This window comes from Primulina tabacum, chromosome 18, assembly GCF_025594145.1.
Source record: "Primulina tabacum isolate GXHZ01 chromosome 18, ASM2559414v2, whole genome shotgun sequence".
Classification (NCBI taxonomy): domain Eukaryota; kingdom Viridiplantae; phylum Streptophyta; class Magnoliopsida; order Lamiales; family Gesneriaceae; genus Primulina; species Primulina tabacum.
Window position 1 is genome coordinate 16,393,191 of NC_134567.1, and position 144,179 is coordinate 16,537,369.

Consider the following 144,179-nt stretch of genomic DNA (forward strand, 5'->3'; position numbering starts at 1 on the left):
AGCTCAAACTGCTGTATCTCGGACTGCAACAGTCTTTGGAGTGATAAATGAGTGATAACTGCTGCTTTTCTACTCAATGCGTCTGCCACTACATTAGCTTTCCCCAGATGGTAGCTAATGTCACAATCATAGTCCTTTACCAATTCGAGCCATCTGCGCTGTCTCATATTCAACTCCTTTTGGGTGAAGAAGTATTTCAAACTTTTATGATCGGTGAATATCTTGCACTTCTCCCCATAAAGGTAGTGTCTCAAAATTTTCAGTGCGAAGACTACTGCTGCAAGCTCAAGATCATGAGTAGGGTAGTTCTTTTCATGAATTTTCAACTGTCTTGATGCATAGGCGATAACTCGGTCATTTTGCATCAGAACTGCACCTAAACCAAGCTTAGAAGTGTCGGTATAAAGAACATACTCCCCTTGCCCCGATGGCATAGATAACACTGGTGCGGATATCAAGGCTTGCTTCAACTTGTCAAAACTGTCTTGACACTCGGATCCCCAAATAAACTTAGCATTTTTCTTCGTCAAAGATGTCAAAGGCACTGCAATAGATGAGAACCCCTTGATGAATTTGCGATAATAGCCAGCTAGTCCCAAGAAACTTCGAATCTCGGTGACACTCTTCGGTACTGGCCACTCTTTTACTGCCTCAACTTTACTCGGATCAACTTCTATGCCATCACTAGAAATGATGTGGCCTAAGAACGCCACTCTGTCAAGCCAAAATTCGCACTTGCTGAAATTTGCATATAGCTTTCTGTCTTGTAATACCTGCAGTGCGATCCTCAAATGACGGCTATGCTCCACTCTGTTCTTGGAATAGATCAATATGTCATCAATGAAGACAATAATAAACTGATCCAGATATGGCTGAAATACGCGATTCATGAGATCCATGAAGATCGCTGGCGCATTGGTCAACCCGAATGGCATGACCATAAACTCATAGTGCCCATATCTCGTGCGAAACGCTGTCTTGTGAACGTCAGACTCTTTGACTTTCAACTGGTGGTATCCAGATCGCAGATCAATCTTAGAAAATATCGATGCTCCTTGCAACTGATCAAATAAATCTTCAATTCTTGGCAGTGGATACTTATTTTTGATAGTGACCCGATTAAGCTCCCGATAATCAATACAAAGACGCATGGTACCATCTTTCTTTTTCACAAACAAAACCGGTGCGCCCCACGGAGAGTAACTAGGGCAAATAAAACCCTTGTCTAGCAGTTCTTGGATTTGATCTTTTAGTTCTTTCATTTCAGCAGGTGCTAGACGATAAGGTGTTTTAGATATAGGAACAGTGCCCGGCATAAGATCAATAGAGAATTCCACTTCACGATCGGGCGGAATGCCAGAAACGTCTTTGGGAAAGACGCTAGGAAAATCTCTCACAACATCAACATCCTCTAACTTCTGGCTGATGGATTCATGTGTGGTAGTGACACATGCTAGATACGCCTGGCATCCATGCTTAATAAGCTTCTTCGCACATAGACAAGAGATAATGTGCGGCATTTGCTTGTTTCTCGCCGCCTCTAAAACAAAAGATTTACCACTAGGTGGCCGGATAGATACTGATCGCTGACGGAAATCAATCGAAGCTCCATTCGCTGATAGCCAATCCATCCCAAGTATAATATCGAATTCGGGCATAGGAAGCACAATAAGATTCGCCCGAACAACATCTCTGAATAAACGAAGCTCCAAATTCTTAACAATCTTAGATGTGAGCATCTGATCACCGGAAGGAATCGAAACTTTGAAACCCAAACCCATATCTTGAGGGGTAATATTCAGTCTTTTGATGAAGGTTTCTGATATGAAGGAATGTGTAGCTCCTGAATCTAGCAAAGCATAGGTAGCTACTCCTAGAATGATGATCCTGCCTGTGATGGAAATGTCTTTTAAATCTTTTCGTGTTGAAACTTAAGGATTTACTATCATAAATTCTCCAGGTGGGATGGAGATTTCGTGTTGAACTTAAACATTTCTAGGAAGAATTGCACTTTAGTTCTTCAACTTTTGGAATTTGCAAAATTGACCCATAATTTTCGAATTATTGTACTTAAGTCCATATATTATTCGAAGTTCTGATTTAATCCTTGATTTTCGAGAGTTTGCATTTTGATCCTTAAGATTTCAGAATTTGCACATAGGTCCCTTAATTTCGAATATTTACATTCAAGTCCCTTAAATTTTCGAAAATTGCATATTGGCCCCCCAATGATTCGAAATCCCCTTAAATATGATTTTCTTTAATTTTGGCCCTAAATTTTTTTTTTTTGAAATCGTAACATCCTTCACATAAAATAATGCACAAAATTCGAATCATTTTTTTCTATGGTTCCTAAAATCACCGCTTAAGTCCAACTAAGTAGAACATGCAACCTAATTTATTCTAGGATTGAATACCAACTGAAACGTCCTAATAACCAATTTAACATTTCATGCAGAAATAAGCAATATAAAAATGTTAAATGACTAGGTTACCCGTGATGAGTGTAGTGTCTGCCTCTCCTTCAGCTTCCTCGGCGTTCATAACATAAGCTCGGGCCGTAGTAGCTGCTTTCCTCTTTGGGCAGTCATTGGCTATGTGTCCCTCCTCCTTGCAGTAGAAACATTTACGAGATCCCCATTCGCATTTGCCAAGATGAAAACGGTTGCACTGTTTGCAAGGTTGCCTCTCAGCAGGCTTAGGTGCTCCCGGATTTTGTGGCTTTGGTGGCACTGGCTTCTTGCCTTGACCTTGGGGCTTTTGAGGCCCTTGAGGTCTAGGAGGTCCTGTATATGGCTTCTTGGCAGGCTGATTATTATTCTGATGTTGTTGCCTCTTGCGCTGAATCTCAAAGTCAATGTCCTTTAAGGACTGCTCAGCCTGATATGCATAAGTAACTGCCATAGCATAATTCTCCGGACGAATCATCATAACTTTATCCCGAATGGTAGGTCGTAGGCCATCCTTGAAATGCCTAAGTTTTTCTTCCGTGTCTCTAGCAATAAGGGGTACAAAGTGGCAACCCCTATCAAACTTCTTCACAAAATCAGCAACAGGTATGTCTCCCTGACTGGAGAGTCATAAATTCCCCTTTATCCGGCTTCTGACATCAGCAGTAAAGTATTTCTCATAGAATTTCGTCTTGAACTGTGCCCAAGTGAGTGTAGCAAGGTCAACACCATGCTCGGCTCCTTCCCACCATAAAGAAGCGTCGTCACTAAGCAGATAAGTAGTGCACCTCACACGGTCGGCGTCTCCCATGTCCAGATAGCGAAAATGCACCTCGAGTGATCGGATCCAACTCTCTGCAGCAAATGGATCGGTGGTGCCAGAAAATTCCTTCGGCCCTAGCCTCCGGAACTGCTCATAAATATCATGCTGTGGCCTAGGTGGCTGCTGTGGCTGCTGCTGCTGCATTTGCTGTAACTGCAGCTGTAGCTGTTGCTGCTGTAACTGCTGCTCGAAGAGACGAGCCATACCCTCTAATGCACGAGTAGCAGGATCCCCTGGAGGAGGGGGTGGTGGTGGTGGTGCACTTCTTTGACTATTCCCTCGGCGATTAACATTGTTCTCTCCCTGATTCTCGATAACGGGTACACGTCTAGGAAGCATTTTATCTGAATGTTTTTCAAATTCTAACGTAACCAACATGCAATTAAATCTAAGTTTCTAATCATGTGACATCTCCTAATTCATTTTATCAATTTAAGCATGCAAAGCATAAATACTCGAAAAGCTAATAAACATGCATCATAAACATAATATTCATATTATCATGCGGGTAACATCATATTAAATCATATAAAGCATGTAAACTTACAAATTGAGGCTTGACGACTGATCTTCCCGGCGCTGATGGTGGCACAACCCTTTACAGGACCTTTGCTCTGATACAAACTGAAACGTCCTGCCCTTTTTAATTGCTTTAAAAGTACTAGAATTTTTTTTTTAAACCTCACTTAACATCGGCCGAACCATAAAATATCTTGACATCATTTTAAAAATAACCATCCAACTGCTATTTAAAAATCCAAAGAAAAATATTTTAAAGCATAAAATCGTCAAACATTTTACCAAACCTAAAAATCAATAATTTGAAAAATAAAGCCCATAATAAACCTCTCAAAAATCTCTCAAAAGCATAAATAAATAATCTTAAAAATCTTTAATCATAAAGCTTGAGTCAAAAGTCATAATGCTGAAAAAGTAGAAGCGCTGGTCCTCGGGTTGTGTGCGCCTTCAGCCCAGTCAAATCACTCATCAAGTCATCCCACAATACCACCTACATCCATCACACCTAGTGAGTCTAAAGACTCAACACACCATAATCTTTATAACGAGTAATACGTAATACAGTCAACATATAACGGTGAAAAATACTTGTACTTAAAATATCGTTTTCATGAAGATGCATAAACATAAACATTTTTGTAAACATTTTCATGATGCATAAAACTTTAAACATAAACATTTTCATAACATGCAAACATGAATTTCCTTTTCCTCAACATGACATGACATAAAACCTTAAACATAATCATGACTTTTCTTTTTTTTTTTTTCCTTTATTGAATTCAGATCGTTAATTGTGATTTTCCTCAACATGACATGACATGACGATGAATCCATCTACATAAATCTACAGTACTGGGCGGCGGGGGACACCAGCAACACTCTCACCGGTCAACTGGGCCCTGGCCTAACATGATCGAATAGAAATACGATCGTCGGGGCTCCCTCTGGGGCCTTCTCCCATGAATGGGCTCCCTCTGGGGCCTTCTCCCCTCACGATATTCCCATTCTTACCTCAAACCTCATAACCTCATATTCGTAATAATGGAAACACGATCGTCGGGCTCCCACTGGGACCATAACCCTCACGACGTCGCCATCATTAACGAATTAGTCACAATCACTTCACTTCCTTCAACATTTATATTCTCACCACTTTATAAAAATCATGCATAACATAACATTTTATTTTTGAAACCAAGCATGCAACATGTCTTTTAAATGTCTTCCTTAAATCATAAAAATCAAATAGACATTTTAAAATCATAATTTAATCATAAGCATTTCATAAACATTTAAAAATAATTATAATATCATAAAAACAGTATTTAGGGCACTGCCATGACCTTTACTAATTTCCCGGTGTAAAAAGACCGTTTTACCCCTGGACTAAACCTTTTACCTTTTCTACTTTTTTCTTGATTTCATGACTCTAACATGTCCCAAATAATTATTTAAGCTTACGTGAATTTTTTTTCCATAATTTTATTTGGCTTAATGTTAGACCTTTTCAATTATCTTTTCTTAATTGTTTTAACGGTGTTTTAATCCCGAAAAATACCAAACTTTAATATAAAATTCCTAAATTTTAATTTAGTCTTTTTATATTATTTTAGCCCTTATGGACCACGACTCGACCCCCGTGAGCCGTTTACCAATTTTTCATTATTTAAAACATCCTATTTGACACCTAAACTTCGACCCCGAGCCAACTTTTGATTTTCTCGAGTTACCCCCACACCATGTTGGTCCAAAACTTGCCCAACATCCTAAGTTAACCTACTGGACCATTATTTCCCCAAGACACTAACCCAAACCATAAAAACGAGAACCTCCTAAGTGACCCTATGCTGGCCTGTGACTTTCAACTTGCATGGACTCTATGTTTTGAGCACTTAGTGACCTAGCCGTCAGCCTAGCTCCCAAGACAACCCCCTGTGCACATTCCTAGGACCCTAATGAGTCACCCTAGCCTAACCCACGAGCCCTGGAACGATACCTTAAACCCTGCAAGCCACCCGAAGCCTGCACCCTTTTTGTGTCACTTCTCGGGTAGGAGTCCTTGCGTGCAAGGACTCCTCCCTTCCTTCGTTCCTGAGTCCTAGCTTGGCTAGGACTCTCCCTAGACCCTTAACAAGGACTCCTACCTTCCTTCGTTCCTGAGTCCTAGCTTGGCTAGGACTCTCCCTAGACCCTTAACAGTCCCTGGCCGAGCCCTGGCCCCAGCCCAGGCCAAGCCCAGCCATCCCTCATAGAACCCGATCCCATAACCCATGACAGCAACCTACAGACTTCGGTTCCCTTGCTTCTTTCGGCTTCTGCCAATTGTGGGTGTGTGAGTGTGGCTTTGTTTTTCCTTGAAACCTTTACCTAAACACCATATGGCATCATGGCAGTCCCTAAACACATTCAAGGCATGAATTGGCACATAAAAATCATTAATTCATAGCATGTACATAAGAAATCCGAAAATTCTTAAAAAAACTTCAAGTTCTTCATGCATATGTTAATTAAGTCGATACTATGATGTAATGGATGAGAAAAGGAAGATATAGGCGTGCCTTTGCGTATTACACGCTCGAATAATCGTTGACGACGAAGAACGGGGCGCAAACGTTGGCTTGTTTCTTCTTGCTACCTACGAAATCCTCAAGAAATCCTCTCTAATATGATTGTGTGTTGTGCCGTGAAGTGTAGGGTTGGGAGAGAGAGTTTTCAGATTTAAAACTTGAGTGGCCGAGACTTGGTTTGCAAGGTAGACTAGGTTTTAATTTGATTAACAAATTAAATATTAAACTAATCACTAATCTAGACTTTAGGCCTAATAAACCATTAAATTAGGCCCATTAGTCTATTTAGGATTTAAATAAAATATTAGCAATGTTTTTGTTTAATTAAGTTTGTGAATTTATTAGCCGGGTTGCCAAAAAGTTCGTATTTTAGTTGAAAATCCAACACCGATAAAATTTTCGTCCCGGCGTATAAAATCACTTCAAAACCCTTTATATTCAAAAATACTAAAAAGCATCGACCATCTTTTAAATAATTAAAAATAATTATTTAATAAAAATATTTTACGTTTTCTTCAGACCTCGGTCCCCGTTCCTCGATCGTCACTTGAATATTCCTAAAAATACATTTTTTATGCATGATGACAAATAAATCTCATTTCGCATATAAACAAGTACGTCACATAATTAATTAGAAACTAAAATCAACTAATTACTCAATTTTTCATAATTTCCTAGATTCGCATGCAGTTGGATTACGTCGTCTTAATTTTGGACCTTACAAAAGTGCTTGATGGCTAATGATGCAGCAGAAGAATCATCTAGCCAACAGGTATTTGATTTCTGCTCAACTGATTTCACACGAGAAGAACTCATTCTAACACTACATGACATGGTAAATGAGTATCAAAAGCTTGCATCATCATTTGAAGAAATCAAAGCAAAGCAAACTGATCCCACAGACAATATAACCAAAACTGATGAATCATTCGATGGGTTGAGTCTAAAAAGGGAAATTGCTGAGTTAAAAGCAGAAAGAAACAAAAATCAGTCACTAATACAGAAGTTGATGCTTGAAAACTCAAAACAAACTGAGCTTATTCAGTCTTGGAACAAATCATCTACTGCACTAAATGAAATGCAGATTTCACAAAAATCAGTTTCTGATAAAACTTGTTTAGGGTTCAACAATCAAGGAGAAATGTATCCAAATGATACTCAACCAAAGCTAACAATAGACAAAGGGAAATACATTCACTTTGTCAAATCAGCAGTGGTACAAGAACAAATTGAGCCCAGTAAACTGATTGAGCAACCTACTGAGAATATGAACAAGGCTAGAAGATATGAGATTGGTTATAGTAAAAAATTCTCAACTGATTCACAAAGTCAGTCATCAAAGAGATTTTACAAAAACTATTCGAATGACTATTCCAATTACTATAACTGCAAGCCAGTTCAGAAGAGATATAGACTGAATAATCAGTTGAATAAATCTAAAACACAAATTGTATCATTCGTACACTACACAAGCACACAAGAGCCGAGAAAAACCATTTGGAATACAACTAATGGAAAGTCTGTTAGACTAATCCAAGTATGGGTTCCTAAAGGACTAATCAGTTCAGGACCCAAATAGATATGGGTACCAAATTATATTATGCGTGTGACTGCAGTAACAGGTACAAACAAGAACTCAATATGGTATTTGGACAGTGGATGTTCGTGACATATGACAGGAGATGCATGTGTGCTATCTCAACTGATCAAATACAGTGGTCCAAATATCAGTTTTGGGGACAATTCCAAAGGTAGAACTGTGGGTAAGGGTAAGCTTATCCATGGTAACTTTACTTTTAAAGATGTTCTATTAGTAGAAAACCTGAAGTATAACTTGATCAGCATCAGTCAGTTATGCGACAGTGGATTCTCAGTACATTTTGACAAAAACTCATGTTCAGTCAAAACTTCAACTGATGAAATCATACTAACTGACAAACGTTATGGAAACACATATAAAATCAGTTGGAATGATCAAACTTATGCACCAGTTTGTTTTATTGCTTCCAAATCATCTAAAAACTGGTTGTAGCATAAGAGACTAAACCATTTAAACTTTAAAACTATTGCCTATCTAAGTAAACATGAACTTGTAACTGGTTTGCCCAAAATAGACTTTTCAAAAGAAAAACTTTGCTCAGCATGTCAGTATGGTAAACAAGTACAATCTTCTTTTAAAAACATGGGTTGTAAATCTTCATCCCAATGCTTAGAACTATTGCACATGGATCTCTTTGGTCCTATACCAGTCATGAGCTTAGGGGGAATGAAATAGACCTTGGTAGTCGTAGATGATTTTTCAAGATTTACTTGGGTTATTTTTCTCAAATCTAAAGACCATACTGCTTCACAACTGATAAAGCTCTTCAAAAGACTTTTAAATGAAAAATCAGTTGGAATTGATCGAATCAGATCAGATCGAGGAACTGAATTCATCAATCAAACTCTTTCAAATTTTCTAGAGAATGCTGGAATTAAGCATGAGCTCTCAGCAGCCAGAACTCCTCAGCAAAATGGTGTAGCTAAGAGAAGAAATTGGACCCTTAAAGAAGCTGCTAGAACAATGCTTGCTGATTCTGGTATTTCTCAAAGGTTTTGGGCAGAGACAGTAAATACTGCGTGTTATACTCAAAACAGATCAATGATTAATAAGAATCATATGAAAACACCATATGAGATCTGGCATGGAAGAAAAAGTATAATTACTTATTTCAAAATATTCGGCTGCAGATGTTTTATCCTTGATAATGGTAAAAATTATTTAAAAGCGTTTGATGCTAAATCTGCAGAGGGAATATTTCTTGGATACTCATCAGTTAGTATAACTTATAGAGTCTTCAACAAGAAAACCCTAAATGTTGAAGAATCAGCTCATGTTGATTTCGATGAAACTGAACTAACTAATAAGCCAACTGATCAAGTTGAGCTAGTTGATCGATTTACAGATATCAGTTTGGAGGATGATGATGAAAAAGACAATCATATTAATCAAAACAATCTCCAAACACCCGAACCAGAAGTGTCAGATCAATCAGCTGAACCAGAAGCCATTCCTAATGATCAGTTGATAGAGCATAATGATAACATTCAAATACCAGTTGACGAAGCACCAACTGAGACTGAAAACTGTGTTCAGTTACCAACTGAAGAAATTGCTGATACAACAAATACTGAGTACAGATGGAGAAAATCACATCCACCTGAGCTGGTAATAGGAAATCCATCTGATCCAGTAAGAACTCGCAATCAAATGCTAAATTTATTTATCCATTCAGCTTTTGTATCACAACTAGAACCAAAGAAAACTGATGAGGCTCTTGCTGATCCTAACTGGGTAAATGCAATGCAAGAAGAGCTAAATCAGTTCACTCATAACAATGTCTGGAACATAGTTCCAAGACCAGTTTCAAAAACTGTTATAGGTACAAAATGGATTTTCAGGAACACACTGAATGAAGATGGTTCAGTTGGACGCAACAAAGCAAGATTAGTAGCACAAGGATACAGACAAGAAGAAGGAATTGACTATGATGAGACATATGCTCCAGTTGCAAGACTGGAAGCAATCAGAATGTTTCTTGCTTATGCATCATACAAGAACTTCAAAGTCTATCAAATGGATGTCAAAAGTGCATTCCTAAATGGCCAGCTACAAGAGGAAGTATATGTTGAACAACCCCCAGGTTTTGTAAATCACAACTTTCCTGATCATGTATATCATTTGAACAAAGCTTTATATGGTCTTAAACAAGCTCCCAGAGCTTGGTACGAAACTCTTTCAAAATTCCTAACTGATCATGATTTTTCTGTTGGATCAGTTGATAAGACCTTGTTCAAATTTACTAAGAATGATCACATTTTATTAGTTCAAATTTATGTTGATGATATCATATTCGGGTCAACTAACCCCAAATTATGCGAGAAATTTGCTAAGCTAATGCAGGATAATTTTGAAATGAGCATGATGGGTGAACTGACATTCTTTCTTGGACTACAAGTGAAGCAACTGGAAACTGGTACATTCATCAGTCAGACTAAATATACAAAGGAGTTGCTGAAGAAATTTGGCATGGAATCACGTTCAGCTGCAAATACTCCCATGAGCTCATCAGTAAAATTGGACACTGATCAAGGGGGAATATCAGTTGAGGCGACATTATATCAAGGTTTAATAGGGTCATTGTTATACCTAACTGCCAGTCGCCCTGATATTGTATTTGCTGTGTGTATGTGTGCTAGATTTCAAGAAAATCCTAAGCAATCACATTTCTCAGCTGCTAAAAGAATTTTGAAATACCTTAAGGGTACACAAAATATTGGGTTATGGTACTCTAAAGACTCTACTTTCAATTTAGTTGGATATTCAGATGCAGATTATGCAGGATGTAAGCTTGATCGTAAAAGTAAAAGTGGATCTTGTCAGTTTCTAGGAGACAGGCTGATCTCTTGGTTCAGCAAGAAGCAGACATCTATAGCTACCTCAACAACTGAAGCAGAATACCTTGCTGCTGGTAGTTGTTGTGCACAACTGATCTGGATCCAGCAACAATTGAGAGATTATGGAGTAATTACAAATAGTTCGCCCATATTTTGTGACAATACGAGTACAATTGCCATCACCTATAATCCAGTTCTTCACTCAAGGACAAAGCATATAGATGTCAGACACCACTTCATTAGAGATCATGCTTTGAAGAAGGACATCAGACTGGAGTATATATCAACTGAGCAACAAGCAGCTGACATCTTCACCAAACCATTACCCGAGACTAAGTTTTCTTACTTTCGCAATATTCTTGGTTTTCTGTCTTAAAATTATTACTAATGTTGCTTTACTAATAGAATTATCTGCAGAAAATAAGAACACAACAAATTGAAAATAATACTTTTATTAAGAATACCATCGATCCCAGTTTACAGAAGATATCATACAACCAACTGAATCCTGCCATTTTCTAATCCAATCATTCAACTCATAAATTAGGATTCTAGAAAATGACCTAGTTGTAGAAATCTTCTCAACCACATGCCATTCCTTCCATAACATTGCTTCTAACAGACATTTGTCATCAATCATATCTGTAACATGCCTAACTTCAAAACGATCAATGTATTTTCTTGCTGTTGCTGCTTGAGCACGAGTAGGAACAGCACCACTACTACTTACCCTCTGCAAATCATGAATCTTGAACCATTTTGACATCACTTTCATCAAGACATATTCTTCTATTGTCTTCTTCAATTCTTCTAAATAAGGACTTAATTGCTCATTAACTTGAATATGCGAACTACTTCATGCATAAGAGTTACTTGAATCCGACATATTGAACTGTTATTGTCTCACATTCTATCATCTTATTTATAGACAGATGAAATTTAAATGTTGAAGAAACTGAAGAGACTCAAATCAACTGAAGAGTCTTTCTCATTTACCGAGGCTTCTTAACTATCAGTTGTTCATTATCAACTGATATCAGTTTGACATTTATTACTTAACGCTTAACCAATCATCAGTTCATCTGTTTATGATCGTAATTCATATATAATAACTAATGAAACTTATTATTTGCAGGAAAAAGAAAAAAAACAAAGTTACGTTAAAATAAATGTTTCATTCAACCATAAATATTTTCTTGGACTACATCTTCATATTTTTCTTCCACATCAATTATCCACATTTTCAACCAAATGGATAGAGGTGAGGTAGATGTCTTGAGAAAGCTGTGGGAAGAAGCTATGCGAGTAAGGATCTCCAGCTCCTTTCGAAGCATCAGCTGATAGATATGACCATCCTTGAAGATGTCCACCCACACAGCTATATTCAAGTGCTCCCGCACTTCTCTCAACTCTGCCATCAGTTCGGGAGTGGTAGCCTCTCCAGAATTATACAGGAACGCAAGCTCCTGTAACTTTTCCCAGTAGGGAAGACTCTTGTAGAAGACTTCGTCTTCTATAACAGCCTTCCTAGCTTCCAGAGAAAATGGCGAAGCACTCGAGCTACTCGCATCTGCCATTCTTTCGTCTTGAATATTTTCACCAATATGATTGAAACTAACCGTGTTACTTCTATTTATAGCAGAATATCAAAGAAGCTGAAGGGTCGTCAGCGTTTCAGCAAACGAAAATTTTTTTGACCTTTAAATTTATTCGCTTTAATTATTTTATGCACTAATTAAGGGGGAATAATGGTTTTAAAAGGTTAACTGAGAAGACAAATGTTAGTAAACTCTCAACTGAAAGGACACAGTCTTACAACTAATCGTTCAGTTGGGTATTTCACTAATCTTCTCATATATGTTAACTAATTAAAACATATTATATTCCAAATCAAGTGACGTGACTGTCTATTATCTAATGATGAATCTCATTTTGAAAACGTGGAAGCATTTGAACCATTTAAATTGTACACACGCTTATAACACACGAACACACGTTTTTATTCAAAATTTTGATGGACTGACACGTGTTCAGAATCTAAACAGTCACATACATATAAATAATTTCCCGCTTCAATTCAGCTTTCTTTCTTACGCGTACATCATCTCTCAGAGCAAACTCATACACTCAGAGCTTGTATTTCGCAAAATTTCAGGTTTCCTTACTCTCAGCAATGGCGAATCAAATCCCAGCTCACATGTTGAACGCTATGGCCATTGATTTTGACTCAGTTTTATCAGTTCACGAAGCTGAAATTAAGAACGTCTTTCTGAAGATTGAATCTGCTGGTCTCAGAATGTTTTTGGGACAATACTCGTAGGAGATTTACCCAAAAGAACTCCAAGACCTCTACTCAAATGGATATATCAACTCTGATGGAAACATCATTGCCACTATTAATGGTCAGTCAGTGACCATTTCTGAAGATTCTTTCGGAGAAATCTTTTCATTATCCTCTGATGGATTAGTACACCTTGCTGATGTTAAAGCATCAGATATTGAAGAAATGCAAACTGCACTCTCTGCTGATGGACGGAAAATAAAAGTTTCCGATCCTAAGAAGGAACTGAAGCATGAGGTTCAGTTGCTGGCTGGTATCGTAGCCAATAGGCTATTGACCAAGGCAGGATCGTATGCTGCCCTGACTTTGGAGAAGTTTCAAGCTATTACGATCATTATGGCTGGAAGAAAATTCAACTGGAAGCTACTTATTTTTAGTATCTTGAAGAACATGTTTTCCTCCACCAAGCAATCCAAAGGATTTGCAGTGCCGCTAAGCTATTTGATGAAAGTCAAAGGGTTGGTGGCTGAAGATTCGGAGCGATTATCTAAATTCAAAATTTTCAATGGGAAGAATATTCTGCCACCCAAGACTAAACTAGATATCTCTCCTGATCAGTTCGTGAAGATCAAGAAGGAGATTGGGACACAACAACCCTGCTCCCAAATTAAGTTAATTAGGAGAAGACATTGGCTCAGCTGAAGACAATTAAAAGAAAACTGATTATTAGTGAATCCGATTCTGAGAAGACGCCCTCTCCAAAAATTGCCAAGAAACCAAGAACACAAAGGACAAAATTACCAACCACAGTAGAATCAATTCCTATTGAAAGACTGATATGTTTAGATGCCCAACAGCCTATCAAAGCAGTTCCTCTGAAGATTATTCCACCAGAAATCTCAGCTGGTGCAACAAAGGAAACAATTAGAATCAAAGCTCCTCTAATCCACATCAATCGTCCTACCGTTCTAGCACCTGCCAGACCCAAAAGTATAAAGATTATAGAACTGGTGGATACTACTCGTACTGGATTGGAAATTCCACACATCCTCAGTACAGAAAAAGGCAAAGGCAAATTGATTGAAGAGCCCAGGCCATCCAATTCAATTCAAACTCATATTGACCTTGTTTGGGAACATGTTAATAATTTTGCAGCATCAAAACTTAAAATCTATGATGACTGGACCGTCTACAGAACTCAAATTTTTGCTAAGCAGCTGAAAAAGATATCCCAGCTGAACAAATTTATCAAACTTGAAGCAATTGTCCTCAAGATGGTCAAAGCTGCTACAATTATTCAGGCTTTGGAGAGAAAAACATATTTTTTAATCAAATTCGTGCTAAGAAGCTATCTCAATTGCTTGAGAAATTAAAGGCAAACTACATTCCCACCAATTCAACTGCCTATAATGATCGAGCTGTGATCACTCAGCTAGATACAGATCTTACTAGCTTGCAAGCTCAGATAAAAATGTGGGAAATGGATCAGGAGTTAGTTCTTCCGGAGGAAGCCTCTGAAGAAGAAGAAGAAAACCCCTCCTCTCAACAGAAAGAGCCATCCTCAGAACAAACTATTGTTACAACTGAAGAACCAGTTCAGGATGTGCCACAATCATCTGCTGTGGAACATCAGCTGTACTCTGAAGCCGAGTTGAATTTTGCCAACATTGATGAAATAATTCAAGCAGTAGTGACAGAATCTATGAATAATGAAACCATTTCTGAAGAAGTTGATAACTCAACTGATCAAATCACTCAAGAGGTTTCTATCTCAACAGACGCACCAGTTCAGCCTGCTGTTTCTGAACTAAAGAAGCAAACAGTGGTGCCTACTCAATCACCAAATCAACAGATTGCTGAAAATATGAAGGCAGTTCATGACCCTTTCACTGAAAATCTTATTAAGCAGGAAAGCCCAATTGTTGATCAACATCAATCTTCATCTACTCCGGTCCAAGTAGCAGTAACTGAAACAGATGTTCCAGCACAGACTGTCTCTGAAACGATATTATCTGATAGAACCATGGTGGTCTTTGATCAAGTATCACATGAACCAAGAACATCTAATCAGTCACCTCCTCTTCAATCCACAGAAATGGATCTGGTTCTTGAAGAAATCCAGAATATGCAGCACAATATGCAGCAGATGATTACTGAAATCAAGAAAATTCAATCCACACAATTCTCTCATACTGTCAAATTGGATTCTTCAATTGAATTTGACTCCGCAAAACTAAAAGCCATTCAAGCAAACATGGAGTCTTTTACCCGAACTGTACTTGAGATGAAAAATAACAGAGGTCTAGCTCAAAGTCTCTATACAACTCAGGATATAATCAGTCAACGAGTTGAGCGATTGGAAACTTCTGTTTCTAATAAAATGGAATTGCTGCAGAATTGTTTACAAACTGCTGTCTCAAGTATCTCCGCAGATGTCAAAATTCTTTCCACTGACGTTCGAAAATTATCTGAGAAGATGGATTTGTTTGACAAAAAGGGGGAAGAAATCAAAGATCAAAAAGCATCTTGAAAAACAGTAGAAAACAGCAGAAGCAGTTAATCAGATTATTAGATTCAGCTGTTATTAAATCAAGATCTCTTTCAGTTCAAGAAATTCAATCTCTTATTTTATCTACAATGAGCTCAGATGTTCAGTTATTATTTACTTAGTTTTGTCAAACACCATAAAGGGGGAAATTGTTGGAAATTAAATTCCGGCGTTTGACAAAATATGAATCAACTGAAAATTCGAACCAACTGATCGAGTAAACTGAACTCAGCAACTGGACTTAATAACTGAAATCAACTGACTGATCAGTTGGAAACTGATCAATTGATATATTCATCCGTATGCTAAACACACTTCAACTGAACATATCTCTGGAAAGAACAATCAACCGTCAAGAGACATAGAAGATTGCAACGCCGCACTTCAATCAATACAGCTTAGAAAAACGCATTTCGGCGAAAGCAATTAAGACGCCGCATCACAATAAATGAAGCAAACAATGTCCAAGGAATAATCAAGTAGAAATCAACGGATACAAAGATTCAAATTCATCTCAAGTTACCGTTGGAGAAAAGAAGCTTATAAATATGACAGAAGAACAGCTGAAGAAAAGAGACAGTCAACACTATTCAAAAAGCTTGCTGTCACTCTGTCAAAATCTCAGCTCAATCTTACTTGATATATTCGTAGCAGTTAAGGCTACAATTTGAGCTCATTAGAAGTTGTAATAATCGTTGAAATTCGATAATGCTAAGATCAGTTACGCACTGAGAACATTATGTAATACTAAGAGTTTCAGATTTTGGCAGTGTTAAGTCCAAACTGAAGTGGGTCAGTACAATTCTTGTATTTGATCAAAGTCTTTTAGTGGATATCCTATCCGTGAGATAGAAGGGGTGACGTAGGAGTAATTAAATTCTCCGAACATCCAGAAACAACCCTTGCCTATTTTATTTCAGTTTCGTATTCTATCTTTCAGTCAGTTATTTTCCGCAACTACTTTAGTTTAACTGATTGTCATTGACCAACAAGATTCCGAGAATCAGTTTGTCACCAAACTGAACTCAAAATTCGAAAAGATCAGTTTTAATTGTGAGTGTTTATTCAACCCTCCCTTCTAAACACTCTTGATACGTTAATCGATGCTATCAGATTATAAACTATCTTGTTGATTTTTCTAAATAAAGTTGAACTATGTCAATTATGGTATTTAATATACAGTTTTAAATATTACTCATCGTGGGATCGATATCTGTACTCATACCAGTACTAAAACTTGACACCGTACACTTGCGGTAGTGAAATTACGAAACAAGTTTTTGGCGCCGTTGCTGGGGAGTAAATTATTTAATTGCACATTAATATTGTTACTAAGTAGTCTTGACTTTAATTTAGACTTTATTTTATTTATTTATTTTGTTAATTAAGAATCTTCTCTGTTTTGCAGTGCATGCGACGATATCAAAATCCCGACTTGCTGACTTTTTATCCGGAAATCGAAAGAACTGTCAGGAGATTAAGGAAAGCATGAAGAGAAGAAATTAAATCAATGGCTGAAAACAGAGATAATCAGAATGAACTCCTGAGAGAGGTGCCATTCTGAGAGCATTTCCGCCCAGTCGTCAACACTCACTACTCCAAATAGCTCGCGGAACCATTGCTGCTAATAACTTCGAGCTAAAGCCCGCACTCATCAACATGGTTCAACAGAACCAATTTGGAGGAGCAGCCACTGCAGATTCCCATCTTCATCTATGAAATTTTCTAGAGATCACGGATACGGTAAAAATTAACGATATTTCTGACGAAATTATTCGATTGCGTATGTTTTCGTTTTCTCTCAGGGATCAAGTTAGGAGTTATCTTCAATATTTACCTCTGGAAAGTATTACTACATGGGCAGATTTTGTTACGAAGTTTCTGTCAAAGTATTTTCCTCCTGCCAAGTCTGCTCAGCTGAAAATAGATATCTCCAATTTCAGGCTGAGGGAATTCGAGGTGTTATATGAGGCTTGGGAGCGATACAAATAATTACTCAGGAAGTCTCCAAATCATGGTTATGCAGATTGAGTGCAAATTAGGTTATTTTACAATGGTTTGGATGGGCCAACTAGAGAGAATGTGGATGCAGCCGCCGGAGGTACTATTTTCTCCAAAACACCTGATGAGGCTTATGAATTGCTTGAACAGATGACCATTAACAGTTACCAGTGGCAAAGTGAGAGATCTGGATCAAGGAAACCTGCTGGATTGTATGCCATAGACCCAATCACGTCATTTACTGCACAGGTTTCGACGTTGACCACACAAATTGCAGCGATGAACAAGGCAAGCCAATCTATGCTGATGTAGCACTGGTAACTGCCGAAGAAGAGCCCGTTGTGGAGGAAACTCAGTACATCAACAACAATCGTGACAATGGAGGATATCGAGCTAACCTTCCCTTTAATACTTATCATCCAGGTTTGAGGAATCACGAGAATTTCTCTTATGAGAACAAAAAGAACGTGTTGAATCCTCCATTGGGGTTCAATACACAGAAGGGTAAAGGAAAGCCGTCTTTTGAGGATCTAGTTTGGATGCTTGTGGATGAGTCTTGGAAAAGAATGGCTAGAACTGAGTCTCGTCTTGATAGCATGGAGACACACATGGGGAATATGGGTGCCACTATGAAATCTTTGGAAACACTGATTATGCAACTAGCAAACGCTTTGAGAGATCAGAATAGAGGACAATTCCCAAGCAATACAGAGGTGAATCCTAGGGAGCAATGCAAAGCTGTCACACTGAGGAGTGGCAAGAAAAGTGGAATCCCAGAGCCTACTGAAGAGAATGTAGAGATTCTTGTTGAGGAAGATAATGGAAAGGGTGTAAGTGGTGAAAAAGAAAAAGTAGAGGAACCCAAGAAAGTGCTTGAACAGCAGCCTTTACCGAAGGTGAATCTTCCAAATTCACAGAGGTTCAAGAAAAAAGGGTTAGATTATCAGTTTGCGAAGTTCCTGGAAATCTTCAAGAAAATACACATTAACATCCCATTTGCCGATGCATTGAGCAAATGCCCAATTACGCTAAGTTCATCAAGGATGTGATGTTCAAGAAGAGGAAACTTCAAGAATTTGAGACCGTGAAGCTAACCGAAGAGTGCAGCGCCATACTTCAAAGGAAGCTACACAAAAATTCAGAGATCCAGGGAGTTTTACTATTCCTTGTGTTATTGGTTGTTCTAGAGTAAATAGGGCTTTATGTGATTTAGGTGCCATTATTAATTTAATGCCTTTTTTCTATTTATAGGACCTTAGAGCTTGGCGAGGTGAAGCATAGCACTATTACTTTGCAGCTAGCGGACATATCACTTACATATCAACGAGGGATAGTAGAGGATGTGTTGGTAAAGGTAGACAAATTCATATTTCCTGCTGATTTTGTCATTTTAGATATGGAGGAAGACCAGTAGACTCCATTTATTTTCGGAAGGCCGTTCTTGGCCACCGGAAAAGCCTTGATTGATGTGCATAAGGGCGAGCTCACACTGAGAGTAGGTGGAGAGAAAGTTGTGTTCAACATCTACAACACCATCAAAGGACCAAATGAGGTGAGTACTTGTAAAAAGTATTGATATCATTGATTCATGTGTATCTCATGTTAGTGCAGGTAGGATGACGAAAGACTCCTTGGAGAGATGCTTATTGGAATCAACTTCTACCGTGGATGAAGAAGACTGGGATGTGCGAGAGGAGTTACTTGCTCTCAATATGATGCTTAAGGAAAAGGTTGATGCCCAGCACGAAGAGTTACCTAAAGATACGAGTGAAGAGGTGCCAAAAGCATCTCCTAAATTGAGGGAATTATCGTCACTTGTGCTATACATTCTTAGACGAGAGTTCGTACTATCCAGTAATTATATCTTCTGCTCTTACTATTGATAAGAAAGATAGGTTGTTGAGAGTATTGCGCTAGTTTAAATCTGCTTTGGGATGGACAATTTTTGATATAAAGGGGATTAGCTCTACTGTTTGTATGCACAAAATCTTGATGCAGGAATCCTATTCCCCCTATGTTGATTATCAGATGAGGCTTAATCTAGCCATGAAAGAAGTGGTGAGAGCTGAGTATTAAAATTGTTATATGCTGGTGTTATTTATGCTATATCTGATAGTTCTTGGGTTTCCCCAGTGCAAGTAGTGCCTAAGAAGGGGGGTATGACTGTGGTGAGGAATGAGCAGAATGAATTGACTTCAACTCGTCCAGTGACTGGTTGGCGAGTGTGTATAGATTACAGGAAATTGAATGATGCCACAAGGAAAGATCACTTCCCCCTCCCCTTTATTGACCAGATGCATGATAGAGTAGATGGTTATCATTATTAACGGTTATTCATATTACAATCAAATTGTCATAGCACCGGAGGATCAAGAGAAGACTACATTCACTTTCCTCTACGGTGCATTTGCTTTCAGGAGAATGACATTTGGACTTTGCAATGCACCTACTATGTTTCAAAGGTGTATGATGGCCATATTTTCTGACATGGTGGAAGAAATCATGATAGTTTTCATGGATGATATATCTGTCTTTGGTTCATCATTTGATCATTGTTTGCAAAATCTGACACTTGTTTTGCAGTGATACCAAGCGAAAAATCTGGTTTTGAATTGGGAGAAATGTTACTTCATGATTCAATAAGGTATTGTGCTTGGGCACAATATTTTGGCTAGAGGAATGGAAGTGGACACAGCCAAAGTCGTGGCAATTGAAAATCTCCCAACGCCAAAGAATGTAAAAGCGATTAGAAGTTTCTTGGGACATGCCGGGTTTTATCATCACTATATTAAAGATTTCTCTAAAATTACTAGACCTTTATGTAATTTGTTAGAGAAAGATTCGACATTTATTTGACGATAATTGTTTGCAGGCATTTAACAGGATCAAGACAGCGCTGATTTCTGCACCCATCATGATAATGCCCGACTGGAAGGAACCCTTTGAGCTCATGTGCGATGCTAGCAAATATGCTGTGGGAGCAGTATTGGGACAAAGGCAAGACAAGATGTTCAAGGATATCTACTATGTAAGTCGCACACTTAATGCATCCTAACAGAACTACACAACCACTGAGAAAGAGATGCTAGCAGTGGTGTTTGCATTCGAAAAATTCAGAACATATCTCATTGGCACCAAGGTAACTGTTTTCACTGACCATGCCGCTATTCGTTACTTGTTTGCCAAAAAGGATGCAAGGCCCAGGTTGATATGATGGATACTCCTACTGTAACGTACCGTACTTTTTACTACTTAAAATTTGCGAAAAAATTAAAAATTTTCTTAAATAAAAAATGAAAATTCAAAATTCGATAAAATAAACTGTACGTCCCAAAAGTAGTTGCAACAAAAGATCTAAAATAAAGTTTGACAAAAGTAGTTGTTTAAAATCTCATAACCAGTAGCGTGAAATCAGATTATTTGACTTTTCATAAAAACTAAAAACTTGGGCGGTCCTCGGGTCTAGCCTCCTGCTCAGTCCAAGCCAGCTCCTTGGTTCCCACCCCTTGTCTCCTCAAAGTCATCCTCACCTGCATCGATCAAATCTAGTGAGTCTAAAGACTCAACACGTATACACTGGGAGTAACGAATAATATGTAATAAAATCACATGCATCTTTAAAATAGAGCGTACATACTGAAACTTAAACGGTCATATAAAAGCTTGAGCATATGTACATACATACTTAGACGTGCCATTAACATAAAACTTTTCGTAAACATGCTTACTTCATACATACTTGAGCATACATAACATAATTTTGCGTAGAGGCATGTTTCAATGTAAGTGACCCATACATAAATACGACTGATAAGACTAAACCACAGTACTGGGTTGACAGGGAAGATCCACTGCCACATACATGAGATTCCCGTTCATAATTTAACGGGTGGATTGGTCCCTGGTCATACTTTACCGCTTTCCAATCCTGATCTAAACCCGTTCATAATTTAACGGGGTGGATTGGTCCTTGGTCATACTTTACCGCTTTCTAATCTCATACATAATTTAGTCACAAGACATTTAGCATACCTCAAAAACTTAAAAGTATTTTCTTTGCACGTCAACATACTTACTTGGCGTTGAGGGATTCGTTAGATCTCGCTTGGGGCCGCTGCTACAACATACTTACATGAGTTCAAACACTTATCTTTCAAAGCTTAGACGTAGGTACTCGTGCTTACCACCGAAGTAAATAAATAGCTTATGACATTCTAAATCTCTCGAGACTTGACCTCGTTTAATAATCGTACTAAGCCATGATATAGAACCCCAAAATTAATCCTATATTTTTACATAAATAAATTTTAACCATCGTACTAAACCATGATATAGAACTCCGAAGCAAATCCTAAAAAAAAAAAAAAATTTAAAGAGGGGGGGTACACAGACCCCGTGTAGGGGTCAGTGTATGGGTCCGAGTAGGTACTGAAATTTCGTGTTTTTGAAGGAAAAAGGACACGGACTGCGTGCCGGGGTCCGGGAAGGGGTCCGGGTGACCTCTGTGATTGGAAATTCACGAAAATTCACTAACTTAATCATTCACCCTTTCAATCCAAGCCTAAGGACCATGAACCAACACCTCGAGACTCATCCTATGATACTATTACATTGATTCGAACCCGTACAAACACTCCAAACATCCCCATGCATCGACAAGTAATTTCAATACAACAATAACCCATAATTCGGCATCGTTTCGCTTCCTCCGACTTCTATTACATCCAAGCCAATCCCGACCCGAACGAACCACCAAATAACACCTAAATACCTCCCATAACATATCTAAATTCAGTAAGTAGCACAAGCCCTGAGATGCCCAACGGAGCCTGCAACAAATAACTTCAAGAAAACATTTTCATAAAAGTCGATGTTTGAGCAGTCCCACGAAAACAATCATAACTCACTCATTTCTTATCCAAATATTTCGAATTTTATATCAAATCGAAGGTATCAAAAAGTCCTACGTTTTATATATTGAAAGGTTTCCCAAATTATCGACCTAAAAATCGCAGTTTTAAAAAAGACAGCAAATTCGAGTTTTGAGATCAAAAAAAATTTTCGAAAGTGATCCAACCATATTTCTCAAACTTCTTCATAACATACACATGATTTTCATACAATAAACATAAAAATCATTACTATGACAAGATCGATGCAGAAACGAGAGTATATACATGCCTTTAAATCTTTAACGTTACCGAAACAACGATACCGAAGCGGGAAGGATGCGAGAGACGATCCGAGACAAACGTGGCGCTATTTTCTTTGAGGAAAATTCAACGAAATCTTGCTGGAAAATCCGAGGTTGGGGGCGGCTGCTCTCTCTACTAAGAACCCTAGTTTTCTCCTCTCAAAAATAATGAATTCTGAATAATGAAGTGTGTGTGTTTGCCGTTATTTAGTGTGTGTAAAAGTGTGTGTGCAGGTGATTAGTGTTAATTAGGAGAAATGTTTGCTTAATTAATAATTAACAAGCTAATTTAAAATACTAACTCTCCCCTAATTAATAAAATCTCTAAATTTAAAATAACTTGCACAAGTGTCATAACTTTTAAAAGTTTATAATCATAAAATAGCTAAATAGATAATTTAGGCTTTAAAATGTTAAAAACTAAATAAATTATTTAAAATGCCCAAATCTTAATTTAAAATAAAATACCACGTTTTAAAATTACCAAAAATCGTCACGGGTCTCTTTTCCTCGATCCCGCCTCGAATAATCGCCTGAAACTTGAAACTCGAGAAACACATAAACATAAATAATTTAAAATAATACACTTAAATAAATCATGCATCACTAAAAATTATTTTAAATTTAAATAAATGATTTAACAATTTAAATAATGCATGGGTGTTACGTGTATTGATTTTGGGCTCTACACTTCCTCCCCCACTTACATAAATTTCGTCCTCGAAATTAAATCTTACCAAACAGTTCTGGGTAGCGGTTCTTCATATCCGCTTCTGTCTCCCAAGTGGCCTCTTCCACTGATTGATTTAGCCACCGGACTTTGACCAGCTTGGTCACCTTGTTCCGAAGTCTCCGCTCCTGTCTGTCTAGGATTTGGACAGGTCTTTCCTCGTAAGACAGGTATGGAGCCAACTGTAACGGTTCGTAGCTCAAAACATGCGAAGGATTCGCCAAGTACTTTCTCAGCATCGAGACGTGGAACACATTGTGTACTCCAGCCAGATTCAGCGGGAGGGCAACACGATAAGCTTAGTGTCCCAACTCTGTCAAGAATCTCTAGAGGCCCAATAAACCTCAGACTCAACTTGCCTCTCTTCCCAAATCTCATAACACCCTTCATAGGTGCTATCTTTACAAAAACGTGATCACCTACGGCAATCTCGAGATCTCTCCTCCTCTTGTCAGCATAGCTCTTTTGGCGACTCGGGGCGGTCTTCATTCTATCTCGATTCTTGACCACCACATCTGCAGTCTGCTGAACTATTTCTGGACCAAGATCTGCACTTCCTCCCATACAATGCATCGTAGGGAGCCATACCAATGGATGATTGAAAACTGTTGTTGTAGGTAAACTCCACTAGAGGTAGCTTAGATTCCCAAGTCCCATGAAAATCTATTATACAGGCTCGCAATAAATCCTCTAAAATCTGAATCACTCGCTCAGATTGGCCATCTGTCTGCAGGTGAAAAGCTGTACTGAAAAGCAACTTCGTCCCCATGGCTGCATGAAAACTTTTCCAAAAGGACGATGTAAACCTCGAGTCCCTGTCGGACACAATAGAAACTGGGATTCAGTGAAATCGGACTATCTCCCTGATATAAAGCTCCGCATACTGCGTCATGGAGAAAGTCATCTTCACTGGCAAGAAGTGCGCTGACTTAGTGAGTCGATCCACTATAACCCAAATAGCATTGAATCCTCTGACTGACCTCGGCAAACCAACTACAAAGTCCATTGTGATATTCTCCCACTTCCACTCGGGGATAGGGAGTGGCTTAAGCATCCTTGCTGGCCTCTGATGCTCTGCCTTCACTTGCTGACAAGTGAGACATTCAGACAAAAATAGACGGATATCTCGTTTCATGCTTGGCCACCAATACAAAATCTGCAAATCCTTTTACATCTTGGTACCTCCTGGGTGGATGGAATACGGAGACGCATGTGCCTCTGTCAAAATATCCCCTCTGATCGAATCAACACTAGGCACCCACATTCTACCTCTGTATTTCACAATACCATCGGATACTGCGAAGAGTACACTGACCTTGGCTTCATCTTTCAGCCTCCATTTCTGCAACTGCTCATCTGAAGGCTGTCCTCTACGGATTCGGTCTAATAAGGAAGACTGGACTGTCAAATTAGACAGTTTAGGAGCTCTGCCCTTAGGATAAACCTCTAGCCCAAATCTCTGAATCCCTGACATAAGAGATTTCTTGTGGGGACCCGGGCTCTAACTTAATTATCTTTGGGATTAAGTGGATCTTTGCTAGAAAATGGGTCATAAAAAAAAATTCTTTTAAACATTATAAATTATTGTATATGATCATACGCATGTGATAATTCTATTTATTTCATTAAAAGGAGTACATGTCTTGTTCCATTTCATTTATACAAACTAGTGTTGATAACAAACTACATATCACATGTAGAATATCTAGTTGTCTTCTACGCCCGAAATCACCACACTATCCAATCTCAGTCACGCTCTCCTTGACCCTGATTATGTCCCTGTTCCACCTATTACCATGCACACATACAGACAAAACAACAGCCAGATACTCCGGTGAGAACAAATCCAAGTATAACACAACGTATCATGCATATCATGCGAGCATATGTAAGATATAAAGCATAAATCAAGAACATGTATCTAATCAGAACATAGATCAAAAGAATGCTATACATCAAATCTTGAACTTCAACTCTTTAACTCGACTCCAATCTAAGTCTAGGGATCCCGGTGTGAATAAGACATAACAATCTCCCACCTACTCTCCCAATCGTGGTGCCAGTACGTCTTATTCCTGGACTTCGGCCCTCTCTGTATCGAATATCTACAATAGGAGTCGATCTTCTCCTACGTACATCCGAACATCCGGTATCTTGGCATATCTGCAAATCACCTATCTCATGTGCATTGCTATAATTCAATAGACAAGGCATAACCATATCAAGAAGGCATAACCCTATCAAATAATAAACAATCTAGTATGTGATTTTGGGAAACTCAAATTGGATCTAATTCGAGTTGTGTCTTCCCGAATCAACATTGAATTATACCTTTCGTTGTTCAGTCTTTATCGAGGTTGAAGTCTAGATGTTGAAGCTTGTCGATATGAATCTGAAATGGCAATGTCAAATAGCAAAATATCAATTAATAACTCAACCAATACATGTACGTATCAATATTCCATCTCGGTACACTTTAGCGGCATAACGGTATCTTATCGGTATACCGGCAACTCAAATAGCATATGTGATATCAACAAGTCACAATTCTTAATAACCATCAACCATAAGACTCAAAATCTGCATAATCTCATACACATACATGCTGGAAAATCGCAATAATCGCATACGGTATCATTACTTCGATCCGGTTTCGAATATACTATCACCGACATCACCATAACAAATAATAGCAATCAAAATCTGATTCCCTCAATCATCTCAACTTCAAAACATGTTGAAATGTAGTAATACTTACATCTTTTAATAGTCTGTAACAAGAGGAGCAAGAATATAAACTCGGATCGAAAATTGGGCGGTTGGATTTTTGCCTAATCACTTTTGTAGTATGACTTGAAGCTTGAGGAATTTTCTTTCATGGATTCTCGGGAGGTTCTTGGCTATTGAAGTCTGAAAGAATGAATCAAATTCAAGTTAAATGGTGCCCAAGACAAGTGTCAACTTCATATGCATGCTGGACTTCTCGCGCATATGCGCGAGACATTCTATCTTGGCGCTTTAGGCAGGCAGCTTCTCGCGCATATGCGCGTGCATTCTTCGCGCATGTGCGCGAGAGTCTCTGTTCTTGGCACATTGGCATGTCAGCCCCTCGCGCATATGCGCGTCTCATCTCGCGCATATGCGCGGGGTCTTCTGGACTCCGCGCTTGACCTCTCATGCATAGGCGCGCATTTCTCCGCGCATGTGCGCCACAGTTTCTGTCCTTGACACTTAACCTACAAATTTTCCATGCCTTCTATCTTCCAACTCACATCAAGTCATACACTACACAATTCCCTCACTTCCTAATTGAACAATTTCAGATTACGTAAATCAATTCACGGGCCTTACATTTCTTCCCCTATTAGACATGATTTCGTCCTCGAAATCACAACAAGTAAATCGTGCAAGATAAGAAAACAATAATAGAAGTTAACTAAGAACTTACGTACATCACTGAAACAACTCTGGAAACTTCTGCTTCATATCCGATTCAGTCTCCCAAGTAGCTTCTTCAATGCCATGACGACTCCATTGGAATTTTACTAGCGGAATAGTCTTCGTCCTGAGTTGTTTGTCCTTCTGGTCAATAATCTGAATTGGTTGCTAAAAATAACTCAAAGTTTCATCGAGTTCGGTTTCGTCAGGCTGAAGAATATGAGAAGTATCTGGCAGATATTTCCGTAGCATCGACACATGAAAAACGTCATGTATCCCGGATAGAGGAGGAAGAGCAAGTCGATATGCAAGATCATCAATCTTCTCAAGAATCTCGTACGGACCGATGTATCTAGGAGACAATTTCCCACGTTTTCCAAACCTGACAATGCCTTTGAAAGGAGAAATCATCAAAAATACTCTGTCTCCCTGTTCAAATACTAACGGTCGACGACGTACATTCGCATACTTGGCTTGTATATCCTGCACCGTCTTCATTCTTTTCTGGATCAGTTTTACTTTCTCAGTCATTTCACGAATCATATCAGGCCCAAGTTCTGGTACCTCAGATAAATCATCCCAATACAGAGGAGATCTGCACTTCTTGCCATATAGTGCTTCAAACGGTGCCATCTCGATACTTGTCTGATAGCTGTTGTTGTACGAGAATTCACAAAGAGGTAGTGAATCTTGCAAACATGTGCCAAAATCTAGCACTACAGCTCTCAGCATATCCTCCAGTGTCTGGATATTCCGCTCTGACTGTCCATTGGTCTGCGGATGATATGCAGTACTCAGGTACAATGTCGTACCTAAAGCCTGCTGTAAACTGTGCCAGAAATGTGAAGTAAATCGGGGATCACGATCTGATACGATAGATTTCGGCACACCATGCAATCTGACCACCTCTCTGACATATATCTCTGCCATCTGATCGTGTCGGTACGTCATTCTGTATGGAATAAAGCATGCTGATTTGGTCAATCTTTCAATCATGACCCAAATTGCATCACAGCCCCGGGATGATCGTGGTAACTTCGTAACAAAATCCATGGAAATGTGATACCATTTCCATTCGGGAATAGATAAGCTCTGAAGTAAACCTCCGGGTTTCTTCCTCTCAGCTTTCACTTGTTGGCAATTCAAGCACTTAGATACAAACTCTGCAATGCCTGATTTCATTTGTTTCCACCAAAACTGTTTCTTCAGATCATTGTACATCTTTCTGCCACCAGGATGAATACTGAACCGACTACAATGATCATGTACCTGATACTCTGACTGACGTCCTGTTCTGACCATCTCAATTGATTTCTGAACCTTCTGATCATTTTTCTGTGCTTCTTTAATGCGAACAATCAAATCTGGTTCTATTTGAATCGTAGAAAGTCGCAATGGTCTATTATCTGTATCAAATGCTAATCCAGACAAACAACAATCTTCAATCAAATTCGAAATACCTATCGTCGATAAGGATAGAGCACATACCTTTCGACTCAAGGCATCGGCTGCTGCATTAGATTTTCTTGGATAGTACTTGATTTCACAATCGAAATCCTTCAATAAATCGAGCCATCTCCGCTGTCTCATATTCAATTCTGACTGCGAAAATAGGTATTTCAAACTCTTGTGATCAAAATAGATTTCAAATTTCTTGCCATAGAGATAGTGTCTCCATATCTTCAAAGCAAATACAATGGCCACCAATTCAAGATCATGAATTGGATAACGAGTCTCGTGTGGCTTCAACTGTCTCGAGGCATATGCAATCACATGTTCTCGCTACATAAGAATACATCCTAGCCCTCTGTGAGATGCATCACAATATACAACGAAATCACCAGTACCTGAAGGGATAGTCAACACTGGAGCACTGGTTAACCTTTTCTTTAACTCCAGGAAGCTAGACTCACAAGCCTCTGACCACACAAACAGAGCGTTTTTCTGAGTTAGCTGCGTAATCGGCTTTGCGATACTGGAAAAATCTCTGATAAATCGCCGGTAATAGCCTGCTAGACCGATGAAACTGCGTATTTCTGGCATTGATGTCGGTCTAGGCCAACTGATCACAGCCTCGACCTTGCTAGGGTCAACAGAAATACCCTCTCCCGATACAATATGCCCCAAAAACACAACTTGCTTCAGCTAGAACTCACACTTCGACAGTTTGGCGTACAATTTTTCTGCTCTCAAAGTTTTTAACACTGTCCTCAAATGATTAGCATGATCAGTCCTATTCTTTGAATATATCAGAATGTCATCAATGAATATAATCACAAAATCATCGAGGTACTTCTGGAAGATACGGTTCATCAGGCCCATAAATACAGCTGGAGCATTCGTTAAACCAAATGGCAGGACAATAAATTCATAATGTCCATACCTGGTTCTAAATGCTGTCTTCGGTATATCAGAATCTCGGACCCTCAACTGGTGATACCCAGATCTCAGATCGATCTTAGAATATACAGAAGAACCCTGCAACTGATCAAATAAATCGTCAATACGAGGCAATGGGTATTTGTTCTTTACCGTTGCTTTATTCAGTTGTCGATAATCGATGCAAAGTCTCATCGAACCATCTTTCTTCCTAATAAACAGTACTGGGGCACCCCAAGGAGACACACTCGGTCTGATGTAACCTTTGGCCAGTAATTCTTCGAGCTGTTCTTTCAATTCTTTTAATTCAATAGGTGCCATTCTATAGGGAGCTCGAGATATAGGAACGGTACCAGGTATGAGATCGATGCTAAAATCTACATCTCAGACTGGAGGTAACCTTGGAATCTCGTCTGGGAATACATCGGCAAACTCACATACCACTGGCAGATCTGCCAAGGCTGGGCTCGATTTCAGTAGATCTACTGAATACACAAGGAATCCTTTGCTCCTTTGTGCAACAATCGACTCATAGACAACACACATATCAAGGGAATCCGAGCTCTGGAACCCTTACCGTAGAATTTTCACTCATCAGCCATCTCTGGTTTGAATCTGACAATTTTCTAGAAACAATCTACAGTGGCTCTGTGCTTGGTTAACATATTGATCCCAACAATACAATCAAAATCAGATATCCCAAGCACAACACAATCTAACTCAATCTCATTACCCTCAAACTGTAGCATGCAATGTCTAACCGATGTCACTGATATCAAACCACTCCCCAAAGGAAAAGAAATAGACACTACGGCAGATAATGACTCGACAGGTAAAGCATGCATTAATGCAAAGAGCTCAAAAATGAAGGTATGAGATGCACCCATATCTATTAATACATAAGCAGGATAACCGCAAAGAAAATAGTTACCTGCTATCACATCATCTGGTGCATCTTGGGCCTGCTCTTCTGTCAGTGCAAATACTCGAGCCTGCTGTCTGGGAGGTTGGCTCACAGTCTGGCTTCCTCCTGGCCTCAATTGGGACTGTGCAGGTGGCGCCTGGAAGGAATGGATAGATGATGCTTGCCTCTTAGGATGAGATACTGATGCAGATGATCCAGCACCTTGAGATCGCTGTGACCCTCTCTGTGGACAGACTCTGGCGAAATGTCCTTGCTGTTTGCAGTTATTGCACGCCCAACCACTCCCTGACACTGATCTGTAGGATGTCCGCCTCCACAAGTACTGCAATACACCCCTGCATAATCTGAACTCTGGCCAGGACCCTTCTGTCGTGACCCACTGGAGCCCGATGAACTGCTACCCGACTTCTTGAACTGTCTTCCTCGGGCTTTCAGTTGATCTTTCTTGCCACTGCTACTACCACCACTCTCGAATTTGGGAGGTGGTTGAAAAGTCCTCGTTGCTTAATCAGGCCCGCTTCCGCTCCCTTGGCTCGGTTCAAGGCATTTGCAAAGTTGTTCGGTCTGCTAGTATTCACCAAGGTAAAGATATCAGGATTCAAGCCATTGATAAACTGATCTGCAATGGCCTCGTCATTCCCTGCAACGTGAGGAGCAAATCTGAGCAATGTCGAGAACTTTGCCACATATTCTTCGATGTTCAGCGGTCCCTGTCTCAGATTGGCAAACTCGGCAACTTTATCCTTTCGGTAGGACACGGGAAAGAAGCGTTGATAAAACTCTGCTTTAAAAACTTTCCAAGTGATCTCTGTGCCACGATGCTCCAACGCTCTCTTTGTGGTAAATCACCAATTCTTCGCGAATTCATGCAGTTGATGGCCAATTAACTTCACTCGTCGCTCATCGGTATAATCAAGGGACTCAAATAACATCTCAATGTCGTCTAACCAGCTTTCCCACTCAATAGGGCTCTCGGTACCTTTCAATATCGGCGGTTTAAAGGATTGAAACCGTTTCAGTAGTGTCTCCATCGGTGTTGCAGTAACATCCATCGAATCATTAGAAGTACTGCCCTGTTCTGGTACCGGACGCACATGCACTACTGCTCTTCGAGGAGGCATATCTGATTATCAACGGATTAGTACACAATCTATACAATCTGTTTCAGTCCTCCTCTGATCATATACCTCTGATCCAGAATCGGGTCTGATTCATTTTATTCTTAATACATGTCGCAATCAATCAGATAGGCAGGTAAACACGTATTACCACAAGAAACATGCTTTCATATAGAACATATGTAAATCAACATACAATTAATAGCATGCTAGAATCATCAAAGCAAGGAAGACGACTCGATCTACCCCGCTCATTAACTTCTATTCCAGTCTACAAAACCTACTGCTCTGATACCACCTGTTGTGGGGACCCGGGCTCTAACTTTATTATCTCTGGGATTAAGTAGATCTTTGCTAGAAAATGGGTCATAAAAAAAAATTTCTTTTAAACATTATAAATTATTGTATATGATCATATGCATGTGATAACTCTATTTATTTCATTACAAGGAGTACATGTCTTGTTCCATTTCATTTATACAAACTAGTGTTGATAACAAACTACATATCACATGTAGAATATCTAGTTGTCTTCTACGCCCGAAATCACCACGCTATCCAATCTCAATCACGCTCTCCTTGACCCTGATCCTGTCCCTGTTCCACCTGTTGTCATGCATACATACAGACACAACAACAGCCAGATACTCCGGTGAGAACAAATCCAAGTATAACACAACGTATCATGCATATCATGCGAGCATATGTAAGATATAAAGCATAAATCAAGAACATGTATCTAACTAGAACATAGATCAAAAGAATGCTATACATCAAATCTTGAACTTCAACCCTTTAACTCGACTCCAATCTAAGTCTAGGGATCCCGGTGTGAATAAGACGTAACAATCTCCCACCTACTCTCCCAATCGTGGTGGTGGTACGTCTTATTCCCGGACTTCGGCCCTCTCTGTATCGAATATCTACAATAGGAGTCGATCTTCTCCTACGTACATCGACACCACCGAACATCCGGTATCTTGGCATATCTGCCAATCACCTATCTCATGTGCATTGCTATAACTCAATAGACAAGGCATAACCATATCAAGAAGGCATAACCCTATCAAATAATAAACAATCTAGTATGTGATTTTGGAAAACTCAAATTGGATCTAATTCGAGTTGTGTCTTCCCGAATCAACATTGAATTATACCTTTCGTTGTTCTGTCTTTATCGAGGTTGAAGTCTAGATGTTGAAGCTTGTCGATATCAATCTGAAATGGCAATGTCGAATAGCACCATATCAATCAATAACTCAACCAATACATGTACGTATCAATATTCCATCTCGTTACATTTTAGCGGCATAACGGTATCTTATCGGTATACCGGCAACTCAAATAGCATATGTTATATCAACAAGTCACAATTCTTAATAACCATCAACCATAAGACTCAAAATCTGCATAATCGCATACACATATATGCTGGAAAATCGCAATAATCGCATACGGTATCATTAGTTCGATCCGATTTCGAATATACTATCACCGACATCACCATAACAAATAATAGCAATCAAAATCTGATTCCCTCAATCATCTCAACTTCAAAACATGCTGAAATGTAGTAATACTTTCATTGTTTAGTAGCTTGTAACAAGAGGAGCAAGAATATAAACTCGGATCGAAAATCGAGCGGTTGGATTTTTGCTTAATCACTTTTGTATTATGACTTGAAGCTTGAGGAATTTTCTTTGATGGATTCTCGGGAGGTTCTTGGCTATTGAACTCTGAAAGAATGAATCAAATTCATGTTAAATGGTGCCCAAGACAAGTGTCAACTTCATATGCATGCTGGACTTCTCGCGCATATGCGCGCCTTTCCTTCGCGCATATGCGCGAGACATTCTGTCTCGGCGCTTTGGGCAGGCAGCTTCTCGCACATATGCGCGTGCATTCTTCGCGCATGTGCGCGAGAGTCTCTGTTCTCGGCACATTGGCATGTTAGCCCCTCGCGCATATGCGCGTCTCATCTCGCGCATATGTGCGGGGTCTTCTAAACTCCGCGCTTGACCTCTCGCGCATAGGCGCGCATTTCTCCGCGCATGTGCGCCACAGGTTCTGTCCTTGACACTTAACCTACAAATTTTCCATACCTTCTATCTTCCAACTCACATCAAGTCATACACTACACAATTCCCTCACTTCCTAATTGAACAATTTCAGATTACGTAAATCAATTCACGGGCCTTACATTTCTGTACTGACAACTTAGCTACGACTGCAACCTTCCTGCTCAAGGCATCTGCCACCACATTAGCTTTCCCTGGATGGTAGCTATACCAACTCCAACCACCGTCTTTGCCTCATGTTCAGCTCTTTCTGCGTGAAGAAATACTTGAGACTGTTGTGATCAGTAAATATCTGGCATTTCTCGCCGTACAAGTAGTGTCTCCAAATCTTCAATGCAAAGACAACAGCGGCTAATTCTAAATCATGAGTTGGATAATTCTTCTCATGCACATTCAACTGTCTGGAAGCATAAGGTATAACCCGACCATGCTGCATCAACACTGCGCCTAACCCGAGCTTAGATGCATCGGTGTATAACACAAAATCTCCTTGGCCGGATGGCATGGCTAACACTGGCGCTGAAATAAGAGCTTGCTTCAAAATATCGAAGCTCTTCTGGCACTCGCCACTCCACACGAACTTAGCATTCTTCTTGGTCAATGAAGTGAGCGGCACAGCTATCGGCGAAAACCCCTGAATAAACTTACGGTAGTAACCGGCTAAACCCAGAAAGCTGCGGATCTCTGATGCATTCTTTGGCTCAACCCATTCCTTAACAGCTGCCACTTTAGCTGGGTCCACCTCAATTCCACTGCTAGACATATGTGACCCAAAAACGCTACCTTCTCCAACCAGAATTCACACTTACTGAACTTCGCAAATAACTTACGACTCTGCAGGGTCTGCAAAACTGTCCTCAAATGCTGGTTGTGCTCCTCATGGCTCTACGACTAGATAAGAATATCGTCAATGAATACTATGACGAATTGATCTAGGTAGGGCTAAAATACTCGATTCATCAAGTCCATAAAAATCGCTGGAGCGTTCGTCAGTCCAAACGGCATCACTAAGAACTCATAATGCCCATATCTGGTTCTGAAGGCTGTCTTATGAACATCTGCATCTTTTACCTTCAGCTGATGATACTCCGATCAAAGATCTATCTTAGAGAACACTGTGGCTCCCTGCAACTAATCGAACAAGTCCTCTATCCTTGGATGTGGGTATTTGTTCTTGATCGTTACCTTGTTCAGTTCTCGGTAATCAATACACAGCCTCATGCTCCCGTATTTCTTCTTCACGAAGAGTACTGTTGCGCCCCATGGTGAGAAACTAGGGCGGATGAATTCTTTGTCTAGAAGCTCCTGAATCTGCTGCTTGAGTTCTAACATCTCAGCTGGAGCTAAACGGTACGATGCCTTAGAGATTGGCACAGTGCCTGGCACAAGGTCAATGGAAAACTCCACCTCTCTCTCTGGTGGAAGGCCTGTGACGTCATCCAAAAATACGTCAGGAAAATCTCTTACTACTGGTACATCAGTTAATGACGGAGTGGGTACGTCAGGTGTTGAATTGATGTTGGCCAGGAAAGCCTGACACCCTTTGGAAATAAGTTTCCGCGCCTGCATGAAAGAGATCATGCGAGGGAAATTCCTCCATCTAGCTGGCTCAAAGAGAAACTGCTCCATACCCAAAGGTCTTACTAACACCGACCTTTTTTGGAAGTCGATAAGAACTCTGTTCTTCGTCAGCCAGTCCATTCCCAGAATGATATCGAACTCTGGCATCGGCAACACAATCAAATCGGCATACACTAGGTGGCCTTGCAGCTCGAGATCTATGTCTCTGACCACGCTAGTAGCTAACAATTCTTCCCCTTATAGGACTGTCACTGAATAGCTCATGTCGAGTCCAATAGACTTGACGTCCAGGTGACTAGCGAATGTCTCCGAAATAAAGGAGTGGGTGGCCCCTGAATCTATCAAGGCCTTCGTGGATACTCTCTTTATAAAAACATTCCCTGAGAGACAATAGTACAACACAAAACTTATATCCCAAAGTTCTAACCTTAACCTCAAACATAGCAGAAAATTTCTATCCCAAGTCACCAAAACATTAACTAGCACACTAATAATCCCAAATAAAATTCAAAACATGCGTAGCAAGAATAATGCAGTGCTTAATTAAATAAGTTTACCGGTCAATATTGTCGTGTCTGGGTTCGCCTCCTGAGAATTCATGGCGAACACTTTCCCCTGGGTTGGCTGCCTCCACTGTGGGTACTCCTTTAACATGTGATCACTAGCTCCACATTTGAAGCACTTGCCCGACCCATATAGACATTGTTCCTGGTGCTAGCGGTTGCACTTTGGGCACATTGGGTACTCAACGGGCCTCTGAGGAGCCTTCGGTTGAGGAATAGGACCCTTGCCTTTCGGCGGTCCTTGAAATGGCCTCTTCCCCTGCTGACCCTAGAAAGGCCTCTTGAACTGGGTTCTCTGCTGCTGCTGCTGTTGAGGTGCTTGATAGGGCCTCTTGCCCTGCCTATCACTCTCGATATCCCTTTGGTCCTGCTCTGCCGCCAAGGCTCTAGATACGACAATAGCATAGGTAGTAGGACCAGCAACCCTGACATCACGGTGCAAGATCGACCGCAAACCATCCATGAAATGCCTCAACTTCCCCTGGGCATCATTAGCTATTAGGGGCACAAAGTGACACCCCCTTTCGAACTTCCTGACGAAGTCTGCCACGCTGCTGTCTCCATGTCGCAGCGTCATTAACTCTCTAGTCAATCTGGAGCGTACTTCTTCAGTGAAGTACTTGGTGTAGAAGTCCTCCTTGAAACCGTTCCAAGTCAAAGTCTGCAAATTAACCGACACAGACACACTTTCCCACCATAGCCTGGCGTCCCCTGTCAAAAAAAAGGTGGCACACCTAACTCTGTCTGATCCTGCAGCTACTTGAAAGCGAAAATCACCTCTATGGACAATCCATCCTTCAGCTATCATCGGGTCAGTAGTCCCCGAGAACTCCTTAGGATCCATCCTCCTAAACCTTTCGTACACAGTCTCTGGTCTAGGCCTAGCCCCCATATCAGCTGCAGCCTGGTTCCCCGCAAATTGAGCGAAGAACTGAGTCATACCTGCAAGCATCTGTGCTTGCATATCTGGCGGTGGAGGAGGGGGATTGGCCCTCCTCTCATCTCGAGGCTCTCGGTCCTCTTCCCTAGCTTCATGGTTAATCAAACATCTAGGAGGCATACTGTTCCAGAATTTACCCAACACGTAAGCCCCACATGCAAGAACATAATATCAATAGTATAAGATGCACGTAATCTGAACTTAAAACATGGATATGCTGAAATCATGACTTAATGCTTAATTCATAACATAATTCAAAATTTTAAAACTTACAGACTTGAGGTGTGACTTCGTGAGCTTCTTGCAACTGGCAGTAGGCATAACCCTTTACAAGAACACTGCTCTGACACCAACTGTAACGTATCGTACTTTTTACTACTTAAAATTTTCGGAAAAATTAAAAATTTTCTTAAATAAAAGGTGAACCTTCAAAATTCGATAAAATAAACTGTACGTCCCAAAAGTAGTTGCAACAAAAGATCTAAAATAAAGATTGACAAAAGTAGTTATGATATGAAACCTCGTACGAATGAAAAGCAAGCACGAATATCGAAATCGAACCCTCAGTTCAATAACAAACAAGGATCGATTATGTTGTCCCGATCTTTTGAAACAAGTAACGAATTGTGATATTCACCTCTAAGCGATTAAAACTTAGCAACAAATATCAACGATAAAACAATTGAATTTCAAACGAACCTTCAAAGATCTTGTTTTGACAATCCAAGCGAAAAACAATCGACAAACGCCACAAAGATGCAATCTTTGATAAGTTTGATTTTTGTTATGAACCAAAGCTAAAATTGTGACACCTCGACCCGTTTACAATAACAGTAGCAGCGGAATTTAAAATTTTCTTACAAAATGAAGGAAGGTTTCAAAATACATCACCATAAAATGTTTAAAAGTAAATAAATGATCATTCAAATGATATAACAAAATACAAAATATTATTCCTATATCATGATCCAAAAATACTTGCAAAATAACATCTTCCTTCCAACTTCGTATGCATATGACTCCGGGCCACAATCAACGTCCTGGTCCGTCGCTCTTATCTGCATCACATGAAATAACTGAAATGTGTATAAAACTCAGCAAGTGGAACTCTTACATAGCAATGATACATAATATATTCTGTAAAACATGGCTTTGAAAACATAAAATACCATCAACTCTGAAACATGTATATCGTAGCAATAACATAACAATGAGATGGTATTTCTCTTTACTATGGTGGATTGATATCAATAGTAACTCTGTCTGTGGTGCTCTTATCCCATCGATATAAATCGACAACTCTGAGGGATATAAGCCTATGGTCGTTGATCAACTAATTGCATGCAATCTCTGACTATGTATCTATCAATCCATAAAACATTTAAACTCTTTCTTTGGGATATTTCATCAAACACTTTGATAATCTTTCTCTTTTGTATTCCCTTCTCAAAGTTGAGACATCAATTGCCTCCACAATAGACAACAAAGGTATCAATACATAATAGTGAATCAAATGAAGGGAATAACACAATAAAACCTTTGAAACACAATACATATATAATCATGTGAGCACAAGAATGAAATTCCACTTACAACCACTTGAAACCTTGATTCTATACTCTTGGTGGCAATCCTACAACAATAAACCATAATTTGCACCATCAATAACCCAATAACCCAACAACAATACCATAAAAGCCAAAGAATCAACACCATCACAAACCCATAACATCTCCAACACCAAAAACTAAGAAATAACCAAACCAAAAGCTTACCTTAGCTTCCTTGATCCCAAAATAATCTTGCTCTCAACACAAATAACTAACAAGAAGCTTGAATCAAAGGAAATGAAGAAGGAATGAGAACCCTAGCTCTCCCTTGAAGTGAAGAACCGAGAAGAATGGAGGAAATGAGAGAAATGAGGGCAAACACTTGTATTTAAACACTAAAAATACCAAAACACGATTTTTAAACATTGCTGGCCGCTCGGGCGAACATATTTTTCCGCCCGAGCACAGAACTCTCGGTCAGAAATCCAAAATTTTCGAAGTAGGCTCGCCCGGGCGCACAAACATTCCCGCCCGGGCGCGCACTCTGCGCACTGCCACTCCAAAGATCGCTTCTGAAATGCCTCGTCCCTTGATAATTTGGAAAAGTGGTAAACAGGAAAGTTGTAGCTCTATGTCTTATCTTGAATCTCTCAAAATTTCAGATCATTTGGACGTTTGAGTAAAATTTTATGCCCATTCTCCCAACATGTGTCACTGGAGGAACGTCGAAACATACGAAACACTTCGGGGCACTTTTGGCTTACCTTCCACAATGATTTGAACAAAACTCAAAATAAGAAAGTTACACCTCTATGTCTTATCTTTCTAATGAATATGGCCTCACCTCATTTGGATCAATATACAATTTATCATGAATTTAATCGTAACGCCGCTACAAAAGCACTACACATCATCTATAACCAACCATACTATAAATCATAAATCGAAACTCTTAACATCCAAACTATACCTAAACTTGACCAAGTAGTCAATAAACTTATGAAAACTTAAACCGTACCGTACACCAGGCTTGGCTATTACAATCTCCCCTCCTTAGAGGAATTTCGTCCTCGAAATTGACGTCACTGCACGAACAACTCAGGATACTTCTCTCTCATCTCATCCTCTGGTTCCCACGTGGCCTCTTCGATCAAATGGTTCCTCCAAAGAACTTTAACGATGCCGATATCTTTGTTCCTCAAAACTTTAACTTTGCGGTCCAGTATCTGAACCGGAATCTCTTAGTACGTCAAATTCGGCGTCAAGTCCAATGGCTCGTGGCGAAGAACATGGGAAGGATTCGCAATATACTTCCTGAGCATCGATACGTGAAAAACATTATGGACTCTGTCAAGATCTGGCGGTAGGGCTAATCTGTAAGCTCGATCACCAACTCTATCCAAGATCTCAAATGAACCAATAAATCTCGGACTCAACTTTCCCTTCTTGCCAAACCGCATCACACCCTTAAGAGGTGCTATCTTCAAAAACACATGGTCGCCAACCTCAAACTGCAACGGCCTACGACGCACATCTGCATAGCTCTTCTGTCTCTACTGCGCTGTCTTCATCCTCTCTCTATAACAGCAACTACATCAGCAGTCTGTTGGACCAACTCTGGACCCAACATCTTCCTCTCACCAATCTCATCCCAATACAAGGGAGATTTACACTTCCTGCCATAAAGTGCTTCGTACGGTGCCATCCCAATCGTCGCCTGGTAACTGTTATTGTACGTGAACTCCACAAGAGGCAATTTAGAATCCCAGCTACCAGAATAATCAATAGTGCAAGCTCTGAGCATATCATCTAGAATCTGAATAACTCTATTTGATTGACCGTCGCTCTGAGGGTGATATGCTGTACTGAAAGCTAACCGTGAACCCATAGCTCTGTGCAAACTCTTCCAAAACTCTTAGGTAAATCTAGGGTCACGATCAGACACAATCGACACAGGGACACCGTGAAGTCTAACAATCTCTGCTATACAATCCTCGGCATACTGGTTCATGGAATACGTCGTCTTGACTGGGAGAAAATGCGCTGACTTGGTCAATCGATCGACAATAACCCAAATAGAGTTAAAACCTTTCTGCGTTCTGGGAAGACCAGTCACGAAATCCATCGTAATATGCTCCCATTTCCGCTGAGGAATCGGCAAAGATAGCAATGTCCCAGCAGGTCTCTGGTGCTCAATCTTCACCTGCTGACAAGTTAGACACTGACAAATAAACATGGCAATGTCTTTCTTCATACCTGGCCACCAGTGGAGTCTACGAAGATCCTGATACATCTTGGTGCTGCCTGGATGTATCGAATATAATTCGGTATGTGCCTCTGTCAAGACGTCTCGCCGAATATCATCACCAGTAGGAACACAAATACGACCTCTGAATGTCATCAAACCGTCTCCATTCACTCCAAACTTTGAATTACCTCTCTCCTCAGCCCTGGCTCTCAACTCTGACAACTGAACATCAACAGCCTGCTCTCTACGGATCCTGTCCGTCAAAGTAGCCCGAATGACCAACGCTGAAAAGCGAGCAATGGTCCCCGGAACCACCAAAGCTATCTCCTCTCGCTGCAAGTCTAACAACAACGGCTGCTGAATCATCGAACTCAAAGAAGAACTCGATTTACGGCTCAAAGCATCTGCTACAACATTCGCTTTCCCTGGGTGGTAACTAATCGTCACATCATAATCTTTGACAAGCTCTAACCACCTCCTCTGCCGCATATTGAGCTCTTTCTGAGAGAACAAATACTTCAAACTCTTGTGGTCCGTGAAAATTTCACACTTTTCGCCATACAAATAATGTCTCCAAATCTTCAAGGCAAAAACCACAGCTGCCAGCTCCAAATCGTGCGTAGGATAATTCTTCTCGTAATCCTTCAACTGGCGAGAAGCATAAGCTATAACCTTTCCACGTTGCATCAGCACTGCACCAAGACCTTTCTTCGACGCATCGGTATACACAACAAAATCCTCTGAACCACTGGGCAAAGCTAGAACAGCAGCTGTCGTCAACTTGTCCTTCAATTCTTGGAATGCACTCTGGCAATCATTGGACCACTCGAACTTCACAGTCTTCCTCGTCAGATTGGTTAACGGCAGGGCAATCTTAGAAAAATCTGAGATGAAACGACGATAATAACCTGCCAGCCCAAGAAAACTGCGTACCTCTGAGACAGTGGTAGGAATAGGCCACTTCTGAATCGCCTCAATCTTTGCTGGATCAACAGCTATGCCATCCTTCGAAACAACATGGCCTAGAAAAGAAATCTGCTCCAACCAAAACTCACACTTCTTCAACTTAGCATACAACCTCTTCTCTCTCAACAACTGGAGAACAACTCTGAGATGCTCTGCATGAAGCTCTCTGGTCTTGGAATAGGTCAAGATGTCGTCGATGAAGACCATGACGAAGCTATCCAAATACGGCTTGAACACACGGTTCATCAGATCCATGAAAACTGAAGGAGCATTGGTCAGACCAAAAGACATCACAAGAAACTCATAGTGACCATACCTGGTCTGGAACGCTGTCTTAGGGATATCAGATTCCCTAACCTTCAACTGATTGTAGCCAGACCGAAGATCAATCTTCGAAAATACAGTAGCACCTTGCAGCTGATAAAACAAATCATCTATCCGTGGCAACGGATACTTGTTCTTGATAGTCACTTTGTTGAGCTCCCTATAGTCGATACACAGCCGCAACGACCCATCTTTCTTCTTGACAAAAAGAACCGGAGCTCCCCAAGGCGAAGAACTCGGTCGAATAAAACCCTTGTATAAAAGATCCTGCAACTGCGTCTTCAACTCCTTCATCTCGGTAGGAGCCATCCTATACGGAGCCTTAGAAATAGGAACCGTACCTGGAGCTAGATCAATCACAAACTCAACATCCCTGTCCGACGGCAAACCCGGCACATCATCCTCAAACACATCAGCGAACTCTCTCACAACATCAATATCATCAATATTCAACTTAACCATTCTATCCATATCCACAATAGAAGCCAAAAACCCATCACAACCTCTACACAACAACTTCTCAGCCTCAAGACAAGAAATAAAAAGAAGGACCAGCGAAGTACCTGCACTGGCGAGCATACCTTCCCTATTGCCATCATCTTCCTTTGTCATGGTAAAGATGCGTCCCTGCACCTTCTCCTTACTCGCTCCTCTTGGACAGTCTTTGGCAATATGGCCCGCAGTGCCACAACGGTAACAAGTATGAGTGCCAAATCTGCACTCTCCTCTATGATGCCTGCTGCACTTGGGACACAAAGGCTTCTCGGGATCAAATGGAACTGCCGGTGGTTTGGGACTCGGCTCTATCTTGCCTTTCCCCTTGAAACGATCTTTGCCTCTTTGGTTCGATCCCTGGCCTCTCTGAGCAATGGCCTGCTGTCTCTCCTGCCTCTCTCTGGCGATATCCTTCTCGTCTTGTTCGGGCAACAACGCCTTAGACACAATCTCTTTGAAAGTCACAACCTTGGACATGTTGATATCTCTCCTGATCTCAGCTCTAAGGCCTCAAATGAAATGAGCACCTTTATCTTTGTCATTTGAAGCAATATACGGAGCAAATAAACAACCCTCCTCGAACTTGAGAATGTACTCATCAACGTTCATGCCTCCCTGTTGAAGCTCCAGAAACTCAGTCACCTTCCTAGCTCGAAGTGCGTCGGGAAAGTACTTGTCATAGAACAGGTCTCTGAACTCTTGCCACTTCAAAGCTGAAACATCGACACCAACCTTAGTGGCATTCCACCAGATACGTGCATCCTTTATCAACATGAATGCTGCACAGCTGATCCTGTCTTTATCCTCATACTGAAGATGGTCGAAGATTGCTTCAAGCGCCTTGACCCACTCGACAGCCACTAACGGATCAGTGCTACCTGCGAATTCCGGTGGATCCATTCTCTTAAAAGCAGAAAAGAAGGCATCAATGCCAACTGCTTGAGCTACTTGGCCTCTCACTTGACCTCTACCCTGCCCTGTTCCTTGCAATCGAAGCAGCTGCTGAATCTGCTCGCTATGGACTTTGGCCTGCTCTTTAAGCAACTTGCCGAACTCGTCGACAACTCTCGAGGAAGAACTATCCTCACCCTCTGACGCCTTACGCTTAGGAGGCATACTCTACAATGTGCTCGCAAAAGACATATCAATAAATAACAATGAATAGATGCAAAAGAAAACATACCCGGATAGTTGAAAGTAGACGAAGTCATATGCATTGGTCCGAAGAACGGTGCTCTGAAACCACTAAATGTGACACCTCGACCCGTTTACAATAACAGTAGCTGCGGAATTTAAAATTTTCTTATAAAATGAAGGAAGGTTTCAAAATACATCACCATAAAATGTTTAAAAGTAAATAAATGATCATTCAAATGATATAACAAAATACAAAATATCATTCCTATGATCATGATCCAAAAATACTTGCAAAATAACATCTTCCTTCCAACTTCGTATGCATATGACTCCGGGCCACAATCAACGTCCTGGTCCGTCGCTCTTATCTGCATCACATGAAATAACTGAAATGAATATAAAACTCAGCAAGTGGAACTCTTACATAGCAATTATACATAGTATATTCTGTAAAACATGGCTTGGAAAACATAAAATACCATCAACTCTGAAACATGTATATCGTAGCAATAGCATAACAATGAGATGGTATTTCTCTTTACTATGGTGGATTGATATCAATAGTAACTCTGTCTGTGGTGCTCTTATCCCATCGATATAAATCGACAACTCTGAGGGATATAAGCCTATGGTCGTTGATCAACTAATTGCATGCAATCTCTGACTATGTATCTATCAATCCATAAAACATTTAAACTCTTTCTTTGGGACATTTCATCAAACACTTTGATAATCTTTCTCTTTTGTATTCCCTTCTCAAAGTTGAGACATCAATTGCCTCCACAATATACAACAAAGGTATCAATACATAATAGTGAATCAAATGAAGGGAATAACATAATAAAACCTTTGAAACACAATACATATATAATCATGTGAGCACAAGAATGAAATTCCACTTACAACCACTTGAAACCTTGATTCTATACTCTTGGTAGCAATCCTACAACAATAAACCATAATTTGCACCATCAATAACCCAATAACCCAACAACAATACCATAAAAGCCAAAGAATCAACACCGTCACAAACCCATAACATCTCCAACACCAAAAACTAAGAAATAACCAAACCAAAAGCTTACCTTAGCTTCCTTGATCCCAAAATAATCTTGCTCTCAACACAAATAACTAACAAGAAGCTTGAATCAAAGGAAATGAAGAAGGAATGAGAACCCTAGCTCTCCCTTGAAGTGAAGAACCGAGAAGAATGGAGGAAATGAGAGAAATGAGGGCAAACACTTGTATTTAAACACTAAAAATACCAAAACACGATTTTTAAACATTGCTGGCCGCTCGGGCGAACATATTTTTCCGCCCGAGCGCAGAACTCTAGCCAGAAATCCAAAATTTTCGAAGTAGGCTCGCCCGGGCGGACAAACATTCCCGCCCGGGCGCGCACTCTGCGCACCGCCACTCCAAAGGTCGCTTCTGAAACGCCTCGTCCCTTCATAATTTGGAAAAGTGGTAAACAGGAAAGGTGTAGCTCTATGTCTTATCTTGAATCCCTCAAAATTTCAGATCATTTGGACGTCTGAGTAAAAATTTATGCCCATTCTCCCAACATATCACTGGAGGAACGTCGAAACACACGAAACACTTCGGGACACTTTTGGCTTACCTTCAACAATGATTTGAACAAAACTCAAAATAAGAAAGTTACACCTCTATGTCTTATCTTTCTAATGAAAATGGTCTCACCTCATTTGGATCAATATACAATTTATCATGAATTTAATCGTAACGCCGCTACAAAAGCACTACACATCATCTATAACCAACCATACTATAAATCATAAATCGAAACTCTTAACATCCAAACTATACCTAAACTTGACCAAGTAGTCAATAAACTTATGAAAACTTAAACCGTACCGTACACCAGGCTTGGCTATTACAATCTCCCCTTCTTAGAGGAATTTCGTCCTCGAAATTGACGTCACTGCACGAACAACTCAGGATACTTCTCTCTCATCTCATCCTCTGGTTCCCACGTGGCCTCTTCGATCAAATGGTTCCTCCAAAGAACTTTAACGATGCCGATATCTTTGTTCCTCAAAACTTTAACTTTGCGGTCCAGTATCTGAACCGGAATCTCTTAGTACGTCAAATTCGGCGTCAAGTCCAATGGCTCGTGGCGAAGAACATGGGAAGGATTCGCAATATACTTCCTGAGCATCGATACGTGAAAAACATTATGGACTCTGTCAAGATCTGGCGGTAGAGCTAATTTGTAAGCTCGATCACCAACTCTATCCAAGATCTCAAATGAACCAATAAATCTCGGACTCAACTTTCCCTTCTTGCCAAACCGCATCACACCCTTAAGAGGTGCTATCTTCAAAAACACATGGTCGCCAACCTCAAACTGCAACGGCCTACGACGCACATCTGCATAGCTCTTCTGTCTCTACTGCGCTGTCTTCATCCTCTCTCTATAACAGCAACTACATCAGCAGTCTGTTGGACCAACTCTGGACCCAACATCTTCCTCTCACCAATCTCATCCCAATACAAGGGAGATTTACACTTCCTGCCATAAAGTGCTTCGTACGGTGCCATCCCAATCGTCGCCTGGTAACTGTTATTGTACGTGAACTCCACAAGAGGCAATTTAGAATCCCAGCTACCAGAATAATCAATAGTGCAAGCTCTGAGCATATCCTCTAGAATCTGAATAACTCTCTCTGATTGACCGTCGCTCTGAGGGTGATATGCTGTACTGAAAGCTAACCGTGAACCCATAGCTCTGTGCAAACTCTTCCAAAACTCTTAGGTAAATCTAGGGTCACGATCAGACACAATCGACACAGGGACACCGTGAAGTCTAACATTCTCTGCTATATAATCCTCGGCATACTGGTTCATGGAATACGTCGTCTTGACTGGGAGAAAATGCGCTGACTTGGTCAATCGATCGACAATAACCCAAATAGAGTTAAAACCTTTCTGCGTTCTGGGAAGACCAGTCACGAAATCCATCGTAATATGCTCCCATTTCCGCTGAGGAATCGGCAAAGATAGCAATGTCCCAGCAGGTCTCTGGTGCTCAATCTTCACCTGCTGACAAGTTAGACACTGAGAAATAAACATGGCAATGTCTTTCTTCATACCTGGCCACCAGTGGAGTCTACGAAGATCCTGATACATCTTGGTGCTGCCTGGATGTATCGAATATAATGCGGTATGTGCCTCTGTCAAGACGTCTCGCCGAATATCATCACCAGTAGGAACACAAATACGACCTCTGAATGTCATCAAACCGTCTCCATTCACTCCAAACTTTGAATTACCTCTCTCCTCAGCGCTGGCTCTCAACTCTGACAACTGAACATCAACAGCCTGCTCTCTACGGATCCTGTCCGTCAAAGTAGCCCGAATGACCAACGCTGAAAAGCGAGCAATGGTCCCCGGAACCACCAAAGCTATCTCCTCTCGCCGCAAGTCTAACAACAACGGCTGCTGAATCATCGAACTCAAAGAAGAACTCGATTTACGGCTCAAAGCATCTGCTACAACATTCGCTTTCCCTGGGTGGTAACTAATCGTCACATCATAATCTTTGACAAGCTCTAACCACCTCCTCTGCCGCATATTGAGCTCTTTCTGAGAGAACAAATACTTCAAACTCTTGTGGTCCGTGAAAATTTCACACTTTTCGCCATACAAATAATGTCTCCAAATCTTCAAGGCAAAAACCACAGCTGCCAGCTCCAAATCGTGCGTAGGATAATTCTTCTCGTAATCCTTCAACTGGCGAGAAGCATAAGCTATAACCTTTCCACGTTGCATCAGCACTGCACCAAGACCTTTCTTCGACGCGTCGGTATACACAACAAAATCCTCTGAACCACTGGGCAAAGCAAGAACAGGAGCTGTCGTCAACTTGTCCTTCAATTCTTGGAATGCACTCTGGCAATCATTGGACCACTCGAACTTCACAGTCTTCCTCGTCAAATTGGTTAACGGCAGGGCAATCTTAGAAAAATCTGAGATGAAACGACGATAATAACCTGCCAGCCCAAGAAAACTGCGTACCTCTGAGACAGTGGTAGGAATAGGCCACTTCTGAATCGCCTCAATCTTTGCTGGATCAACAGCTATGCCATCCTTCGAAACAACATGGCCTAGAAAAGAAATCTGCTCCAACCAAAACTCACACTTCTTCAACTTAGCATACAACCTCTTCTCTCTCAACAACTGGAGAACAACTCTGAGATGCTCTGCAGGAAGCTCTCTGGTCTTGGAATAGATCAAGATGTCGTCGATGAAGACAATGACGAAGCTATCCAAATACGGCTTGAACACACGGTTCATCAGATCCATGAAAACTGAAGGAGCATTGGTCAGACCAAAAGACATCACAAGAAACTCATAGTGACCATACCTGGTCTGGAACGCTGTCTTAGGGATATCAGATTCCCTAACCTTCAACTGATTGTAGCCAGACCGAAGATCAATCTTCGAAAATATAGTAGCACCTTGCAGCTGATCAAACAAATCATCTATCCGTGGCAACGGATACTTGTTCTTGATAGTCACTTTGTTGAGCTCCCTATAGTCGATACACAGCCGCAACGACCCATCTTTCTTCTTGACAAAAAGAACCGGAGCTCCCCAAGGCGAAGAACTCGGTCGAATAAAACCCTTGTCTAAAAGATCCTGCAACTGCGTCTTCAACTCCTTCATCTCTGTAGGAGCCATCCTATACGGAGCCTTAGAAATAGGAACCGTACCTGGAGCTAGATCAATCACAAACTCAACATCCCTGTCCGGCGGCAAACCCGGCACATCATCCTCAAACACATCAGCGAACTCTCTCACAACATCAATATCATCAATATTCAACTTAACCATTCTATCCATATCCACAATAGAAGCCAAAAACCCATCACAACCTCTACACAACAACTTCTCAGCCTCAAGACAAGAAATAAAAAGAAGGACCAGCGAAGTACCTGCACTGGCGAGCATACCTTCCCTATTGCCATCATCTTCCTTTGTCATGGTAAAGATGCGTCCCTGCACCTTCTCCTTACTCGCTCCTCTTGGACAGTCTTTGGCAATATGGCCCGCAGTGCCACAACGGTAACAAGTATGAGTGCCAAATCTGCACTCTCCTCTATGATGCCTGCTGCACTTGGGACACAAAGGCTTCTCGGGATCAAATGGAACTGCCGGTGGTTTGGGACTCGGCTCTATCTTGCCTTTCCCCTTGAAACGATCTTTGCCTCTTTGGTTCGATCCCTGGCCTCTCTGAGCAATGGCCTGCTGTCTCTCCTGCCTCTCTCTGGCGATATCCTTCTCGTCTTGTTCGGGCAACAACGCCTTAGACACAATCTCTTTGAAAGTCACAACCTTGGACATGTTGATATCTCTCCTGATCTCAGTTCTAAGGCCTCAAATGAAATGAGCACCTTTATCTTTGTCATTTGAAGCAATATACGGAGCAAATAAACAACCCTCCTCGAACTTGAGAATGTACTCATCAACGTTCATGCCTCCCTGTTGAAGCTCCAGAAACTCAGTCACCTTCCTAGCTCGAAGTGCGTCGGGAAAGTACTTGTCATAGAACAGGTCTCTGAACTCTTGCCACTTCAAAGCTGAAACATCGACACCAACCTTAGTGGCATTCCACCAGATACGTGCATCCTTTATCAACATGAATGCTGCACAGCTGATCCTGTCTTTATCCTCATACTGAAGATGGTCGAAGATTGCTTCAAGCGCCTTGACCCACTCGACAGCCACTAACGGATCAGTGCTACCTGCGAATTCCGGTGGATCCATTCTCTTAAAAGCAGAAAAGAAGGCATCAATGCCAACTGCTTGAGCTACTTGGCCTCTCACTTGACCTCTACCCTGCCCTGTTCCTTGCAATCGAAGCAGCTGCTGAATCTGCTCGCTATGGACTTTGGCCTGCTCTTTAAGCAACTTGCCGAACTCGTCGACAACTCTCGAGGAAGAACTATCCTCACCCTCTGACGCCTTACGCTTAGGAGGCATACTCTACAATGTGCTCGCAAAAGACATATCAATAAATAACAATGAATAGATGCAAAAGAAAACATACCCGGATAGTTGAAAGTAGACGAAGTCATATGCATTGGTCCGAAGAACGGTGCTCTGAAACCACTAAATGTGACACCTCGACCCGTTTACAATAACAGTAGCTGCGGAATTTAAAATTTTCTTATAAAATGAAGGAAGGTTTCAAAATACATCACCATAAAATGTTTAAAAGTAAATAAATGATCATTCAAATGATATAACAAAATACAAAATATCATTCCTATGATCATGATCCAAAAATACTTGCAAAATAACATCTTCCTTCCAACTTCGTATGCATATGACTCCGGGCCACAATCAACGTCCTGGTCCGTCGCTCTTATCTGCATCACATGAAATAACTGAAATGAGTATAAAACTCAGCAAGTGGAACTCTTACATAGCAATGATACATAGTATATTCTGTAAAACATGGCTTTGAAAACATAAAATACCATCAAATCTGAAACATGTATATCGTAGCAATAGCATAACAATGAGATGGTATTTCTCTTTACTATGGTGGATTGATATCAATAGTAACTCTGTCTGTGGTGCTCTTATCCCATCGATATAAATCGACAACTCTGAGGGATATAAGCCTATGGTCGTTGATCAACTAATTGCATGCAATCTCTGACTATGTATCTATCAATCCATAAAACATTTAAACTCTTTCTTTGGGACATTTCATCAAACACTTTGATAATCTTTCTCTTTTGTATTCCCTTCTCAAAGTTGAGACATCAATTGCCTCCACAATATACAACAAAGGTATCAATACATAATAGTGAATCAAATGAAGGGAATAACATAATAAAACCTTTGAAACACAATACATATATAATCATGTGAGCACAAGAATGAAATTCCACTTACAACCACTTGAAACCTTGATTCTATACTCTTGGTAGCAATCCTACAACAATAAACCATAATTTGCACCATCAATAACCCAATAACCCAACAACAATACCATAAAAGCCAAAGAATCAACACCATCACAAACCCATAACATCTCCAACACCAAAAACTAAGAAATAACCAAACCAAAAGCTTACCTTAGCTTCCTTGATCCCAAAATAATCTTGCTCTCAACACAAATAACTAACAAGAAGCTTGAATCAAAGGAAATGAAGAAGGAATGAGAACCCTAGCTCTCCCTTGAAGTGAAGAACCGAGAAGAATGGAGGAAATGAGAGAAATGAGGGCAAACACTTGTATTTAAACACTAAAAATACCAAAACACGATTTTTAAACATTGCTGGCCGCTCGGGCGAACATATTTTTCCGCCAGAGCGCAGAACTCTAGCCAGAAATCCAAAATTTTCGAAGTAGGCTCGCCCGGGCGGACAAACATTCCCGCCCGGGCGCGCACTCTGCGCACTGCCACTCCAAAGGTCGCTTCTGAAACACCTCGTCCCTTCATAATTTGGAAAAGTGGTAAACAGGAAAGGTGTAGCTCTATGTCTTATCTTGAATCCCTCAAAATTTCAGATCATTTGGACGTCTGAGTAAAAATTTATGCCCATTCTCCCAACATATCACTGGAGGAACGTCGAAACACACGAAACACTTCGGGACACTTTTGGCTTACCTTCCACAATGATTTGAACAAAACTCAAAATAAGAAAGTTACACCTCTATGTCTTATCTTTCTAATGAAAATGGTCTCACCTCATTTGGATCAATATACAATTTATCATGAATTTAATCGTAACGCCGCTACAAAAGCACTACACATCATCTATAACCAACCATACTATAAATCATAAATCGAAACTCTTAACATCCAAACTATACCTAAACTTGACCAAGTAGTCAATAAACTTATGAAAACTTAAACCGTACCGTACACCAGGCTTGGCTATTACAATCTCCCCTCCTTAGAGGAATTTCGTCCTCGAAATTGACGTCACTGCACGAACAACTCAGGATACTTCTCTCTCATCTCATCCTCTGGTTCCCACGTGGCCTCTTCGATCAAATGGTTCCTCCAAAGAACTTTAACGATGCCGATATCTTTGTTCCTCAAAACTTTAACTTTGCGGTCCAGTATCTGAACCGGAATCTCTTAGTACGTCAAATTCGGCGTCAAGTCCAATGGCTCGTGGCGAAGAACATGGGAAGGATTCGCAATATACTTCCTGAGCATCGATACGTGAAAAACATTATGGACTCTGTCAAGATCTGGCGGTAGGGCTAATTTGTAAGCTCGATCACCAACTCTATCCAAGATCTCAAATGAACCAATAAATCTCGGACTCAACTTTCCCTTCTTGCCAAACCGCATCACACCCTTAAGAGGTGCTATCTTCAAAAACACATGGTCGCCAACCTCAAACTGCAACGGCCTACGACGCACATCTGCATAGCTCTTCTGTCTCTACTGCGCTGTCTTCATCCTCTCTCTATAACAGCAACTACATCAGCAGTCTGTTGGACCAACTCTGGACCCAACATCTTCCTCTCACCAATCTCATCCCAATACAAGGGAGATTTACACTTCCTGCCATAAAGTGCTTCGTACGGTGCCATCCCAATCGTCGCCTGGTAACTGTTATTGTACGTGAACTCCACAAGAGGCAATTTAGAATCCCAGCTACCAGAATAATCAATAGTGCAAGCTCTGAGCATATCCTCTAGAATCTGAATAACTCTCTCTGATTGACCGTCGCTCTGAGGGTGATATGCTGTACTGAAAGCTAACCGTGAACCCATAGCTCTGTGCAAACTCTTCCAAAACTCTTAGGTAAATCTAGGGTCACGATCAGACACAATCGACACAGGGACACCGTGAAGTCTAACATTCTCTGCTATATAATCCTCGGCATACTGGTTCATGGAATACGTCGTCTTGACTGGGAGGAAATGCGCTGACTTGGTCAATCGATCGACAATAACCCAAATAGAGTTAAAACCTTTCTGCGTTCTGGGAAGACCAGTCACGAAATCCATCGTAATATGCTCCCATTTCCGCTGAGGAATCGGCAAAGATAGCAATGTCCCAGCAGGTCTCTGGTGCTCAATCTTCACCTGCTGACAAGTTAGACACTGAGAAATAAACATGGCAATGTCTTTCTTCATACCTTGCCACCAGTGGAGTCTACGAAGATCCTGATACATCTTGGTGCTGCCTGGATGTATCGAATATAATGCGGTATGTGCCTCTGTCAAGACTTCTCGCCGAATATCATCACCAGTAGGAACACAAATACGACCTCTGAATGTCATCAAACCGTCTCCATTCACTCCAAACTTTGAATTACCTCTCTCCTCAGCCCTGGCTCTCAACTCTGAAAACTGAACATCAACAGCCTGCTCTCTACGGATCCTGTCCGTCAAAGTAGCCCGAATGACCAACGCTGAAAAGCGAGCAATGGTCCCCGGAACCACCAAAGCTATCTCCTCTCGCTGCAAGTCTAACAACAACGGCTGCTGAATCATCGAACTCAAAGAAGAACTCGATTTACGGCTCAAAGCATCTGCTACAACATTCGCTTTCCCTGAGTGGTAACTAATCGTCACATCATAATCTTTGACAAGCTCTAACCACCTCCTCTGCCGCATATTGAGCTCTTTCTGAGAGAACAAATACTTCAAACTCTTGTGGTCCGTGAAAATTTCACACTTTTCGCCATACAAATAATGTCTCCAAATCTTCAAGGCAAAAACCACAGCTGCCAGCTCCAAATCGTGCGTAGGATAATTCTTCTCGTAATCCTTCAACTGGCGAGAAGCATAAGCTATAACCTTTCCACGTTGCATCAGCACTGCACCAAGACCTTTCTTCGACGCGTCGGTATACACAACAAAATCCTCTGAACCACTGGGCAAAGCAAGAACAGCAGCTGTCGTCAACTTGTCCTTCAATTCTTGGAATGCACTCTGGCAATCATTGGACCACTCAAACTTCACAGTCTTCCTCGTCAGATTGGTTAACGGCAGGGCAATCTTAGAAAAATCTGAGATGAAACGACGATAATAACCTGCCAGCCCAAGAAAACTGCGTACCTCTGAGACAGTGGTAGGAATAGGCCACTTCTGAATCGCCTCAATCTTTGCTGGATCAACAGCTATGCCATCCTTCGAAACAACATGGCCTAGAAAAGAAATCTGCTCCAACCAAAACTCACACTTCTTCAACTTAGCATACAACCTCTTCTCTCTCAACAACTGGAGAACAACTCTGAGATGCTCTGCATGAAGCTCTCTGGTCTTGGAATAGGTCAAGATGTCGTCGATGAAGACAATGACGAAGCTATCCAAATACGGCTTGAACACACGGTTCATCAGATCCATGAAAACTGAAGGAGCATTGGTCAGACCAAAAGACATCACAAGAAACTCATAGTGACCATACCTGGTCTGGAACGCTGTCTTAGGGATATTAGATTCCCTAACCTTCAACTGATTGTAGCCAGACCGAAGATCAATCTTCGAAAATACAGTAGCACCTTGCAGCTGATAAAACAAATCATCTATCCGTGGCAACGGATACTTGTTCTTGATAGTCACTTTGTTGAGCTCCCTATAGTCGATACACAGCCGCAGCGACCCATCTTTCTTCTTGACAAAAAGAACCGGAGCTCCCCAAGGCGAAGAACTCGGTCGAATAAAACCCTTGTCTAAAAGATCCTGCAACTGCGTCTTCAACTCCTTCATCTCGGTAGGAGCCATCCTATACGGAGCCTTAGAAATAGGAACCGTACCTGGAGCTAGATCAATCACAAACTCAACATCCCTGTCCGGCGGCAAACCCGACACATCATCCTCAAACACATCAGCGAACTCTCTCACAACATCAATATCATCAATATTCAACTTAACCTTTCTATCCATATCCACAATAGAAGCCAAAAACCCATCACAACCTCTACACAACAACTTCTCAGCCTCAAGACAAGAAATAAAAAGAAGGACCAGCGAAGTACCTGCACTGGCGAGCATACCTTCCCTATTGCCATCATCTTCCTTTGTCATGGTAAAGATGCGTCCCTGCACCTTCTCCTTACTCGCTCCTCTTGGACAGTCTTTGGCAATATGGCCCGCAGTGCCACGACGATAACAAGTATGAGTGCCAAATCTGCACTCTCCTCTATGATGCCTGCTGCACTTGGGACACAAAGGCTTCTCGGGATCAAATGGAACTGCCGGTGGTTTGGGACTCGGCTCTATCTTGCCTTTCCCCTTGAAACGATCTTTGCCTCTTTGGTTCGATCCCTGGCCTCTCTGAGCAATGGCCTGCTGTCTCTCCTGCCTCTCTCTGGCGATATCCTTCTCGTCTTGTTCGGGCAACAACGCCTTAGACACTATCTCTTTGAAAGTCACAACCTTGGACATGTTGATATCTCTCCTGATCTCAGCTCTAAGGCCTCAAATGAAATGAGCACCTTTATCTTTGTCATTTGAAGCAATATACGGAGCAAATAAACAACCCTCCTCGAACTTGAGAATGTACTCATCAACGTTCATGCCTCCCTGTTGAAGCTCCAGAAACTCAGTCACCTTCCTAGCTCGAAGTGCGTCGGGAAAGTACTTGTCATAGAACAGGTCTCTGAACTCTTGCCACTTCAAAGCTGAAACATCGACACCAACCTTAGTGGCATTCCACCAGATACGTGCATCCTTATCACCATGAAATGTTGCACAGCTGATCCTGTCTTTATCCTCATACTGAAGATGGTCGAAGATTGCTTCAAGCGCCTTTGACCCACTCGACAGCCACTAACGGATCAGTGCTACCTGCGAATTCCGGTGGATCCATTCTCTTAAAAGCAGAAAAGAAGCATCAGTGCCAACTGCTTGAGCTACTTGGCCTCTCACTTGACCTCTACCCTGCCCTGTTCCTTGCAACGAAGCAGCTAGCTGGAATCTGCTCGCTATGGACTTTGGCCTGCTCTTTCAAGCAACTTGCCGAACTCGTCGACAACTCTCGAGGAAGAACTATATCCTCACCCTCTGACGCCTTACGCTTAGGAGGCATACTCTACAATGTGCTCGCAAAAGACATATCAATAAATAAAATTAATAGATGCAAAAGAAAACATACCCGGAGTAGTTGAAAGTAGACGAAGTCATATGCATTGGTCCGAAGAACGGTGCTCTGAACCACTAATGTGACACCTCGACCCGTTTACAATAACAGTAGCTAGCGGAATTTAAAATTTTCTTATAAAATGAAGGAAGGTTTCAAATACATCACCATAAAATGTTTAAAAGTAATAAATGATCATTCAAATGATATAACAAAATACAAAATATCATTCCTATGATCATGATCCAAAAATACTTGCAAAATAACATCTTCCTTCCAACTTCGTATGCATATGACTCCGGGCCACAATCAACGTCCTGGTCCGTCGCTCTTATCTGCATCACATGAAATAACTGAAATGAGTATAAAACTCAGCAAGTGGAACTCTTACATAGCAATGATACATAGTATATTCTGTAAAACATGGCTTGGAAACATAAAATACCATCACTCTGAAACATGTATATCGTAGCAATAGCATAACAATGAGATGGTATTTCTCTTTACTATGGTGGATTGATATCAATAGTAACTCTGTCTGTGGTGCTCTTATCCCATCGATATAAATCGACAACTCTGAGGGATATAAGCCTATGGTCGTTGATCAACTAATTGCATGCAATCTCTGACTATGTATCTATCAATCCATAAAACATTTAAACTCTTTCTTTGGGACATTTCATCAAACACTTTGATAATCTTTCTCTTTTGTATTCCCTTCTCAAAGTTGAGACATCAATTGCCTCCACAATATACAACAAAGGTATCAATACATAATAGTGAATCAAATGAAGGGAATAACACAATAAAACCTTTGAAACACAATACATATATAATCATGTGAGCACAAGAATGAAATTCCACTTACAACCACTTGAAACCTTGATTCTATACTCTTGGTAGCAATCCTACAACAATAAACCATAATTTGCACCATCAATAACCCAATAACCCAACAACAATACCATAAAAGCCAAAGAATCAACACCATCACAAACCCATAACATCTCCAACACCAAAAACTAAGAAATAACCAAACCAAAAGCTTACCTTAGCTTCCTTGATCCCAAAATAATCTTGCTCTCAACACAAATAACTAACAAGAAGCTTGAATTAAAGGAAATGAAGAAGGAATGAGAACCCTAGCTCTCCCTTGAAGTGAAGAAACGAGAAGAAGGAGGAAATGAGAGAAATGAGGGCAAACACTTGTATTAAACACTAAAAATACCAAAACACGATTTTAAAACATTCTGCCGCTCGGGCGAACATATTTTTCCGCCCGAGCGCAGAACTCTCGGCCAGAAATCCAAAATTTTCGAAGTAGGCTCGCCCGGGGCGCACAAACATTCCCGCCGGGCGCGCACTCTGCGCACTGCCACTCCAAAGGTCGCTTCTGAAACGCCTCGTCCCTTCATAATTTGGAAAAGTGGTAAACAGGAAAGTTGTAGCTCTATGTCTTATCTTGAATTCCTCAAAATTTCAGATCATTTGGACGTCTGAGTAAAAATTTATGCCCATTCTCCCAACATATCACTGGAGAACGTCGAAACACACGAAACACTTTGGGGCACTTTGGCTTACCTTCCACAATGATTTGAACAAAAACTCAAATAAGAAAGTTACACCTCTATGTCTTATCTTTCTAATGGAAAATGGCCTCACCTCATTTGGATCAATATACAATTTATCATGAATTTAATCGTAACGCCGCTACAAAAGCACTACACATCATCTATAACCAACCATACTATAAATCATAAATCGAAACTCTTAACATCCAAACTATACATAAACTTGACCAAGTAGTCAATAAACTTATGAAAACTTAAATCGTACCGTACACCAGGCTTGGCTATTACAGCTCAATTGGTACCAGGATTGTGCTAAGTACCTATATATCCATGTGTCTTAGGTTCGATCCTGGGAAGGCACAAGCTTCAGTGCATGGGCTGAAGATTCTATGAGTAACCCGTACGACGCCTATGGAAAGCCCGTGAGGGAGAGAGTTTCCATAGATGGGCCAAGGCCCATAGAGCAGAGCCCAAGATCGGGATAGCCTTAGGTCGATCGGGGCAGTGGCCGTATGGGCGGTCCACTGGGCCTGTAACGGGTCGTTACAAAGACTCATAATTTTCTTCTTCAACAAGTGCAATTGCTAGAGGAAAGACCTGGTTATTGACATCCAAAGTTACTACTATGAGTAGTTTGTGCTTATACTTGGTGTACATTTGAGTATCGTCTACATTGATTATGTTGCGACAATGTCGAAAAACAATATATACATGGTTTGAAGGTCCAAAATAAAAAGTTCAAAATTTTATGTGGATGGTCATGCTGTCGAAGGTGCTTCCACTCTACAATAGTTCTTGGATTGCACTTCGACAAAGCACCCATATATTTAGGAAGCAAAGTTACAGAGCTTTCTCATGTACCATAGATGATCTCCACCGCGCACTTCAAACTCTGTCATGACTTAGCATACGATATATCATACCCATATTTGCCTTAATACTTTCTCGCACATACTTGATCTCGTATGCAGGATCACAACGCACGATTCTCAAAAGTGTAATGACTATCATGTTGACGTCAAGGTTGTGGTGATCTATACCCACTTTGCTAAATATGCATGTGTGCTCATCACCATATTTTGTGATCATGAAAATAGCCTAATTTTTTTCAATGATGCTCGAAGTCCCTACCCACAATTTCCATCTTCTGACAGTTCTTGCATCTGACCTTCCAAATTGTCGGAGAACTTTTGAACAACGATATATTCACGTCTCAAAACTCAAATAGAAAAATCATTCACTGAAGATATTAAATCATTTTTGCTCTTAAAAAACCATTCACAGCTAGCTCTAGCTTATCAGGATTGTAAAATTGGTTCGTGATGGCAGAAGGAACAACCAAATGGATCTGGAATTTGTTTCGTCATATATTTCATTGAAAAATTGGGGAATTCACGTAAATGTTGCTCCGGGCATTAGGAAAGTTCCCTGTCAGTGTTGTTCCAGACATCAGAACACACGACGATGTGCTTTCATTTGCATTTTCAACATGGTCATCATCTTTTCCGTCAATTGATGTAGCATACAAATCATCATCGTTGTTCATGACATGATGAGAACTGTTCCCAAATAAATCATCTTGCTCAGACATGTGTTCTGTAATTGGGGCGGGAATATTTGCAAGCTCTAGTAGAACTATCGAAATGTCTAACATTTGTAATATTTTTTCATCATCCATGAATTTAAATCTAATTGTCGTGTTATATTCGAAACCCCATGCAACATCAACTCCTGAGAGAACCGTGATATGATGATCCCAACCCCCTGAAGTAAAATCCATTATCGTGTTCTATCATCCCCCATGCATAGTCTTTCTTCGGTGTGCACCGTGATATGATGATCCCAAGGACCAGTATCGATCCCAAATATATATGAGTGGACTGTTCATCAACGTGATACGTAGAAGGTCCCGCTTGATTTAAACCTAATGTTCCCAAACCTTGCATTATTACCCGCATGACTGCATCAAATATCGTAATCACTTACGTTCTGTAACACTTGGTGATGAATCAACGTACAAGTACCTGCAATCCAGTGTGGGTAAATAAAACATAAATTGTAGACTATCATCATCTGTGATATATACATGTTCTTCAATGTAACGAGACAACGAGCTATAAGAATATTTCGTTGACAATTTGATGCAGAAATTTGTTGGGTTGATCTCTAGCATGCAATGCACATATTTCACCAATTGCGAAAACTGTAATAGACCGTGGAATTTTCATGGGCCCTGGTCGCGGGGATACTATATCCAACCCTACCATCTTCAATAATGACATAGCTACCTACGTAGAGTACGGCCCTCACAAGTATCTATGTCTGAAGCGAAAACTAAGATATAATGTCATCATAAAAAATTAATTGTGAGTTTATTACACATATATTAAAATATATATTTTATATTGGAGTAAATTTCAAGAATCAGTTAAATAATAATAATAATATAATAAATAAATAAATATTATTATTGTAATTATTATTATTATTATTATTGAGATAAAATAGTGTCCAATCAATTTAATTACAACATATATTAATAAAACATATGTTGTATATATAATAATAAAATTTGTTATGACTTATATTAAAAATTAAGATTTTGAAATTGTGTAAATGTGTAATTATAATTTCTACATATATTAATTTTTATATTAACATTTTAACAATTAAGAGTATCAATAAATTTTTAAACAAAACAAATAAACAGATAAACAATTTCCTAATTTAGAGATATAGAGGTAATATTTTTAAAGCTGTTTTTCTATATAAGCACATAATAATTTTGATCTTAAAAATTAATTTAATTAATAAAATTAAAATTTTAAGTAAGTTAATTCAAATCTATCATTGGATAAAATATGTTAATTAGAACGATTAATTTTTTATAGTTAATTGCATTGACATAAACATGATTAGAATATTATGATTATCTTAAAATGATCGAAGTTATAGTGTAACTATACACTATTTCATACTAAACACTTATAAACGTAAATAAACTACATTATAATTACATTGATATTAAGTACAATAACATTAACTAATTCTCATATTAAAATAAATAACTATATTTAAATACTAACTTTGATAATATTTTTAAAAATCACAATTTATATTGATTATTATTTCTTATTAGTATTCCTATTATTATTTTTATATCGGGATTAATATTTGAAATATAATATTTAACATAATATACTTATTCGTATAATGCAAATGAAAAAAATTATAGTATATTAAGACAAGTATAAATAATACAATTAAAATATACAAAAATTATTTAAATTATCTCTTTCGAATGTGGTTGTATGGAATTTGTAATAAAATTAATGAACTATGTTAATACCTGAAATAATGAAAAAATTATCAGAAATATACACAAAACAAAATATTTTCAATATAGAAAGGTAAAAAAAAATACCTTACATGTAACAATATTACCTTTTAATATATAATTAATATTGTGAACAAAATTAAACATTACCTTTCAAGACATACTTAAATAAAATGGATGACAAAATCAACGAAAAATATTAATACATAATAATATTAAAAATTACGATATAAAATAACATTATCAAAAAAATTTAATTTAGCAATAATATAAATTTAAGAATTACTTGTGAAATACCTACAAAACGAAATATCAGTTGATAACAAATTTTAATATCTGTCAATATTGCAAAAATATTGATGCTCCGACGCAGCGTAGTCAGATTTCAGAATAATGTAAAAAGGAGAAAGGATGGATTTTGTGCAAATGAATCGGAAGAAATGGGCGCAATTTAAAGGGATTTGGGAGTCACGGATTTAAATTGAAACCATGAAAGTGAGTCACGGATTCAGAATCAGTGCAGTCTGTCACGGATTCATTTATTTTTATTTTTTTTATAGAAAATATAGAATCCAGAAAAATATGTCCCGGATTGCACTATTTTTATAAAAGTTTCACTTTTACAATATTTTACTAAATAATTTTTTAATTTATATTATTTTTTAAAAAAAGCCCTGGTTTAAACATTATGTTATTTTATATAATTAATTATTAAATTAATAAATATTATAGATCATACAATTAATTTAGATGTCATCAATGTCACATGTCAAAAGTTTAGAATTTTGATTTGTGTTTCTGGATACAACAACATACAACTGACAATGACTAAAAACGATATTCTTCCAAAATTTAAAAGTCCTGGATCAGAAATGGTCAATGACAATCTTGGAATAAGTATTTTATGACCCGAATTCCTTCAAGTACGAAATTGTCCTTCCAAAACATGGTTTCCGAGCCTTTTCATTATCAATCTAGTGTCATTACATAATCCAAGTAAATCTATGTTCCATAGCTACATAACTGGAGTTACAACCTTCACGTTTAACACGTGATTCGGCACTCCAAAACATATTATTTAATTTAAAAATTTTGAGGTATGCACATCATGAAAAAAATAAACATATTTATATAAGCGACACATCGTTTCAGTACCTCCATATCCATATACAAAGAAAACATCTCCCTTATTTGAATCAAGTGCATTCATTATCGTATCTCATACAAGATGTATTTGGAGTTCACATAATTAAGGTGATAATCTTGTTCTTTTGACAAATATCTTTTATAAAATCGTAATTCATCGTGTATAATATATTTCGTGAAGACCATAAATATTGATCACGGGAAATGACATTGATTGAATTCACGTAAACTCCTTCTACAGCTTCATAATAGTCTTTTAATTTCGGCGAAGGACATAACTTTTAATTTCATCACCATTCAATTCTAAAACTAAAAATAAGAAGATATATGTGTCTATATATGTGTCTATATATATATATATATATATATATATATATATATATATATATATGTTTTAGATATTTTATTTAAATTATGTACAAATAAATATACTAATAATTTACTAAATATACAAATATAAAATAAAGAAACAAAAAAATAAAATAATTCTTAACGGATTACATTGACGAACAGCCGTCAGTTCATCATCATTTTTGAAAATTACCTGACACCTAGTTCGGGTGTTAACTCGAGCCCAACATTTTTGAAAATTACATGACCCGATCGGGTAAAAACAGGCAGTGGAGCTATATCGGCAGACAGGGCCGTACTTTCTGTGATGCGAGAGAGGCCATCGCTTCAGGATCCGGCTTTCACAGGGGCCCAAAAAAAAAAATCGTTGGTCTCATGTTGTTGAGGCCTGCATCTAAATAGTATGTGCATTGGACATTTTTTTAAAAAAATTGGACATTGACTCATTGAAAACATGATTAAATATGATGATTGTGTTCATTGGGGATTTAATCAAATTATGTAGAGCCCAAACAATAAAGCTACATGGCTCATTAATTAAATTTTTAAAAATTTTGTATGCATAAAATGATAATGTTTGTCCAATATATTTATTATTTTATCTTGTGTCAACTCATGTGTTAAAATTTTATACTTTATTTATCGATTATTTGGCCTCTTTTCTTGAATTTATGTAATTGGACTCATTTCAAAAAATAAAACACAAAAAATTGTAATACTTATCTATTTTACATATCTTTATTTCCGTTTTCTTGAATAAAATCTTATATTCATTATTTAAAACAAATTATATATTTTTACAATATTGGTTCATTATATTTATCATTTTGTTATTTGATAGTTTATGTTGATAAATTTCAATTTTAGTAACATACAGTACAATGTTTGCTAATTTCAATCTTTTTCTAATATAATTGTTCATATGACACTGCATTACGTTAGAGCCATGTTGATGTTGTGGCGCACGAAGAAAAAATCGTTAAGAAATAAATATATAATTCGTAAATTATATTTTCCTTATATCTATTGTTTGATTATTTTAAATTTTCAAACTAAATTCTACGGTGATTTATCACAACAAGATTTTTTTTTCAACATATCGTCTCAGGCCCTGTGAACCACAGGTACGGCCGACAGATACGACTGAATCATCGACCAGCTCGAGCATTTTATGCATGATTATTAATCATTTGACCCCTGATATCATGATATATTGTGCATGTACATGCATTGCATTCATGCATAGAATCATCGTATTTTATATGTCATATTTCGTGATTTCTTGATGTTTCGTACTAGGGTTCTGACCCCCAAGATCGGTTTTTTTGTGTGTTGACATGACATGTAACACATGTGGTTCGACTTCAGGTTCTCGAGAGGAAGCATCGAGAAGTACTAGAGCTCCTTGAGAGTGAGCTCAGTTGTATTTAGGTACAATGTCGTTTTGTCGTTTCCAAGATAGTATATATTATGGAGTTTTACTTTTATTGGAGTATGACCCGAGTTGTTGTATTTTAAATATTTTGAGGATTGTCTTATGTTATTATCGAGTCTTGTCGGTTTCTATGATATTTTTGGTCTGTGATTGTGTCTGACCAACACATGTTTATGTTAGTTGTGTTTATTGAGAATGCATATTATTTATTTTGTGTATTTTATTTTTCTAGAATGTTAATTTAAAAAAGATCATACCGAAATTTTTATAAGACAAGAGATTTTTTTAACTCAATTTTTTATGTTTATTAATTAATCATGATTGAATATTAATAAATCATGTTAAGGATAATAGGCCCTCACACTTTGAAAGCATACATTGAAATGGATAAACTTTAACATAATCTTTTCTAACTTTATCACGATTTTCAATGGGGTACTCCTATATTCACGCTCACAATCATGGAACACGTTCGAATGATGAATATCAAATTTTTCACTGATTTCAACTCTTAAAGATTTTGCATGGCAGACTCCTAGAAATCTAATGATTATTTGTAGTTGGGTTTGATTGAGATGCTCTAATTTCATCATTCTTTCTTTTGAAGAATGTATCAAATTTTTGTGGTTTTTTTCATCTAAAAAAAATATTGACCCAAGTTCGAATAATAATTTATAAACTTTTTAATCTGATCAAAACAACAGATGATGCCATAAATAATTTGTCCATATTAGGAATCAAAAAACAAATAAGCAAAATAATATCAAGAATCGATAGGAAAAACACTTACATAAAGCACACATAAATATCCAATCATCTGTCAAAAGAACTAGAGAAAAAAAATACCTGAAACCAGATTAAATACATTGTCTGCTCTAATTAATGTAATTAATTAATAAAAACTATAAAAAAATGCATTTTTTCATATTTGTTTTATATACCACTTTACTACTCTTGACTGATGTTATAGTTTTATTACATTTAATAGATAAACATAACTTGAACGGTACTCATAAATGTGTCCACAGTGGGTGTCCATGAGATCAATTATATATACATGTGTGTGTAAATTCTTTATAAGTGGGTGTCCATGAGATCAATTATATATACATGTGTGTGTAAATTCTTTATAAACATACAATATAAAAGAAAAAAATATTTGTATTGTTTTGTTAGACAACTACTATATAATTAAACATGATTATTTCAAGAGTTTCATGTGTTTCCGATATAGGAATGACAGTGGGACGAGTTAAGAGAGATCTCCATTCCCATCCCCTAATCTAAAACTCGTCATCATCCCACCTCAATCCCTATTTTTTTCTAATCGAGGATTCTCCGTCCCGTGCTAACTTTACATCCTCGTTTCTATTTAATTGGGGAATCCTCGATCTCGTGGAGATTAAATCATCATCCCGCTTCAAATAGTCTAGTAATGACAATGAGACAGAGTGGTTTTGTCATCTTCATCCGCGCATCTCTGACCTTGTGGGGATTAAATCCTCGTCATTGTCTTCATCATCGCTTCAAATACCGATTGAATTGACCAAAAAAGTTTTCAAATTTACTTGAACAATATTCATACAAGAATATATTTGCATATATAACTACTAATATTACTTAAACAGTACAAACATTAATAATTCTAGGTTTAATAATTTAAAAAATGAAACCACATTATTGTCATGGGGCGACGAGTTGGATCGCGAACGAGATTTTGAAGGTTATGTATTAGTTTTTCTATTTTGGATTTGTTAATTGTTAAGAAAAGATATTATTAGTATTATTATTATTTATATAGAAATGGATTCGGGGATCTGGATAGCTTTCCTATACGTGTCTGTAATGAAGATCTCGATAATATCCTTGTACCAGTCTCGATTTGATTTGGAACCTATATCCGAAAATGTATCCTAAACCTGCCCGTTTTGGTTTTCTCCTCGGGAAAAATTGTCATCCTCGTTCTGATACGTCGCCGTTGTTGGTCATTAAAATTAAAAAAATAGTGAATATTTAAAAAAAAATTGATTAAACATAGCCGAAACTGTTATCAAGCCATCTCATCCCAGGGTTCCAGCGTCTTAAAAAAAATAATAAACGAGTCATTTGCGTAATAATGTAACTTCAATGGACTAAACTGAAAACAAAAACCAAAAAAAGCAAGAGAACAAATTCCCGCCGACCCACCACTGACACCCCCTCTCATTCAGCTGTACGCGCGGCCAACCGCCCCAACCGTGAGTTCAATCTTTACCATTTCTAGAAATCCCAATTCGTTTCCAAGAAACCACATTTGATCCAAAAACCAGAAAAAATGAGATTTGTGATTTGTTTCCCAGTGGGATTCGGCTGGAACCAAGAATCGACAGTTCTAAGCACATAAATCCTCCTTCAGTTTCATCCTCACCATTCCAAGAAACGATATTTCCTTCAATGGAAGAAACCCCAAAACTCCAAACCCTTGTAGACATCAAGCCCACTCCACATTCGGTACCAAGAATCTCAGCTGAACTCACAGCAGAAGAATCTGTCAAAGAACAGAGAATACCCTTTCCATTCTTCAGGCCCCTCTCTCAGAGAAAGGAGAACACTTGGATCATATCTATATTTGTGATCCTTCACTTGATTTCTTTTACTGCCACTATGTTTGTAAATGATTGTTGGGGCAATTCCCATGCGCAGTGCGCCCTCAAATCCCTTGGAAGGTTCTCCTTTCAGCCGCTGGCCGAAAATCCTTTGCTTGGCCCTTCAGCTTCTGCGTGAGTCTTTTTCTAACTTGTGTTGGATTTTGAAGATCTTTAATTCATTTCAAATGTAATGGGTAAATTTGGAATTTATTGGATTAATATATTGTAAGAATGCGACACGGACCGATCGAGTTCATCTCAACTCCTAAGTAATTTTGTTATATACGGGGTTGGGTTTTATTTCTTGATTCAATGTATTGATTTTTAGTTTCTGTGACTGACGTCCGTCGGGTCCATAAATCTTATATGTTCGGGTCCATAAATCTTGTATGTAATGTGTTAACCTGATTCGAATCAATGAGTTGATTGGACATGTTGATATCTTTGAATATTTTGCACTAATATGGTCCTATTCTAGTGGTTTGATCTTTCCAATATTATATTGAGTTTGCTGCTACTGTATTTTAAGTTATTCACTGAATGTTACTAAATATCATTGGCCTCTTGGAGTTTTGCTTTTATTTGGCTGACGAGTGGACAGTGTGGTACTCCTGTAGTACATTATGAAGGGTTTTCTTTCCGTTAGTTGCTTTGGTGTGTGGAATGGGAAAATGACACTGAAATATTTCAGTTCTTGGTAAATTCTTTGATGGAATCTTCTGTAAGCAATAAATGGCTAGTTGATTGACAAAATACATTTTGCTATCTTGATGTCATAGTGAGATTTTTCGCATATGCTGTTGTCCTTCCATTTTATACTGAGATAGAGGATCACCATTCCCTCTTTTGTGCCCAAGTGCTCTTAAATTGCACGTGTGAAAGTAATGCAAGAAAAAGGAAATGAAAATGTTGTAGGTGTCTCGTTCCTCATGTCATCTTATTTGTAATATTGAGAAAGAATCCAGTTTCCTTATTTGTTTCCTTTTTGAGAGAGAATTCATACTCTGTTATATTTCTTCCTGATGTAGGCTTGATTCAATGGGGGCGCTTCACAAGAGATATTTGGTAAAAGGTCATCAACCGTGGCGCCTTCTCACGAGCTCATGCTTGCACGGAGGTGTTTTCCACATTATCATCAGTCTTTCTAGTGTAATATTTGTTGGAATTCACTTGGAGCAAGAGTTTGGACCATGTAAAGTTTTCCTTCATGCATTTACTTTCCTCTTTTACAGAAGCTAATACAGTTCTAATTGTGCTTCTGAAGGATAATGGATTAATGCACCTCCTTCCTTTTAATTCAATGCAGTGAGGACAGGACTCATATACATACTTTCAGCCCTAATGGGTAGTTTGGTAGCTGCTTTATTTATTCAAGATAGGGCATCAGTTACATCTTCTGGTGCATTGTTTGGATTGCTTGGTGCATTGCTGTCTGGACTTATTCGAAATTGGAAGATTTACTCCAAAAAGGTCCTTTATATATCCTTACTAGATTTGCTTCGATGTTTTTTAGTGGTACTAACAATCTTCACGTATTTAATTGCAGTTTGCAACTCTCGTGTTGTTTTCCATCATCTTGACATTAAACACAATAGTCGGCCTGATGCCATATGTCAACAACTTTTCCAACATTGGGGGATTTATCTCAGGATTTCTTACTGGTTTTATGCTTCTATTAAAGCCAGAGCTTGGGAAAGTGTATCATATTAAAGGCTTTTTGATCGATTATGATGCTAAGAATAAGGTTCAGCACAGACACAAGTTTGATAAACCAGTCTTGAGGAGTGTTTCACTAGTCATTTTCAGTCTTGTGTAAGTTTTTGTAATCAGCGTCTATTTCTTCTTTAAGAAAAAAATTGTCTTTCATCGTATCTGATTATTTATTTCTGTTTTCATGACGCAGACTTGCTGGAGTTACTGTTGCTATTGTTCAAGGGGTAAATTTGAACAAGTACTGTAGCTGGTGTCGCTACATCGATTGTGTTCCTTTGAAATGGTGGAGCTGTGATGACATAACTATGCCTTGTGAGGTATTGGAACAAGAACTCTACATGGATCTCTCTCTTCTTCACCGTTACTTAGTTACAAATTCATGTCAAGTTGAATTCTGCCCTACTCATCATTTTATTTTATTCCATCTAAAATAGACGACGAACGAATTCAAACCACAATAACCCTGATGTTATTATTCAATTTATGTAGCTAACGAATTCTCGTTGTGCAGGTAATGACAAGCTCTGAGCAGTTGACTCTGACTTGTTCTGGCAATGGCAAGTTTAGGGTGCTGCCTTCGGCTAATGTCTCAGAAGCAAGGATCCAGGACCTATGCTATCTCATTTGCTCATAGAATAGAATAAACATCACATTTAAACATGTAATGCATGTATTCCTTCTTTAGTTTGTTTGTACACTGCACATGAGACACGTGATAACAAGTATAATGGTGTTCAAATTTGGTCATTGTCGGTTCCCATTGTAGATTTAGATTGCTTGACCAGAGAAAACAACTTTCATGGCCTAGTTTTTTCTATATCCTCTGCGTATATATTTTTCCACATTTGATTTCTCACGCCTAGTGTGAAGCAAATGAATTAATCAACAGTCGACTCAATTGCAAATATAATAATCTTGTTAACATTTAGCCATCATATTACCCAACGTCAGTCCTAAGCCATCGCACCTCAATGATAAAAATAATTTAAAAAATATTATTTCCATGTTTTCTTTTTCATATTTTTCACAAAAATTTGAAATGAAACCAACCTCAATTAGAAACAGAATCCATTTGAGATTGCGTATATAAATAATATTCTGATCATTAAAATATTTTAGCAAGACGTCTGAATAAAAAATTATGTGAAGAATAATATTGTAATTTGACATTCCATGGTTTGAATAATCAATAGATAAAATTGCAAGCACTTATTTGATTAAATATTCCATCTTATCAATACAACCATGCATAACCATAGTATCTTAGCATTTCCTGTTCTTTAGTATACAAAATATATATAGATATCAATGAGCTAGACGGAAGCTGAGATAGACTAATAGAATCTCAGTTTCCCCTTGGCCAGAGTTGCTTTTGCCCGCTGCAAATGACAAGATGTCTTTTGAGCCCCTTTCAGACCAGAACACGAATTGTTGGCTCCAAGCGAGACAGCAAAGTAAAGATAAATTGTGCATAGAAAAGCAAGGAGGGCAAAAGCAGTAAGAAGGAAACGATGTCTCTGAACAAGAGTGGCACAACTTCCCGATTCATCACCTCGTCCGTATTGTTTCTTTGACATGGGTTCAGAAAATAGAGTCTGGGACTGTGTCCTCCGATGAGGCGAAGATATTATGCTTTCTAGAGACATAGCTACAATGAACAAGATGTATCCTGCATTCATTCACCAAATAAGGCTTTCACCAAGTCGAAATTCATCACAGCACAATGTCAATTTTCGATACCGAATGGACTCGCTTGCAAAAGGATTGTTTATGGGGCAAATTTTCTAAGACTTAATGCAACAAAAGATTGAGGAAAATTTACTCGATGATGATGGGTTTTTACAAATCCATACACTAGAAACATTTCATTTATATACCCCATTGTGCAAACAGAGCAAGAAAATTTCTACAGAAAGCACACAATATCCATGAAGATGATCACGGAGCATCCATTTGCGCAAAAACGTAAATAAGTACTCTTAAACCTCACAGCCAAATTCACAACTCTCCAGTCCACAACAGTCCCCAAAACTGAGTTTTTTCTTGTATCAAAACAAGGGAAAAATTAATGGCTAAAAAGCTACCTAATTCCAAGCAACAAGACCAAAATCCACCAGACTTATTCTAAATCACAATTTCACATCAAAATTTTTGACACGAAATTGAAATCCAGGCTTCCCACACGAAATAAAACATAAAATCTGGACTGTAGACTACCACAAGCTCATCCAAAAGAAATTTGCCAAAAATCTTAAAGCAAAGGGAAATATCACAAAAAAACTGCAAAATAAGGAATACAAAAAACTTCTGAACCAAGAAAATAGAGACAAAAGCAACCTGCCAACCAACCAACCAACCAACCAACGATCCAAGTCCGTGATAGTTATAGCCCTTTCCAATCCAAATCACGACAAATTCTTCAAAGCAGAATGGATTGTTGCCGGTACTTTGGATGCTTCTAAGTTCTCGGCTACATATACGGCGAAATGCCTGGGATAAGTACTCTTGTTCAGAGCCAGTATCAGGCATTTCTTACGCCTTGGCAATATATATTGTATCACATTTAATTCGATAATATCTTTCATTGTATTTTTAAATTCGATCTTATTTTTATCCAAATTTTAATTTTTTAGATGATTATATAAATTTTAATTTTTTAATGATTATATAAATTTTAATAAAAAAATATTAATATCAGTCTATTTTATTATTTTATTTTATTTTATTAAATTTTAATTTTTTTTCCCTGTAAAATCGATGTCCTAAATTATCTTTTATTTTCTTCAGCTATAAAAATTAGTTGATATAGTACTAGATTGAATTTTATATGCAGCTTAAAATTTTAAAATACTATGAAATTGATATTTATATAAATTGCTTTATTATTTATGGAGAAACTTAATTTATTGGTTAAATTTATTTTATGCCTTAAAGAATTGAGCTTCGATTTTTTTTTTAGTTTTATATTAAATTAAGTATTTCATTAATTTCCATAAAATATATCATATGGGTATTTATATATAAGATTGGTATCATGAATGGGCTAAAAAGTTATATTTTACTTATTTATTGTGAATCTTGAAATACTTTAATGCGTGAGATTTTAAAAAATAATTAATTAATTTTTGATGATAATAAAACTTTTTATTGTATTTTGAACATATTTATTCGAATATGTAGTTTGTAGATACCAAATTTGAAGTGATACATTGCTGAAACAAAATTTCAAGAGCCGATTGTTTCAAACGTATTTCATAGATCAATGATCCAAATTACCAGCTCCCAAGAAAGTTGAACATCCAACGCAAAAAAACTACAAGTAATATTTCATATTAGCTCGTTGTATTCGATTTTATCTACGCGAAATACTGGTAGCAAAATACATATGAATGAAACGATTAGTAATTGTGCTAGGACCAGTTCTGGTATTTTTGTCATATGTCTCAACTCAGTTAACATAATGAAACGATTCAGTATGAGCTACTAAGCAAGACGACGATCTACAAATAATCTTCACAATTAGAAGTCTGAATCGGATTTTATAACTAATAATCGCATCGAAGTCGCTAGTTCTATGCAGGATGAAGGAAAAATTCAACTTATATATACCAATGTTTTTCGAGCATATATCTCTCATTCGAATCTGAAATCGAGTTATTCTTAATTCTATGAAAATCTAAGACAAAGTTTTACAACTTAATTCCATTGTCTTCATTTTGTCCAGAAATTGACGAATCAAGAACTATAATTAGGTAAAACTATCATCCAGACTTATACCAGCTAGGCGACCAGCTGAGTCAACCAGCTAGTCAAATCAGCGGGTCAACCAGTTCAGAAAAATAAACTCAATGTCAATTGTCAGCGACTCAAATATGACAGTTTAAATTTCAAAAATTATACAAAACCTTCTGGACGGTCGTATTCTTGTTTCTAATATTCATATTATTTTTAGATATCATATATACAAAAATTTAAGGATCAAATAAAAAAGACTATCAAATTTAAAGGGTTTGGAGCCTTGGACAGATTAGAAAAAAAAAAAAATTAAAGAGAGATCAAGCTAACAAAAAAAATGCAAGAGCAACGATACAAGATATGAGCTTTGAGAGATAAATCTCTTACATCGAAATGAGTTTGTAGGACACTCTTTTATATTAAGCATAGATGATCATTCCATACATTTTTATTTTATATTACGAAGCGAATGCCCTCGAAAGATTGTATCATTTATTTGAACCAAGAATTGAACTCACAAACTATAGGCCAACTCAAAAATACCCAAGTAGAACTCAACCCAATAATTTTATATCAACTCAAAATACTATATGAGATTTTTTCCAGGAAAACTGCGAGGGCAAAGGCTCTGCCTTGGTCCACCACCGGAGAGGATCCTCCTAAGAGGAGATTTCGTTAATTTATAAATAAGAATAATCCGACGTAGAGTATCATAAAAGAAAGGAGCCGAGTGTGCTTTCCTTCTTTTGTTTGCCCGCCTGGCGAGAGAGGATCCTGCCTCGAGCCTCCTTTGCACCACCTTCCTCATAGAAGCTGTTGTGTTGACCTCGAAGCATGTATATTTATTTCTTTGTTATTTCAGTAAAGCTACTTGCATCAACATCATTTATGTAAAATTAATAACATGTTAGACCCCGTGATTTTAAAAATTAGGCATAAAACTATTTATCAAATGCGATAAATGTGTCCGAGTTTTTATAAAATAGGTGTGCAATGTGTTTGATTTTTAAAAAAATATGAAGGATGCATTAGTTTATTAATATATTTTTAAGAAGTTTTATGTCTTTTACGCTTTTCACATAGGGTTTGTTATAGTATTTCATATTGTCAAATTTCAGTTTTAAATTTTTAGTCGGTGGTCTTTTTTATTTTAGTTTATTTTCAATGTGGCGCAAATATGACACTGATGTATATAATGTCACATTAACATTCCAGATAAAACTGACTAAATTATCAAAAATCAGAGTATACAATACTGAAATTTTGAAAGGTCAAAATCATAAAAAAAACTAACATACAATACCAAAATACATTTTCTCACATTTGTGTTCCTCGAGATCCGTACATACAAAGATTGCCATTGGCCATTGCGACGTTATCACAGCCTTGCTTGCCGCCACGAACACGACAAATGGTCATTAGCTTATTCTCAGATTTGAGCTACTTCTCCTCTGATTAAGGCAAAACACGATACCGGCCTTTTTTTTTTTCCGTTGTATTCGCGCGCATCTAGTTTTACTCGAACTCTGTGATTCGACTCTTGAGAACAGAGTAGCTAATCACGAGACTCTGTTAACCAGTACAACATTTTTGCAAAGTTAAAAATGGCTTATTTTTAAGAATATATATTTACAAGCTCAAGGTTGATGCAACTGTGAAGTGCATACACAGAGTTCTGTATAATTGCAACAGTACATACACACTTCGATCACCAAAATGTAAGCCACTATATCGGTCTGGTAAATATGAGAAGGATACTCGTATTGTAACTGGTACATTAGGGTATTTCTTTATCAAGTTTGATTTGGGGAGAAGATGAGGTAAAGTTCTTCCAGAACCAACGGTGCTTGCGCTTAGCTTGCAGTGACATTACTTCTGATTCTGTCCTCAACATTTCCCACATAACCTGAACATCCTCATATCCACAAGTTTGGATGTCATCGTGAAGTTTCAGAAGCCCAACACCTGAAGAAATCAAAGAAAATGGAGAAAAGAGTCATTCATTTATTCAAGAAAAAACAAGAAGCCTACCACCAACAGGGTCCCAAATTTCTAAAACTATACGACCAAAAAATTAAAGTCCTTCCATGCAATGATAGTAATGTGATGTATTAGGTCACGTGCAGCCGCAAAAGGGCTAAAAACCTCATCAGATTAAATGTTCCAGTAACCCAAAAAAACCCACAAGGGAGTAGTTTTGTTGTACGCAAGCATGTGGTACTTATATTTCTGATTCTTATCATAAAAAATGAATAAATTTCTACCTATATGCATCTGATACATCAGTTTCGTCAATCTTTAAACATCACAATGAATTTTATCCTATCTTTTTCCTAAGGGTTTTCAAATCAGCTTCGCTGTCATTGTGTGTGACAATGCAATTTAGCCAAAACCATAACTCAAATCTTCTTTTTAAGAAGATGTATGCATCAATGCAACTATAAGAGCATTAAAAAAAATCAGATTCCAAGCTTGGGAACATCTGTTCATGCTTTGAAATTGGTGAAAAAGTATCAAAGACAATGAAACAAATTCCACTCACTTTATTATGCTTTTCCTATGGGAAAAAAGATTAATAGGAATTGGATTCCTTTGGCTTGACTGAAATTATTCCTTTCTGGTAAGATCCACTGCTTTTTTACAAATAAAATAAAATAAAAAATAGAACAAATAAATATTATACAGTTGTTCTGGTCCACTTCAATGTCCCAGGTTTTTCAAAACAAAGTTACTATAACACCTCATCAACAGTGGACATATAAGTATCTCTCTCTCGTGTGCACGATAAAGAGCCATGAGTGTATACCCCACATAAAACTCGTATTTTGACTCCCTTAGCCTCACTGCGGAACCCAGATTTTAGCCTCTCTTCCCACTCCCCTGTAGCTCCACCTCTGCTCAGAGTCACATATACATATATGTGTGTGTGTTATTCTTCAATTACTTCGTATCTTCTAAATGTACCTGTATAATATGAATAACAACACTTCTCAAGCCAGTGGCGGAGCCAGGAATCTGGCACTACCCGGACTAGAATTTTAAACTCTAACTTTCTTTAATATTTTAAATTGATCTACCGGGCTAATATCAAATTTATCCAAAATTATACAAAAATTTACATATAAATTTTTTTTAAAAAAAATGGACCCAGGACCTTAGGCTGTAGCTCCACCTAAAAAAAATTTAGGTGGAGCTTTAGCCCGGGTACAAGAGGCTGTAGCTCCACCTCTATCTCAAGCTAATCTGTAACGATCATGGGCCATTAGGCTGAACCAACATGGGCTTCGGCCTATACCTATGCACCACTACTGATAATGGGTCGTTAGGATGGTCCAGGCCCATGCCCATGCACCGTCACTCATAGAATATCCCACACCTGGAAATAAGTTTCTTTCGCCTTCCCTAACAGTTGAACCCAGGACCTCCAGGCATAAGTACCTAGAGCTCAACTGATACCAACACTTTAAGAATCTAGGTACTTATTATGCCTGGAAGTCCTGGGTTCAAGTGTTGGGAAGGCGAAAGAAACCACTTTCCAATGGTGGGATATTCTATGAGTGACGGTGCATATGGCCCATGCTGAACCATTCTAACGACCCATGATCAGTAGTGGTGCATGGGTATGGGCTGAGGCCCATGTTGGTTCAGTCTAATGGCTCATGATCGTTACATAATCAATATTAATTTGTTTTAAGCACACGTCATCATTTATCTTAAGAGAGTCTCATGTCTGAGAGATGAGTTAACACGTCCATATATGGAAAAAAAAGAAATATTTATTTACTTAAAAAGTAATGTTTTTCAGATAGGGTTCAGTCGAAGATCTGTCTCACAAAATTAATCCGTTAGACGGTCATGTTTTGTGTTATCTCTACACAAAACAAATAATCAATAAAACATAATTCTAAAAACAAAAATATATAAAATAAAGATTAGTCTAGTTCCATCTTCCTACTTTAGCGTATTAGGGTGGAACTTATCTAGTGGAAGGTTGAGTGCCAAAAAAGTCGAACCTTTGGATAATTAAGAATATAAAATGCGAAAAAGATGGGGAACTGAATTCCAGAATCATCTTTAGTGACTCAAATATGTATTTTTCAATGGTTAACCAAGATTAACCAAATGCTAAAATTATGCCATTTTTATATGAACAAATAGCAATAAGCTCACGGGTTTCCAATTCCATCTTAGGTGAAATTCTAACAAATCCAGATATTATCAACATAGATAACTTAGACTCAAATCTGCAAACGATATATGACACATTCTTAGTACTAATTAAATGTTGAAATATAATAGATCGTATTAAATTATTTGATTTAATAATTATTTAAGTCATAAAATTATTAATTATCGTATGACTTTTTGAAATTAATATTAATTTGTTTTATTAATTGAAGAGTACTAACTGGTCCAAAATTTTGAATTATTAATTTTTTAAAAGGATCCAAATTTGAAATATGATAAGACCAATTATTACTCGAGTAAAATAACACAATTTCTCCAATTCAATAAACGAATATAACACATTTTAACCACGGAAAAAAAAACCTCAATCAACCAGAAAACGGAAAAATTAAAATCATAGTATTAATTTGAAGTCGATCACGAATAAAATTATATCTACTAAACCGATACTTGAAGCTGAAAATCATTCCATTCCGACGAAAACGTTGAAAGGGGGGAGAAGAAGCGAGAAGACATTGAGGTTACCTTTTTCACGTTCCTTGACACGAGAGAACACCGCCGACCAAGCCCTCTTGATCGGGAACACCGCTTTCCGCCACCACTCCATCACCCTAATCTTCACCTTCCTCCGCCGATTCCCGCCGCCAATACGACTCAGCACCACCTTCAACCCCGCCAGACCTGACTGCATGCAGGGAATCAACAAACGCACTGGCACACACTGGAGTGTGTGGGGGAGAGAGAGAGAAGAAGAAGAAAAACGAAAAGGTATTTCAGTTATTTGATGTTTGGGGGGATTTCCTGAGTTTGTACTAAAGTGATGCTTTTAGCCGTTACGCCACTTCGAGGGTTTTTTTAATGTGACCCACCCGTCACATTATGCGGTGGCCTTTTTTCCCCAATTTATTTATTTGTATGATAAAATATTTAAATTTTGACACGTGTTACACGAGTGATTTTTAATCCACACTTGTTTTCCACCAGGACCCACACATGTATTCGTTAAATTCTAAGATACAACGAGAAAATTAACCTAATGTATTGTAAATCATTGGAGAAAGACTCTCTTGCGCTAACCTCATGCATATTGTATGGGCTTTTTGATCGTATAAGTTACATAGTATCATAAATCGCTAATCCGATAAACTCGGATTCGACAAAAATCTCATTTTTTGGTACTACGAATGAGGAATTGGCCTGGGATGAGTCTAACTTATTTTGGCAAGATCCATCCTAATCCATTGATTATTTTCCGTATAAGATAGAAGAAATCGGGTTAGAATAGTTTTTTTAACACGGTTCGTCGAAACATTTGTAAATAAACGCTTGAAGTTGAGTCACTTCGAGATTTAAATTTTGACTCATGTATTATCTTCCAGGTGAAAACATTTTTGTTGATTATATGTACATTGGCTTCAAAGTTTTTTGTTCATTTAGGCATAGTTTGGTAAACATGATAGGATAAACATGTGATATATAATATAAAGATAAGTTAAGGATAAATAAGATGTAGGACATTGTATTTAATGTTTGGTATTATTTTAATAAGAGTGATTAAATTTATATATTAGATTGTAATGACAAAATTAACATTATCATAATAAATTTTATAATTTCAAAGTTGTTGCTTGAGTTCATATTTTTTATCTGTTCATGCGCCGATAGTGCTTGCATGATTTATTTATTTTTATCTAATTTTATATATTATATAATATGAATATATGATAATTGAGCCATTGATTTTGTGAGTCAAGTCAAATATCAATTTTTAAGGTTAATCGAGTGATACTAATAATTTTATTGATATTTATAAAAATTATGTATATAATTATCTCGAATTCATTTATATAATTATCATATTATATAATATATAAAAATAAATATAAATATTTATTTGATTTTATCTACTAGCATAGATTTATAAAAATCATTTATAAATTGAGGCCAATTAAGTCATTTGTAGTGTATTTTATCATTAAATTAAAATTATCACACCTAATAGAATGAACATTTTATCCTTCTAAAAATTATTTATCAAGGGTCCATGATATTATCATGTGCTTTTTAAAAAGACACCAAACATGAGATAAAGATGATTATTTATCAATTCCTCACTTATTCTATGTATCAAACTATGTCTTACATGATAAACAATTAATCTAATTTAATTTATATTATTAGGATGTCAAATCGGTGTTTACGTGTCATAATTTAGGTGGGTTTTCACATTTTTGGGCGGTTTGACTGTAGTAGAAATTTGACTTCTATATTTAGAAAAATTATATATTAATCGCCTTTTTTAAACCATGGGACAGTTACATGGAGAAATAAAGGTCCAAATTGAATCCAAATTTACAATATAAAATCTTTACATTGATTGAGCCAATAGTATATATATATATATATATATATATATATATATATATATATATATAAAATTATTGGATTATGAATAATAAATGATTATTTCAGACTCCAATATTTATAGTTTCACTTGTACAAAGTTGTTGGAAAGGAAACATGAATACATGATAAGAGTCCTGAGCAGTAAACGTCTCGTCTAGATCAAACTTCGAAGTATTAAACAAAATCAAGGGCTGTAAGAACATAATCAACTCAAAGTCGATGTTAATAATTTTTGGGTCTGAGTATAACTTACAAAGAGACCTTTAAATTACAATACGTGTTTGTATTTTTTTATCTTAAATCATGATATGTACGTGCTCATATTTTTTTAGAATCGTGAAAATTTTTCAGATTAAATAATAAATAAAAGACAATATAAAAACTAAAAAATGCGCTGTAAAAATTGCTTAGTAATTTATTTCTCAATTGATATCATAGCCAAAACCATTCATTATGTTCTTGTGACATGGTTGATCAGAAAAGTTTTAATGAGTTTTAACTTTGATAAATTTTATTTTGCACTTATAACTTTAACAAGGATAGTCAACAAGATTTTAAAGCAATGTGAGTATTTGAGAAATATTCATGTATTTTCTTGAAAAAATTCACTACATCAATCGAGGATTTTGCTTTTCTTAGTAACGAACTTCGAAAATAATTCATGATGATTAATATCAGCCAAACCCTATGAGTCAGAAAAATATGTTTTTTATATTGGTCCTATAATACTACTGTATAATAAATTTAGAGAATAAAAAAAAGATTTTTTTAAATATTTGGTAAAAAAAATTATATTAGAAAATAATTATCAAAAGACCAAGGAATAATAATTTTATAAATAAATTTAAGAGGCCCGGGAATAATAAAAAAAATTAATATTGGACACATGAAAAATAAATTTTTGTGATGTGACGGACAAAACCCAGCGATAATAAATTTACATTGTGACAATTTACACTACTATACAATAATTTTTTTTTTCCTCCAAAATTATTGACCCCAATAAAAATGGGCCCGAATCGAATGACTCGTCTGCCTCCAAATAGGAACGACTTTGAATCAACCTACAGAGCTCTGCTGTTAGTATCGATCCTATATTATATTGTTCGAAAATATGTAAATAAAATTATAAGGGTATGTGATAGATTTACTCAAGTCACTGTCAGATTTAAATGATGAAATATTAGTTGATTACTTACATTCGTTTTATCTAATAGTTGACTCATGTTTTACAAATAATTAGAGTTATAAATCACTTTGTCATTCATATATATTATTTTATCGTCTCATCTCATGAAATCCATTTACTTTGTGTAAATAAGTAAGTTATGGATTTAAGGTTTTATCTATTATTTCATTGTTAACAATATAAATATAATCGAAATCTATAGATTTCAAATCCATCAATCCAAGCGCAACCTAAGATCAGTCAGACAAAGTGATTATTTCAAATAAAGATGTCAATATCGGCACACATGCATCCTCCAAAATTAGTTAAAATTCAAGTGTTCTACGTACTTTAAATTTGATTAAGTTGTTTGAGTATCAGATTTATATCAAGTAGTTTTCATATTGGATATAATATTTACGAAAAGAAGTTTAATTTTTTTGGTCCACTTGAGTTTAATCAAGTACTGGTCTAGGATTTTAAAAAGGTTACAACTTAGACAGCCAATCTCCTCTCATTAAATAACTGGTAATGAGCTGAGAATTGTCTTTTGCAATTAACATAAAATTGAAACGAAAGACGAAATAAATAAATAAATAAATATTTATTAGACATCTGTTTTTATTTTTCAATTGATGTCACTAAATTATTATTAAAATTACTCATCCTTCGAGGATCGATCATTCAAAGATATGAGAATAGAGAATATAATATATACCAGAGTGTTACAGTGAAGTCACTCTAATGTTCAAGTTTGTGATGTTGGATGTCATCACTGTACTGTGGATGCAATCGAATCGAGTCGAACTTGAGTATCATATTACTCGAGCTCGGCTTGAAAAAAATTTAGTATACTCGAGTTCGACTCGATCAAATATTTATTTTCATGCTCGAGTGTATCGAGTTACTGGAGCTCGAGTGTATCGAGTTGCTCGAAAAGCTCGATTTAGACTTTATTTTAATATTAAATAAATGATTTATTTATATAAAATAAGTAAATAAATATATAATAATACATGTGTGTGTGATTGAGTAGCTCGCGTAGACACATGTAAACAAGCTCGATTAAAAATTTGAGTTACTCGAACTCGATTCAAGCTCGTTTTGACCAAGTTACTCACAAGTAGCTTGACTCGTTTGCACCACTACCTCAACTCCCATATGACTACATGCTAAAGTATACACAATCGAAATGTAAGTCATATATTAACAAGACACAAATATAAAATGCTTTCTAGTTGTGTCATTATTATCCACCGTAAAGTTGGGTTGACATATGAAAGAGTGAGATATCGACTAAATTATAGAAGTGTGGATTTTTTTTATAAAATAAAATAGTTATTAAATATCAGTATTCTAAAAAGCATGAAAAAACGAAGATTATGCGTTAAAACCCGGAAAAATCATGAAAAAAGCAGTCAACTCTTTCGTTAACCATATTAAGCAGCATTTTTTGTGTTTAATATTACACTAAGTTCGCTTAAGCTTGTAAAGCGTGAAAGTTCATCGTACAATTCGTCACACAACGTTTTTAGAACCTTGGTAAATACACACAAAGATCACAAAAGTACCAGGCCTCCAAATTCAAAGGCCCAACAAATCAGCCCAAAATCAAAATGATGGCCCAAACCTCATAAAACTAGCTGGCAATAAACCCTGAGGAGGGGAGAGGTTTGATATACAGGGAAAAAAAGGTTAACAGAAATGGCGAAGTCCTGTAAAGGTCTGGCCATGGAACTCGTGAAATGCCTCAGTGAATCCGACTGCGTTAAGGTATACAAGCGCGACTAATTTTTGGGTTGACTTATTTTGTCGAACTTTTGCTGAAAAGATCCTCAAATGTGATTACAAGTGACAATTGTGGTGTTCCAAGATTCGGGTACTTGTTTGTTCCATTGACATATTTACTTGATTTAGGTTTAAATCATATTTGTGTATTATTGTCGGAGCTGGACCCTGAACTGTCTATGACAGTAGCTAAGGAAGGGATTTACTGATTCTAGGGAGCCAAAACAGAGAGTTTTAGAATAATAATCGATCATATCCCTTAATTTGTCCCCGGGTTGTTGTCCTGATTGTTTTGCTACAAACTTGGTGGCAGTGGCGGACGAATTTTTGCTGATAGGGATATTGTTTTTGGGATGGAAATTATTTATTTATTGAAATAGTTCTTCGAATTTTAAATATTTTCATTTTATTGGTTGGTTTAGTTCTTGGAGCTAAAATTTTAATGGATGAAAGAATGAGTTATTGTAGGTGGAGAACCGGGATTACAGAGAATGTGCAAAAGAGAAAAGCCCGAAAATATCTAGTGAGTGTGTGGGACTGAGGGAAACATATTTCAACTGCAAGAGAGGACAGGCATGTGTTCTTCTCCCCTTCGATTTTTTGTTATGAAATTGACATGGTCTCGTGTTTGAATGGGAAGGCTTTAAAGTTCTGTGCCTGATTAATAATTATGTTGTGTGATTGTTATATTATCAGTCATGTTTAAATGCCTGCCACAAGCTCAACCTTTTGGTAAGAGTGGTTTCTATCAATTTACCATTCTATAATTTGAATATGTAGTTTAGTTTATCTTTGATTTGCCATCACAGTTGAACTATGTGGTAACAAAGTTTAGAGTGTGGTTTGTGTTTATGAGTGGCTTGTCTATTTTTCATGTTTCTTTGCAACCCCGGCTTGGTTAATCTCTACGTGGAAGTTGCATGACGTCAATCATTAATTATTTAAAACTTTGTGGAGCTTGCTCATAGAGCAAGTAATTTCTGCTTCCTACTTCTCTTGCTCAAAAGTTTAACAGGGAATCTTAAGGCTGCCTATTTTAACATGGTCGCTCACCCATTTTCCATTTTAACAAAATGTTTTTTTTTTTATAATATGCATAATTTTATATATTAAATCAGAAAAGCAAACACAAACCCAATGTATGGTTCTGTTGTACTGATTTAGTGTAAGTAGAAGTTGGTTTTAAGAAAGTGTGTTTGGCTATAATAATGCTCTGGAAAGGGTTATTTCCTCTGTTATTTACAGCTATGAATGATCATCTGGGATAAATTGTTGTATAGAGTTTATTTTGTGTGTCTTTTCTTCTCATTACATGTTACTGGATGCATGTCAATGAGTAGTTAAAGACTAATCTGAAATATCAGTTTGGATGACAGAGGGCAATAAAAAGAGAACTTTCTGGGAGATGGTGAGAAAATGAATATTTGGATTAAGTTTTTGTATGAAAATTTTGATTTCCTAAACTCTCAGTAGTTCGCCTACAGTGTGGGGCCGTTTATGGGATTGTGAGTGTCAAATTTCAATTACTTTTTGAGGTTGTGTTTTGATTGAAGCATTTTATATGGGAGATGCATATTAAATTATTTCAATAATTGAGGATTTGAAATTCCTTGTTTTAGCTCTAATTCTAAAAGTACTTTAGTATTGAAGTTGAGGGATTTGAAATCCATGGACTTTATAAGTTTCTCAAATAATTTTAGTGGATTTGTATTAAGAATTTGAAACGTATTGTCACCAGACCCCTCTATTCAATTAGTGTCTATTTGTTGGTGCCTCGAAAATGTTAGAAAATGATATAGCGATCGTAAGAGTCTCAAAATGATGCTAATCTGGAGTAGTAATGGTGAAATCCTTCTGTAGCTGCCAGATGTTGAAGGTAGCGCTCTACTTGAGTGGAAATCTTTGGTTTCACCCATTTCCTAAAATCATTATTTTGGCAAAAATGGATCATATTCATAACTTTCATCCAATATAAGATAAGTGTGGAATAATTCATTAAAATGTCCCTTTAGTTTCAATAGAGTTCCGATTATGTTTTAAAGATTTACACGGGCCAATTTTGTCCTTCTACTAACATTTATCCCAATTTCATCGTTGTCATCAACTCCTTCGTTTGTGGCTAATGGAATCACCACGTGCGTTGCACGTGAGTCTGGTACTCCAAGTTAAAAGCTAGTTTGTGCCCAAAAATTGCACAGTGTCACTCTAAATAACAGAAGCTTATTTCATTCATTCACAAATAAATAATAAATAAAGAGTCAATGCGCTTATCGTGGTCAAGGATTGACAATCAAATGTTCATCAATCATAAAAATAAGTTTAATTGGAAACTAGATATCAAATTTGTGCATATTTCTTTGTTAAATCAAAGAATTCACTCGACTTTATATCGCATTTGACGTGCACTTGGAGAAGAAAACAAACACAATTTTATAATTTATTTAAAATCAGCATGGAGAGAAAATGCTCTATTGACAAAGCCATAACAATAAATAATGCACTTACAGTGGTCGACTGAGGTCGATGCGTGCTCCCTGCGCCGTCACACCCCGCGACAGGAGAAAAGTCGGCGGCTTGGAGAGAAAATTGGGTCAAAGGGATTATGAGATTTGGGAATTAGGGCTAAGACAACAAACAAATGGGCTTTTAATTTGAACTGAACTCATGTGCATCGCACATGGTGATTTTGTTAGCCACAAACGATGGAGTTGACGGCAAGGATGTAATTGGAAAAACGTTAATAAAAGAGGGACAAAATTGGTCCGTGTAAATCTTTAGGGACATAATCAGGACTTTTGAAACTAGAGGTACATTGTAATGAATTATCATGATAAATGTTATTCATCTAGAACTGGTTGATGTATAACTCTCAGAGTCAACTTATCTTGATCTGCTCCTTTCTGCAATTCTTCAACCTAAGTTGACTCATTCTATATCTTGGTAGAAAGGATACAACTCGTTTTAGCAGTTCCAGGTACTTGAGAGTCATCATGCTTTTTCAAAATAGGCAAAACTTAATAAAACTGACAGGCCGGCTTATGTGTTCTTTGTGCTGTAAATTTTGTTGTTCGATCGCGCCGAAGTGTATTTATAGTTTTAAATTTTCACTCAATATTTATACCTCTATTCCAGGTTGACATGAGAGCTCGAATTCGAGGAAACAAAGGTTACTAGATTGGTGGTAATGTTGAGCATTTGCAAAATCATGCATCCGAACGGAACCCCCACTATGACTCCATAGTAAAAGATTTTATATTTTTTTTTGTCTCGCCGTATATATTTGTTCATTTTTGTATTTAGTGACGGCAAGTTGAAAAATATTCCAGCAAGAACACTCACGGATAGTCATCTGTGATGCACAATTGTCACTTGTTTTGCATTACATATATGTTTTGTGTATTTATGGTTTGAAATGAAGTGTAATGTTTGATGGTGATGAAATATCTTTCTACCATGTGAGATTTGCAATATTTCTTAAGATGTGGGATATCCTTGAGACGCAATGCCTGTGGGATGTATGCGCGAAAATCTCACGGAAAACATTAAATTTTTGAGAGATGTTCGTAGGCGTCTAACATATAGTGTAATTGCTATATATTATAGTTTATAATTGGTCATGAACTAGTTTTGGTATTGGATTTGAATTGACCAGATTAAAATGATTATGATTCATTCATATTAAACCAGACCAAATTGATTCAAGAATGCAATGATATTCGATAGCAAGGTCATTCATGAGTAGGGATGTAATCGAGCCGAGCCGAACTTTTGAATGTTTGAGCTTGACTCGTTTATAATCGAGTCGAGCTCGAGCTTTATTTAACGAATATATGCATGGCTCACGAGCTTATTCAAGCTTTTATCGAGCCTAAACAAGCTTAATAAATATGAATTATACATTTAAATTTTCATTAAATTAATTAAAAATAAATTATATATTTAAAGAAAAATATATTATTATTATTAAAATTTGTAAATTTATTATAATAAATAAATTTAAATAATATGCAAAATCAATAAATTAAATATCAAAACTATTATTTTTCATGAGTTTGCTTTCCGATGCAAATTTGTTATGCTATTTATCAATCAATGGTACAATACCTTTGGGATAACAATGAATATAAAGCAAAATGTTGATGTGTAGTCACTTGGAAAATTGCGATAAAACATGAAAAGTAGAAATAATATAGATTAGGTGAGACCGAGGCTTAGTCCCTGTGGTCTCACAGAAGGCAGAATAGTTGGCAACTCATGATCGATCATCTCTCTTGTATGTACTAAAAAAAATCATATAGATTATGTGATCCAAAAAATAAAAGAAACCATACAGTTGGGGTCTAAAATAAGACTAGGTTTGTTGTGAAACGGTCTCACGAATCTTTATATGTGAGACGAGTTAACCCTACCGATGTTCACAATAAAAAGTAATACTCTTGGCGTAAAAAGTAATATTTTTTCATGGATGACTCAAATAAGATATCTGTATCACAAAATACGACACGTGAGATCGTCTCACACAAGTTTTTGCCCTAAAATAAAAGATTTTTGGAATTTGAGAGAAATTTGGGATGATTCTTTTTTGGTTGGTGGTAGACTAGTTAAAGAGATTATATTTTTTGGGAGGAAAAAATGGTGAAAATTCGATTTTGATTTTGAAAAAGGAAAGAAAAAGAATTTATTTTGAATTAGTACAAAATAATATTTAATTAATTTTTCTATCGGAGTGCAAATGAAAAATTAGGGCCTTTTTCAATCCTTGGAACATAAAATTCACTATCTGCTTCGATACGGCTTCAACGATTCCCGGATGGAAACGGACACGTTCGCCTGTGGGTCGCCGGCGCCGCCGCTAATGGCGGAGACCTTACCATCATCCGCGCTTGCAGAGGAAGAAATTGTATACCCACTAAGCCACACCCTTCTCCAACCCCAAGAATTACAATCTCCCCTGGAAGAGCAATCGCCAGTTAACTTCATCAATTCGCTCACCGAACTGAAAGGCTTATGCTCCGCCATCAACGCTTTCAACCAATGCTACGAAGACCTCCAGAACCACCTCGAATCCATCAGAACTGCGATCTTGTCGAAACTGTCATCGGAGACTAATAATGTTTCAACTCTACCCGTCCCAATTGGAGAGTTGCCTAATTCGACACAGGAAGAAGAATTGCAGAACAAACAGCAGGAGGAGGATAAGACCCCTTTATCCGAACTCGAGAAGCTATGCAAAACGATGTGTAGCCGGGATGTTAAGAAGTATTTAATTGGTAACCTCTCTAATATTGATAAGCTCCGTGAAGAAGTACCCAAGGCGCTGAAACTGGCGCCGAACCCTTCAAAGTTAGTTTTGGAGTGCTTGGGTAGATTCTTTTTGCAGGGGAGTAAGGCGTATACCAAGAATTCTCCCATGATCCCGGCGCGCGAAGCGTCAGTTTTAATATTGGAGTGCTTTTTGTTAATGATGGGGATGGATGATGTTGATGGGGCACTGACGATTGATAAGGGGGTAAAGGAGGAGGCAGAGAATGTGGCAGTGGCATGGCGGAAGAGATTGTTGTTGGAAGGAGGCGTGGTTAAGGCTAGTGAGATCGATGCACGTGGACTTTTGTTGTTTCTTTCCTGTTTTGGGATATTGAATAAATTTAAGAGGGATGATATTCGAGATTTGGTGGTGGCCGGGAATGTCAAGGAGATATTGGGTGTACTCCAGAAGTCTCGTGAGCTGATGAATAAAGTTCCAGGTGGTGCTTTATTTCCTTGTAAATTTAGAGCACTTGACATTTGGTATATGAAATATAGACTCTGCGACTTAGCTTTGTTCCACATTTTCGTATTACTGTATTTTGAATTGCCGATTTGTATCATCCTTTTGTGTATGATTTGTGTGTCGACGTATTTTTTCTTGTTGATACCATATATTGCATGTCAAGGCGATTGAGCTTGGGTTCTCTTTACATGCAAATAAAGTTGATTATTCTAGTGCAAAATACTTGGAGAAAGTTGTTTACATGCTATTTTCTCAGACTTGTAGATTGATTATGTATAGAGAGTTGTGGGGAGACATATGTAGCATCAGATTTATTAAAAATGTGCTGACTCAACTGTTAACAAGGATGCAGATGTTGAGGGATTTAGACATTTTTCATATTGGATTAGGATACCAGGATTCATGTTATCAAGTATCGGAGTGAAATTGTGGAGAAGTGGATTAGTGGTTTACTGAAGGAAGAGCTACCAGCTAGGATTAGAGACATATTACTGAAAACAATTATATATTAGTTCCATCAATATATTAGAAAAAAGCATCTGGTCATGCTACGAAGGAAATTTATTGATATGGAAAGATACGTCTGCTGTATAAGACATAAATATTTGGAGAATATGCATGTCATATCTTAAACCAAGATCTTCATAAAAGTTGCCTCGGACAAGTTGAGGACAATTATACCTTCTAAAATGATATTATCACCTCATAATTATACCTTATGTTGTCTTTGTGTGTATCCCGAGTTTTTGCCCTCCTGGGCAGTCAGCAGTGAAAAAGGAAAAAGGCCCAAGTGCAGAACTTGACGAGTATAGAAGCGAAAAGTTTAGATTGAAAGAGATATGTGTACAATTAAGAACCATGTCTAGTTGTGTGAGTGAGATACGGAAAGTCATTGCAAAGTCCATTCCACTGTTCATTATGTCGCTCAAACTTGGAATGGAAAAAAAACAAAAATTGCCATTTGAATTGGATTATTAGTTTGTCGTCTTCTCGGGTTTGGTATTCTGATCTTGGAATCGGCTTCTACTCAAGTTCCTATGCACAAGGGATCTTATATGTTTCCTTCTCATTTGGCAGTCATAATGGAAAACGCATTTCTACCTATTTGCTTCAACTTTGGAGTCCTTATCTTTAATTACTTTCCTCGAGAATTGTGCATCAGCCCTGCCTATTATTTTTACCGTTTTGCTTTCTTCTATAGTTATGTGTTTGTTTGTTCTTCCGCAGTAGTTAATGCTAAACCTAATCTCAATTGATATTCTTCCGCAATAGTTAATGCAAAACCTTATCTCAATTGATATGGCTAATACTAGTTCCTATTTGTATTTGTTATCTGTGCAGAGATGGTGGAATGGTTCATAAACAATAAAAAGGAACTGAATGCCGTTGATTTGGTGTATACCTTTGGGCTTGTTGAGAGGTTTAAGCCTCAAACAATTCTAATATCTTTTCTAAGAGAATCAAAAGAAACCGGAAAAAGAATAAGAAAAGCAGCGATGGGCTCAGCTGCTGCAATGGTATTACATATGATTTAATGTTGAATCAACTCTGAAACCTACCGGGGGATCTTTTTTTACTTGTGTAGTTTCAATGTTTTTCATTTATGATCTTTATTTTTACCTTACGCAGCTTGAAGCAAACAAGAAGCAATTAGCCCCTCTCCGATCTATTGTAGAGTGTTTGGAAAGATACGAGATTGACCCTTCAAAGTTTCTTCCTGGATGGCAAATTCTTCAAAAGATTTCAGGTTTAGAAAAAGATATTGCAAATTTTGATAGGAAGCAAGTAGAAAAAGGGAATAAGAGGAAAACATCCGAAACTGATACATCTAGAAAGTTGAAAATTCAAGAAGCAAAACGAGCGCGTTTTACTGGCCATGGCCCAAAACATAATGCTCCAGATCATGTTGATGCTCTTCCTAGTCACATCTATAATTATTCCGCTACCCCATCTGTGGTGTATGGTGGACCTGGTGCTGGCTTAATACCGGAAAACATGCTTCCACCTGCCGACATATCAGCAAACCGTGGTGTTGTCCTTTCAACAGGTTCATATGCTGGAGTTCACGGGCAAGTAATAAATCACGGTACTCAGCCACACTCATGGCATGTGGATGCAGCCTTGATCGAAAAATATGCCTCCCAACCTACGTCACTCGGCCTCACTAGTTCGTACCGGTCATCAACATCTGCCCAAGGCTTTGCAGGAAACCCAAATGTTGGTCCTGGAACTCGAAGTACTGCCTCTGATCTCTACCAGTTTGCTGATTCAGTTGTGGAAAGTGGGTCTTATTTGGGAAGCATTTCTCGCAGTGTTGGTGCTGCTATTAATACTGTGCCTGCCCCTACCTTGACCCCTGCCCAAAGTTCCTCGTATTTATACTGAGTTGATCTCTCCGGGCAACCCTGCATCATTCTTGATGCTTGCTGATGTTTCTGAAAAACCATATTGTTTTTGGTTTAGTAGGATGTTCTCTGGATTTCATATATCTAATACTGATTTAAATGTTTCTTTTATTTCTTCTTTTTATGATTCTAGCTTACAACTGCACATATCTCCTGTCACTTCTTTTTGTGCATGGCTTATGTCTTATTAAATTTTCACTTCAGACACTATCGAATATTGATTGACATCAGTTTGAAAACTACATGAATTGTTAGGATTTGACTTTATTAATTTTAGTTTTTTTTTTAAGGTTTTGGTACCTTAGCTAGGCTTACGTTTTGTGCACCAACTCAAAGAAACTCAAATAATATTTTACAAACATTCAATTACAAGTGATATGTTAAAGACAGCATCAATGGGGCAATACATGAAGAACAAGAAAATCAATTTAAATAACAAATCAAATGCATGGTGAATTAATTCAGCAGTGGAGTAGTGTTTTTCAAATCTAGTTTATTTTCCAATAACAGTTGGATACGTTCATTTTATATATTAGGACAACAATAAAAAATCTAAAACATTAATTTGGTAGTTAGAAACTATTAGTTTTATTTTCTTTCATGGAAATAAAAGAAGGTTCTCCATAGATATGTCGGAATGGGTTAGGCTCGTAGGCTCGTCGAATCGACCTCTCTCACTATATAAAATAGATGAGTTGAGTGACATTCTCAACTGTCAAATTACACATAAAATTATCAAGGTTAGTCGAGTTGGTCCACCTCGCCACCTATTAAATGGGTTGGGTTGATAATTTCTCAACCCACCAAAAATTATCAACCCACCAAAAAGCAAGTCGCTCCACCCTCTCCAGCCTAATGACGGGTTGCGGGTCAATTCGCCCCTCTAGCCCGTTTTACCCTATCTAGTTCTTCATTTGAATTGAAGTTAACATGAATGCTATAAAGGAAAACACACGTAAAGATGAACAAAAAAAATGTGGAACCTCAAAAAAAGATTTTGATACATGGAACCTCATTTTTAATGTTCTGCAAGTGACTTTATTCAACTCTTATAAAATAAACATTTTGCCAACATATATCCACACTTTTAACGTCTTTTCGAACGAAATACATCTTTAATTGATATATTTATCAATAATCATTGCTCTTAACATCGTGAAAATATTGTAGAAAAAAACAAGTTTGCAAAAGTGAAATCATAGTTTGATATTTAACTCGATGGAATTCAAATCTTGGATTGGTATACAACAAATTAAAATTATAATTGAAGCCATTTTTCGAGTTTCAAACCGACTTAATATATAAATACAAAAAAATTTCAACTCTCACTTATTTGAACTCCTTGCAGCAATACATCATTCCTTCATTCAATACTCCTTTTTGTGTAGAGCCAAATATATAATTGAACATGCTTCAAAGAATGAATACAGGGCATATTCTATGCACAACCCTGATTGTTGATTACATGAATAATTTATACAAGCTGTACAAAATCAACTCAATTTTCAGTACACTATAATATGGGGGTTGTATCAGACAACTGGATTTTTTGGTTCCTGACAACCGGGTTTCCACCCTCATCTAGTTGAATTACAGAAACGTCGCCGGACATGAAATCCCCAGAAAGTATGGATTCACTCAACAGATCTTCAATGATCTGTCTTAAAAATATTTTAAAACATGATATCAACAAACGTAAATATTTTAAAAATATGTTTACCAATAGTAAAATATCTTTATACCATGAACATCAAAATCCATCCTTCTTACATTTCATGTTTTTTTATTGTATTATTATCACTATTCACTTGTTTTTTTAAGAAAAAATATAATTGTATAAAAAATATTTTATATTAAATGTAATTCATAAACTATAGTTTTTCCATGCAATATATTTATTTATATAAAAAAATGAATAGTTCAAGCTCTCTGTAAATGGTCTTTGAGCGGGCTTTTTTTAAAAATATTATTATTTTAAAAACAATTCATTAAAATAGTGTGATAGGAAAATGTTTATAAGAATATTGCAATTGGTGACTTATTTGTCCAGATTTTAACTTTTTTTAATTTTTTTTTTAAAAAAAAGAAATGGGGCACGGATTCAAAGATGGATTCTAAGAATCCGTCTCACCCATTATTTTACATTTATGTTGCTAAAGTAAGTTGGTATGAAAGATGAAATCTTAAATAAAATTACTTTAAAATTTTAAAAATATACTTAGATAAAATTACTTAAAAATTTTTATTATACTAAAATAAAATTATTTTAAATTTAAAACATATACGAAAATAAAATTACTTTAAATTTTACTTTAGTAAATTTAATTAGTTACATTTTGTTGATAAAAATTATAATATTTGTCATATAATGATTTTTTGTTTGCAAGATGGCTGGAAATACTGATAATGTGTTGTATTTGCGGGGTAAACACATATCAAATAATATCAATGCTGGAAACCTGGATGCACTAATTCTTCCACGTCGGTTTGACAAATGTATTTGGAGATTTTATAATGCTGGGATTCACCTCCGTGTCCGTCTATGTCTAGCACGCATGAGTTTCTATTGTGTCATTCAGTGTGGTCCTATTAAAAACTATGATAATCATTTGCTTACAGCCACAGTTGAGAGATGGCGTCGAGAGACACACACATTTCACCTTACAAATTGACTTTCGACCGAGTATGAATGAGAGTCGCCCTACATTTAACACGTCATCCATACCATACCAAAAATATTATGAGACAGAAGAGTATGAGGTTGGTGGTAACATTGTCGATACCAGTACATCTGCAGCCCAAACACGTACGCATGGAGATGCTGAAGAGATGTTAGGTCGTTGACGTAGAGTAATTAGAAGACCATTGTGTGGCACTGGGGGGCATCGTTAACATCACCATTAACTATTTATTTCGAGATGCACGATTACTTACGTCGTATTGTTGCATGTTTTTCTATTTTTTTATTTTAATTTGAAGTTGTTGCTAAATCAATTCTCCCAAATTCTGATACTCAGCACAATTCTCCCAAATCAAATTCTGAATTACAGAGACTCGACGCAATTCTCTAAAATTCTGATATTCGACAGAAAACTATCAAATCAAATTAGGAATTCTGATAATCACACGATCGACGCAATTTATCAAGGGAGGAGAATCACGGATTCTTTAAAACTAACAAAAAATACCACGGGGTGAAAAAAAAAAGAGCTGCGCAAGAAGAATGCCGAAAACTTGAGCTGAAAGGCTGATGAATTCGCCAAATACTCGGTACAATTTTATTGCATATTTTTCAAATTTTTTTTGTATATAATTACACAAATTAATTTGACAATAAAAATTAATATAATTTATTTATATTAAACTTTTAAGTAAGTTATTTCAAAATATATAGTTGGATAAAAATATTTTAATTAGAATTATTAATTTCTTATATTACTTTGCATTAATATAAACATATTTATAATATTATATATATTATATTATAATGATCAAAGCTATAGAGTAACTAAACACTATTTCATATATAAATTTTTTTTAAAAAATAACAAAATACTTTATAATTTCATTAGTATTAACTACAATAATATTAACTCATTTTTATATTAAATTAAATTAATTATATTAAAAATACTAACCTTGAAATATTTTCAAAAATCACAAAATCGTATTTATTATTATTTTAATATTTTTACTATTTTTTAATATCGCGATTAATATTAAAAATATACTATTTAACTAAATTATACTTAATCATATAATGTTAGTGAACAAAATTATAATTACATTAATATAATATAAATAATACAAACAAAATATTAAAAAAATTACTTAAATTACCTTCTCAGACATAATTATACGAAACTTGTAATAATATCAACGGACGATGCTAATTTCTGAAATAAATGACAAGTATTATCAAAAAATTACACAAAAGAAAATATTACTTCTTAATATATAATTATAATATTATCAACGAAATTAAACATTACCTTTTGATATCTCTTCAAATGAAATGTATGATAAAATCAACAAATAATATTAATAATACAAGGTCGAAGTAGAAAAGATGAATTTTGCGCATATGAATCGGAAGAAGTAAATAAGTTGCAAAAATGAATATGAGGAACAAATATTTTCGACAGATAAAATGGAAGGAATACACGCTATTTCAATGAGAAAAGCATTTCTATTTAAAGGGAAAGACATGGATTGGACACGAATTCTTAGAATCCGTGACGTTCTGTCACAGATTCAATCACAGATTCTTTGAATCCGTGCCCCACTTCCTTTTTCTTTCTTTTTTTAAAAAAATTAAAAAAAGTTAGAATCCTGACAAATAAGTCACGGATTGCAATATTCTTATAAACTTTTTCCTTTCACACTATTTTAATGAATTATTTTTAGAATAATAATATTAAAAAAAAAAAGCCAGTCTTTGAGCACCCAATGTATAAATAATGAAAATAGACGCCAAAGAAAAGGATGCCTTCCGCGGGAAAAAAACCTTATTTTTCCTCCCATGAATTGACAACAAGAATCTACAATCCCGTTGGATAAATTTTATATTTTTAAATTTTAAATACTTATATTTATTTTTTCTTAAAATTTTAGTTTTATTAATTCCCCATATTATTTTAAAAAGTAAAAATAGAGTTAAATTTAGTCTACATAGAATAAGTAAATAAATTGTACAAATGAAGTTGTCCATATAAATATTTCGAAAATCTTAAAAGCATCAGATTAATTTACATTTTCATGCCCTTCCAATTTCAAAATAGAATTTAGTTGGAATGACTAATAAACTTTTGGAGGCAGGCAAGGCAAGTCGACGAGACAAAATAGTACTTTCCACGCAATCATTTTGTTTTCAATTTAAATTTTTCTGGCAAAGCAGGACGATACCAAATTTTGTCGGGTACCTCTGGGGGAGTAGCCAAATTGTATTTGATTATTAAATTGCCCAACAAAATAGCTAACTAAAGAAAGTTTACCATATCAAATCAAAATTTGACATCTAAAGTCCAAGAATGTGGTTAAATTGCCAAATGTATTGGATTACTAAATAGATTGATTGATTGATTGATTGAATAAAGTTCTTTAAATTTTTTCTCCTTTTGAAATATTTATTCAACATAATTACTTCTATTTCCAAGAACCCAAATAATTTTTTTGTTCTCTCGATTCTTGAGGCTCCTCAAATTGCTGAAACATTCATCCTCAAATTCCAATCACCATACAACTGGTTCTTACATAACATAGATACTTCTTAGAAATATAGTTTTAAATTGTAAAAACAATAGTAATGTTTCAAAAACTTCATTGAATACGTACAGGGTCTCATCCTCAGTCCTTGTGAACTTCTAGCACATGTAGCTCTAATCAAATTTTTAGTATCCTGCCTATATTAGTAAAATCTGTTCATCAGCTACAAAATTTCTCCGAAAGCCCCATGTTTTACGCACTTGGCTACCACAAGTTTCAATTGAAGCATCTTCTCCCTAGCCAACTGCAAAATAAAAACCATTTCAAGTATTGTACTTCAAGTTCAAAGTTGCTCGGAAGAAGAAAAAAAACGGAAGACTTGGGATGATCTAAGAACATGGGCAGCAAGTATTGAACTGTAAAATCTCTTCTACACATTCTAGGCCGAAGTGGATTGCTATAATAGGATGCACCAAAACATAGTACTAAGCTGTTCCTGAAATTTAATCAACAATACTTGACAATTAATGAGCAACAACAATAACACAGCACAGTCCAGATAGACAATTTTCTCCTTTTCTTCTGCGGAGTGGCAATCAGAGGTTAAACGTGGAGGATGTTCCCAAAATTCTAGCTTGATATTCGGCAGATACAAATGAAGAGGAGGTTCCTGTAATTCTAGCTTTATTTTTGGCAGCTACAAATGAACAGATAATCAAAACCACTACTCTACTGTTTGCATTGAATTTCAGATATTCCTAATGTTGCCGTCATTTAAAATTTAGGGTCCTAATCCTTTCTGTATATCAAATCACTCCAACCAAATCACTCAATCCAAACACAACCAAATGAACTCATTCCCATGACTTGTAATAAGCCATATCAATTGAGATGTGAAGTTTCACAATGTCCAATGTAATATTCTGAATCAAAAAACATAAAATTTTGTAAACCTTGTTAGAAAGAGTTGAATAAAAATAAACTCACTTCATGAGCTGCCAAGATTTTTCTTTCAGCGTCATCAAGCTGACCATTAATTGCTTGCTCAGTTAGGTTGAGAAACTTCTCGTTTGATGCTTCTACAGATTACCAAAAATATATTAATCAGAATCATTATATAAGCATTTATTCCAAACTAATTGGGGTCAGCCACCACAAAAGAATCACTATACAAATTTTGTAAGCGAAGAAGCTGTTAAACGATAAAAACAATCTCTCATTGATTGTTGCATAGAAGCTGAAGCTGTAGCTATAGAAGCATCTCAAATTATGTACTAAACCAAATTAGTTAGGTCCAATCACTTTTCTTTATCTCTTACTTGTCCCTATGGTAATGCTCAGACAGAAATCGCAGCCAATGCAAAACTATTTCTACATCTTAGACTCTTTGATATGTTCCTCCAGTGAAGGCACAGGGAGACCGGAGATTCGATAATCAAATTGAAAATTTAAGAGCATATGATCAAGGTCACATAGTTTTGCATTTTCTGTTTGAGCATTACCATGGGGACAAGTAAGAGATAAAGACAAGTGATTGGATCTAGATTCAATAATCAAATAGACAATTTAAGAGCATATGATCAAGGTCACATAGATCAACCATAAACTTAGACAGATCAAAGTTTATGCCAATGGCCCAATGTTACAATCTTGCATCAAGCAGCTAAGAAGCAAAATGTTGTGAGTTCACATTATATTAAATGCATCTAACATGCTTCAAATTTGCGTTGTTATTAAATTGTGCACTTCATTGTATAAGAAATTATTGATTTGATTGGAACCATAGGAAGATCGAGATAAAATTACCGGACCATTTGGTTTCTGTTAGGAGCTGTTACGCTTAAGGTAATTCAAATTTTAACGTAGGAAAGACAACAGCTGCGGAGCAAAGAATAAATAAAATGCACCAACCAAGCATCGGTGCGTTTCGAACTGAAAAATGAACTACAAAATTTAAGGTGCCTTATATACATGACTAATAATTACTCAAAATGATTGTTGAAATTTAGAATTCATACTGTGTCTTTTCATATTTCCTTCAAGTTGAGTCCCAAACTCTTCCAGATCTTCAATTAAGTGTCCATGGCCTTGAAGGTGGTGATCAACCTCTGATTCAAATCTTTTGCGTATGGCAACCAACTGTTCATGTTGCTCTGCATCACATATGAAACTCAATTCAGCTTCAAAACTAGAAAAACATAAAAAAATTACCCATCAATTTCTAAATTTATCAATGACCTATAGTCATTCAGTTGCCACATAGTTGCTGCATGAACCAATATTAAATTAAATATGCTAACAGCCTCAAACTGCATTTAAGATTTCTTGTGCAATTTAGTTAAACTGCAGACTGAAAAGCATTTTAAATTTTCAAAAAAATACTAGCCAGGAGGAAGTGATTTCTAGGAGTGAGCAGTAAGGTTAAGAGGCTTCATTAAGTATGAGGAAATCCATTATAGTTTATTGAGTAAATCACGTTCCTCTAAAACCTGATTTGACGAGGATCTGCACAATTGCATGTTAACAAACATTTACATCACACAAAAATCGATTATAATATTTTGATACTTGCAAATAAATTTCATTGTTTTCTGCAAAACGCAGATGAAAACACACACCTAGGCCATGCAAAGCTGATAGAATCTCTTCGATGTTCTGTAGGTGAAATCAGGGAATTTAAAATCTACAGTGTTAGCTAACAATTCTGTTATGTTTATGAATTTATATTTTATATTATAGATATTAAGTTAAGTCTGTAATATGTTTTGATTGTGATTTAATTCAAAAAATTATATCGTATTGATTCACTAGATATTATCTCAATTACACAAATGTGTAGATTATATTATGAAGTAAACATGATTAGTAATAGTTACTATCACTTGGATATCTGTCTCATAGATGTAGGCAGGCAAATAACGCAGATCTTGTATTATGTCACTCTCTCTTCACTATCCTAATACTATTTGAAAATAAACATGTTCACATAAAACTTTCTTCCGAAAAAAGCCAATGCATTTCGTTTATTTATCAGTAAATTTTATTGAAAAACAAATGCTAAGAATCTCATTCTCCCATTTTTTTTAGAGACAAAGCTCTTCCATCAAATAATAAAAAAGAAGAAAATTAAGGGTAGAAATAGAAAATTCTATGGATGATGGGAGTAACTTGTGACCAAGCTTGTGAACTCGGATAGAAGAGCTAGAATGTACGCATAGGCAACAGAAATGACTTTACATAGAAGTGCTTCGAGGATTGAGTCTGGATTTCCCTGTTCATTGCTGGGTATGCCTTACGCTAAGCTCGTAAGATGTCAGAAATTGTATGGTTTTGTCCGACAAGATTAGAACAATAAGTTGTCAAGCTGAGATTCTAGAAACACATACCTTGATATCTAGCATCTAGACGTCTCCTTTTTAATTTACTATGGTTAATCAGCTTTTCCCTGAAATTTACAAGATTAAAGCTCGGGAAGTTAATTTTTGGAATAAGAAAATCAGTCATTTTCTACGAGCTTACACATCTTTTTTCATCTGAGATTCAGCATGCTCTAACTGCAAATATATTCCATCAGCAGCCTCCATCAAAATTTCAGCAGATCTTTTGTCAATCATTGACTTCATTTTGGTTTGGACACGATCTAAAGCCATAGTAAGTAGAGCCACGGCACTGAATTTTAATCAACCAATTATAAATATAAGATGTTGGCAGCATTTCCCATACTTTTTTTCAATCTAATTCAACAAATACTACTTATACCTGGCAAATCCGTCCTCGTGATCGTGTTCCATGCACATTTGGTGCTTTCCACTTTCTTCTTTTCCTGTTTCATTATGCAGAGGCAAAAAGACTATTATGCATTTGATAAGCGAAAAAGAAATTTTCAAGAAATAAATAAGCAAACTATGATAGGAAGATGGAGAAGGCAATTTCATTAGCATGGGTAGACCTTTTAATGATTCTGAAATAGGGCTACATTCAGTCACGCCAACACCTTTCTTGTTGCCCAGCCTTCTGCTTCGTAAACAATGTTTAGTAATACCAATCTCAGAAGATAATGGCTCTAATTTCCTGCAGCCTGCACATCCACAGCATAATGTAGCTTGACTTACTTAACAGAAGATTTAATGATTCTGTAGCAGCTTGTCACCAAGTCAAATGACCTAAATAATAAGTACTGCTGCAAATGAGAAGACATGCTTGTTGAAACTGCAAAGAGCAGAAACCTGTGAACTAAAGGAATACTCATTTGTGTGTGTGACGGATGCTGCTGCTCTCAGAGTATTCATAAATTTAGTACCACGACCATGTTAACCACAATTTAGGATGGTAAGAAAAGGTCTATCATTTAGCAGAGCGTAATAAAATTCTTTATGCAGATCCACAACTCTTCAACAAAATTCCCAACACTAAAAATACTTAAATCAAAATTAATCAAGGAGAATAATGTGAAAATTGTTGAACTGTTATGTCAGGGCACATTATATGTGTGTGTGTGTGTGTTGCGAGCATAATCACTTATTTTATTTTGGACCATAGAGGGTAAAGCAACTGATTGAAACATCAGGAAGAAGCAGACATTTATGTTAGAAGTCTGTAACCTTTACTATGAAAATCATCTTCGGAGTTCTCAGAATCTGTAGCAGCATTAGATGATCCAGATATACTGTGCTCTCCATCCTGTTCCATCACAAAGGTTGGTTTCAGAGGAGGATAGTCATTCAACTCTCCACAGCCGTTCTTAATTCACTAAGGAAGAGCAAAAGGTATGCACAATTTGATACAGAATAAAAAGATGATTGCAACTTAGTTATTATTATGACCAAAGCATCAAGGATACAAATAATTCCACCTGCCCATTTGATTTGCTTCCAGTTGACTTAGAATTCAGTAAGATCTTGGCAATTCTTTTTGCATCAACGTTTTTCTCTGCATTACTTAGATCATGATCTTTTTCCTGAAGACCTAATGGTGAACATCCAGGAGAAACAGGCGAGTTTATCTCAAAGGTACGACTCTGAGGTTTATGTGTGTGGTGTTTCTTGTTTTTCAACAAAGAATTCATTATGTCTTCTTGTTGAATCTTATATTTTGGTGTAACCCTCAGCGGTCCAACAGCACTTGGCTGTTCAGTCATAACATTGTTTGGAGATTCAAAGGAGTTCCTCATCTTGGTACCACTTTCTATCTCCCTAAGTATATCCCTCCTCCTGTCATTGGAATTGTGACCATTTTCAGCTTTATTACCCTGCAACATAGATGTATGAAGAGATAGTATTGACTTGCTCTTGTTGCTTGATTGACGTCTCTCCTCTGGATTTTCAAAATTCTCTTCCTCGCCCTTGTTTCTTAGAGAATTACAAGGCAAAAAACCAGTATCGACAGTTTCACATGGTCTTCTAAACGAATCTCCTCTAACTGATACTGTACTCTTTTTCTGGCATTGTTTTTTATGGCTAGTAATTTTAGTAGCTTCAATTTTGATATGCTGCTTTCTAGTGGAAGCTTTCTTTCTGGTCAAAGAATGAGTCAATGGTTTTCTGATAATATGATCGGCCCTTTCAGAATCACTTTCAATTGTGTCCGAATGTGGATTTGTCTTTTCATTAGGATTCTCTTTACCATCTTCCTCAAGTTCTGGATTGAAATCTTTAGCACCAATTTTGATAGGTTGGAGACTGGGACTCTGCTTGTCCGGTGAAGAAACATTTCCCATAACCTCCCAGAGCTTCATTCTCAAAGTTTCACTACCCTCGGGTTCTGTTTTCCTGTTCTTATCCTCTGCAAGATCTTTTTCAGGCAGAAATCCTGATTTTGATGAAAGATTCTCTACATTCTCCGAATTGCTCACCTTACCGGCCTCCAAAGCAGAAGAAGCTTTACCAAAACTATTCAGTCTGTCTTTGTATGGTCCTAAGCCAGATTTCTTGCTGCCAAGAAGTTGCACAGGATGATCTACAGATGCTTTCTTTGATCGCTTTGATCTGGAAAGTGTTTTCGTGGCAACTGGGAAATTCTGAGTCAGTTTAGCATCATGAACTGCCACAGAAGAGGATAACTTTGTGTTGAATGATTTAGTAGAAACCCAAGGGGATGCACTATTCTGTAAATCTTTCACAAATTTTTCTGTGGAAGGAGTATGCTGTGCCCGATCTTCAGCTAAATTCTCTTTGCCAGAAGTTGCGGTTTCTGGTATTTGCTTCACTGCTTGGGTGACACCTTTTGCTTTCATGTCATTGGGAGAATCAACCAGAACTCCGACTGAGATCTTCCTGGATTGACTGCAGCAATGGTAATTGCTGCCAAAACTACGGCACTCGCTCATTTAGTCCTACAATAGTTAGATACTTTGAAACTTAATCAGGTATACCATTTTCCTGAACTCTATAAATCACATAAACTGGTGAAAAGGCTGAAGAACATGCGTATTTCAAGTTTGTAAAACATAATATTCTGGCAAAAATGACCAATTATAACAATAACTGAATTCAACATTCTTGAGAGGTAAACATAAAGCACTTTCCTCTAAGAGAACAAAATAGAGTTGCCCATTTACGTCAGCCTACTCAAGGTTCTACCAGTCTACAACTTATACACCACCAGCTTGAAATATGAATGATGAGGGACAAGAAAATATTAGTGTGTTGGATAAACAGGATGAGCTAATTCATACCTCTTACAAATTAGGCAGTCTGTCTCTTTCCTTTTTGACACTTCGTGAAATTAGCAGGATCCGACGTAAAATCTAGCAAATCTGTGAATCAGCTGACAAATATTTCATAGTATAAATGGGAATAACATAAATAAGATCCTAAATACGATATATTTAAGAAGCTGAAAACCTAAAAAAAAAGATAAACTCGATGCCTCTTACATAGAAATATTACAGCTAAAAAACGTGAATTCGATGCATGTTCAAACCCAAGTGCGTGTATTCCACAAAGTTGATTTCGACAGAAAAACACAAAAACCGATCGCCGAAACATTCAAGTACAAGGCGGCTTTGAAAATTTCATCCGGATCCACGATTCTCTCCCAGTACTCAGATTTCAGGGTGGAAATATGAAAATATGATAAACGACGATTATGATCCATCAGAGATGACGAGACGTCGATAGATTTACAAACTTACAATGAGGAGATGAGAATACGCCGCATAAATCTGCTTCACATTCCACTATTCTGATGCAGGATTCGGGAGAGTACCCCTCGGAAGCTCGTTCAAATATCGCGTCTGGATCTGAATTTGGGGGGTTTTGAGCGGGAATGGAAGAAGCTGAATTCGTGATGCTGTTATATATATACGACCGAATCTGGTGGGAGGCACATCTCTCTGTTTTTGTTTTGTACAACCCCACGTGTCATTTTGGAAAAAATTGTAATGTTTATCTTACTTACTCTTACTGTGAGAGACGATCTCACGGATCTTTATCTCTGTGACGGATCAACCCTACTGATATATTCACAATAAAGGTAATACTTTTAGTATAAAAAGTAATATTTTTTCATAGATGATCCAAATAAGAGATATGTCTCACAAATACGATCCGTGAGACCGTCTCACACAAGTTTTTACATTTACTTCAAATAAAATATACGAGTCGATATTTTTTATTTTGTAATTTGATAATTAACAAATTCGAGAAGAGAACTCTCAACATAGCATTGACACTCTAATAAAAAAATTTTGAATAAGTCTCTCATGAGACGATCTCACGAATATTTATTTATGAGACGAGTCAACTCTACCGATATTCACATAAAAAGTAATACTCTTAGCATAAAAAATAATATTTTTTCATTGATGACCCAAATAAGATATTCGTATCACAAATTACGACCCATGAGACCGTATCACACAAGTTTTTCTTTTATTAGAAAATAAATCTAATTTATATTTTTAGTTTTTAAATATCAAAATAAAATCATGATTTTAAATTTGGGTAATTTTAAATTATGATTTTTAAGTTAATTAACTGATAGGGTATGTTGTTTTATTAACATTATAGATTATGATTCATAATAACTAACCACCGTGCCAGACACAAATGTAGAAATAATTTAATATAATTTTATAAAACCATAGAATAATAAAATAAATTACTGGTTTTGGATGTTTTTGTATGAGAAGGAAGAGATGAAGAAAAATTGCACAAAAAGTTCGAATGCCATAATGAAAGTCTTCTTGACGGTATTCTTAATTCTCATCAATAACAAGAGCGTCTTTCGAATCAAAAATCATGCACTTCGAACTAATTGTTATTTTTACCACTACAAGATTAGATATATATATTTAAGAAATTATCAAATTAATTATATATGTTGTTACATCATGGAATTTTGAGAGAGAGAGAGAGAGGATTTTATGACAGATGTTATCCTAAGAACAATACAAAGCCAATGTTTCATAGATCCAATTTGACGTTGCTGGATCATTACAGGCCGAGTTGGTGAGGGATATGAGCCTGTTTTAGCCACTGTGCACCCTGAAGAAACGCGGCCACGGTGTACCTGGCAGCCTCCTGCGGGCTCAGGACCTTGAAATGCTTGAACAAATGGCTCCTTCTGGCGGTGTTAGAGCCAGGGCCTCGGTTCGCGAACTCGTAGTATTGGCAAGTGTTGTGAAAGAAGTAATTGGGGTCGGTTGTGCTCCAAGGCATCCATCCTTCGGGACGGATCAGGTCTCCCAGTTCACTCTGCATCACCACGGTCAAAGCTTGTGCCTTCCATGGACGGCCTAAGTATGTGGAGATTTGGAACCTGATGGGGAATAGTTCCTTCTCTGGAACAATCCTGCAGTTCTGGAGGACCAACCCGTTGCTACCTCTGGCAACCTCTTTCCCATCGGCGGTGACGGTGTTGAATTGATTGGCATTTGGTTTCCTCACCACTATCAAGCTGTTTTGGATCACAGCATCTCCCATTCCGAAGATGAAGTCAATCGTGCCAGAGATGACGCAGTCGCGGTAGAATTGACGGGAAGTGTGATAGTACAGGGTATCTTGGTATCCTTCGATGTGGCAGTCGAATATGGCTGACATGTCACCATTTATACGAAGAGCCACGGCCTGGTGCCCATCGGGACCAGCGGTGTTTCGGAACGTCATTCTTCGGGCAATGAATCCAGGTGCGTTGTTAGCTGAATATATACAGAGAGAAGAGAACATTAATAATTGTTGATAGATAACAAACAGGGAGTGCATTGATGCTCTCTGATGGAAAGTGCATGTGCTTTAAACTTACAGAATGTGGCAGTGTTCATTGTGCCTATCTTCATGATTCCGAAGTTTCTTTTCCCAGTGACAATGGTCTTTCCGGGGCCATCTCCATAGATGAAGATGTTGGGCTTGCTCTTATCAATAATAATGAATTCGTCATAGATACCAGCCTTCACGTAGATGATGAATCTGCCCTTAAAGTTCTTGGGGTATGCATTGATGGCACTAGCAATGGTCCTGAATTGTCCGCTGCCGTCTTTGGCAACAACTACGTTTGGCCTGATATGGCCGCCCCGTTGTGCTCTCAACAACCTACGGTCTGCCGTGCCAAACCAGCTTGGATAACTGTTCAATCCCATCAATCGACGAGCATTGGGCTTGAGATTGATCGGAAGATTGAAGGACTTCAAAACTTCGGAGAGCTCAGCAACTATGTTGATGGCATTGTCGGTGAGCTGAGTGGCGTTGATCATGCCATTCTCGATGGCTGATTTGTACTCGGGCTTCTCGATTTGGTCCTTGCATGTGGACTGGAGGGCGTAGACGGAGGTCATCCAGCTCCTTAGCTCGTCCGCACGATCCTGGAGGGTATGCATGTCATTATCCCCCACCATGGAATAAGACGCCTGTAGAGTGTCAATGGCCTGATCTAGCAACTCCTTGCAATCCTCGACGGCCATGTGGTTGTACGGGTCAGTTTCGTTGTTCACAACGGTTTTGCTAGTGACATCGAAGGATTTCTTGACTTCATCCAGAGTGGCCAGGATGGCTGCCATGATGTAGTCCTTCGGGGTGGCGGTCTCGTTCCTGGCGACGGGCTCCAGGGTGCGGGTGCAAGCATCCTTGTAACTCGTGGGAGCGCAGATGGATTCTACGGCCTTCATGGAGGCAGATGGCGCCTTCTCGATTTCATTGTTGGCTGAGTTTTGGCTGCTTCGCACCACCGCCACGACGCCGATGACCGCCCCCACAACTAGGATCAGGGATACCACTGAGATCCCTACTTTCTTCCCAGCCCCCATCTTTTTTTCCTTATTATCGATTCTATATCTATCTATCTATCAGTTTTTTCTTTTTCTCCTCGAATAACTATGTTTTTACGAAACTAACGAGCAAGCAAAGCGTAGCTTGCCCGATATATATATATATATATATATATATAACCTGTATATAATCCCTTTATCGATGTCTTATTCTTCAGAAATCAAATTAATGAAACGATTGATGAAATATTCTCGACGAATTTTGGGGTTTTTATAGAGCAATGGGGAGTGGATAATTAGAGTGTGTGCAAATGTGTGAGTATTAACGTACGGTCTCAAAACAGGTCAAAATGGTTGTTAGAATTGATGGAATTAATTGGGACCTCGTCTATAATCCAAGGTAACGCACATTTTTTGCTCCAACACACGACTTAGAATTCTCATTGGTTTTCATTTATTCATTTCAATCCTCAGATTTCCAAATTCCATGCATGCAACATGTAGAGATTTTGTTTTGTTTTATGCATATATGGTAGACGATACTACCTGATTTGATATATATTATACATCGTTTATCATCTGATTATCCGAGCTAAACGATTAGTGTATATATATGTCTGTGTGTAGAGAATAATAGCAATCACTTTTAATTTGTTTATTACTCTTTATACTATGGAAACTTGTAATGTATATATGCATGCATGGTTCATGAAAACTTACGTAAATAGTGCACATAACATTTAATTAAGAATTTAATTTAATTTTTTTTCTCTTTAATATTCTTAAAAGAAAAAATGAGAGACTTGGTGCATGTTTGCTTCGTCTTGCTTGTGCACCTGGTATAATTATATTTACATTGAGAATAATTATGCGTTTGTTTTGTAGCGATGATTTGAAAAATTAATAAAGAAATGTTTGTTCAATACGATATAGTGATCAAATGGCTCGGGATCGAATTTAATTTGAAGAAAATATATATTTTTTTAAAAAAAAGATTAGACCTTTTCTATATGTTTGAAATAATTCGCTGATTTGTTCTCGGTAATAAAAAGCAGAACATCAATGGAATATCCGAGTATCTTGATCGGAAAATCAACAACCCCGAAACTGAATCTACCTTTTCTTCGTTGTTTCGCTATTATGATTTTTTTTTATTTATGAAACACACAATTGTCATCCTTAAGTGGCATTGACAGACTCTTGAGCTAATCTTATAGTTTGAAAATCACGCTAGTCAGATAAAATATACCGGAAAAACCATATGTAATAGGATCGTCCGAGAAATTTGTTGATAAGGATAATCGAACTTCTGGCCACTGGTTAAACATTATCGACTTCATGATTGTTTTTTTCTGGTATGAATAGTTATTAATCGAAAACGAGTGCATTAAATTTTTTTAAAAGAAATTATTTTTGCAATTTTGAATTTCAGTTATTTATATTTTATTGGTTACAAGCATTAATCTGGATATAATATTATTATACAAATTTTTATTTTGACGACGTTGGCTAGTGAATAATAAAAACAACTTATTTATTCATTATTAATTTTCTAACTTCCAAAAATCATAATATATAATTCTTGTAGCTCCGATGGATAGGAATTTCATTTCTTGAAATCTACGTATGAATAAAAAATTGTGGATGTCTATATTTGAATATTTCCTTTTTTGTGAAAGATAAATATTTTTATGGTTAAAAAAAAAAGAAAAAAATTTAAGTGGGCTTTCCTTACCTTATTAGGCCCAGATTTGATTTCTTACTAAGCCCAACCATTTAGCAGAAGCCCTAGCCCCGTTGAAATAAAGCCGCCAAATCCTACCCAAATCCTCTGATTTCCATCGCCTCAGAACCGTAGGCAAGATGCAGATCTTCGTGAAAACCCTAACGGGGAAAACCATAACCCTCGAGGTGGAATCCTCGGACACCATCGACAACGTCAAGTCGAAGATCCAGGACAAGGAGGGCATTCCGCCGGACCAGCAACGCCTCATCTTCGCCGGGAAGCAGCTCGAGGACGGCCGCACACTTGCCGACTACAACATCCAGAAGGAGTCCACCCTCCACCTCGTCCTCCGCCTGCGTGGCGGTGCTAAGAAGCGTAAGAAGAAGACATACACCAAGCCGAAGAAGATCAAGCACAAGAAGAAGAAGGTCAAGCTCGCCGTTCTCCAGTTCTATAAGGTGGATGACTCGGGAAAGGTGCAGAGGCTGAGGAAGGAGTGCCCCAACGCAGAGTGCGGTGCTGGTACTTTTATGGCGAATCATTTTGACAGGCACTATTGTGGTAAGTGTGGACTCACTTACGTGTACAATAAGGCTGGCGGCGATTGAGAATCGTATGCTAGGAAGCGCTTGATTTCTATATCATTCGAATTTTTGTTGATGATACTATCCACAATATCGCTTTTCCATTGTTCTTAATCCAAAAGTGAGGTCTACTGTTGTTGTTTGATATACTTATGATTTTTTTGGTTTTTTTGGCTTCCGTTTAATCATGCAACGATCTGGACTCGCATAGAACTCTATATTTAGGTGAAGGATTTCAGTTTTATCGAGTTTAGACTTGTATTCTTTTTAGCTCTGCTTGAATTTGTTTCTTTTGTTACAAGAATATGTCTACTTTGAATAGTTGTGCACGGGTTAGTGTCATGGTGTGCATGTATGATCCAGTCCAGATGCTAAGATGGGGTGGGATCGGGCTTAATTTCATCCATTGGAATCGATTGTGGACCAATCGGCCATTGGATCCCACGTGAATTCATGTGGAATTTTTCCTGAGCGGTTGGCCTATGCTCCTCTCCACCTGATCGGCGGAGGTGAGGTGTTGCTGTGTTTTCTGTGCTGTCTCCTTGTTCATGTACTGGGACAGTGGCTCTTGTAATATTTGAGCACCACCCACTTCTTTTATCGGGTTAGTATCTAATTTGGTCCTTATTTCTGAGGAGTTCCCCTATTTGAGGAGGATCCCTATAATTATTTATCATGGGCCATATAAATCATCGCATGCTCATCCTGCATCTCTACTGTAATATTTGAAATTCAAGATAATTACAATTAAAATTACTCAAGACATTTATAGAATAGAAAATAAAATCCATTATTTCGAACCTTTTCATCTAAACTAAGACAATTTTGGGGCACAAAAAACAAGGATGAAATAGGGAAACTCCTAAAATATGTATCAAATTGGCAATTTCTGATTTAATAATTTCGGTGGGCACAAATTTTAGACTATATGTTTATTTTTTCATTGCATTCACCTTTTTAAACTTGCCTCAGGATCAAAATTTGTGGGAAACGTTTTCACGGGTCGTATTTTGTTAGACATATCTCTTATTTGGATCATCTATTAAAAACTATTATTTTTTATGTTAAGAGTATTACTTTCTGTTGTGAATATCTGTAGGGTTGATTCCTCTCATAGATAAAGATTCATGAGACCGTCTAAAAAAAAACCTAAACAATTTTCAGAATATATTGTCTATCAGTTTATATGCATATTTCCAATTAGCCATCTAGAAGTTTATAATATGGTTTCTTCACGTGATTTTTCGTTTATTACTTATACGAATGAAATTACATCACAAGATTACCTAAAATACAACTTTTCCTTGAATCCAATTCATTATTTAACTCTCCCTCGACCAAAAAAAAAAACATTTATTTCACCAAGTTTTTATTCTATTTGTTTTTTAAAGAAACTTGTACATTTTCGTTTCTATTGTCAAATTTAATCAAAATTCCGTACAGTGATATACGAAATTATATTATTTTTAAAAATATTTGAAAGAGCTTTGACCAAGCATTCATGACATTTGGAAAATAGAATTTTGGTATAAATATTTTCTGTAACAAAATTGTAGTGAATAATAACGAGCCGTTAAACAAGATTTTCCAAATTATTTATTAATTGTGATGTTACAACTTATTGGTACTTTAAATTTATTTATCGTATTATTTTATATAATGAAAACGTATTAAATTAAATATAATTTTAAACTATTATAAAATTGGTTGATCCATTACAAATTATATCTTAGAAAATAAGATAAATGGCCACAATTCACAATCCAATTAAATCTCAATTTCTATACTATCTATACTATTTTATTAAATCTGAGACACTTAGAGTAACTAACTTTGGTGTCATGATCTGTTTTAATAATTATATATATTAATAAAATGTTAAAATTTTATTGTAAGTTATATGTAGTTCAGCGGATAGAATCATTGTTTTTGGGATTTAGGTTAAAGGTTCAATTCTTGGTGAGGTCATTCTTTTAATTTTCAATTTATTTTTTAATTTATATATCAAAATTACAGTGTAGTCCCTCATTATTTCTTATAATTATATTTTGACCCTCATTTAAATATAAATCAAATGAATTGTAAAAAATATTATACAAGCACGCAATGTGTGCATCGGTGTACTAATATTAATAATTAAACGAAGGCTAAAGGTAACACATCGTGTCCCATGTGTGGTAGTTCCCTGAGGATATTCACATATCTTTTGGTATGGAAAACTCAGTAACATTTTTATTCAAAAAAAATATTTTAAAGAATTTAATAGATACATGATAAATATCATATATAACAATGAACTTTTTAAATAAATTTGTAGAGTAAGTAAAAAAATTGAAAGTATATACGACATTGTTCATTTAAATAATTTAGCTATTGGATTTTTTACTTCAATAACTATCACTTAATTTTTTATTATTTAATATTTATATGTTTTAGTTTGTTCAAGATATTTACCTAATCATACTTATAATTAGATCAACACAAACTCATACAAAGCATAGAATAGACTGAGTATTTATATAAATTAAGATAACAACATATATATAAAAGTCCAAATGCTAGATTATTTAAAATTCATATAAATCCATGTATAAAAATTAAGCTCAATAATTAAAATTCCTAAAATAAACAGCTATACATGCACATCAAGCACGAGCCTAGGCTGGACTAAAATCACTCTAGCACCTATTGAAGCTACGCCCATGACCCCAACTTCATTCTCGATACTCTCATTCAGGGCACGCACGGTAGTGGGTATTATAATTATTATGTCATCTAAATATCTTCCAATTCCTAATATTCACCATGAAGCTTCTTGATTTGTGTGCCAAATGAATAATCGATTACAAATTTGTATCCGATTATTTATTTATTTATTTTTGTTTCCTCATGCTGGCTTGAGGTGCACATGTGAGAAGGCCTGCCGCGAGATCAGGTTGTTTCGTTTTTTGTTTTTTTTTTCCTTCCCTTTTTTTTATATTTTTAAATTACATTAAATTATTAAAATGAAATGTACATGGAATGTCTCTTTAGGCTTGTCAAATTGGGTCAGGTCCTTCGGGTCGACCCGCCCCGCCATAAAACTGAGCGGGTTGGGTTGATAAAATAGCAGCCCGTTTGGAGGTGGGCCAAACGGGTTGAGCCCGTTTGGAGGTGGGCCAAACGGGTTGAGCACGTTTGGGTTGCGGACCAAATGGGTTGAGCCCGTTTGGGTTGCGGGCTGGCCCGCCAAATTAGGTAGAATTTTATATTTTTAAGTTTTATATAAAAATTCCTATTTCTTCCTTATTTTTTCTCATGTGCCTAACTTCAATCACTCTGGTAAAATCTATATGCTTCTATTTTTTTTTGAAGATGTTATACTCTTCAGTCCCCTCCCTTTTTTTAATGTTTAACTCGAACTAATCCAGAATTATCAAAATAATATAGTAAATAAAGTAATTATCTGTATTATTGAAAACATAATATTACATGAGTTAATTTTTAGTACATGTGTACGATGAAATCTTGTGTGAATTAGAATAAACACTTTATTTTTTTTATGTATTATGTTGATTGTTGTATGCTTTCAATGTCTTATTTCAATGTTTTTAAGTTTTTTATGAAAATATTTAACTGAGATATATTTTTCTTCTATGTTTATTTTAATACTGTTTAGTATTTTTTTTAAAAAAAAATAATAAGCGGGTTGGCCCGCCTAGCCCGCGGCCCAATGTGGGTTGGGCTGGGTTGGCCATTTAGAGGCCCGCCCCGCCCCGTCTAATGGTGGGTTGCGGTGGGTTGCGGGCTGGCCCGCCCCGTCAGCCCGTTTTGACATATATATGTCTCTTTAGCTGCAGGATGTCTCTATCGTTATAAACTTATTAATTTCTTTTTTTACAAATTAGTTATTCAAAAATATACAAAATAATAGATGAAATTAATTAAAGTGGTGAAATATTTTTTTAATAAAATTGTAAGTTATTTTGTTTAAATGAAAATAAAATATTAGTTAAAGTGACGGTGAGACCGTAAATAATTGGTTGATGTGATATTTGATTATTAAACGTGAGATATTTGAGAAATTAAATATTTAATTGATGACGTGAATCACGGGTCCTCAAATATTTGGAGCAAATATATTTACTATTGTGGATGGTCTTATATCTAAAAAAATAAAAAAATTACGTATGTGTGAGAAACGGACAATACGAAGAATTGAAGATGAAATATTATTATTTATCGTGATATCGTCTCAGAAATATTATTATACTTGATAGATTTTTATTGAGTCATTAAAATCACATTTTGAATAACTCTATATTTTTATAGAATTTAAAAAAAAATTAAATAACACATTACTTTTGGTTGACGAATATAGACACCCCAGTAAATTAACATCTGTTTTTATTAAAAGAAAAGAAAAGAAAAAAAAGTGGTGCCATGGATGAACTCCAACGCCGCGTCGATAACTTCACTCCGCCGCCGCCGTTTACTTCAGACGCTGGTCAGCTGCATCAACTCCCCCACGAGCAAACTTTCAAAGGCGAGCAGAATCAGTTACCTGGCTGCCACACTAACACCAGTTTCAGTCACGTTCCGCCTCAATCGTGTCAAAAGAGACAATTTTCTCGCATCAGTAATCGCGTGTTTTCAAAATTTTTTTTTTTCTGATTAATATTTATCCAGTCTGGTCACGATTTCTCACAGCGAAATTTTCGACAGATGGTGTTGATTACGGCGGTTTCGTGAAGCTATATGTGTCGGGAATTCCGAGAACAACAACTGAACAAGAAGTACGTGGCTAAACTAACTGAATTACGCTGCACTACACGAGGAATGTGAATGCCAAATTCAAGAGTACTTTTTGTGTCTTTTAACTTCAGATTGACGCCGTTTTCGGTGAACATGGACATATCGTTGAGATTGTTCTTCTCAAGGATAAGGTGACCGGTTTACAGCAGGGTATGAAGTAACGGTACCCTTAAATGATATTGTTTTGCGCCAACTTTTATTTTGAAGATTTATATGTGATTTGAAACTCACATTGCTTATAGTTGAAACTATCATGAATCCTAGTTAAATGTCGTATTTTTGCTGCAATTTTGGCGTGGTTTTTTTTTGGATGTGATTATAGTCGGTTTTGATTGGTATCGTCCTTGTAATAATAGCCTCAGTTCTTGATATTATGAATTAATTGCCCTATTGCTCTATGTTAAGGGGTTGGAATATGAGTTAGTAGTGGTTTTGCTAGATTTCTCCAAGTTTGGAGACATAAATATTAGAAACCTCGGTGTACCTAGGTTAAGGTGTGGTGCAAACCTGAGGTGCAATACTGAAACCTAGGCACAGGCTGAGTCACAGTTCTTCGGTGAAGCATATGCCTGCTTATATACTAATGGCAGTTGTTTTATTGCCATCGTATAATTTTTTGAAGTTCATATTGGATGCTAGCGACATAAATGTTTGGACATCTAGAATTTAGAACATTGTAATTAATGTCCACTCTCCAAGGCACCTATGTTTGTTTGTGAGTCTTGTACCTTTAGTATTAACTATGCTTATGGGGCGTGTATCATTGCTCCAAGATTCAATTTAAAATGGCATGCATTTGGTCTTCCTTTGTTTTAAGAATTTTCTTATAAAAAAAGACCATAAAACTGCATGTTACGCAGATTATGTGATCGACTTTCATTGCTGTTTTTGCTCAATTGATTATGTTCACCTTTCCAGATGTTGCTATTCCTGGAAGCTCGATTCTTATTCTGATTTCAATATAGAAGATAAAAAAAATTCTTGATTTTTGTTGCTCGTTCTAGAATGCTGCTTTGTGAAGTATGCAACAATAGAGCAGGCTGAGCAAGCTATTTGGGCTTTACACGGTCAATTTACTTTCGGCAGGGTTAGTTATCAAATATTGCTGAGATCTATGAAGAGTGTATTTTCTTAAATGCAATTTTCAGTCTTGTATCGTCTGATATGATTATTATCTCATTTTCTTCCAGGGGATGACTCCTATAACAGTTAAATATGCAGATGGTGAACGAGATCGCATTGGTGCTTGTATTCTAGCTTCAATCACTATTTTGTTTATTTTGGATTTCTTCCAATTTCTCTCTCTCTCTCTCTATGTTACTCAAGGATTTAAGCTACTACAAGTCCCTACACCTTACTTCCTCAAGATATTTGTTTAGAAATTTTATTTATTAGGAAAATCTGTAAGTCGTTTCCCATTCACTCACCTTAATGCTACGATTATCTGGTACAATGCTAGAGGTTTGAACATAGAGTGGAGATATTTTTCTCGAATTTTGTCATGTGCTTATAGTCTAACTCTTATCGAAATTGTTGTCGTCCATAGAATCATGCTGAAATTGTGGGCTGTGTTAGTTTTACCTGCAATAACTATAAACCCTGATGGCTTCAGGGACTATAGAACTGTGTGATGAGTACTGCAGTGTTTTAGTCCTTACAAATTTTAGTTCTTTTTTGTTTCAATTTATCACCGACTCTTCCTTAGCTGCTTTAACTTAATCCTAATAGATTATTTGTTCACATATGGGGTATATTTAATGTCCGTTTATATGATCCACCTCATTGTTGTTCATTTGTTATTCATAAATTTTGTTAATATGTTTTCTTACAAATCACGTTGAATGTTACTGTAACAGAGGTGGGGGTCACCCGCGTCTGTCTGACATTGGCCTAGTGATGTTCTATTTTACCATTACACTGAATGTCATTAAAATTTAGCAAGTTAATTTATTAAATGTCATTTTTAGTCACATATCCAATTAGAATGAGAATATGTGTCTTCTTCACATTTTAGGATTTTATCACCAAACCCTTTATAAACAGTGTACTTTATGAACAGTTTAAGTTTCCTGCTCATCATGTTATAAATCGAAATTTCTCTAGTGCATTTTGTTTGTTTTCTCATGCCTAGATTATTTACAATTGTTTGCTTTTGACTAAGATAGAAATTTACCCCTAGACTACATTTTTTGCATAGATTCTTTCTGATCTGATGTCTCTTTCATTTGTAGGCAACTTTTCTGCGCATGTCCTTAAGTTGTATGTCAACTACTTGAACAAACAGGCTCAGAAATGGGAAATTGAAGAAGTATGTACCTTGTTAAAGTTTGTCAGTGATAGGTGTTATCTCTCCAGTCTTCTATGGTATCTGTTAGCTTGTCTCCGTTGTAATGCATTTGAATTCACTTACATTTTTACTTTGTACCTTTTGCTACCATCAATAAAACATGTTGTTCCTTGTGATGTTGCTCTATAAGAACTCCGTTTTGCATCACTTGTTTTTGAACTTGAACATATCATGTGGCAACTTTAAATTTCTTTTTTATTCACTTTTGCGGACTATGGACAGGCACTTTTTTTACCATGACGTGCAATTGGCATTCTGCATTTTCAAATTCTATAACGTTACTGTGTTCATGAAAACTAAGCTGTTTGTACCAATTGCAATAAAGAGAGAATTTTAGCAAATGATTTTTTCCTCTTCATATTCTGAGTGAATGAATGCTTCTATTGCCAGATATTTTCTCCATTTGGTATTATTGAAGATATTTATATTATCCGGGATGAATTCAAGCAAAACCGCGGTGTGTACTTTGTGATTTCTCTTGGTCTCTTCCACAGCTAAGTTATTTTGGGGGTGTTTGGATTGGAAAGATTTGGTGGATTTTGAATTTCAAATCTTTAGTCATTAAATCATTTGGATAGTTTTCGAATCCATTGACTTGAAAAACTAGTCATTTGAAATCTATTATTTAAAATCAATTCATCAAGTCCATTGTTTTCATCCACAAATATTTTATCAATAGATTATAAATTATTTTGTCCCCCTACCTTTTCACATGTTCTTACTTGCCTCTTGAATGTTTTGCAAAACCCTTGTATGTAATTGGATGATTCACGTTTTTCCTCAATACTTTGTATGGTGTTCAAGGATGTGCATTCATCCAATATTCTTGTCGAGATATGGCAATTGCAGCAATTGAGGCTTTACATGGATCATATGTGATGAGAGTAAGCTTTTATGCTTATTTGTGTATTTTCCTATCTCACCTTAAAATTAATTTACCTAAGATGCTCGTTTTGATTCAGGGGTGTGATCAACCATTGGTTGTTCGATTTGCAGATCCCAAGAAGCCAAGGGTAGATTCTAGGTATCATGTTATAAGAGAATATTTTCTATTTGTATTTTGTTTAATCGATACCTGCAAATGTTGTATGGTTTGAACTGTTTCTTTGGCAAAGTTTCATGATTAGAAGAGATTGTCTAGCCGCATGCGCATGCCGTTGCTTACGGAATATTCCTGAAACAGCTTTGGTTCTTCTGATCAAATCGAGCATTTTAGTGGAAACAATGATTTCTTTCAAAGTTTTTTCCATTTATATTCGTGTTTTGTGTGTTTGCTTAAGGAACCATTATTTGTGTTCGGTCCTTGACCATAAATCAGTTGTGTCCTTCGTCTTGGTCTGCATGGGTGACTTTTTGTCAGTTTCTATATTGTTCATCAACACCATGTCTTGATTTGATTTTCCTCCAGGCCCACTTCATATCCGAACTACCCCTCTAGCGGGAATATGATGCCAAATGAAACGCAACGGAGCAAGGTGAGTAACCTTGGCCACCTTTGTTTCATTGCCCGTTTCACCATATCTTACAACTTGAAATTTGGTGGTGGTGTCATTTGTTTGATAAGCTTCAATTTTCATCTAGCACTTTTTCCCTAGAACTTTAGCAGCCGTAAGAAGACTTCCCTGAAACATTATAAAGCTTTGGAGTTGTACAACATAGTTTGCAAGTTCCGATTAGTTGCTGGGGCACCTTTGCTGTGTGATAACAATGTCTTGTCTGAATATCTTGGGCTTTGTGTGCTTCTGCTTATCCAGATTCCAGATGTCCCCTCCTTTTAGTTCTAGCCCACTTTCTGGCTGGGTGAAAAGTTTTTGCTGACATGCCCTTTTCTCCAGTTAACGTTGGTTTTGTTACATTCTTGGATTATTATAATCCATGCTAGGCTTTAGACTACACATCGCACTTTATAATAGCTCGTGTTAAATTTACTAGACATGCAGAGAAATAGCAGTGATGCCCAAGGTTACATCTTCATATTGTTGGCCATCGGCCTATTTCAGTATCCTATTTTTACTGTTTAATAACTTGCTACGTTCCTGAGTATCTGAATGTCACCCTCTGATTATATGGCAACTTCCTTCAATATATTTAATTTTAATATTTAAATGATGGTATTGATTGCAGTAATTATCAATTGATTCCAATTTTGAGAGCCATATATAGTAGTGCATCCTTATAACAAAGCGATATTTGTTGGGTACCCTCGAATTGTTGTCTCATTATTCTGCTGGTGTTGTGTTCTTCCTTGGTTAGTAACACCAGTTGGATATATTCGCAGTCTTCATATGGAGGATGCAAGACGACGACGACACCGCCGAGCACCAGTAGTGCATCGGCAGCGATTGCCATGGTGGAACACCCACACCCTATAGAATGCGAGTGGAGCGAGCACATCTCTCCCGATGGAGAATTGTACTACTATAATTGCGTGACATGTGAAAGCAGAGTAAGGATTCCTTTATTTTTCTTTCTATGTTTGTATATTCATTGGAATTAGAGTTGGACTAGATTTATAAGTTGGACATTTATGGTGGATGGATAATAATATGACAAACAGTGGGAGATGCCTGAGGAGTATGAACTTTATGAACAAGAAATTGACAACAAGGAACAGCAGGAACTACCGGAGATGCACGAAGCTCAATTGGTGTAGCAGAGCACACAATTTCTCGACACAGCTTGTGATATGTGGATGGAATTGTTGAGACTGGTTGTTGAGACTGGTTGTTGCTTGCGAACAAAAATCATGTATTGCCCCCTTTCCTGTGAAGAAGTCTTGTATCTGTTTTGATACACCAGTTAATATATTTTATATGTTCGTTTTTTTTTTTTAATAAGAAAGAAGAAATTTCAATATTTGAGATTTTAGTAATTTTTTTTAAAGAGAACGTAAAATACAGGCTCAGAAGTTATATGTTTTTATTTCACAAAAAATGTTTTTTTTTAATATCTGACTAGTGGCTTGCAGCCTTGGATGTCATTCGTCGGGTTTTTTTTAAAAATAATATATTTTTAAAACTTATTTATTAAAATATAACAAATTCTAAAACATTATGAAAATATGACAATCCGGAGTTTTAAGTTCCAGATTCACTGTCCTGATCAGAATCCGGGACAAACAGAATCTTTTTTTAATTTTTTTTTTAAAAAAAGAAATCGGCGACAGTTTAACCAAAACGGTCGCTATCCGCGACGGTTTATTAAAACGTCGCGGCAAACGTCGCTAATTTTCAAAATTTAAAAAAAAATTTAAGAAATGTTCTTTCCTAAACAATAATAAAATAACTTTATTTCCCAAACAATATTTCATACTATTGAATCAAAAAATTTATTATTGTTTGGGAATCTTAATTGTTTTGGGATTTAGAAGTTGCGGTAACTTTTTTTAACCGTTGCTATTTGCGACGGTTCAACCAAAAACCGTCGTTAATTCCCAAAATTTTAAAAAAAATTAAGAAATGTTCTTTCCTAAACAATAATAAAATAACGTTATTTCCCAAACAATATTTCATACTATTGAATCAAAGAATTTATTATTGTTTGGGAATCTTAATTGTTTTGGGATTTAGAAGTTGCGGTAACTTTTTTTAACATTGTTGGAATTAAACAAATTAAGATTTTCATGTTCCTCTTAAAATATGAAAATAATTATTTATAGCTAGAAAAGAATTTACAATTTTTTTAACATTTTTTAAACATTTCATTGTTAAGTTACGGTAAATTTAAACAATTACATTATTTATACTAATGACATTAATTTAAATATATTTATTTATAGTAATTAAATTTAGATAATAATAGTATTAATTGTGTACTAATTTTTGCATCCGTGTTTAAACAAATTTTTAATTCAACATAGAATATAAATATATTATGATATTAATTATTTAACTAATCGTTTATATTGAGATTAATATTTGGAGTATTAGTATAATCAAAATATTTGTAGTTATTCATATTACAAACATTATCAGAAATAATATACAAAAAACAATTCAATATAGAAAGAAAAAACAGAGATTCGAATTAGACTCGGCGCAATTCTCCCAAATTATCATACTCAACACAATTCTCAAAAATCAAATTTCGAATTACTGAGACTCGGCGCAATTCCCTCAAATTCTGTTATGCGACAGAAAACTATCAAATCAAATTAAGAATTCCGTTAAGCACACGATCGACACAATTTATAAGGGAAAGAGAATCACTGAATTTTTATAACAAAAAAAAAAGACACGGACCGAAGAAAAAAAAAACTGCTCAAGAAGAACGCCGAAACCGAAAAGTTGAGCTGAAGGATGGGATGAATTCGCCAAATACTCGGTGCAATTTATAGGCATGAAATTGTGTCACGCATGCAAATGAATATGTGACGCGTTCTGGTTAGAATCGTAGAAAATCCGTGCCGTAGCGACGGTTTTTGGTTAAACCGTCGCAAATAGCGACGGTTTAAAAAACCGTCGCGGATAGCGACGGTTTTGGTTAAACATCCGCGACGGTTTTTTAAACCGTCGCCGATTTCCTTTTTTAAAAAAAAATTAAAATCGGATTCTTAGAATCCGTGTCAGTTTGTCCCGGATTCTGACCGGGACAATAAATCCGGAACTTCAAACTCCGGATTGTCATATTTTCATAATGTTTTAGAATCTGTTATATTTTAATAAATAAGTTTTAAAAATATATTATTTTTTAAAAAAAACCCGTCATTCGTGTCCATTTCTCGGCAGCATATTTTGATCCAAATGATGGCGGTGGCAACCAAAAGTTACAAGTTGTGATAAAATTGGAATATTCTTCATAATACGTTTTAGGACCACAACATTTATATGTATGGATACATTTATTTGCTCCTATCTACATTTTTTATCGAGTATTCCCAATTTCATCATAATTTTAGCTGATAGATATGTTTAACGAAAATTAAGGTTTTAAATGGTAAAAAAAAAAAAGAAATTGTTAAAAATAAGAGTTGAAATTATTTTTTTTAAAACAAAAATAAGAGTTTGTAAATATTGAAAATTAGTGTGTGATGATGTATGTAATGATGTATTTATTTTTAGATTATTTTCAAAAAATTTCTATAAATAAGTCTTTCAATTTGTGAAGAAAAACACAATTGAGTGGAGAAAATTTTATAAAGTGTGTAGTTTAATATATTTTGTGAGTTTGATATTTTTATTTTTTATCATAAAGTTTTTATTTTTAACGCATTATCAGCACGATATTAGAAGGATCTTTATATTTTCCAAAGCTCCAAAACACAAGAAAAATGTAAAAATATTCAAAAGTAAGATTATTTATTTTGCTGTTTATTTATTTTTATTGTGTATATATTTAATATATAATATCATGTTATTATATAAAAGCAGTCAATGACACCTCATTATAATAACGTGTGTGATTATATTATTACACTGCTTATATATTTTTATTATGTTATTGTTTATTTATTGTATATATATATTTGAATAATATCATGTTATTAAATAAAATAAGTCAATGACACATCATTATAATAACGTGACGTGATTATTTCACTGTTTATATATTTTTCTTGTGTTATATAATAATTATATATATATATATATATATATATATATAAATATATTTGTATAATGTCACATTATTATATAAAAGGAGTCTCTGACACTTCGTTATAATAATGTGATGTGATATACATAATTATTTAAACATGATTAACATTATATACATCATATTATTACCATAAAATTTATATATACATATATTTTTTTAAGATTTTGTAACGGTCATAAACGGCTAGTTTTTACACTATAAATATGTTTTTATAAAAACATTCAATTACTCCAAATTTACTCTTCCACCCTAAAAATTTTCTTCATCAAAATTTTCGAAGAAGAAGATGATGATTCTTTCAAGATTATTTTGCATAATTATTTTGGTTATTATAATCACGACATATTGAGTTAATTGGGTCCAAATGAGATTATTAAATAAAATGATATCTCATCATCATAAGAAAAAGCAAAAGCTGTTATATTTTTGCGTCGGTATCTTGATGAATGATTAAAATGTGAATATTTCATTTAAAAAAATACAATGGCTTTATAGAAAGGATTAAAGGAAATTTTTGTACATATAAGGGAAATTATACTTTCGACCGCCCGTGATGAATGAAATATGTTAAATTTCAAGTTTTTAAGAAAATCAGTGATTACAACTGGGCAATGTATCGAATAATCTCGCAAATAAAATTTTGTAGACATGAGGTTACGAAATCGAAAATGTTCGAAAAAATATTTTTCACTATTCACGCATCAAATATAACTCTACAACTGTGGATATATTGTCTCAAAGCATTGACTCAAGCACATGGAATCTTGTTTATGGTGGAGCTGGTCCAGTGGCACGAGGGTGGTTAACGGATTAACGGATCAATAGAAAGAAAGAAGCGGTTGGTGGGAGTTGCTAACAGATAATCCCACGTGCATGGACTCATATATTGAGATGCATTTTAAAGCTTGTAATTTTCCTTTCTTTTAATTTAGCTTCTTCTATTCTTCATAACTCTCTACAAGAGATTCCCTCTCGTTTTTCTATTTGCGAGAAACAAGTGGTATAGCTTGTGATCTGTCCTGTAATCTGGAATAAACCATCTTGATGATTTGTGGTTAATAAAAGATTGAATCGGGTGCTGCTTGTCCGTGGTGTAGACAATTGTCGAACCACGTTATATCGATGTGTGTTTATCGCATTTCATATTGAATCATATTTGATCTTAGATAGTTGTGATATCGTGCATATTCAATTTAATCCAAACTCGATATTCTTGAAAGTGTGACGAGTTCATTCAATTGTAATCCATTGAAATTACAACAAGTGGTATCAGAGCTCTAGGTTCTGAAGGAGCATGGCGGCTGCAAGGTATGAAGTCGAGAAATTCACCGGAAAAAATGACTTTGGTTTGTGGCGTCTCAAGATGCATGCACTACTGGTTCATCAAGGTCTTGATGAGGCTCTTTTGGGAGAGAAGGCACTATCTTCTTCTTTAACCGATAAAGAAAGGAAAGATATTTTGAATAAAGTACATAGTGCATTGATCTTGAATCTTGGAGACAAAGTTCTAAGGGAAGTCTCTAAGGAAAAATCGGCAGCTGCAATCTGGACGAAACTTGAACATATCTACATGACAAAATCGTTGGCAAATCGACTCTACCTGAAGCAAAGGCTCTACACATTCAAGATGCTGCATGGGAAGACCTTGGAGGATCATATTGATGACTTTAATAAAGTCATTCTTGATCTCGAAAATATCGAGATAAAGTTGAAGACGAAGATCAAGGTTTGTTGCTGTTGAGATCTCTTCCCAAAGAATATGAGAATATTGCAGATACACTGATCTTTGGCAGAGAATCCTTGTCCCTGGAGGAAGTGCAAACGGCACTGGTCTCTAAAGAGCTAAAGAAGAATCTGAGATCAAAGAAGAAGAGTCAGGTGAAGGACTGATGGTCCGTGGAAGACCAGAGAGGAGTGAATTCAGTAAAAATAGGTTCAAGACAAGATCCAAGTCAAGAAGGAGATGCTTCTTCTGTCATAAAGAAGGTCATTTCAAGATTGAATGCCCTGAAAGAAAGAAGAGATTCCATGGAAAAACAACTGAATCAGGGGATGCAGCCATTGTTCAGGATGGATATGAATTATCTGAGGTACTAACAGTGACTGATAAGGACCCATCTAAGGATTGGATATTAGATTCAGGGTGCTCATACCATATGACACCCAATCGAGATTGGTTTGAAATATTAAACCAAATAGAATAAGGTTCAGTACTCCTTGGAAATAATAAAGCATGCAAGGTACTTGGAATTGGATCTGTACGAATCAAGATGTATGATGGAACTGAGAGAGTACTACAAGAGGTAAGATACGTTCCAGAATTAAAGAGAAACTTAATATCTCTTGGAACACTGGACAAAATCGGATACATGTTCAAAGCAGAAAATGGAGTCCTAAAGGTTTCTAAAGGTGCCCTAGTAATGATGAAAGGAATCAGAAACAATGGGCTATAATCATTCATTGGAAGCACAATCATTGGTTCAACAGCTGTAGTAGCAAATGGTGAAAACAATAAAACTCAGATGTGGCATAAAAGATTAGGCAATGTAAGTGAACATGGATTATTGGAACTGTGCAAACAAGGAGCCTTTGGTGAGGATAAAATAGAAAGTCTGGGATTCTGTGAGGAATGTGTGTATGGAAAATCTTGTAGAGTCAAGTTCAATACATCCAGTTACAGAACCAAAGCTACCTTAGAATACATCTATTCGGATCTCTAGGGACCTTCAAGAACAGCTTCACTAGGTGGAGCTAAGTATTTCATGAGCATCATAGATGATTATTCCAGAAAAGTATGGATATATATTCTGAAAGGTAAAGATGAAGCCTTCAAATCATTCAAGGAATGGAAAGTACTGGTAAAAAATCAGACATGAAGGAAGGTGAAATGTCTTAGTACAGATAATGGACTTGAATTCTTGTCTGATGAGTTCAACATGTTTTGTGCAAAAGAAGGAATCATGAGACACAAGACATTGAGAAGTACCCCACAGCAGAATGGCCTTCCGGAAAGAATGAATAGAACCATACTCGAAAGGGTAAGGTGCATGCTGGTAACAGCTAACCTACCAAAGACATTCTGGGCAGAAGCTGCATGTACAACGTGTTATCTCATCAATAGATGCCCTTCCTCTGCCATAGGACTTAAGACACCTCAGGAGCTATGGACAGGTAAACCAGCAACCTACAAGCACTTGATAATCTTTGGATGTATTGCATGTGCACATTTGAGACAAGATAAGCTTGCACCAAGAGCTTTAAAATGCATATTCATTGGATACCCAAATGGAGTCAAAGAATATAAACTTTGGTGCTTGGAAAACGGATTTAAAAGGATGATTATAAGTAGGGATGTTGTGTTCAACAAAGGAGATATGTCAAATATCAGTAACCAAACAGTAGATGTACCTACTCTAGATGCTGAACCAGTAAGTATGGGAATGAGGCTGGATATTGAAGGGGTGACTGGTAAGGCTGATCAAAATTCACTAGTTATAGAACAAGAAGCCTAGCAGATAGAAGAAGAAGGGTATAATTTGGTGAGAAATAGGGAGAAAAGAACAAGCAAACCACCAGAAAGGTACGACTATGCTGATATGATCTCATATGCTTTAATTACAGCTCAAGGTCTGGATATTGAAGAACCACAATCTTACAAGGAAGCTATGTGATGTAAGAATAAGAACGAATGGTTAAAAGCTATGAAAGAAGAGGTTAAGTCACTTCAAGTCAATGAGACCTGGATTTTAGTGGAAAAACCACATGGACAGAAGCTGGTTGCATCAAAATGGGTGTTCAAAAGGAAGGATGGTATACCTGGAGTTGAACCACCAAGGCTAAAGACAAGACTAGTAGCCAAAGGTGTCACACATAGAGAAGGAATTGATTTTCATGAAGTATTCTCTCCAGTAGTAAAACACAGATCAATTCGAATCCTATTGGCCATTACAGCAAGATGGGACATGGAATTGGAACAAATGGATGTTAGGACAGCTTTCCTACATGGAGAGCTAGAAGAAGACATTTACATGCTTCAACCCGAAGGCTTTGCTGTGGCAGGAAGTGAGGACAAAGTGTGTAAACTCAAGAAATCATTGTATGGGTTAAAACAGTCTCCAAGGCAATGAAATAGAAAGTTTGATGACTTCATGTTGAAAGCTGATTTCAGAAGAAGCAAATATGATCAATGTGTGTATTTCAAACACGGTGAAACAGGCGAGATGATATATCTAATGTTATACGTGGATTATATATTGATAGCCTGCAAAAGGAGAGAAGAAATTATCAAGCTCAAAACTCAGTTTAAAACAGAGTTTGACATGAAGGACCTTGGTCTAGCAAGGATGATGCTTGGTATGAAAATAAGGAGGGACAGGGAGAGTAGATTGATTTACTTGTCCCAACGATCATATATTGAGAAAGTATTGAGTAATTTCAGAATGTTAGACGCAAAATGTGTGCTAACACACTTAGCACAACACTTCAAACTCACAACATCACAGAAACCAGAAACAAGTGAAGAAAGGAACTACATGAAAGAGGTGCCTTATGCAAGTGCTGTATGATCAGTAATGTATGCAATGATATGTACAAGGCCTGATTTAGCATATGCTGTAAGTATGGTGAGCATATTCATGGCCAATCCAGGGAAAATGCATTGGGAAGCCCTCAAATGGGCGATGAGATACCTCATGGGTACAATGAAGTATAGTTTGGCCTATGGTGGAGTAAATGAAATAACAGAAACGTTGAGTGGTTTTGTGGATTCCGATTATGCAGGGTGCATTGACACCAGGAAGTCTACAACCGGATATGTTTTTACAATGTTCGGGACAGCAATCAGCTGGAAAGAAAGCCTCCAACTAGTGGTGGCACTGTCAACCACAGAGGCCGAATATATTGCCATTACAGAAGGAGTTAAAGAGGCTCTGTGGTTGCGTGGACTAGTTGCTGAACTGGAAGTTCAGGATGCAACATTTAAGACTGCTATGTGATAGTCAAAGTGCAATTCACTTAACAAAGAACCAAGTGTTTCATGAGAGAACTAAACATGTGGATGTGAAATTGCATTTGTGAGAGAAATAGTTGGAAAGGGAGAAGTCGAGCTAGAAAAGGTAAAGACTGATGACAATGCAGCAGACATGTTAACAAAACCAATCACAACAGAGAAGCTTCAGCATTGCTTAGAATTAATCAATGTTGAAGAGTTGGAAGGTCCTTAAAGTAAGGACACAAAAATGGCAGGTAGCACTCGGATCAATCGTGAGACAAGGTGGAGAATTGTGGATATATTGTCTCAAAGCATTGACTCAAGCACATGGAATCTTGTTTATGGTGGAGCTGGTCCAGTGGCACGAGGGTGGTTAACGGATTAACGGATCAACAGAAAGAAAGAAGCGGTTTGTGGGAGTTGCTAACAGATAATCCCACGTGCATGGATTCATATATTGAGATGCATTTTAAAGCTTGTAATTTTCCTTTCTTTTAGTTTAGCTTCTTCTGTTCTTCATAACTCTCTACAAGAGATTCCATCTCGGTTTTCTATTTGTGAGAAACAAGTGGTATAGCTTGTGATCCGTCCTGTAATCTGGAATAAACCATCTTGATGATTTGTGGTTGATAAAAGATTGAATCGGGTGCTGCTTGTCCGTGGAGTAGACAATTGTGGAACCACGTTATATCGATGTGTGTTTATCGCATTTCATATTGAATCATATTTGATCTTAGATAGTTGTGATATCGTGCATATTCAATTTAGTCCAAACTCGATATTCTTGAAAGTGTGACGAGTTCATTCAATTGTAATCCATTGAAATTACAACAACAACAACAACAATATAGAGTGTGTGGGTTTACGAGATATTCTGAACCTATCGCATATCTTCTTATGGCGGAAAAAAACAACGAGCTGCTAATTAGAAATTATTAGTCCCGACCCACTGAATCAACATCATTTTCAAAAGTAAATGTTGTAAGTAAAAATGAATTTAAACCTGGAAATCAAATCAAAGTCAAACACAAGGTTTTGGGCGAGGTCGAAATCGAGGTCGTGGACGTGGAAGTGGTCGTGGTCGAGACCGTGGTTTTGAAAACAATCGAGATAGTTACTTTTATAACTCATATCAAAATGGCATCACGAACCAACCACTGAAAAGGCATCATGAGAACATGAGTGTTAATGAAAATCACTCAAAACGATTTGAAAATTCTTGTTTTAGATGCGGCACTTCAGGACATGGTCTCGTATTTGTCGAGCCCCCGAGCACCTTTGTAAGCTCTATAAAGAATCAATAAAGGAAAAAGAAAAAGAGACCAACTTCACTGAACACAGTGACAGTTTGAGTGATTCAACTCATATTGATGCTGCAGATTTTTTGAATGATTTCTCTGAAAATGATCAATATATTGGTGGAATTGAAATGTAAAATATTTTATTTTTCATGTGCTAATATGCTAATGTTTTATTGTATAGTTATGATATGCCTTATAATTTTCAATAAATTATATATGTATTGTCAGTAATTTTTTTTCGTTGCATATTTTTTTTGAAATTCAAATATGAAAACTGCTATGAACATAGCTAAACAAGGAACTAATCCCATGTAAGTTTGCCTACCTGATAGTGGTATAATGCACACTATTATCCGAAATAAAAGATATTTCTTGGAACTAAAACTAACAAAAACAATGGTGAATACAATATCAAGTCATGTAGACTTGATTAAAGGTTGTGGTAAAACACATTTTTTGTTACCTAAGGTACAAAATTTCTGATAAATGATGTTTCGTATTCACCACAATCGAAAAGAAATTTATTGAGTTTTAATGACATATATTCCAATGGGTATGATACTCAGACAATAAATGAAAGAAATGATAAATATGTGTCTTACCACATATAAATTAGGAAAGAAATGTGTAGTTGAAAAACTATCAATGCTCATTACTGAATTGCATTATACACATATACGTTCAATTGAATTAAACATGGTAGTTGATAATTCTTCAATATTAATCAATTGGCATGATCGATTAGGATATCATGGTTCAAAAATGATGCAAAAAATTATAGAAAATACACATAATCATCCGCTGAAAGACCAAAAAATCTTTCAAAATAATAAGTTTCATTGTAAAGCATGTTCTCTTAGAAAACTTATTATAAGATCATCACTAGCTAAAATCCAAACTGAATCACTTATGTTTCTTGAACATATTCAAGGTTATATTTGTGGGCCAATTCATCAACCATGTAGACCATTTAGATATTTTATGGTATTGATCGATGTCTCCAATAGATGGTCACATGTATGTTTATTATCAACTCGAAATGTGGCATTTGCAAGATTACTTGCTCAAACAATAAAATTGCGGAATCAATTTCCTAATTATACAATCAAGAAAATTAGACTTAATGCTGGTGAATGTACTTCTCGAACTTTTAATGATTATTGTATGTCAATGAGAATCATTGTTGAGCGTCATGTTGCTATTGTGTATACACAAAATGGATTGGCTGAATCATTGATTAAACGTCTACAACTGATTGCTAGACTAATGATTATAAAAATAAAACTCACTGTTTCTATATGGGGACATGCAATTTTACATGCTGCTGCATTAATTTGCATCAGACCAAGTGCATATCATAAATACTCCATATTGCAGCTTGCCTTTGGTAAAGAACCAGACATTTTTCATCTGAGAATTTTTAAATGTATGATATATGTGTCTATTGCACCCCCTCAACGAACAAACATGAGACCTCAAAGAAAGATTGGAATTTATATCGGTTATGATAGCTCATCAATCATTCGATATCTTGAGCCTCAGACATGCGACATGTTTAGAGCATGTTTTGCTGATTTTCATTTTAATGAAGAAGGAGGAGAAAAGAAATATATCGAAAAGAAAGTTACATGTTATACATCATCATTGTTACATCTGGATCCAATAACTAAAAAATGTGAAAAATATGTACATCAAATTGTGCACGTGCAAAGAATAGCAAATCAAGTACCAGATGCATTTGCAGACACAAAATAGATAACTAAATCATATACATGCTGTAAATGCCCATATTCGAATTGAAATTCCAAAGAAACAAATTGAAGACACCCGTGATGTCATAAAATGATTGAAGCGTGGAATGTCAATTGGTTTCAAGGATAAAAATCCTCGAAAAAGAAAATACATAGAGAAACATGATGATCACAAAATAGATAATGATATTCCGGTAGAAATATATGATAATGAAAATGTTATGTAAGAACCACAAACTGATGAGAATCGTGAGATCTATATCAATTATATTAATACTTGAAAAATATGGAACCGAAAATATAAAAAAAATTGATGAGATATTTTCTTACAATGTGGAACCGAAAAGGGAGAGTGTTGAAAATAATGAATTTTGAAAATAAGAGTTGTAAATATTAAAAATTAGTGTGTGATAATATATGTAATGATGTATTTATTTTTAGATTATTCCAAAGAAATTTCATAAATAGGTATCTCAATTTGTGAAGAAAAACACAATTAAATAGAGAAAATTTATAAAGTGTATAATTTAATATATTTTGTGAGTTAAAATTTTTATTTTTTATCGTAAATTTTTACTCTTAACAAAAATAACAATATCAGGAAAAGAAAAAAATACATATGATAAAAGAATGTCAGCTGGCACATCAAGGGTGTGGTGTGGTGTGGTGTGGTGGGACTTCGTAAATTAGAGGATAACATTTACTATATATTATTAGTTGAAGGTAGGGGTGGGAAAAAATACCGAAATACCGAAATACCGAAAAACCGTACCGAAAAAATACCGAACTTACCGAAAAAATCGGTATACCGAAAATTTCGATATCGTACCGAAATTTTCGGTATCGGTATCGGTACGAAATATTTTTTTTTCGGTATTTCGGTATATACCGAAATACCGAAAATAATTTTTATTATTATTATTTTTTAAATTTAAGTTCGGTATACCGAAAAAATTTTCGGTGTCGGTACGGTACCGGTATGAATTTTTTTCATACCGAAAATTCGGTATACCGAATGTGCGGTATACCGAATTTCCGGTATCGGTATCGGTAAAATTCCATACCAATATTTTCGATATGATATACGGTACCGTAGTTCAGTACGGTATATCGTACCGTACCCACCCCTAGTTGAAGGACTGAAATGCAATTCAAAGAGTCAAACCTAAATTTTGTGCGTTTCAACGTTTTTGGGGATGACGCTTCGCTTCAGCATTAAGGTATTTACTATATATATAATTAGGGTTGGTTGCAGTTTGGGTAATTGTTAGCCGACGTTGACAAATCTGGCTGTTTTCGTTGGCGGTGAATGAAAAATGGGAGATGCAGGGAAGAGGCATATTTCGAGTTTGTGCGTGAATCTAATTAAATTCAACACATATCTCCAATATGTGGGATTTGGATTTCAATTTTCAATTTCCCTGATTGGATGATTCGGTGTGCAGGTGTTAGATTCACGCACAAACTCGTAATCTGTCTTTCCAATTGAATTCGGCCTCGCTTATGATCCGTCAGTTTTCGTCAATCTCAGCAGCAAGGCGGTGGCTTTGTGGCTCTAGAGCTTTTATGAATTGGGTGAGTTCCGCAGATCAAAGACGCTTCTTTGATTACTCGTTAGTCGTGGCATCTAATTGTGTTCTCGACAAGCGATATCCGTAGTGTGTATCAAGAAATATGGTTTCTTGGTCCGTTTAATTTGTCAACGAAGTTTGTCTTTGGTGTGTTCACCGTGTTTATCAACGTATATTTATTTTTTTCAGATGAAGTTAGAAGAAAGGTTTGGTTTTTTATCCATTAAATGTTCAAATTAACTCAAATAATTTGATCGCTTTTTGAAATTTGGTTGCTTAGCAACTACTGATTTAACCAAGGAACCTTCTGGCTTTCTCACTGAGGTATGTTTCAGTACAGATGCGAATTTGCTGGCTTCTAAGTGCATATTGTGCAACACGGAGTTCCTTTGTGCAACACGTAGTTTCTCATACTCCTATTTCCCTTCCTTACACCTGTCTTCTCTTTTGCTTCCATTTCATTAGCCTTGATTTGTATTGGAAAAAGAGTAACCATGTAATCAGAATCCATACCCTTGCATTTGGATTGATGAAATTTAGCTATACAGATTTGAAATTTCGTCCAAATCCACTGTGTATGTTTGGTGACAAGAAAGCAATTGAAAATTGAAATCCATCGTTCAAGTTCAATACATTTTAATTCAGGTGTTGGTGCATTTGAAATTCCAATTTTAAATCCCATCTCAATCCAAACTCATAATCCAAAACTTGGCCTGATAGAATAGAAATTCGTATGAAACGTACAAAAATTTACTCTTGGTTATTATATACATGGGAATACATGTAATATTATCATATTCAAGGAGTTTCATCAAGTTCTGTTGACTTAAATTGAAGAAACAGAGTGAATAAGCTCAAACCCATGTATGCTTGGTAAGTAGTTTAGGAAAATCGGAAGAACAATAATTGAAGGATTCATGAGTGAAATAACTCACATGTTGAAGCACTAATAAAAATTCAATTTAGTTTTGAGTTGGTTTGTCTTTCACTCTGTTGAAGAACTTCGCTGGGAACAGTATTCTGTATTATTTTTTCCTCATTGATTCCTTGATCTCAATCGACCTAGATGATGTACATGATAAATTCTATGATAAATTCCATTATGTTCGACTGCCTTGTGCAGATTCATAAACAATACGAGCTTATGTTATTGTCATTTTCTTTTCTCCTCTTCTCCCCCCACCCTTTTCGGGTTAAATTTTAACAAAATGGTATGAGCCCTCTCCATCAAGTGTCCCATCACCGTATCCTGAAAATATGATGTATGCTATCTCAATATTTTTATCTTCTCATCAAAACTAATTCCTACAAAAAATGCATATGCTAGAGTTTTTCTCTCCAAAAAGAAATAGCCTAAGAGACAAGTGCTGCACCAAATCGAAGATGTAGATGCCTGTGCTGCAAATCTAAAGTCGGATCATGAATTGGTTGAGTGGTTTGAGTATATGAAGCAAAACGAAAGCTCGAAAACTCTAGCTATGACTGTTCTTTTTTTTTTTTGGTGGAGGAGAGGAAACGAGAGAAGGGATGAAATTCTATTCTGAAAGCTGGAAACGCAAAAATCGAGATCTTTCCTGTGTCTTGTCTAGCGCTAGACAAATTAAAGGCTTGTCCATATGTGGTGGTGGACAGCTCGCACAGCACGAAGCTTCCGCGGAGGAGCCTGTCACGCTCCAAGCAGACTGATACTAAATTGGAAAATGTAATTGTCCACAAAAAGCAAAATGTACAGCTTTGATGACCTTTATTAACATAATGGATTCTACAACCGAAGTTGGATAGTGAAACAAAATTTATCATATTTGTTTAGGAGACCGTATGCCGCTAGTTCAAGATTTATTTGATGCACTATCCGGGGTTGTTGAAACTAGTAGGTAATGGCGCCTTGAATCAAAATATTATTTGGAATATAATGAGTTTAGGACATTGGGAATAATCAAATGCACTAATAAATAACCAAACACAAATGATAAGCACATTGCTTAAATAAGCATTTAATTAATTGGATTCAGTACAAATTGATAGGATGTCCATGAATAACAATCAACTGAAGATCCTTCCCACGGCCGTCAGTCTGCCTTGCTGGGTCATTATTGCATATAAATCCACTAAGCACTTTCATTTGTGTAGAAATAGATGTTGATACTTTTTTGTTATTAGCATAATAATAATGATAATATATATTTATTGCATCCCAAGATCTCAGAGTCACATTCAAAAAATAAAAGCTACATTAGAAATGCCACCACACTCTTGGTTCCAAGAAACGTTCAATCCCAGCTTCCCGTTTGACCACTCAAATCCAACCTCAACTCCGTTCAGGTATGATTTCTTAGGCGAAACACTGGAATATGCCAAAAAGTCACCTCCACCCTTCACTTCAATCTTGGCTATCATCCCATCATACAACAGTCCAAGTATCGTCCCTCCGCTGTTAAACAAGTTGGTTAATCCAATTGGTGCGAATTTGACTGCATCAGTACCAACTCCCAGCTTCTTGATAGGCACGAAGCTGAAAATCTCAAATGTTGAAGGCTGAATTGTGATAGGAATGACATCAGATTGTGGAGTTGCTAAGAATAGTTTCTGTGCCTCGGTAAGATAGACAGCATATTCCTCAGCTTTCCCCATGTCAGCAGCTTCAGTCTTTTGATCCCATTCAATATCACTTACGTGAACTGTTCCAGACATTGGGTGGTAACAATGGGAGTATCCCTTAATCCTTTGTTCCTTTGGGTCCCATCCAGCACCTTGGCAGTTGAAAGCACCAATAACACCTCCATACTGTATGATACAATTTTTTTGTATCAGTTTTAATATCTGAAATAACGGATAATGGAGTAGTTATTAGCTAATGCGTGAACGCACCTTGTTAAAGTTCCAGATCTTTAGAATGGTTTTGTCATCAAAGAGAGGGTTCTTAAAGAGGCAGTCTCTTGTTGGTAGAGCATAGTAGATGCACTTGGGAATGGTGCTGTCAGGGAACACCAACTTATTGAGAAGATCAAAATCGTGACCACCCAAAGAATCACTAACATATACAGGGCCTCCACAAATGGCCCTTGACCCAGCATGGAACTTTGCACACAAATGGTCTGATTGAAACATGTCCCAATCTGGCTGGATGAATTGACCCATCCACATACTGTTATAAGCACAGTGGATCATATGGACACCTTGTAGCCAATAAACTCCCATTGGATCACCATTAGGATCTTGAAACCAGAAGTCGTCCCCTGTTTTTATTCATTATATTGCAGAATTACTTTTAATGAATGAGTAACATATAAAAGAAGGTGCGGATTTCTTTCCTTCTTACCAACTCTTCCCATAGATATCTGCTCAGTTCCAAGGAAAAAGAAGTCATTGCACTGCTGCATGCTTGAAATGAGTCCGGTCCCATTGAAGTTCTTTGCAAGAGATCTGGACAGCCCCTTATAGTAAGTCTTGGCAATATCAACTCTGCCTCCGTAATCTTCAGACACATATTCAAGATCCTTTTTGAAAGATGAAATTTCGTTAGTTTGATCATTCAAAGTTTGAAGTATGGGAACCAGCAAATGTTTTGGGAAGATAACTTGATATTGCTTACATGAATGACATCAACTTTCACTCCAGTGATTCCGACTTTGGCGAGGTAAGAATGCATAGAGTCATAGAAATCATCGGCTTGATCAGGATGCACAAGTCCGATTGAACCTTCAATAATTTTTACCACCGCCAGATCTGTCATGGTTCCGTCGAGTCCGGGTGACAATTTGCAAGGCACAACCTTGGAGTTCAAATGAGTTGCACCTGGTCTGACCCCTCCCCATGCACCACACAACGCGTGCCAGACATATATATCATCCAGTCCTTTGAATGTTGTCCTCAAATCTTTAGTGAATGCTTTCATTCCAGAATTTTGTAACTTGCAAGAGCAACTTGAACACTTTTCGCTCGAACCCTTTTCTTGTTCTTCTTCTCCGCCAAACATCGCATCCAATTCTTTTGCATGTCTCTGAATTTCAGCTTCATATTGGGACAAGTCGGTTACCCCCAATAGAGCTGCCTTGTCACGGGATTTTTCTGCAAACTCAAGCTCAATAGCCTTGTGAATCAGCATCTTCGGTTTCTTAGGATCAAAAGGAGGACGATTAGGTCCCGTAAGTGATCCACCCTGATACTTTCTGAATTTTTCACATTCATCAAGCCTGTGAAGCCTGGCAGTCATTTGAGTTCCTCCGAGTACAAGATTTTTGGTGTCCTTGGTGGGATCTTCTCCATCTTTGTTGATGCTTTGCCATCCATCATCAATTATAAGGAACCTCGGTGTGAGGCCACCATCTGCGAATTCCTTGATTCCATGCCAAATTCCAGCAGGCTCCACTGTCAAGTAAAACGCATCCCACGTGCACCAACCAAATTTGTCCACAAGGGGTGGCGCAGATTTCTCTTCAATGAGCTTGAACGTATTTAGGTGAACTCTAAGAGCAGTATAAGCCTCTTTCATCACATTGTATGGATTATCAGACACATGAACATAGGCAATCGCATCAAAAGATGAAGATTTCACCACGGTAGACCCACTCTCAGCACATATCAATATATGACCATCTTTTCCAGGATGAAAGGCGGACCTGAAACCTCCTTCAATTATCGGAATGATGGCAACGTAAGACTTTATTTCAGGTACATCTAGCATAATCCATTGCGTTTCCATCTGTATATCGGAACCCGATTTTCCAACCCACTGAGTGGACCACCAAGTCTTGAACCTGAAAATGCTAACAAAATCCCTGTTCGTGAATTTCCCCAAGGAATTGGTTTGGCGATCGGAGGATTCACGCTGGCTGAATCCTAGGAACGCACCCTTGCTAGACAGGGACTGGACGCGCTGGAACAGTGGAAGTGGAGCTTCTGAGGATTGGCAAACGGAGGAGAAACTCTTGAGAGTGACATTGCTCGGAACTTCGGTGAGCAATGGAACACTGCCCACGAAGAACTTTCCACCAAGTAGTTGGAAAGAGTTGTCTTTTGTGCTGGATTTCAGGACACTGTGAATCGAGTTTGCGGGATCATTCGGGGGTGCCATTAAAAGGAGAGGAGGAAGGAAGATAGATTATGAATTCGGTGAGAGGGACTAAAATATGAAAACCACAATAATCAAGAAGAAAAGCTTATATATATACTTTACTAAGCAATGAAAGCTAAGGGATCCGCTGTCTCACAGTTTGCACCAAGAAAATGGCCAAGTTAATGCAGATATATATACAGGGAGAAAAGAATGAAACTATATATATACACACATATTGGGGAAAAAAGAAGAAGGTGGGCGAATAAAAGAATCGATAGAAAGCCGTAGAGATAAGAGGCTTGGGCGGTTGGCTATCGGGGTGAATTTGCGGTACTATCACGCCACTTTATTCGCTCTTCTTCCTCCTCCTCCTCGCCAATTCCATTGGTTTTTTGGAAGCTCAGCATTAAAAACAGCGTTAATCACGGGGAGGGTATATATACTAATACTAATAAACTATCTGTCCATGCATGGATGCACGTGTCCTTCACACATATTCTTCCTCTACTTTATATCAGTTACCAGCCAAAATATTCAAAGAGTGCTTTGTTAAGTCTTGTGCCACAATTTTCAGTAAAAACCAAAGAAGAAAATGCAAGTCAAAGTAACTTAATTATTTAGAATTGGATTCAAATGGAACAAGAATTTTTATAGGATGAACAGCAGAGGTAACATACATTCTTTGTATCTCAAAATAATAATAATACATGATTTGTCTATAATTTCATATATCGTCCCACTCAAATTGACCGATTCAACGATCAGTTGTATATCAACTTGATTCATATGATTGATCTGATCGAGGATTGACACGAAGCTAAAGGTACGTATCTGGAAGAATATCCATAAAAGCAGCAGGAACAAATGGAGATAATTAAAAGGCGAAAGAATATTTATTGTTTCTCACGAAAATTTGATGGGGTATCAGTGATCGTGCCAAATATAAAATGTTTTAAATCTTTTTTATTATCAATTATTGTGTGTCCCGATTCAACCGTTTGTTATAATTTCCTCGCTATGACTTCAAAACTTAAAATATAAACCGATAAATACGATGAAATTGTTGAGAAAATTCATAAACAACATCAAGATTAATTCTGTTGTTTTGAACTTGAAAGACATTTTTACAAGAAAGTTGGAGAAACATGCCAAAATTTAAAGAAAATAGAATGCTGGAAAATAAAAAATACGCAGATTAATTATGGAGTGAATTTGGGGAAACTTTGTTGTTGCTTTTGTTGAATTTTTGTTAGTACATTTTTTATTCTTCCTCTCAGCTTTTGTTCCATTTCACCAAACAGATTGATTATTTTCCACGATCATTCATCGGGGTTCGTTGATCAACTCCTCTCATCGTGGTCTTGCTCTTTATATTTTAAGGGTTTCTATCGTTAGTGGGTTTCAAATGATTATATATATATTACTAATAATGCATGATTTATGAATTGTAATATGAAAATAATAATACACACACAAATGAATACATAATACAAGTCCATTGTTGTAGAAGGCGAAAGCAGTGAAAGAACCGGATTCTCCGAAAGGCAATCATACTTTTATTGTGGAATATGCAATTATTGATAGATGCTTTTTTGTTGCATGCTCGAACCAAAAAATCTTTTCTCATTTTTTCATATACGTGGATATGTATATAATTAGTTTATTCAGTGTAATTTCATACAGATCATCACAACCTGATTATATATTATTATATAATTCTTCATTTTTTTAAAAAAATATTTATTATAAATTCATACAGACCATTCAAAACGTAGTGACAATATATGTGTGGAACAAATTATTGACACGCATATAATCGCACCTCATGTTAAAAGTACTTTTAATATGTCAATTAGACATAAAGTTTTTTTCGCCTCTTCGTAATATTTGTTAACTAATTTTTCCGGTGTTAGTTTATTAGTAATTTTTGTCCATATCTTTAAATTTTTTTTTTTGATTTTTTTCTCTAAATATCTCTTATTAATCTAAAAGTTCAATCTCACTAAATCTTATCTAAGCAATAATCTATAAATATCATATCCAAATAAAATAATATATCTTTTTTTTCACAAAAAAAAAAATTATAGTGGCATGAACGGAACACTCTTACTTAGGGGTGGGTACGGTACGGTATACCGTACCGAAAATATCGGTATGGAATTTTTTCATATCGATACCGAAAATTCGGTATACCGCACATTCGATATACCGAATTTTCGGTATGAAAAAAGTTCATACCGGTACCGTACCGACACCGAAAATTTTGTCGGTATACCGAACTTTAATTTAAAAAATAATAATAATAAAAAATTATTTTCGGTATTTCGGTATACCGAAAAAAAAATATTTCGTACCGATACCGATACCGAAAATTTCGGTAAGTTCGGTATTTTTTCGGTACGATTTTTCGGTATTTCGGTATTTTTTCCCACCCCTACTCTTACTTAATTAAGAACGTACTGGAGACTACCGAAATGTACTCGATTTTGTAAGATGTTTGGTGTTTTGTACTCTTTCTTCTTTGCTTAGATCATTCTGTTTGCACCAGTGATACATTATACTCAATATTAGAATCAAATGTTCGTCGTTTTATCAAAATTTAAATTTTATAGTTAATAACAATGCAACACAATCTTTTAACCCGTATAATATCTCAATAATATCGTACCTCAGATTTTTAGAGTCCGAGTCGAACTTTGGAAATTGAGACTCTCAAAAATAGATTCGCTTTGTAAAATTAAATTCAGGTTTCAAAACTAAAACATACACACACAATTATAAAAACAACTAACATATAAATTATAATACTTACAAACTATATGATAAAGTTAGATCATAAGGCAAAAATATACTAAATATTTACTTAAACAGTATTTGTCATGTTGTTTGTTAACTAAGTTTGCATGATCAAGATGTTCACTTTTTTTTTATTGATATCATAGCTAATTCATTCAACCTTTCTTACAACACAGTAGATCATATATAAGTCTTGATTAGCTTCAATTTTGAGTCCCTATCCCTTTTTCCTAAACCCAACAATATCTGATTATTTATTATCACAAATTGTCTTAACAAAATTCGATACAAATAATGAGCCGCTGTATAGTTTAAAATTACACAATTAACCAAAATTCTTTAGAATTTATGAATCTTCATAATAAACTCACCAATAGTACTCTTCAATACAACAATTCACAACCATGATTATACCATGTAATATAGCTAAAAAAATACGATTAGGTCTCATGTGAGACTGTTTCACGAATCTTTATCTGTGAGACAGGTCAACCCTACCGATATTCACAATAAAAAGTAATACTCTTAGCATAAAAAGTAATATTTTTTCATGGATGACTCAAATAAGATATATGTCTCACAAAATATGACCCGTGAGACCGTCTCACACAAGTTTTTGTCAAAAAATACTCTTAAAACATAATTAATAACAACCATTTTATTAATTCAGCTTGCACTTTAAACCAAAATAATCATAGTATTACTTGAATAATTCAATTTCATTTCCATAGTTTATTTTGCTCTAATTGATGGTTTGAAATATTAAATACACGAATTTTCAGTAAAACCTAAATTTCAAGTGTGTAATGTGTGCACTAAATTTTTAGTGAAGATTTGCAATCTCACATTTTACTAGTGATCTCCCTACATTGAAGCAAAAGAAAAGGAAAATATAGTAGACGATACATTTGATAATATCTAAGCTACATGTAAAATATAATTTGGACCCCTCTTGGAAGTGGATGTTGGAAATTTGTAGAGTTTTGAATAAAAATTATGTCTCATGAATGTGAGAGTGTCTTTTGGCTCTCCACATTCTTGAGTTAGTTGAAGAGTTTTGGCTCTTCATATTCTTGAGTTAATGAGAAGATTAATTGAGTTAATTAATTTTGCATGACTCTTGGTATGCATTTTGGGGATTATAAATAGTGTGTTCACTTCCTCATTTCATACATATGAAAATTTTATCTCTTTCAAGCACTCTCTCGCATTACATATTAGTATCTTTCCAATTGGCCTCCGTTAAATCTCGGTGATAAAGTAAAGATATGTTTTCAGTTCGCCGTAGTAGTGTCTCGTGCTAAGTCACTGCTGGTTGTTCCGTTGTATCCTGGGAAACAGACGTCCAAGACGATCCTCGAAGCACATACAGGAGGGGACGAATCTGTTTTAAGGACACTGTACTTCGTACAGGCCTCGGTTTGGTTTACTTCATTTATATCGTTTCTCTGTTGTTTTCTCTTCACTATATTGCTCGCTGGTTTTATTGACAAAACCTTTCTGTACTGTCCCATATATGACTACTGAAACCAGCGTGCAAAGAAAAACTGGTTATGTTGTCCCTACTGTGGCTCAAGTTGTCACATATGTTACCCCACGTGCTGCTGCGGTTGCTGTCCGAGCCAGTCACGGTGAAAAGCCTGAAAAGTTCACTGGTGTGGACTTCAAAAGGTGGCAGCAGAAGATGTTGTTCTACTTGGCGATGCTAAACCTGGCAAGATTCCTGTCTGAGGATGCTCCTAAACTCGAGGAGGGTGAGGAAGATGTTGAATCTGTTAGTGCTGTGGAGGCATGGAGTCATTCCGATTTCTTATGCCGAAACTATGTGCTAAACGGATTGGCCGATTCGCTCTACAACGTGTTTTGCGAAAAGAAATCGGCTAAAGATCTTTGGGAATCCCTTGACAGAAAGTACAAAACCGAGGATGTCGGGGCCAAGAAGTTTCTTGTTGGCCGCTTTCTGGACTTTAAAATGGTGGATTCAAAGCCGGTTATCAGCCAAGTTCAAGAACTCCAAGTGATTCTTCACGAAATTCAAGGTGAGGGGATGACTTTGAGTGAATCATTCCAAGTGGCTGCTATTGTTGAAAAGCTACCACCAGCTTAGAAGAATTTCAAAAATTATTTGAAACACAAGCGCAAGGAGATAAATGTTGAAGAGCTCATTGTTCGACTTCGCATCAAGGAAGACAATAAGAGTTCGGAAAGACGATTGTTTTCTCCTGTTGCCGCTAAGGCAAATGTAGTCGAGCATGGTCAAAGCTCGAAAAAGAAAAATTTCTTCTCCTCCAACCAAAGGTTGAACATGGGACCCAAGGGAGGCATTTCGAAGAAAAAGTTCTCCGGAAAATGCTACAACCGTGATGGTATGGGTCACAAGGCATCTGAATGTAAGAAGGCAAAGAGAAACCAAGAGGTAAATGTGGTAGAGAATATTTCTCAGGAGGTTTCTAACCTAAATCTCTGTGCTGTAATATCAGAAGCCAATCTGGTGGGTTCTAACCCAAGGGAGTGGTGGATCGACACTGGTGCCACTCGCCATGTTTGCTCCGACAAGGAGATGTTTGCTACTCTTGCGGAATCTATGAATGAGGAAAAGCTATTCATGGGAAATTTCGCCACTTCCGAGATCAAGGGTCAAGGAAAAGTTGTCCTAAAGATGACATCTGGAAAAGAACTGACTTTGAACTATGTGTTGTATGTGCCTGACATCCGCAAGAACTTGGTGTCAGGGTCGCTTCTTAACAAGCATGGTTTCCGCATTGTATTCGAATCAGATAAGGTGGTTTTGTCGAAAAGTGGAATGTTTGTTGGCAAGGTTATGTTTGTAATGGGTTATTCAAACTCAATGTTATGGCTGTTAAGCCCATTAATAAAGTTAGTACTTTTGCTTACTTGCTTGAATCTTCGTGTTTGTGGCATAGTAGACTTAGACACGTTAATTATGATACAATTCGTAGACTAATTAACATGAAAAGCATTCCTGCATTCCAAATTGATAAACAACACAAATGTGAAACTTGTGTTGAGGCAAAACTAACGAGATCATCTTTTCGAACAATTGAAAGAAATAGTGAACCACTTGATCTAATTCACAGTGATATATGCGATCTAAAAAGTGTGCAAACTCATGGTGGAAATAAATACTTCATCACTTTTGTTGACGATAGCACAAAATTTTGTTATGTGTATCTCCTCAAAAGTAAGGATGAAGCTATTGACAAATTTGTCCAATATAAGAGTGAAGTTGAAAACCAACTTAGCAAGAAAATAAGGCATGTAAACTGGTGAAGTCTTTGTATGGCTTAAAACAAGCACCAATTCAATGACACGAAAAATTTGATAAAGCCATGATGGGAAGTGGGTTTAAATTTAGTGAATGTGACAAATGTGTATACATAAAGAACACTGAAATTGGATATGTCATTTTATGTCTTTACGTAGATGACATACTTATCATTGGTAGTAATGATAAGATGATTAAATCCACAAAGAAATTATTGAACTCAAGATTTGACATGAAAGATTTGGATTAGCCGATGTAATCCTTGGAATTAAAATTCATAGAACATCAGAAGGGCTAGTCCTAAGTCAGTCACATTATGTTGACAAAATAGTTGAGAAATTCAATAAGGATGACTCTACAATGGCTAGAACCCCAATAGATATCAGTCATCATCTATCAAAGAATCGAGGTGAGAGTATGTCTCAATTAGAATATTCTCGAGTCATTGAAAGTCTGATGTACTTAATGAGTTGTACAAGACCAGACATAGCTTATGCAGTAAGCAAATTGAGTAGATTCACGAGTAATCCAAGAGTTGAACACTGGAAAGCAATTATCAGATTGCTAAGATACTTAAGGTACACTCGTGATCATGGACTACACTATACCAGATATCCTGCTGTTATTGAAGGATACAGTGATGCAAATTGGATATCTTATATGAAAGACTCAAAATCTACAAGTGGATTTGTATTCACTTTAGGAGGTACAACAATTGCGTGGAAATCTTCTAAACAAACTGTAATAATCAGATCCACAATGGAATTTGAGTTTATAGCTCTTGATAAGTGTGCTGAAGAGGCTGAATGGCTACGTCACTTCTTAGAAGATGTTCCAGGATGGGAAAAACCAGTGCCGGCTATATGCATACATTGTGATAGCCAATATGCAATTGGGAGGGCACAAAATAAAATATATAATGGTAAGTCTAGGCATATACGTCGTAGACACAATACCATCAGACAACTACTCCCAACTGGAGTTATCTCTGTTGACTATGTAAAGTCAAAGGATAATATAGCGGATCCGTTAACCAAGGGGTTAACAGAGAGTTAGTTACAAAATCGTCAAGGGGAATGGGGCTCAAGCCTATAGAATAAATTGTGTGCGAAGGAAACCCACCTACACTGACTGGAGATCCCAAGAACTAGGTTAAATGGGACAACCTAATCGCACTGATTTGGTATATCACTGTGGGGGTTATCTCCAGTCCATTCCTTTTATGAAACAGTGAATGTTGAGGATAAGCTTACGGCTTTTAATGATTCTGATAAGAAGCAATATAGAATCACCTATGTGAGAGAGAAGTGGGGCCGCTTCGCAGGAATTGCCAGGCTCAATTCTAGAACCTCTCGCAGAACCAGGCGTGTGTTTATGGCCAAAACGAACACAATCATGAGAACTTAATAGTATCTGGGAGAGTCTTGTGTGAAGTATATCTTAATTTACATAAACGGCAGAACAGTTTAAGGATATCATGTCTACTGGTCAGCTAGTAAAGCAAATATATTTCAAAAGGGAAGGTTCAAAGGGTAACACCTACCTATCCTATGCATGATTCAACTGTAGAACTTTGTCACCAAGATTTGTATCAATTTTCATTCATGTGGGGGATTGTTGGAAATTTGAAGAGTTTTGAATAAAAATTATGTCTCATGAATGTTGGAGTGTCTTTTGGCTCTCCACATTCTTGAGTTAGTTGAAGAGTTTTGGCTCTTCATATTCTTGAGTTAATGGGAAGATTAATTGAGTTAATTAATCTTGCATGACTCTTGGTATGCATTTTGAGGCTTATAAATAGTGTGTTCTCTTCCTCATTTCATACACATGAAAATTTTATCTCTTTCAAGCACTCCCTTGCATTACATATTGGTATCTTTCCATTTGGCCTCCGTTAAATCTCGATGATAAATTAAAGGTACGTTTTCAGTTCGCCGTAGTAGTGTCTTGTGCTAAGTCACTGCTGGTTGTCCCGTTGTATCCTGGGAAACAGACGTCCAAGACGATCCTCGAAGCACATATAGGAGGGGACGAATCTGTTTTAAGGACACTGTACTTCGTACAAGCCTCGGTTTGGTTTACTTCATTTAGATCGTTTCTCTACTGTTTTCTCTTCACTATATTGCTCGCTGGTTTTATTGACAAAAACCTTTCTGTACTGTCCCATTTGATATATTGTGCAAAAGTGGACCTTAGGCCTTTGCCTGGTCCGATCTTATATCTCAACATTGTGTTTCAATCGCTTTCATATTATGTGCAATTATTGTAGCCAACACAATGCTTTTCTCATATAAATAAACTAATTTTGCTGACAAAATTAATATTTGTTATTGAATCAATTGGTCAACAAACTGTATTTTGTATAATAATCTATTTTACAATATATTATTATAGTAAATCTAATTTAAATAATTATAAAGTAAAATAAACTTTTTGTAATATACATATGTTGATTTTTACATTAAATGACACTGTTAACCGAATATTCTTATAAGCAAATATTTGTGGAAAAAATTTATCTAATAATCAAGGCTTTAAAATTACAAAGGGTAAAGCACCTCTAGTGCATTTTGAGTTGAACGAGAACGAGTACAACGTGAGATATTATATCATCGATGATATTTATCCATATTGGGGTGTTTTTGTGAAAACCATATATCGGTCTCTCTCACAAAAATATAGGATTTTTGCACCATATAAAGAAGGGGTGAGAAAAGACGTTGACCAAGTATTTGGTGTACTCCAAGCACGTTGGCACATAACAGAGGTTCATCTCGCATGTGGAATCCTATTGATTAGATTAAATAATGAAAACTTATATCATTTTCCATAACATGATTGTGGAGGACGAACGAGAAGATATGCTCGAAGATCGTGATTCCCAATTCAAAGATGATGAATCCGTGCCATCGGATATTCTTCGTTTGAGAGAACTTACCATAGAGTTCAATGCTTTTCTGGAGCAACGTGTTGGTATTGAAACTGATGTTTGCACTACATACTTCAAAATGACTTATCGAATATATTTTGAGTTTTCATGGATGTATAATTAATTATGTGAGTTTCTTTAATTATGTGTGGTATTTTTTATTATGTGCAAGCATTTATATTTTTTATATGTAATTTTATTTTTTTCCAATTATGTATAAATTTATTTTATTTGTAAATACTTATTTATTTAATCAAATAAAAAATTAATATTACAAAAAAATAATTAAATAGTACAACATCATGTCACATTCACAAAACCATGAGATAAAAGTTATTAACACCAACATCATGAATATAATTGTATCTCACCAACATTTCACACAATTGAACATGCTCCAATGCTCCATTCTTTCTCTCTTGAGTTTAAAGAAAGCAACAAGTTTCTTTATGTGAATTGGGATATGTCGTACGATCTAACCAGCAAGGGATTGCTTTTGTAATCTTTTGGAGGGAGATCTGTTGGGAAGGCCAAGCGGTCGGAGGCATCTTATTTTTTTTACTCATGTTATATCATTTATAATTTAAGTCGACTAATTTTTATATTTTTATATTTTATTGTTTTTCATATGGATGAAAAAAATATCGAATTTCCGTATATCCGAAATTATCGTACCGAAAAAAATATCGAATATTTGGCATGGTATAGTACGATATGAAATTTGAAAATTTCGGTATTACCAGAATAACGAAATACCGAAATAATATATAAAAATTTAAAATAAATATTTTAAAACAATAAATTTATAAAATTTTAAATATAAAGTTTTTTCGGTATATACCGATATTGTACCGAAATCTCGATATACAATATAAATTCGGTATAATCGGCATGTTAATTATACGTACCGAAACTTTCGGTGGTATAGATATAAAATTTTATTATATTGTAATTTTCGTTACGGTATATAATTTTTAATACGATACGATACACCTAAATTGGAGTGCTAATGTGATGCTGAAAA

The 144,179-nt window shown here is 36.6% G+C and overlaps 9 protein-coding genes and 2 long non-coding RNA genes across 18 annotated transcripts; 7 read left to right on the forward strand and 4 right to left on the reverse strand.

Moving 5' to 3' along the window:
- The first annotated feature begins 65,395 nt into the window (after nt 1-65,395).
- On the forward strand, nt 65,396-68,437 carry LOC142533047 (inactive RHOMBOID-like protein 8). Its single transcript, XM_075639641.1, has 6 exons — nt 65,396-65,982; nt 66,879-67,042; nt 67,157-67,320; nt 67,397-67,662; nt 67,754-67,880; nt 68,075-68,437. Exons 1-6 carry the CDS (start codon nt 65,657-65,659, stop codon nt 68,195-68,197), a joined length of 1,170 nt encoding a protein of 389 aa, XP_075495756.1. The 5' UTR covers nt 65,396-65,656; the 3' UTR covers nt 68,198-68,437.
- Nucleotides 68,438-72,941: 4,504 nt separating this feature from the next.
- LOC142533003 (uncharacterized) lies at nt 72,942-76,293 on the reverse strand. Its single transcript, XM_075639582.1, has 2 exons — nt 76,012-76,293; nt 72,942-73,263 (listed from the first exon to the last, which is right to left on the reverse strand). The coding sequence occupies exons 1-2, from the start codon at nt 76,175-76,177 to the stop codon at nt 73,076-73,078; spliced, it is 354 nt and encodes a 117-aa protein (XP_075495697.1). The 5' UTR covers nt 76,178-76,293; the 3' UTR covers nt 72,942-73,075.
- A 4,388-nt stretch (nt 76,294-80,681) lies between these two features.
- LOC142533933 (uncharacterized) lies at nt 80,682-84,302 on the forward strand. Its single transcript, XM_075640867.1, has 3 exons — nt 80,682-80,833; nt 81,317-81,421; nt 83,981-84,302. The coding sequence occupies exons 1-3, from the start codon at nt 80,765-80,767 to the stop codon at nt 84,020-84,022; spliced, it is 216 nt and encodes a 71-aa protein (XP_075496982.1). The 5' UTR covers nt 80,682-80,764; the 3' UTR covers nt 84,023-84,302.
- A 1,271-nt stretch (nt 84,303-85,573) lies between these two features.
- Nucleotides 85,574-89,145, forward strand: LOC142533040 (protein FRIGIDA-like). The gene is made up of 3 exons (XM_075639631.1): nt 85,574-86,592; nt 87,960-88,135; nt 88,248-89,145. Exons 1-3 carry the CDS (start codon nt 85,659-85,661, stop codon nt 89,001-89,003), a joined length of 1,866 nt encoding a protein of 621 aa, XP_075495746.1. The 5' UTR covers nt 85,574-85,658; the 3' UTR covers nt 89,004-89,145.
- On the forward strand, nt 86,600-87,571 carry LOC142533041 (uncharacterized). Its single transcript, XR_012816665.1, has 2 exons — nt 86,600-86,743; nt 86,791-87,571. It is a non-coding gene; the product is annotated as an uncharacterized LOC142533041 (long non-coding RNA).
- Nucleotides 89,146-94,181: 5,036 nt separating the features above from the next.
- On the reverse strand, nt 94,182-101,549 carry LOC142533823 (meiosis-specific protein ASY3-like). Of its 7 annotated transcripts, none has more exons than XM_075640729.1 (11): nt 101,361-101,547; nt 100,902-100,973; nt 99,081-100,559; nt 98,830-98,908; nt 98,178-98,306; nt 97,988-98,051; nt 97,748-97,897; nt 97,615-97,673; nt 96,247-96,381; nt 95,216-95,307; nt 94,182-94,532 (listed from the first exon to the last, which is right to left on the reverse strand). In XM_075640729.1, the coding sequence occupies exons 3-11, from the start codon at nt 100,551-100,553 to the stop codon at nt 94,452-94,454; spliced, it is 2,262 nt and encodes a 753-aa protein (XP_075496844.1). In that variant the 5' UTR covers nt 100,554-100,559; nt 100,902-100,973; nt 101,361-101,547; the 3' UTR covers nt 94,182-94,451. The 7 variants fall into 7 exon arrangements, 4 of the variants coding, with proteins under 4 accessions (XP_075496844.1, XP_075496841.1, XP_075496842.1 ...); XM_075640726.1 differs by having other exon boundaries at nt 98,830-98,968; nt 99,069-100,559; nt 101,361-101,545; XM_075640727.1 differs by having other exon boundaries at nt 98,830-98,968; nt 99,069-100,559; nt 100,902-100,993; nt 101,361-101,545.
- Nucleotides 101,550-102,514: 965 nt separating this feature from the next.
- On the reverse strand, nt 102,515-104,666 carry LOC142533949 (pectinesterase 4-like). Its single transcript, XM_075640884.1, has 2 exons — nt 103,472-104,666; nt 102,515-103,367 (listed from the first exon to the last, which is right to left on the reverse strand). The coding sequence occupies exons 1-2, from the start codon at nt 104,466-104,468 to the stop codon at nt 102,664-102,666; spliced, it is 1,701 nt and encodes a 566-aa protein (XP_075496999.1). The 5' UTR covers nt 104,469-104,666; the 3' UTR covers nt 102,515-102,663.
- A 1,573-nt stretch (nt 104,667-106,239) lies between these two features.
- On the forward strand, nt 106,240-106,888 carry LOC142533828 (ubiquitin-ribosomal protein eS31 fusion protein-like). The gene has a single exon (XM_075640734.1). The coding sequence runs from the start codon at nt 106,293-106,295 to the stop codon at nt 106,761-106,763; it is 471 nt and encodes a 156-aa protein (XP_075496849.1). The 5' UTR covers nt 106,240-106,292; the 3' UTR covers nt 106,764-106,888.
- Nucleotides 106,889-111,094: 4,206 nt separating this feature from the next.
- Nucleotides 111,095-116,752, forward strand: LOC142533396 (flowering time control protein FCA-like). 2 transcript variants are annotated; one of them, XM_075640146.1, is made up of 12 exons: nt 111,095-111,357; nt 111,444-111,514; nt 111,605-111,683; nt 112,538-112,620; nt 112,724-112,781; nt 113,765-113,841; nt 114,271-114,337; nt 114,685-114,764; nt 114,843-114,904; nt 115,289-115,355; nt 116,159-116,326; nt 116,438-116,752. In XM_075640146.1, the coding sequence occupies exons 1-12, from the start codon at nt 111,162-111,164 to the stop codon at nt 116,531-116,533; spliced, it is 1,104 nt and encodes a 367-aa protein (XP_075496261.1). In that variant the 5' UTR covers nt 111,095-111,161; the 3' UTR covers nt 116,534-116,752. The 2 variants fall into 2 exon arrangements, with proteins under 2 accessions (XP_075496261.1, XP_075496262.1); XM_075640147.1 differs by having other exon boundaries at nt 111,096-111,357; nt 112,724-112,775.
- Nucleotides 116,753-128,773: 12,021 nt separating this feature from the next.
- LOC142533694 (uncharacterized) lies at nt 128,774-131,377 on the forward strand. The gene is made up of 2 exons (XR_012816792.1): nt 128,774-129,092; nt 130,596-131,377. It is a non-coding gene; the product is annotated as an uncharacterized LOC142533694 (long non-coding RNA).
- On the reverse strand, nt 131,056-134,330 carry LOC142533693 (stachyose synthase-like). The gene is made up of 4 exons (XM_075640550.1): nt 132,681-134,330; nt 132,408-132,585; nt 131,957-132,324; nt 131,056-131,872 (listed from the first exon to the last, which is right to left on the reverse strand). Exons 1-4 carry the CDS (start codon nt 134,160-134,162, stop codon nt 131,303-131,305), a joined length of 2,598 nt encoding a protein of 865 aa, XP_075496665.1. The 5' UTR covers nt 134,163-134,330; the 3' UTR covers nt 131,056-131,302.
- Between the last annotated feature and the right edge of the window lie 9,849 nt (nt 134,331-144,179).

Bases quoted from the DNA above. Each gene is read 5' to 3' on its own strand.
- LOC142533047 (XM_075639641.1), top strand. From the start codon at position 65,657: ATGGAAGAAACCCCAAAACTCCAAACCCTTGTAGACATCAAGCCCACT. The intron at 65,983-66,878 runs GTGAGTCTTTTT...TTCCTGATGTAG, and splicing joins CTTGGCCCTTCAGCTTCTGC to GCTTGATTCAATGGGGGCGC. The intron at 67,881-68,074 runs GTATTGGAACAA...CTCGTTGTGCAG, and splicing joins ACATAACTATGCCTTGTGAG to GTAATGACAAGCTCTGAGCA.
- LOC142533949 (XM_075640884.1), bottom strand. From the start codon at position 104,468: ATGGGGGCTGGGAAGAAAGTAGGGATCTCAGTGGTATCCCTGATCCTA. The intron at 103,368-103,471 runs GTAAGTTTAAAG...GTATATATTCAG, and splicing joins AATGAACACTGCCACATTCT to CTAACAACGCACCTGGATTC.
- LOC142533823 (XM_075640728.1), bottom strand. From the start codon at position 100,553: ATGAGCGAGTGCCGTAGTTTTGGCAGCAATTACCATTGCTGCAGTCAA. The intron at 98,307-98,829 runs GTTACAGACTTC...GTGGATGTGCAG, and splicing joins AGATGATTTTCATAGTAAAG to GCTGCAGGAAATTAGAGCCA. The intron at 95,308-96,246 runs GTATGAATTCTA...GGTAATCTGTAG, and splicing joins AGGAAATATGAAAAGACACA to AAGCATCAAACGAGAAGTTT.
- LOC142533828 (XM_075640734.1), top strand. From the start codon at position 106,293: ATGCAGATCTTCGTGAAAACCCTAACGGGGAAAACCATAACCCTCGAG.
- LOC142533933 (XM_075640867.1), top strand. From the start codon at position 80,765: ATGGCGAAGTCCTGTAAAGGTCTGGCCATGGAACTCGTGAAATGCCTC. The intron at 80,834-81,316 runs GTATACAAGCGC...GAGTTATTGTAG, and splicing joins GTGAATCCGACTGCGTTAAG to GTGGAGAACCGGGATTACAG. The intron at 81,422-83,980 runs GCATGTGTTCTT...CCTCTATTCCAG, and splicing joins TCAACTGCAAGAGAGGACAG to GTTGACATGAGAGCTCGAAT.
- LOC142533003 (XM_075639582.1), bottom strand. From the start codon at position 76,177: ATGCAGTCAGGTCTGGCGGGGTTGAAGGTGGTGCTGAGTCGTATTGGC. The intron at 73,264-76,011 runs GTAACCTCAATG...TGATTTCTTCAG, and splicing joins TGTCAAGGAACGTGAAAAAG to GTGTTGGGCTTCTGAAACTT.
- LOC142533396 (XM_075640146.1), top strand. From the start codon at position 111,162: ATGGATGAACTCCAACGCCGCGTCGATAACTTCACTCCGCCGCCGCCG. The intron at 114,338-114,684 runs GTGTGTACTTTG...ATGGTGTTCAAG, and splicing joins TGAATTCAAGCAAAACCGCG to GATGTGCATTCATCCAATAT. The intron at 114,905-115,288 runs GTATCATGTTAT...ATTTTCCTCCAG, and splicing joins AAGCCAAGGGTAGATTCTAG to GCCCACTTCATATCCGAACT.
- LOC142533693 (XM_075640550.1), bottom strand. From the start codon at position 134,162: ATGGCACCCCCGAATGATCCCGCAAACTCGATTCACAGTGTCCTGAAA. The intron at 132,586-132,680 runs GTAAGCAATATC...TCTTTCAAAAAG, and splicing joins TGAAAGTTGATGTCATTCAT to GATCTTGAATATGTGTCTGA. The intron at 131,873-131,956 runs GTGCGTTCACGC...TGTATCATACAG, and splicing joins AGATCTGGAACTTTAACAAG to TATGGAGGTGTTATTGGTGC.
- LOC142533040 (XM_075639631.1), top strand. From the start codon at position 85,659: ATGGAAACGGACACGTTCGCCTGTGGGTCGCCGGCGCCGCCGCTAATG. The intron at 86,593-87,959 runs GTGGTGCTTTAT...TTATCTGTGCAG, and splicing joins GCTGATGAATAAAGTTCCAG to AGATGGTGGAATGGTTCATA. The intron at 88,136-88,247 runs GTATTACATATG...TACCTTACGCAG, and splicing joins TGGGCTCAGCTGCTGCAATG to CTTGAAGCAAACAAGAAGCA.